This window comes from Mytilus galloprovincialis, chromosome 11, assembly GCF_965363235.1.
Source record: "Mytilus galloprovincialis chromosome 11, xbMytGall1.hap1.1, whole genome shotgun sequence".
Lineage (NCBI taxonomy): Eukaryota > Metazoa > Mollusca > Bivalvia > Mytilida > Mytilidae > Mytilus > Mytilus galloprovincialis.
The window spans coordinates 19,238,157-19,382,335 of NC_134848.1; the positions used below are offsets into that span (position 1 = coordinate 19,238,157).

General features: G+C 32.5%; 6 protein-coding genes and 2 long non-coding RNA genes across 12 annotated transcripts in view; 5 read left to right on the plus strand and 3 right to left on the minus strand.

Annotated features, from left to right (window-relative positions):
- The first annotated feature begins 344 nt into the window (after positions 1–344).
- On the plus strand, positions 345–36,456 carry LOC143051807 (uncharacterized). Of its 2 annotated transcripts, none has more exons than XM_076224762.1 (17): positions 345–462; positions 3,078–3,258; positions 5,537–5,672; positions 6,162–6,313; positions 6,785–6,938; positions 16,714–16,826; positions 17,727–17,858; positions 18,992–19,109; positions 19,654–19,820; positions 22,361–22,444; positions 22,819–22,929; positions 23,244–23,373; positions 23,611–23,717; positions 24,657–24,726; positions 25,505–25,608; positions 29,054–29,129; positions 32,547–36,456. In XM_076224762.1, exons 2-17 carry the CDS (start codon positions 3,097–3,099, stop codon positions 32,660–32,662), a joined length of 1,932 nt encoding a protein of 643 aa, XP_076080877.1. In that variant the 5' UTR covers positions 345–462; positions 3,078–3,096; the 3' UTR covers positions 32,663–36,456. The 2 variants fall into 2 exon arrangements, with proteins under 2 accessions (XP_076080877.1, XP_076080876.1); XM_076224761.1 differs by having other exon boundaries at positions 424–562.
- On the minus strand, positions 36,286–50,841 carry LOC143051809 (uncharacterized). Its single transcript, XM_076224763.1, has 5 exons — positions 50,737–50,841; positions 47,939–48,013; positions 39,810–40,418; positions 38,922–39,078; positions 36,286–37,387 (listed from the first exon to the last, which is right to left on the minus strand). The coding sequence occupies exons 1-5, from the start codon at positions 50,792–50,794 to the stop codon at positions 37,306–37,308; spliced, it is 981 nt and encodes a 326-aa protein (XP_076080878.1). The 5' UTR covers positions 50,795–50,841; the 3' UTR covers positions 36,286–37,305.
- Positions 46,436–48,201, plus strand: LOC143051810 (uncharacterized). The gene is made up of 3 exons (XR_012970910.1): positions 46,436–46,934; positions 47,329–47,429; positions 47,927–48,201. It is a non-coding gene; the product is annotated as an uncharacterized LOC143051810 (long non-coding RNA).
- Positions 50,842–56,187: 5,346 nt separating the features above from the next.
- Positions 56,188–58,103, plus strand: LOC143051811 (uncharacterized). Its single transcript, XR_012970911.1, has 2 exons — positions 56,188–56,452; positions 56,796–58,103. It is a non-coding gene; the product is annotated as an uncharacterized LOC143051811 (long non-coding RNA).
- Positions 58,104–64,059: 5,956 nt separating this feature from the next.
- On the plus strand, positions 64,060–84,464 carry LOC143051812 (signal recognition particle 19 kDa protein-like). Its single transcript, XM_076224765.1, has 5 exons — positions 64,060–64,201; positions 68,978–69,053; positions 82,229–82,300; positions 82,875–82,986; positions 84,120–84,464. The coding sequence occupies exons 1-5, from the start codon at positions 64,128–64,130 to the stop codon at positions 84,260–84,262; spliced, it is 477 nt and encodes a 158-aa protein (XP_076080880.1). The 5' UTR covers positions 64,060–64,127; the 3' UTR covers positions 84,263–84,464.
- A 14,845-nt stretch (positions 84,465–99,309) lies between these two features.
- LOC143051814 (glucose transporter type 1-like) lies at positions 99,310–121,938 on the plus strand. 3 transcript variants are annotated; one of them, XM_076224773.1, is made up of 13 exons: positions 99,310–99,469; positions 106,480–106,602; positions 107,440–107,535; positions 108,331–108,491; positions 109,323–109,447; positions 110,661–110,831; positions 111,426–111,533; positions 113,168–113,256; positions 115,162–115,260; positions 115,675–115,887; positions 116,289–116,364; positions 117,175–117,302; positions 119,168–121,938. In XM_076224773.1, the coding sequence occupies exons 2-13, from the start codon at positions 106,528–106,530 to the stop codon at positions 119,360–119,362; spliced, it is 1,536 nt and encodes a 511-aa protein (XP_076080888.1). In that variant the 5' UTR covers positions 99,310–99,469; positions 106,480–106,527; the 3' UTR covers positions 119,363–121,938. The 3 variants fall into 3 exon arrangements, with proteins under 3 accessions (XP_076080888.1, XP_076080890.1, XP_076080887.1); XM_076224775.1 differs by lacking the exon at positions 99,310–99,469 and adding an exon at positions 103,685–103,811; XM_076224772.1 differs by lacking the exon at positions 99,310–99,469 and adding an exon at positions 103,740–103,889.
- Positions 121,939–126,209: 4,271 nt separating this feature from the next.
- Positions 126,210–131,675, minus strand: LOC143051041 (uncharacterized). Its single transcript, XM_076224102.1, has 5 exons — positions 131,536–131,675; positions 130,113–130,277; positions 128,664–128,837; positions 127,394–127,605; positions 126,210–126,324 (listed from the first exon to the last, which is right to left on the minus strand). Exons 1-4 carry the CDS (start codon positions 131,570–131,572, stop codon positions 127,394–127,396), a joined length of 588 nt encoding a protein of 195 aa, XP_076080217.1. The 5' UTR covers positions 131,573–131,675; the 3' UTR covers positions 126,210–126,324.
- A 6,122-nt stretch (positions 131,676–137,797) lies between these two features.
- The window catches only part of LOC143051816 (uncharacterized), an 8,759-nt gene continuing 2,377 nt past the window's right edge, over positions 137,798–144,179 (minus strand). Inside the window, exons 3-7 of one of the 2 annotated variants that reach the window (XM_076224781.1) lie at positions 142,307–142,531; positions 141,368–141,538; positions 140,583–140,726; positions 139,561–139,719; positions 137,798–138,000 (exon numbers count right to left, since the gene is read on the minus strand). In XM_076224781.1, the coding sequence (XP_076080896.1) occupies positions 137,861–138,000; positions 139,561–139,719; positions 140,583–140,726; positions 141,368–141,538; positions 142,307–142,531 (839 nt within the window). In that variant the 3' untranslated portion in view covers positions 137,798–137,860. Of the gene's footprint in view, positions 138,022–139,560; positions 139,720–140,582; positions 140,727–141,367; positions 141,539–142,306; positions 142,532–144,179 lie in introns of both variants that reach the window. The other variant, XM_076224782.1, reaches the window with a different exon arrangement.

Genomic DNA, 144,179 nt, shown 5'->3' on the forward strand with positions numbered 1-144,179 from the left:
TTCCTAAACATATTTCTTCTGACTTAATTATTTTATTTCAAACTATATGTAGGACATAGTCTTGGTAAGCTGACATTTATAAAAGTATGGGAAACCTCCCTCATATCAGGGACTTTCTATACTATAATAGAAGTATAGATATTCCCTGCTCATATTAGAAAACTGACCTTAATATAAAATCAAAGATGTCTATTAAATATGAATTCAAATTATATCAGCACCACTCAGTTCAAGATATAATCAAATTCTTTCTAAACAAAAAATATCCTTCCAAAAAAACAACAAAAACCCAAATATTATCAGATCCGAAATTGTAGGTCCTTGTCCAGCTTTGTATGTGCACATTACTTTTTACCTCATCGAAATCAATTTGATGTTTAAAACCTCCCAGTTTTAGCTACCATTTTGAAGCAATAAATGACTTTGTTGTGACATTTGGTGCCAGGTTCGAAAATCAGAAAAGTAAACATTCATACACGATCTTCTTTAAAAAAAACAATCAGAGAAAAGATATTTTGAGTAGCTAGATTTAAAATCATCGGTATCTGCAAGAATATAGAGTGTATGTAAAAGTTTAGGCTCTATATAGTGTATAAAATATATTATATATAAGGGTTTAACCAACTATTATATATAAGGGTTTAACCAACTATTATATATAAGGGTTTAACCAACTAATTATAAGGGTTTAACCAACCTTAATTTAGTAAGGTTGGTGTACTCCAACTATTGGAGGATGTTATAGAGGAAAGAAGAAGTATAATCTTAATAATCTTTCCTTGCATAATTTGTGACTTAAGGTTCATCATAACAAATGGACAAATATGGCCGTATTTTCACCCCAAAAACTACTCTGTGTACAGACTTACCTGTGCTGTTTGGAAAGTTTTAATGCCTAGCATCCACTAGATATATAAAAGTTAAATGCATTTTGTGTTTAAGAAAGATTTCTTTCTTAGTTTTTGATGGGCAGTTTTTTTCCTTTCTGCAGAAGGTGTAAAAATAATCAAACACCTGAATTACTTTAATACTGTCCACTCACTGACTCAGATAAACTCACCTATAGTTGTGAAGATAACTCTTGTCCATGTCAATTAAGGACAATCAAAACAATACAAACCGGTTTTTTACCTGAGCATGCTGAGGGAGCATCTCATAGTTGTACCACAACTTAGTTAATTTTCACACCTTTTGCATGAAGGAAAAAAAATGCCCATCAAAATCCAAAAGAGATTTTATCTTTCTGAAACACAAAATACATGTAACTTTATTATATCTAGTGGATGCCAGGCATTAAAACTTTTCCAACTTCACAGGTACATGTAAGTCTGTACTCAGAGTAATTTTTGGCATGTAAATACAGCCATATTTGTCCGTTTGTTATGATGAACCTTAAGTTCTACAAGGATTTGTGTCTTACTATACACAAATCCTTGAGTTCTGGTCCTGGGAAGGCTGAGTTATTTCGTAACCTTCAATATCAAATGAAGCTTTAACTCTATACCAGAAGAAGAAGATGCTTGATAAAATTTATTTAATAGCTTACAATTAGTCCAACACTAGTCTAAATAATTATGACGTCTGGCAAGGCTATTTTAATTTTTTTCTGGGACGCCTTCCTCCCAGAAAAAAATAAAAATAGCCTTGCCAAACGTCATAATTATTTCGTCCCAGAAAAAAATTAAAATAGCCTTGTCAGACGTCATAATTATTTGAACTAGTCCCAACACTAGCTTACAATATCATATCATCATCATAATCATGTATGTATATATTTTATGACAACATATTGCATGATTTAAAAAGAAATGTGGGGAATGGTCCACCAAAATTTTGGTTTAACAAGTTCTGTGCCACAGGGCAGATTATCAGCCCAAAGTCAAACTCTTTTCAGTGCCAAAGGGTCGATTCATCATCCGATTCAAATGGTGTTATGTACCATCCATGTTGTCGCTTATTTTGCTAAATTTAATTCCTCTATCTTGAAACTTTCGCAAGATTTTTACCAAGATTAAAAAATATGAAAGTGGAGCTTTTTTATGAAAATTATTGAAGAACATGATGAAGGATGCCTTTATAAATATTATAGTCTAATAGATATAATATAATTATTTAGAACTATAGAGTCTCAAATTCACTTTCTTTTTTTGGCGCTATCACAGTTTTAATATGCGTTTTAAGCTTTAAAATTTTCTAAACCTGGCTAAAGTTACCAATGGGTTTACTTTGTTATAGTTGTATGAATATAATACAAGTAAAATTGTACATACAATGTACATAAAATATAAAAGATAGAAATAATTCAAAGAAGAACAAAATAGCTTTACAAATTAAAGAACAGTTGAGAAAAAAACATAAAAAGTACATGTATGCAAAAAGTGCATAACACATCAATGACGTACATCTTTGTAATTGAATTAATGACATCATTTGAGGTAAATTAAGCCTTTCTCATCATTTCACATTTGTTTACACATCCATCAGATTATGGCTTATCCTAATAATTGGTTAATTCTTGAGTTAACTCTCCTGAGTGAGGGATCACACATATAAAGGAATACTGCCAAGAAATTCCAAAACCATTGCCTATTTCTAGTCAGAGATTACGATGTCAAAGGGCTGTTTTGCCAGACAAGCTGGGTTGTGGGAAATGAAGAAATTGATGCCTGGTTTATTTGAATCCAAGGCTGTCAGTCTGCTCCTAAAGCAATTAAGCAGCAAATCCATTTTGGACAGGCAAATATACACTTCTGGATATGGGACGAGCTTTGACAGCCCGGCTTGTTTTTAATGCACAGAATAAATTTCGATAAAAGAAACTTTACTGCTTTCAATCTTTTTAGAGTAAGACTATACACCTTTACACGGCATACGTTTATAAATAGGAAAGTCCAAACAGTTAAGCAGAAATTATAAATCAATTGGTTGTATACAAGAGAAAAAAATCAAAAATCTAACAAGAGCAAAAATCATGGACTGTCTTGTGGAGAGTTGTCTCATTGGCAAGCATACCACATCTTCTTACATCTATCATGTCTATATAGAAAATTTACTTACCTCAATTTGTCTATTTTTAGGAATGAAGATGTTGCAAAAATGATATTGCTATTTATGATTGGTTGGTTAACAACACTGGTTACCAGTCTAGATCCTGATAACAGTCTATGTAAACAGAAACCTACATCAGCTGTGGTAGGGATACCTCTGCCTGCACTACCTAACCAGTTCCATGCTCTGTTTGAAGCTAATATTTTACAGGTACATGTATTTTTGACGAGCCTGCAACTTTTGTTGCAGAAAGCTCGACAGGGATAGTGATCCGGCGGCGGCGGTGTTAGCTAACTTTTTAAAAACTTTATATTTTAGAAGGTGGAAGAACTGGATGCTTCATACTTTGTATGTCACATGTCAAATGTCCTTGACCTCATTTTCATGGTTCAGTGACCACTTGAAAAAAAAGTTAAGATTTTTTGTAATGTTGAATTCTCTCTTATTTTAAGTAATAGGATAATTATATTTGGTATGTGCGTACCTTGTAAGGTCCTCATGCCCGTCAGACAGTTTTCACTTAACCTCGACCTCATTTCATGGATCAGTGAACAAGGTTAAGTTTTGGTGGTCAAGTCCATATCTCAGATACTATAAGCAATAGGGCAAGTATATTAGGTGTATGGAAGGACTGTAAGGTGTCCATGTCCAACTGGCAGGTGTCATCTGACCTTGACCTTATTTTCATGGTTCAGTGGTTATAGTTAAGTTTTTGTGTTTTGGTCTCTTTCTCTCATACTTTACACAATAGATCTACTATATTTGTTGTATGGAATGATTGTAAGGTGTACATGTCTAGCGTGCAGATGTCATCTGATCTTGACCTCATTTTCATGGTTGAGTGGTCAAAGTTAAGTTTTTGAGTTTTGGTCTTTTTATCTAATACTATATGTGGTGTATGAAAATATTATATGATCTATATGTCAGTCGCGCAGATTTTATTTGACCTCGACCTCATTTTCACGGTTCATTGTTCAGTGTTAAGTTTTTGTGTTTTGGTCTATTTTTCTTAAACTATAAGTAAGAGGTCAACTATATTTGTTGTATGAAAGCATTGTTAGCTGTACATGTCTGTCTGGCATGTTTCATCTGACCTTGACCTCATTTTCATGGTTCATTGGTCTTTGTTATCTTGGTTAATGTTAAGTTATGTGACAGTTGTTATAAAGCTTTATACTTAAGACTATCAATATAATATCAATGATTAGTAAAGAAGGGGAGACATTTCAGCGTGTGCACTCTTGTTATATTTATAACAACAAAAAATAAAGTACCAAAATACTGAACTCCGAGGAAAATTCAAAAGGAAAGTCTGTAATCAAATGGTAATTAATATAAAATCGAAAGCTGAAAGACATCAAACGAATAGATAACAACTGTCATATTATTTGTCAATCAAGACGTCCTAAGGAGCAGAATAATTACATTTTGAATTAAAGAGTACATTTAATTGTGATGATGTTTTTTATTTAAAACTATAATTAATTAAAACTTACCGGTATCACTAGGTATGAAAAGAAAGACAACAAACACGAGTACTGTGGATTCAGTTATTTTTCGTGTATGTTTGCTTTCGTGGTTTTACCAATCTCTGCCTACAAGCTTAAGACTCATAAATTTGTCATAGAAAGTTTTTACATTCAGTGAACATGTTGAATATTTGAAATCATGGTTCACCTGTACCTATGAAAACTGGTATCCAATGAACAATGATGAATTCACCGTGAGTATTTCAAAAGATGATGAATTAGTGAAAACAGTCAGTATTATTGAAGTAAAGGCTGGTGGATTACTCACATTGACTCATTTTTTATAATTTAATTTTGGTCTTCTAGTTTTAATTAAACTATCTATCAATTTTATCATTATATTATTATAATTATTATATTGGATCTTCATTTGACATCAACCATATAAATTTTGATTAAAATTGAGAATGGAAATGGGGAATGTGTCAAAGAGACAACAACCCGACTAAAGATTAAAAAACAACAGAAGGCCACCTCTGGGTCTTCAACACAATGAGAAAATCCCACACCTGAAGGCGTACTCAAAGCTGTACACGAATTCAGCTTCAGTGATTGTTTATTCATGTTATTTGAAAATATAAAATAAGAATATTTGGATGATAATCATGGTAATGAAATTAGGCCTTTGAGCTCGAAGTGATGGACAAAACATGTACCAACATATTGTGCAGTCTTCAGGACAGTCTGCCAGCTCAGATTTGTGAATTATCTATGAATTTGTTCTAGCATGTCTATCATGTCTATAGGCCGATAGAATAATAAAAAAAAGGTCCAGCCAGTGACCACAAAAGTTTATCTTGACCGAAATAGCAAATTATTTACAAAGTCAGTTGTGTCTGGTGGAATATAAAATAAGAAGATGTTATATAATTGCCAATGAGACCACTCTCCACCAGAGACCATTTGAAAAAATACATCTGCTTTCAATAACGATGATAATGATCTAGATTGTTTTCTAGAAATCCTACACAGTTTATCAAGAAGAATACTATGATTACCATGGAAATAGAGGAGTGATTATAACAACTAGGAACGGACGATCCAGAAAGAGTATAACAGATTTCACAACATACAGTGTTCATCAGATTGATATAGGTATGTGAGACTACAAAGAGTAAATATTAAGCATTGATATGGGTATGTGAGACTACAAAGAGTAAACATTAAGCATTGATATGGGTATGTGAGACTACAAAGAGTAAACATTAAGCATTGATATGGGTATGTGGTACTACAAAAGCTCATCAAATATACGAGAATTATAATTTTGTAAGACAGATGCATGTTTCTCATTCACAAGACTCGTGTGAAATTAAAAAAATATGCATATTATATGATGAAGTACTATAAAAGTTTTAGTCTAATTTCACAATGTCTCACACCTATGGTAAGTGAAAAGGGTGCATTTCGACACTTGATGATAAAAGCCATTTATAACTTTATAAAACAAAAGAAAAGTATAATTGTGAGTTAGAAAAGACCTGTTCCATTAGAAATTAGTTAGTGGGAAAAGTGTAAGAAATGCTGAAATACATACAACCGGTATTAAAATATTAATATGTCAAAAAATTTCTATTTTTTTAGACACAGGGAAATGTGTAGTCCAGGATCTTCGGCAGATGAAATCAACTTTATTTAACTTCACATCTACAGCTACTGGAGGCCATGTGAAGGGACTAGCTGATATATTTAAATTCAGTTCAAAGTTCAATGAAACATACATAGGAACAACTCAGGTACTTTATAAAAAAGAGGAAAAAAATACAACAAAACAGTACTGTGTATTTCTGCAATACCATGGCTTCAAAACACAGCTTGTAATATTTATACCACACAAGGAAATGACAGAAAATGCAATGAATAAACACAATGAAAACTATTCTCAGTTCTTATATATATTGGGTAAACATTCACCAGTGAGCAACCAGGTAACACATGACACAAATATAGAAGTCAAAATAAAATCTTGGTTTTTATGAATATATTCAACAAGCATGTAAAAAGTAAAATCACAAAAATACTGAACTCACAGGAAAATCAATTTGGAAAGTCCATAATCACATGGCAAAATCAAATAACAAAACGCAAAAGTTTTGAAGCCACATTAAACATATCATGAAAGTTTCCAAGCCACATTTCACATACTCTTAAAAATTTCAAAGCAACATTTCATATACTGGTAAAATGTGAAGATTATTTTACTTCAGATCAGAGGGATCCCTGCCCATCATTGGACAACATGTTTACACGTAGAGAGTCTGAGGGCCACATTTAACATGGACTACTATTTCTCAGTAAAGACTTATGATTTAGAAGGATCACAAAAAGAAATACCCCTGAGAGCTTCTATAAATGGTATAGGTAGGTTACATGTATGTGAGTATCAAACCTGATTAAGAGACCACCTGTTTGAAATCAGGTTTTGTTTTATTTAGTTTAATCATAGGATTATATAAATGCCTTTTTTAAAGAAATTTACTAGTGTATTAACTCAACAAATTCACTCACTCAAACAAATAAAAGTCCAAAGGGTGACCTGGTCCAGTTTATACAAAAAAAAATCCCTTTAAAAAGGCGTTTAATCTTTATAACTCTTTAGAATTGGAATTTTGAATTTCCCCACTCGTAACCTCTATTACACATAAATTGTATATTTATGTCATTGAATTGGCCTGTCACATGAATACATTTTTTTGGTTAATGCAAAAAATTATACTCCATGAAACTGCTATCTAATAAGAAATAAACTGCAAAAATATCTTTTTATCATTCATATTAATGTTTAGTGTTTATTATTTGATTTAACAATAAATGCGAAGTGAAAATGAATATTTTTAATGTCACCGCCATCTTGCTTATTTTGGTTACCAAAAGCAGTTCTGTCAACGTAGACTATAGAAAAATAGTTAACATCAAGAGCCACTACCAGAAGCCCTCTCGACCAATCATATAAATCGTGTTCCCTAATTTATGCAAATCATAAAAGAATTATTGTACAGTAGATTCCGGTTATTTGCATAGCCTATTTGTCAGACAAAATTATGAATGGGAAATGGTTTTGTGCAGGAGAAAACTATGCAATTAACCGAATTATGCTATTAAGCGGTATGCAATTAAGTGGAATCGACTGTAGTAGGTAATTCATGTGTAAGAACTTCCACATCGATATAGAAAATGACGTTTTATCATATTAATGGTTGTATTTTATACAAAAACAGAAAACTTTTGTTTGATCAATTATTTTCCAACTTTGCCACATAAGGGGAGGCAACTCAAATGCAATGGGAAGATAATTCAGATTAAGGTACTTTTACAATAGAATGTGTTAGGAATTTACCTATTATATAATATAGAAAGAAAAAGGGTCCACAGTGACCCCATTGTTTCTTTTTCTTAACTAAAAGCATACTATTAAAGCCATCTTCTCATATGTTATCTCAATATTCGATGGTGTAGATTACGCTTAATTGCAGCTGATTGGGTTTTCAAAACATAATCTATACAAAATTTGTCAATTTTGAACACTGTGTAGTGATTTTTTTTTTTTTTTTTAAAAAGCATGATATAAACTACATTTTGGCAATTTATTGAAAAATTCTATGGATTATAATTAAGACACCCCATCTACCTTAAAATGTAAAAAAAGGTTATTATTAAGATTTTTTTTAGACAAGTTATAATTTCATCCGGACAAGTAAGTTTTGGTATGTACTTTTCCAACTGGACAAGTTGAAAAAAAGTTGTTGTAGAGGCTTGATGATACATGTACTATAAAAATTTTGCACATTCTATTAAAGATCTAGACCTTGTTTTCTGGTATTTCCAAATTCAAGATGGAGGAAGACACCCTATCTACCTTAAGATGATTCAAGGAACAAAATGAATTAAAGCAATAGAACAGATTATGATCTATATCTTTTGAAATACTTTTCAAAAATATGAGTGAGAAAAACTGAATGTACTCATGTCACAGGACTTAGGTTATAGTTTTCATCAATTCCAAAGTCTCATCAGACTCTGCACATGAGGCACTGTCTGAAAGGCCTGTCAATGAACACTCATTGGATTTGTATCCTGTTTTTTTAAGTGGAAAAAAAGTTTATTCAAATGCAATCAATGAAAAAAGCAGAAGATGAGACTAAATGACACAGAAATTAAACTATACGGCCTAGCCAAGATCAGATGTGCATTTTGTGTTTCACATGAAGTCAAAAATGAGTATCACCTCAGGGAAAAACTCTTTTGATATTTTGGTTCAAAAATGGTTTAAATTATGAAAAATTGCCATCGTTAGGCTAACACTGGAAGCATTTATATAATTACATGCAGTTTTGGGAAGAAATATTTAATATTTTTATTAAATAAATGGTGTTTAAAAACTGTATAATTTTCTTTAATGGTTGGCTTCAAGACATGGTCACCAGTGTCAGATTTTTGGTCAATGACAAAGACAACAAAATATGTTTAGAATTATTGAATATTAAACATTTTAATTGAAAAAAAATTGACAAGAACATGTTTAACTCACAGTTATTTCAAACAACAGTAGCTTTCTTTGATCATTAATCTTATCTGATAAAACTGTATCTAAAATTATCTATAAATAACAAAACTTCCAAAAAAACCTTTCTTTTGGTGTATAGAACATTAAAATAACTTGATGCATATTCTTACAATAAACAATCAAACTTAGCAATACAATTTATATGTTTTGTCTACGGACAAGACATTGTATCATATTTAATGAAATGCATTATTAAAACCTAATTTTGATATAGCTGAAAGTGTTCTCTTGAGAAAAAAAACATACATTTTATCAGGTTTATCTATCAAATGATGCTTTACTTCGAGGGAAATGGAAACAAATACATTTTGATAATGTCTACGGACAAGACATTATAGTGATATTCAATTAAATGCTTTCAAAGATGATTGTTAAAGTTAAGATTAAAAGTTACTAATTAAATTTTAAGCTGTGTTTTTTTAAATTTTGGAAAATATAAAAATGTACCCATAATTCTTAACATATCTCAATAATTTATTGAGTAAACCAAAATGAAGACACATTCTTTTAACTGAAATCCATATATCGGACTGTTTAAAACAATCAAACTATTATTAAAACTCAATTTTGACATAGTTGAATGTGTTCTCTTAAAAAAATAACATACATTTTACCCATCAAATTAGGCTGAACTCAAGGAAATTCGATACAAATATATTGTGGTAATGTCTACAGACAAGACAATTTCTGTTAAAAAAAAATCTGTTAGAATTAATTGTGACTATATTCATGTTGAAAATACTGAGTTTTAATTTGAATAGATAACTTTCATCACCTATAAATAAGATTTAAGTTCCATAGCAGACAAATAATTGAATTTAATACTTGTTATGTACAAGTGTCTTGTCCGTAGACACTTCCTCATCTGCTGTTAATACTGAAATGCAAAAGATAAAGTTAGAGAGAGAGAAATACTTTTTCTTCATTTGATTTAGTTAATCTTTTAAGGTATGCATCAACTGGAATAAACAATATTGAAGTAAAATAAGGTATGCTTTTTATGACTGATAATCTGACACTTTTTAAAATCCACTCCTGTAAAGTAATTTTACAAAAATTGAGAACACTTAAATTACCATTTATTTATTAAGAATAAGATATTTCTAAGTTTAAACAACACATAGGACTAATTAAGACCCATAAAGCCAGGCAATATTGATAAAAAGACATGTCTACGGACAAGACGTGTGTCTACGGACAAGACATTCTGACATATTTTTGGATTTTTTTCCTCTATTAATAGATGGTAGAAAAAAATGTTAGTAGTGTTTTCATATCTACAAAAGAACAGGAACTTATCAATGCAACATTAATGTAATTATGCTTCCAGTTTACTAGGGAATGCATGTCTACAGACAAGACATTTTTTCACTTTATTTGTATATCCAACTTTGATGGCATATATCTCCAGCTAGGGTACTGCAGTTTTGATAAATGAGGTAGTTTTTGATAATGTATATACTAGAAGAGAAAACAAAACACATAATAGCATAAATTTGATTTATTTTTCTCTTTTATCACTACACTGAGCAAGCTAAAAACAAAAGTACAAAATTTCATAACAAGTGCATAGTATTCAACTTTTTATCATAACTTTGTAACCACTGAAGATTTTTTTGTTGCAACAACCAGTAAAAGAAAGAAGAATAAATTGTCTATAACAGTGAACCAATAATGTAGTTCAAATTAAGTTCACTTATTAACTATCAATTGATAAAAACAGGTAAATTTTAAATGAAACAACATAACGTGAAATTTTGCCCATTTTCAGCGTGTATTTTAGTGTATTTTTTCAAAACGGTAACACCTATACATGATATTTGATATTCATTGTGAAACCCTACATTCTCTTCTTCAGTTCAAAGATGTATTACTTATGTAAAGTTTATCTTCTTGTCTTTACATGCCTATAACATAGACCCAATATGAAATGCACATCTGATCTTGGCTAGGCCGTATAGGCCACCATATTGCAAGTATTGTTTTTTTCTACATATGATCAAATATCATGAATATGATTCTGTAAATTTATGGTAAAGAATTTCTTCATTTTCATTTAAAAAATATTTTTGTTAAAAAAATTACCGGTATGGTATTTATTATAAAGCAACAAAGGTAGGAAAACGAGGTACTGATTTGTCTTGGTCCTGAAATGTCTCCAGGGTTGCCAAACTGTCTATTAATCCTGTCTATTAAATATGTACTAGTATATGGTGGCCAACTGTCTTTTAATCATGTCTATTAAATATGTCTCCTACAGTGACCAACTGTCTATTAATCATGTCTATCAAATATGTCTCCTACAGTGGCAAACTGTCTATTAAATATATGTATGTCTCCTACGGTGACCAACTGTCTATATAATATATATGTATGTCTCCTACGGTGGCCAACTGTCTATTAATCATGTCTATTAAATATGTCTCCTACAGTGGACAACTGTCTATTAGTCATGTCTATTGAATATGTCTCCTACAGTGGCCAACTGTCTATTAATCATGTCTTTTAAATATCTCTCCTACGGTGACAAACTGTCTATTAATCATGTCTATTAAATATGTCTCCTACGGTGGCTAACTGTCTATTAATCATGTCTATTAAATATGTCTCCTACAGTGGCAAACTGTCTATTAAATGTGTCTCCTACGGTGACCAACTGTCTATTAAATATATGTATGTCTCCTACGGTGGCCAACTGTCTATTAATCATGTCTATTAAATATGACTCCTACAGTGGCAAACTGTCTATTAAATGTGTCTCCTACTGTGACCAACTGTCTATTAAATATATGTATGTCTCCTAAGGTGGCCAACTGTCTATTAATCATGTCTATCAAATATGTCTCCTACAGTGGCAAACTGTCTATCAAATATTTGTATGTCTCCTACGGTGGCCAACTGTCTATTAAATATATGTATGTCTCCTACGGTGGCCATCTGTCTATTAATCATGTCTATTAAATATGTCTCCTACAGTGGACAACTGTCTATTAATCATGTCTATTGAATATGTCTCCTACAGTGGCCAGCTGTCTATTAATCATGTCTTTTAAGTATGTCTCCTACGGTGACAAACTGTCTATTAATCATGTCTATTAAATATGTCTCCTACGGTGGCTAACTGTCTATTAATCATGTCTATTAAATATGTCTCCTACAGTGGCAAACTGTTTATTAAATGTGTCTCCTACGGTGACCAACTGTCTATTAAATATATGTATGTCTCCTACGGTGGCCAACTGTCTATTAATCATGTCTATCAAATATGTCTCCTACAGTGGCAAACTGTCTATTAAATATATTTATGTCTCCTACGGTGGCCAACTGTCTATTAAATATATGTATGTCTCCTACGGTGGCCAACTGTCTATTAAATATATGTATGTCTCCTACGGTGGCCAACTGTCTATTAATCATGTCTATTAAATATGTCTCCTACAGTGGACAACTGTCTATTAATCATGTCTATTGAATATGTCTCCTACAGTGGCCAGCTGTCTATTAATCATGTCTTTTAAGTATGTCTCCTACGGTGGCAAACTGTCTATTAATCATGTCTATTAAATATGTCTCCTACAGTGGCCAACTATCTATTAATCATGTCTATTAAATATGTCTCCTACAGTGGACAACTGTCTATTAATCCTGTCTATTGAATATGTCTCCTACAGTGGCCAGCTGTCTATTAATCATGTCTTTTAAGTATGTCTCCTACGGTGGCAAACTGTCTATTAATCATGTCTATTAAATATGTCTCCTACTGTGGCAAACTGTCTATTAATCATGTCTATTCAATATGTCTCCTACGGTGGCCAACTGTCTATTAATCATGTCTATTAAATATGTCTCCTACTGTGGCAAACTGTCTATTAATCATGTTTATTAAATGTCTCCTTCTGTCGCAAACTGTCTATTAATCATGTCTATTCAATATGTCTCCCAAGGTGGCATACTGTCTATTAATCATGTCTATAAAATATGTCTCCTACGGTGGCAAACTGTCTATTAATCATGTCTATTAAATATGTCCCCTACGGTGGCAAACTGTCTATTAATCATGTCTATTAAATATGTCTCCTACAGTGGACAACTGTCTATTAGTCATGTCTATTGAATATGTCTCCTACAGTGGCCAACTGTCTATTAATCATGTCTTTTAAATATCTCTCCTACGGTGACAAACTGTCTATTAATCATGTCTATTAAATATGTCTCCTACGGTGGCTAACTGTCTATAATCATGTCTATTAAATATGTCTCCTACAGTGGCAAACTGTCTATTAAATGTGTCTCCTACGGTGACCAACTGTCTATTAAATATATGTATGTCTCCTACGGTGGCCAACTGTCTATTAATCATGTCTATTAAATATGACTCCTACAGTGGCAAACTGTCTATTAAATGTGTCTCCTACTGTGACCAACTGTCTATTAAATATATGTATGTCTCCTAAGGTGGCCAACTGTCTATTAATCATGTCTATCAAATATGTCTCCTACAGTGGCAAACTGTCTATTAAATATATGTATGTCTCCTACGGTGACCAACTGTCTATATAATATATATGTATGTCTCCTACGGTGGCCAACTGTCTATTAATCATGTCTATTAAATATGTCTCCTACAGTGGACAACTGTCTATTAGTCATGTCTATTGAATATGTCTCCTACAGTGGCCAACTGTCTATTAATCATGTCTTTTAAATATCTCTCCTACGGTGACAAACTGTCTATTAATCATGTCTATTAAATATGTCTCCTACGGTGGCTAACTGTCTATTAATCATGTCTATTAAATATGTCTCCTACAGTGGCAAACTGTCTATTAAATGTGTCTCCTACGGTGACCAACTGTCTATTAAATATATGTATGTCTCCTACGGTGGCCAACTGTCTATTAATCATGTCTATTAAATATGACTCCTACAGTGGCAAACTGTCTATTAAATGTGTCTCCTACTGTGACCAACTGTCTATTAAATATATGTATGTCTCCTAAGGTGGCCAACTGTCTATTAATCATGTCTATCAAATATGTCTCCTACAGTGGCAAACTGTCTATCAAATATTTGTATGTCTCCTACGGTGGCCAACTGTCTATTAAATATATGTATGTCTCCTACGGTGGCCATCTGTCTATTAATCATGTCTATTAAATATGTCTCCTACAGTGGACAACTGTCTATTAATCATGTCTATTGAATATGTCTCCTACAGTGGCCAGCTGTCTATTAATCATGTCTTTTAAGTATGTCTCCTACGGTGACAAACTGTCTATTAATCATGTCTATTAAATATGTCTCCTACGGTGGCTAACTGTCTATTAATCATGTCTATTAAATATGTCTCCTACAGTGGCAAACTGTTTATTAAATGTGTCTCCTACGGTGACCAACTGTCTATTAAATATATGTATGTCTCCTACGGTGGCCAACTGTCTATTAATCATGTCTATCAAATATGTCTCCTACAGTGGCAAACTGTCTATTAAATATATTTGTGTCTCCTACGGTGGCCAACTGTCTATTAAATATATGTATGTCTCCTACGGTGGCCAACTGTCTATTAAATATATGTATGTCTCCTACGGTGGCCAACTGTCTATTAATCATGTCTATTAAATATGTCTCCTACAGTGGACAACTGTCTATTAATCATGTCTATTGAATATGTCTCCTACAGTGGCCAGCTGTCTATTAATCATGTCTTTTAAGTATGTCTCCTACGGTGGCAAACTGTCTATTAATCATGTCTATTAAATATGTCTCCTACAGTGGCCAACTATCTATTAATCATGTCTATTAAATATGTCTCCTACAGTGGACAACTGTCTATTAATCCTGTCTATTGAATATGTCTCCTACAGTGGCCAGCTGTCTATTAATCATGTCTTTTAAGTATGTCTCCTACGGTGGCAAACTGTCTATTAATCATGTCTATTAAATATGTCTCCTACTGTGGCAAACTGTCTATTAATCATGTCTATTCAATATGTCTCCTACGGTGGCCAACTGTCTATTAATCATGTCTATTAAATATGTCTCCTACTATGGCAAACTGTCTATTAATCATGTTTATTAAATATGTCTCCTTCTGTCGCAAACTGTCTATTAATCATGTCTATTCAATATGTCTCCCAAGGTGGCATACTGTCTATTAATCATGTCTATAAAATATGTCTCCTACGGTGGCAAACTGTCTATTAATCATGTCTATTAAATATGTCCCCTACGGTGGCAAACTGTCTATTAATCATGTCTTAAATATGTCTCCTACGGTGGCAAACTGTCTATTTAACTTGGAGGCGAATTGTTTCTGTGCTGGTGAGGAACTGTCTTGTAAAGTAACCTTATCTACAAAGGGCAACGCTTATTCGGATCAGTAAGACTGGTTTCCGAATGTAGTATGCCTTTTAGTTGTTTAAAAGTACCTTACAAAGAACCAGTTTTAAATTATCTATTGCAAGTAAACATGTCAAATTTTAAATACTTGTAAAATCTTCTTTTCTTGTTTTTTGTTTATAATTACTTAGTTCATAGTTGGATTAAATTTATTTTCTGCTGAATAATTTTACTTGTCCCATCGGACAAGCTTGATATAGGTTTTACTTGTCTGACCTTTTTTTCCTCTGGTACTGTACAATCGGACAAGCGTTTTTGTCGAGCCCTGTCTGTATAAAAAAATTATATACTTTAAATATTTGGTAGCTTAATTTCTATTTGCTGAAACAAATTTTCACATTCAAAGATAACGTAGGGCTGAGTATTTATATATAATAAGGACTGGGTAGGAAAGGTTTGCTGCCACACACTTTCAAAGCAAAAAGGTGTATATTTTTCATAACCTATCAAATAATAATATGAATGCCATGTGAATAAAGGAGTAGGTTCAGTAAGACCCCTTTTTGGCCCAAAAATATAGCTGTTTTAGAAAATTGTGAAAATGTAATCTTTAAGCTATATTTTGGAAAGTAAAATGCTTCTGCTTCATAAATATGAGCTGTTTTTGACAATACAATTCAAAAATATCGTGTTCTAGCATCATTAAGTCATGCTAAATTACTGAAATCTTCAAAATTTTAGCATTTTGGTTAATTTTTAGACGGTTTCCGTGTAAAATGAAAGTGGCCGCATTCGTGTTCATTCATAATATTGAAATGTAAGTTGTATTTGATGATAATACAAAACATATATAAAGGATGAGGATGAACACTTTCATTTTTGACAAAAACCATCTGAAAAGTGACGTTTTTGGGCATATTTGAAAGATTTTTCATATTTAAGCTTGAATCAGAGCGTTTTAATGACTAAATCAATTAAAATCTTTTACATAAACTAATCGAATCAATTGAAATAGACACTTCAGTGTTTAAAAGTGTCCAAAAACTTTCGTTAGATGAACCTGAAATTTGAGGCCAAAATCGGCCCTTACCGGACCTACTCCTTTCAGCGGATATGTTTATATTTTTGTAGCAACCATTGTAGACAGGAAAATATTTTTATTGAATGTTTTTTTCTGTACAGCTTTATTTGTATAGTTAATTGATTGCTAATATTTGTATATTTTTGTAGCATCCAATGTAGACCAGAATAATGTGATATTAAATGGTACACACAATTTCAACCATGTTTATGAGTTTGTAAAGTTTGAACCTGGACCAATAAAGGACCTATCAGTTTTTCAGGTTAGATCCATGTATTTTACTTTTCTCCCTGACATGTGATAATTGGATATGATGTGGATGCTTGTCCATAATTTTAGAAAACTGTAATCAATGGATATCTGTTTGATGATATTTTTATATAACTTTGCACTATTTGACGGCTACTACTGTACATTTAAAAGGTTACTTTCATATTTTGTCATCACAATAGAAAATGTCTGACACATTAAACAAAAAGTGATTGTTGTATGAAGTCAATAGTTCTAGTGTCGCAAATTCCCAAATAGCTATAAGGTCTAATTGATGTTTACCCCACATATGTTGAATATTTTCAGCATGTTAATTTTTATGCCCCATTTCTCTGCATTATGTTTTCTTGTCTGTGGGTCCGTTTGTTAGTTCATCCGTCAGTCTGTCCCACTTCAGGTTAAAGATTTTAGTCAAGGTAGTTTTTGATTTAGTTGAAGTCCAATCAACTTGAAACTTAGTACACATGTTCCCTATGATATGATCTTTCTAATTTTCATGCCACGAGTTTTTACACCAATTTCACGGTCCACTGAACATAGAAAATGATAGTGTGGTTGTGGCATCTGTGTACTGTGGACAAATTCTTGTTTACATGTACATGAACATGTGCACCTTGGCTTACATATTTTGTATGACCTACAATTTGACTTGTTTTTGTTTTGTTTTGTTTCTTTAATTCAATATTGCAGGAGTGTGTCAACCTTTTTTCTAGCCATTCTTGTTACACAATTGTATGTGTTTTATTTTAAATTATGAAGAAACGCACTACAGCTCAACACAGTACATTTTTGTGCAGTATTTCATTCCAGTTTTCTCCTCTGTCCTCTTATTGAAATAATTTGTATTCAAATTCTATTATGAAACAATATTTTAATGTGTTTGTTTTTACAGATCCCACCAAGCATTATTTGTACTGGTTCTCAGGAAATGAAAGCAGTTCCTAAAATGGCTGATCAAGTTAGTTTTGGTATGGAGAAAATGAGTAGAACAAATACTAAACTGGAGGATCCTGTGTATATTCAGGTTTGTAATAGTGTTTACATTGTTGAATAGTATTTCAAATCTAAATTTCAAAACTTACAAAGCAATTTAGATAAATTGAGAAAGAAATTCTTGTCTTAACTCTCTTAATTAAAAATTAAGATTTTATGGTTATCATCAAGACAACAATCTTAACGTAACGGTTCCCAAATTGCACCGAGGACCCAAATTGCAACTATTTAGCAAAAATAGCAGCGGAAATCTTACGAGATTTCCTAGAGACAAAACGATTTGTATATTTATTATTTGATACTATGCATGTCTATTTACATAGGTAAAAGTATTTAAATATACACAAAACTTCATAGTACTATCAACAGATGGAGTGTTTACCGGTACTGAAAAAGCAAAATGTTTGGAAACTTCGCCATGCGACGTCATCAAAACGTCATCTTTTTAAACTATTAAATACAATGTGTTTTACAAGTATCCATTTCTTAAAAAATGAAGAGTAAGCATGGACTAATATCCAATTGTTAAAAATATTTGAAGGAATTAAACAAAAGCTCTATTATTCGACTTTTGACGATGCAAATTTAAGCATGGATGCAATTTGGGTACTCCTCATTACAGAATCATTGATGGTTTGGAGGTCATTTCAGACCAATTTTTCTATGATTCTATATGGATTCAAAATTAATTTGGTGAAATCATATAGTAAATAATGATACATCTACAAAATAAACACATAATGAGAACTTTTGTCTGAAGCATAAATAAACGTAGGTTAAAAAACTATCAAAATAGGTGCAATTTGGGTACCCTCATGTTACACCTCAAAAATCACAAAATATATATACAGTTTTCAAAAACACCCCTATTCCTTTACAATTTATAAATTCCTGAGAGTCTTGAAGGTTGGAAGTCAATTTACACAGATTATCCAAGAACTGCAAGCAACATCAAGTTACTTGGAGGACAAACAAAAGATATATTCTATGTATATAGAATGGAAGTCAAGGCAAATACAAATGTTTTTAAGTTTGTCCCTTTCCCCCACAGGCCATTAAAAGGAGGAAAGCTCTTAACTTTTGATAGTTGTGTTTGTTTTTATGTTGAATATAAATCACAAATAAGGACAACTACTTACTTTTAACATGCTTGTATTGTTTTAGGTAGATTACGATTTTACATCCCAGATTGCCAGACTTGATTTATCAAAGGTTCCCTCCAATGGTCTTAGAAAAGTATATGGTAATGACAGCATTAGTTTGATACAAGATTTTAATTTAGGTGAGACTGAATTTAAACCTTATATGCCCCTGCCATAGGTAATGGGGAAATTAAGTGTTACCCTTAACTATCTGTTCACCCAAAAAGTTATAATAAGAAGCATTTAATTCTTATTTAAATGCAACCCCTGCCCTATATAATTTTGTGTGTGAAAAATAAATCTTTGCAGGAGGTCAACTTTACTGAAGTGTTACAGAGTTGTCCCCCCTTTTAAATTTTAAAGCCAATTCTTGATTCTCTGAGTTCAGTACGGTTACAGAAGTAATTGATTGCTAGTTTAAAATACTTCACACCACAAATGTATTCTCTGATTTGTAGAAGTTCGGAATTGGTTGGAGCCAGTTTTAGGATAGCCTTAAGGAGCTACAAATATTGTTCATGCAGAGACTTTTTACATATTCCACCTAACATAACCTAAATATGGTCCCAGACCCCTTTTTTAAAAGAAATAGATCTGCATCTGTGGTTGCCAAAGTTGTACTAATTTGACTGCCAGTTTAAACTTATTCACACCCTATTATACATGGGTTTTTTATATTTACAGGAGTACAGTATGTAATAGACAGTTTATATGGTAATTGTAGTGTAACAGAGTTAACAGCAAGCTTTAATGATCTCATCCCAAGACCAAGCTATCTGTTACCACCTGAAATGAGACATCCCATAGCTCTATTAGATGTGAATTATTCCACCATGCTTTATCAGGGAAAGGTAACTTTTGCAGTGTATTTTTCCCTATATGGATAAAGGCAAAAGTTTTACATGCTAATGAATTTTGAACTCTTTCACATTTTTCAAAGAAAAATATACTGATTGCTGCTTAAAACCAATATTAAAATTATTATACTTCATGTCAAAATGCCAGATTTTGATTGGTTAGTATTTGGGAGATAATTTACTCATCTATCCTATGACAAATACTACATTATAAACCTTCATGGTGGCACTTGATCAAGTATGTGTTTTCTTTTTAACATGATTGGTTGGTATGTAAAAGATGTCATAGTTTATTACTTTAAATCTAAAATTTTGGATCAAAATGAATGTGCCGTTATGACTGCCTATCAGAGAAGGTGATAGAGAAAAATGTTACCCCTCGCCTCATTTGACAATGTTTTCTCAGGGTAATGACTTTGGGATTTCCTCATTGCAAAAAGATGATTGTTAAGATTGTATCTTTATGTATGACCAAAGTTAGATATTAATACAGATTGCTGATTTTTTATACGACCGCAAATTTTGAAAAAATTTTCGTCGTATATTGCTATCACGTTGGCGTCGGCGTCGTCGTCGTCGTCGTCGTCGTCGTCGTCGTCCGGCGTCCGAATACTTTTAGTTTTCGCACTCTAACTTTAGTAAAAGTGAATGGAAATCTATGAAATTTTAACACAAGGTTTATGACCACAAAAGGAAGGTTGGTATTGATTTTGGGAGTTTTGGTCCCAACATTTTAGGAATTAGGGGCCAAAAAGGGCCCAAATAAGCCTTTTCTTGGTTTTCGCACTATAACTTTAGTTTAAGTTAATAGAAATCTATGAAATTTTGACACAAGGTTTATGACCACAAAAGAACGGTTGGGATTGATTTTGGGAGTTTTGGTCTCAACAGTTTAGGAATTAGGGGCCAAAAAAGGGCCCAAATAAGCATTATTCTTGGTTTTCACACAATAACATTAGTTTAAGTAAATAGAAATCAATGAAATTTAAACACAATGTTAATGACTACAAAAGGAAGGTTGGTATTGATTTTGGGAGTTTAGGTCCCAACAGTTTAGGAATTAGGGGCCAAAAAGGGACCCAAATAAGCATTTTTCTTGGTTTTCGCACCATAACGTTAGTATAAGTAAATAGAAATCTATGAAATTTAAACACAAGGTTTATGACCATAAAAGAAAGGTTGGGTTTGATTTTGGGAGTTTTGGTCCCAACATAATAAGGGGCCCAAAGGGTCCGAAATTAAACTTCTGTTTGATTTCATCAAAATTGAATAATTGGGGTTCTTTGATATGCTGAATCTAACTGTCATGACTGTGTATGTAGATTCTTAACTTTTGGTCCCGTTTTCAAATTGGTCTACATTAAGGTCCAAAGGGTCCAAAATTAAACTTAGTTTGATTTTGACAAAAAATGAATCAGTTAGGTTCTTTGATATGCTGAATCTAAAAATGTACTTAGATTCTTGATTATTGGCCCAGTTTTCAAGTTGGTCCAAATCGGGGTCCAAAATTAAACTTTGTTTGATTTCATCAAAAATTGAATAAATGGGGTTCTTTGATATACCAAATCTAACTGTGTATGTAGATTCTTCATTTTTGGTCCTGTTTTCAAATTGGTCTACACTAAAGTCCAAAGGGTCCAAAATTAAACTTAGTCTGATTTTAACAAAAATTGAAATCTTGAAGTTCTTTGATATGCTGAATCCAAAAATGTACTTAGATTTTTTATTATGGGCCCAGTTTTCAAGTTGGTCCAAATCAGGATCTAAAATTATTATATTAAGTATTGTGCAATAGCAAGTCTTTTCAATTGCACAGTATTGCGCAATGGCAAGAAATATCTAATTGCACAATATTGTGAAATATCAAATTTTTTTTTAATTAGAGTTATCTTTCTTTGTCCAGAATAGTAAGCAAGAAATATTTAATTGCAAAATATTGTGCAATAGCAAGATTTTTTTTTAATTGGAGTTATCTTTCTTTGTCCAGAATCAACTTAAATCTTTGTTATATACAATATACAATGTATATTCACTTTTTACTACCAACTGATAAATTAAAATAATCTTTACCATTCAGTGATAACAAGCAGTTTTTTTACATCTTAATATTTTATGATGTATTTAAATGAGTAGTTATTGTTGCAAACTCCATTAGAAATTTTAATAGAGATTAGTTTTGGAATAAGGGAAAGGGGGATGTGATTAAAAAAATTGGGTTCAATTTTTCTCATTTGAAATTTCATAAATAAAAAAGAAAATTTCTTCAAACATTTTTTTGAGAGGATTAATATTCAACAGCATAGTGAATTGCTCTAAGAGAAACAAAAATTTTAAGTTCATTAGAACACATTCATTCTGTGTCAGAAACCTATGCTGTGTCAACTATTTAATCACAATCCAAATTTAGAGCTGAATCCAGCTTGAATGTTGTGTCCATACTTGCCCTAACCGTTCAGGGTTCAACCTCTGCGGTCGTATAAAGCTACGCCCTGCGGAGCATCTGGTTTCTACTTGAGATAATTTATATTTTTCAGAAATTATACCGAGATTTAAATGTGGAGTCTTGGGGCAAAGTAGACAATGTGACAAACTTCAAACATGAGATTTATTTCCTTCTGGTTTGTATTGTTATTTAATGTATTGTTTTATTTTATTTTTAAATACTGTAAATTTAGAAATCATTGCAGAAATTGATATTATTATTCTGAAGAAAGAATATAAAAAATAGACTCTCTTGCTACAGGTCTTTTTTCTGTCGTTAATTGCCAATAAAGAGTTGCTTTTTCATTCAATAAGAAGAAATACTGGTATTAAGACATTACACAAAAAATGCAAGCTCTCTACAAAACCAAAAGCAAAGGAATAGTGTTTGTATTGCTGTTGTTTATCTGAGTCACAGTATAGTCTTCAAGTTTTAATCAGATTGAGCAAGATTTTGATCACTTTAAACCTGTGTACACAGTATAGCTGAATGTGCTTGATTTTATTTAAGGATAAGAAGAAAGGACCAATATCAAGAACTTCTAACCCTGTATTGCAACCAGTTCCTGTAGGAGTATATGTCTCTGTAAATGATGTTCACAGAGGACAGGATGGCTTAAAGGTTAAAATTAGATATTATTTTATTTCCAGAAGAGTTTTGCTTTTAATCCAGATAAAAAAAAATGTTTATGTCAGAGCATTTCTTTCATATGTCGTTTCAAGAACAGTTTTTCAAACAAGAGGACACAGCTGCAATCTAATGGAAGTACGACAGCCTCAAGATGAGATTCGGCCTAGAAACTTCCTCCAAGTTTGAAAGACCATTGATATTCTGCTTCTTGATATTTTGCCTATGACGTCAGTAATGTTTACATTTTCATGTATTGAGAAAATGGTATTTCAGTGGTTGTTTAATTTTGTTCTCTTCTTTTTCAGTTAAAAGTAGAAAGTTTTACCAACATCTATAACTTCCGTCCAAACAGAATAGATCCATCCAGATTTGACATCAGGAAGTGTTACAATAGTGATTCATCTTTTAAACAGTTACATGTAGCAATTAAAGCAGGTATGGTTGAACACATGATAGAAAGAAAATGTAGGACAACCTTTTAATTTGTGTGAGAGAAAAATTTATGATTTCCAAGTGCACAAGAAAAGTATAATGAGCACTCTGGGTAACCAGTAAAATTGCATTGGTACCGTCAAATTCCCAAAGAAGTTACAACTATAGGACACCATGGAATCTTTTATGCAACACATTAAAACATTTCATGCAATCATGACAACGTCAAACTTTTTGTAGATGATCCAGCAGCCATTTTGTCTCAGAAATCGCTGTACCTTAATCATCTCCACCAGTTCCTGAGTAAAACAGCTAAAGTATCACCAACAAGGATCTCAGATCTGTATGTAGGTATAAATATCAATAAAAGTAGATGCTCTGGAATTGTTTAATTTCTTGGGTACTAATTTTCTTAAGAATGGAAACGAGGAATGTTTCAAAAACACAAAAATCAACCAGAGAACAGAAAACAGCCCTGGGCCACCCATGGGTCTTCAACACACAAACCTGCCTACTTTTCAAAATACCCATGGGGGCTTTATGTGCAAGATACGTCCTATAGTCCTACAAAACCAGCAAGGGGGTCTTCAAATTAATTTTAATGTTGTTTTTGGCTTCTTCAAACTCTTACAAGCCTATAGCCATTATAAAATTTATTGTTTTGTTTAAATTGTGGACAAAATTGCTCTTTCAAAATTTCTATTTGGGAGCCTCCATGGGGGAAATCACCCACAAATAGTGACAGTTGGCAGGTATGAACACAGCGAGAAAATCCAGCACCATCTGGCCTCTTAACAATAATGTATACAAGTATGGATGCCACACAAAACTTAGAAACATACAAATGAACTAAAAGTAAAAAAAAAAGCTTGTGATACTTTGAAAAAAAAGTCACAGTACAACTAATATGACAAAAATCCTACAAAAATGTCATCAACAAAGAGAAAGAAATGTTCCAGACAAGAATGGATGGCTTCCATCATGGCTCGATTTGTTAATTAGTATTTTAGTCAGAAAAAATAATTGTATAGAGTATTGTTTAGAGTTGTCTCCCTTTCTATTAAAAAATGTAAAGTAGTTGTTAAATTTTCTATCAGGAAGGACATATTAATATTGACTTTAGAACCAAGCAAATTCATTTGTAATTTTTACCTGGTCTACAGATTTCTAATGTATAAAAATGCCATCTTACACACTGCAGACAATACTCAAATAAATTGTGTAGTCGTTCAGTGTTTGAAATTTTTAGAGTGCTGATTTATAATTGTAAGTAATTTTAATTGTAGCTTACCAAGGGCTTAATAGACCAAACTATCAGTGCATATTTTATTCTTCTGAATAAATCACCCATGCCAGGTAAATATTGTTTAAATATGAATAAGAAATATTCAATGTTTGGAGATTCCATTACAATAACTATTGTTATTTGAGACCTTTGATGAATATGATAAGAATATTTTGATGAATCACAGTAAAATTTTAACCAATTTGATGCTAATTTGTCTCTAAAATTGTTCTATGAATTCAATATTATTTGTTTAATTTTGTATATTTAATGTTTAAAAGTTTACCATAAACATAGCAATTGTTTGTATTTATAGAGCCATGATCTTTTTAATGTTCCTTTCTGTTGAAAAAATTGAAATCCTGCAAAGGTGCCTCCTACTTTAAACATTTATTTAAGAAATACTTAATTCTCTAAAATCAATTGAAAAAAATTACATAGAAGAAAACATAATAATTTAGCATACAATGGTTAAGATGATACTTGGAGTAAATTTTTGTAGCCTAAAAAAGGTTCATTGAACCATGTTCTTTATTATATTATTCAAAAAAAAAAACCATGATAAAAACCACATTAGGACAAATTATTAAAAAAAAATATGGATTTTGATAAAGACACACCAGCCACCTTAAATCTTTTTTACTGAAATTAAAACAAGAAACAAAAAACAAAAAGAAACCCAGAAATATGATATTCATAACAAAAAAATTATTAAATACATCATACATAAGTTCAAGATGGGATTTATAGAATATAATTATAATGTGCAAACAGTGCAGAATAAAGGGACAAAAATAAAGAATAGAGAAAATTTGTCTAAAAATTAAAAACTTGATAAATGTTTTACAGCAGGAAGATGGAGTAACGTAGACAGAACACCTAGCTTAGAGGAGGCCTTTAACAACCTTCAGACAGCAGTCACAACTGGAACATTGTTTACTGTAGATAATAAGGTTTGTTGATATTATACTACATTTAAAAATACCATTGAAAATTCGCCATCATGTAATAGATCTGTTTGAGCTTATGTTCATTTTACCAGTAAGATTTAATAATGTTGAAAAGGTAGTAGTAATTAATATTACTTATAAACATGATCTCTGGTTATCCAGATGAAGTACCACATGTTTCACTTGATGTTTCAGATTGCCATTTTGGCTTGACCTTAAAAAAAAATTAATTTTTGTATGGTTAAATAAACATGTAAGGGATTTAGATAAAGTTTTTAAAAAAGATAGTGATCTAATGAAACAAAAGATACAATAGAAAATCTGTTGTGTTACCAATTAGAATGAGACCTTTTTTTGTTATAAAAAAAATGATAGAGTTATCTCTCCTGGAACAATACATTTTTAAAGTTGGACCATGGTCAGTGATTTTGCTAGCGCTCGTCACTTTCGTATTTTACGAAAGGGTTTTCTCATTGACGAAAGTATTTCAAATCAATTTCGTCACTTTAATTTTGAAAGTGTAAAAAAAATTTCGCAATAAAAACTATAAATCTACCTGTCTTCATGTTTTTGACAAGTTTATGACCTCCAGGTAATTAACATTTTCAACAGGTGTTACAAGTTGTGATTACAACTAATCCGCTTATCGCCATCGGATGGGTCACCAATCCGTTAATTATCAATAAACCCCAATAATTGAATGACCATCATTATTATTTCCCCAGGAAGATCAGTCAGTCAGCATTTCAACAACCAGGAGTATAGTTTCGTCATTTAATAAAAAATGTAACAACCCGGACAGTTCGCATTGAATTTCAATATTTCTCAAACGATCACAATCTGAAGTTCGTTTGTCGTAGATTCGTCATTCGAAGGCATTTTCGTCATATTTGATTTAAATTTTCATCAAAAACTTTCGGCAATTTCCATTTTAAAATAAAGAACTTTAATGTGTTTATTCAAAACTTTCACGAGTTAAACAGGTGCTTCCTGTATTGTGTTCTACGCATGCGTGAAAGTATTCCTTTGACTATTTATAGACATTAAAAACGTAAAATACGAAATCATTTAGAATCAATTTAACGAGAGAGACAAATATATATTTAAATCGAAAAATGATAATTTTCTGATGAATCCGGACTCGTTTTGAATTTATTATACACGTGTCACTTCCCGTTTTCGTTTCATTTTAAAACCGAAAGTAGTAAACGTGATCTATTGTTGATTTGTTTACAGCCTCCTTTCAGTCATTATAATAGTTCCAAAAGGATTTTACACATTTTAACTTGATAGAAATGATTTCCAAATATCGATTTAGACCTTATATAAGGATAATGATTAGGGAGTGAAAATTGTGAAATAATCATTGCAAGTTAGTTTCTGCTGTGATTTCTTGTTTTAAAAAAAATAGAATCCAACTTTTGTTGATGAGGAATGACCCCTGGAACAAACTGAAGAGAAATTGTGAACTAGATTTCTGGATTCCATGTCAGAATCTTTCATAATAATGGCCAATACAGTCAAATCATACAATAACTGCCAATCATGCTGGTGCCTCAATCCCTTAAAATCTGACAAAGTCAAAATCTGAAGCTAGTAATATACATCATTGGTTCCTTGCTTTTACACAAAATAAGGTTGATTTTAAAAGTGCGCAAAAGTGACTAAAGCCCTCAAAATCCTAGCTTAAACCCTGACCATGGTAACCAGTTTTATTGTCTAAAATGCTCAATTATCAGTATGATAGAAAAAAAAATATCTCTTCCAAACAATATTGCTAATGACTGTTGTCAGCTGTTTTGTGTGTTTGAGACACCTCTGTTTAAAGAGAGTGCCATGTTAAGAACCCTTTCAACAATCCCTTGAGGGGTCCATAGGTGGCCTGTTGCAAGGCAAAATTTCTGTCCCTATCCAATATAACCTCATTTCAGTGGCAGTCAAAATTTCCTCTACCTTCAACCTGGATGGCCTCTATCACAAGACCTACCTATTGTATTTATTGTTAACTTGTTCTTGTCCTGATAATGCATGAAATATTTGCCACTTAAGGTTAAGCAACCAACAATCAATCAATTTAAACACCTCTGACTAGGTCACACAAAATATATTTGAATATTGGTACGTGTTGCATCTCTACAAAACATGCAGAAGTTTAGATAAATAGCAAAGAATTTTCATCTCAGAGTTAGCAATAAAGTTTCTGCAGTCTGTTACCATAGGAGCAGGCACAGTAAAAACTAAAAATCTCAACTTGTGCTTATTTTCTTCTGGACATTAATCATTAATTGATCTGTCAATTTATTTATTTTTCATATGATTATAAACTGTGGATTCACAATTATTCATGGGTACCAATTTTTGTAGGTACAGGGGAACAGCAAATTAAATTCTTCCATGACTTACTTTTTTTATAGGATTGTATGCAGACTATGACAAAATTACAAAATGAAATATCCAAAATTTCCTTAATCAATGAAATTTGGTATCCATGACTTTAAAGAAATCCATATTCTTAGATGAATTAAAAAAATCTTGTTAAATTGTATTGACCTTTATTAAATAAGTTTACCTGTTTATTTAAAATTTTATATCTGTTTTTCTTGTGCATATTTTTTTCCATCCATTGATGTACACTTGTTGTTTGTATACCACTGTAAGTGTTCACCTGGCTCTGTTATTATGTATACCACTGTAAGTGTTCACCTGGCTCTGTTATTATGTATACCACTGTAAGTGTTCACCTGGCTCTGTTATTATATATACCACTGTAAGTGTTCACCTGGCTCTGTTATTATTTATACCACTGTAAGTGTTCACCTGGCTCTGTTATTATTTATACCACTGTAAGTGTTCACCTGGCTCTGTTATTATATATACCACTGTAAGTGTTCACCTGGCTCTGTTATTATGTATACCACTGTAAGTGTTCACCTGGCTCTGTTATTATTTATACCACTGTAAGTGTTCACCTGGCTCTGTTATTATTTATACCACTGTAAGTGTTCACCTGGCTCTGTTATTATTTATACCACTGTAAGTGTTCACCTGGCTCTGTTATTATATATACCACTGTAAGTGTTCACCTGGCTCTGTTATTATGTATACCACTGTAAGTGTTCACCTGGCTCTGTTATTATGTATACCACTGTAAGCGTCACCTGGCTCTGTTATTATATATACCACTGTAAGTGTTCACCTGGCTCTGTTATTATTTATACCACTGTAAGTGTTCACCTGGCTCTGTTGGATTCTTGAGAAATAATAAAAAGTTTCAAAGTTGCCAAAATGAATTTTCTGTAGTTTAATGAATTTTTCCCCAAAGACCAACAAGACAACTTTTATATATGATTTAGACTGACAAACTTTGATATACATTTTGATATATATCCTTTAGTCCACCAATTAAGGTATCAACCTGTTAATAACATTAACATACTTTGTTTGACAGGATTTTCCAGTGTCAACCCTTTATACACAGAAATCAGTACAGTCTGACCCGAAATCAGAACAAGGATACAGTGCAGGTATTGTATTATTATCAAAGTATTGAAAGTTATTTTTCAGGAATATGTTGACTCGACTGATGATGTTTTTTTCTCGGTCAAATTATCATAAACCAAGGTCATTGATACCGTCTTGGAAGATAGCAATAAACAGATTACTGTATATTCAGATATATATTGCGATGTTTTTATTTTTGCGAGAAATGCAACAGGGTTATCATAGCAATAATTAAAACTCACATTTTAATTCTTTTGATATGAATCAAACAGGATTTTTCTGAATATTGCAAAAAATACAATCGCATTTTAGTGTACATTGACAAAATCGCAATAATAAATACATACAATAATTTCTGAATTTACAGTATTTTGGCTACATCTTATCTCTCGGATTATTGCCTTTCAACTTCCTCTCCTTTCCAAAATCATAGACAATCTATTCACATGGTGAGCTTCATGACCCATCTTAAAAACCCTGGTTCTACACATCATAGTATCATTGTAAAATAAAATATCAGGAAAATGACATCAAACTCAAAACAAGGTGTAATAACAAAATGTGATATCAGGTCTTAAACAAAATTTGATTGTCAATCCGTGAATATTGTCAGAGGCATATTGAGAAGGCAGAGGGCTTAAGCCCCGTTATTGTGGTACATATATGGTAAATGCATAAACATCATGGTTCAATCAATAATGTGTTGGATTCTTATTATTTAAGTCGCTAATTTACCTGACATTGTTTTTCACTCTTAATTCAGATTCAAAATTGGTCTTTATTCAAACATTTTTTACTGCTATTTTTTTCTCTTTGAAGAATATGTCTTGATTAATTAACATTCCAACATTTTACCAAAATGAAGATTTTGGTCAACCTGAGGCTTGATTATTTCTATCTTGGTTGGTTGAACATTATGGAATAACTGTTTCACAGATATCGGATATGTTCCTTATGTCGTAACTACAATCCCATTCTTTTTTTTTAGCTCACCTGGCATGAAGGGCCAAGTGTACTTTTCTCACCACTTGGTGGCTGTCGTCTGTTATCCGTCGTGGTCGTTAACTTTTTACATTTTGAACTTCTTTTAGAGAACCACTGAATGGAATGAAACAAAACATAGCATGAATGTTCCTCATGAGGTGCTGACCAAGTGTTGTTACTTTGTAGCCGATCTATAATCCAAGATGGCTGCCAGCAGGGGACTTAGTTTAACATAGGACCCTATGGGAAATGCACACAAATGACTTCTTTTAGAGAACCGCTGAATGGAATGAAACAAATCGTAGCATGAATCTTCTTAACGAGGTACTGACCAAGTGTTGTTACTTTGTAGCCGATCCATGCATCATCCAAAATGGCCGCCAGCAGGGGACTTAGTTTAACATAGGACCCTATGGGAAATGCATACAAATGACTTCTTTTAGAGAACCACTCAATGGAATGAAACAAAACATAGCATGAATGTTCCTTACGAGGTGCTAACCAAATGTTACTTTGTATCCGATCCATTATCCAAAATGACTGCCAGTGAGGGACTTAGTTTAACTTAGGACCCTATTGGAAATGCATACAAATAACTTCTTTTAGAGAACCACTGAATGGAATGAAACAAAACATAGCATAAATGTTTCTTACAAGGTGCTGACCAAGTGTTGTTACTTTGTAGCCCATCCATCATCCAAAATGGCCGCCAGCGAGGGACTTAGTTTAACATAGGACCCTATGGGAAATACATACAAATTTCTTCTTTTAGAGAACCACTGATTGAAATGAAACCAAATATAGCATGAATGTTCCTTATGAGATGCTTACCAAGTGTTGTTACTTTGTAGCCGATCTTTTATCCAAGATGGCCGCCAGTGGGGGACTTAGTTTAACATAGGACCCTATGGGAAATGCATACAAAAGTCTTCTTCTAAAGAACCATTTAATAGAATGAAACCAAACATAGCATGAATGTTCCTTATGAGGTGCTGACCATGTGTTGGAACTTAGTAGCTGATCCATCATCCAAGATAGCTGCCAGCGAGGGACTTAGTTTAACATAGGACCCCATGAGAAATACATACAAATATCTTCTTTTAGGAAACCACAGAATGGAATGCAATATTAAACCAAATTTTATCTTTTTTTATATATTTCAAAAATCCAAGGAGAGTCAGGTGAGCGATACAGGCTCTTGAGAGCCTCTAGTTTACAAATGTGACCTTACCTTATTAGACTTTTTACCGGTTATGTAAAAACATAAGCAACACAACAGGTGCTACATGTGGAACAGGATCTGCCTACCCTTCAGGAGAACCTGAGATCATCTGTTTATGGTGGGTTTTGTATTGCTAAGTCTTTAGTTTTCTTTGTTGTGTCTTGTGTTCTATTGTCCGTCTGTTTATCTTTTTCTTTTTAAGCCATGTTTGTTTTCAATCTATGAGTTTGACTGTCCCTCTCGTATCTTTCATCCCTCTTTTTAAGTTCTTTGTAATGTACAGTATAAATTGGACATAAGTGTACATAAATCAAATGTATTTCCAAGGTAGATAATCCAAAATCTGTATTTCTATGATTAGCAGATTTATAATTATTCAGGTACAGAGATAACTCTGTAACAATCAGCTTAATGTTTTAACCACATTGTTTTGTTGAGGAAATATTAAGCTTCTCAATGATCAAAATAAGTGTTTGTCAAACTGCTACATAACCATAAAATTTTTTATAATAGTGGTTGGTTCAAATTTTTTGAAATTTTTATAATTTTTCAAAGGGTCGGAGTCAAAATTTTATGAAAATTAAAAGAGACAAATTGATATTAGTCAAGGTGTTGGGTACTACCTTAAATATACATCTTTGTATAAGCATAGTCCTAACAAAAATAATGATCAATGCTTTTTATATGATCTCATACTTGTTGTAGACTTGTTAAGGTGTAAATTTGTCACTTTGTCCAGAACAATATATTTTTCAGGGTATTTTTTCCCTCCCAGTTTAGCATGAGTGTCATGAGTTTGTATGAAATTTTAAGCATTGTCTTATATTCTTTGGTATTAAAGGATCAATAAAAACGCTGTTCCTTTGCTTTTTTTGTTTTTTGCTGTGCAAGTAATAACCTGCAGCAATTGTTTGCACCTGTCCTAAGTCAGGAATCTGATGTTCAGTAGTTGTTGATTTTTGGTGTGGTTCATATGTGTTTCTCGTTTCGAGTTTTATATATAGATTAGACCATTGGTTTTGCTGTTTGAATAGTTTTACACTAGTAATTTTGAAGCCCTATATGGCTTGCTGTTTGGTGTGACCCAAGGCTCCGTGTTGAAGACCATACTTTGACCTATAATGGTCTTTTGACTTGGATGGAGATGTCTCATTGGCACTCATACCACATCTTCCTATATCCATATAATGATTTTGTGTCTATTCTTCTTATTTTTATATGTATTTATTGACAGGTTCCATGGCTGGCCTAGGTATTGGTATGTTTGTAACAGGTAGTTTATGTGGATTGGCAGGCCTGTATTTAGTCCAGAAGAGAAGAGACACCTCTGTTCCATATGAATTACAATAACTTTGTAAAGTTTGGAAGAATTTGCAGTCAAGAAAACTGAAGAGTTTTTTTAAATTTTATATGTGAATTTTAACTTTGTTTTTACAATTATGAAAAACAGCATTTATTGATCCTTATTGGATAGAAATTAAACTTATGGAAATTTATAATACATCTGTTAACCTATTTCGAGTAGAAATTGACCTTATGGAAATGTATAATAATACATCTGTTAACCTATTTCCAGTAGAAATAATTTCTATGAAAAGTCTGTAATTTAAACAAAGAATGAGTTGTTATAAGAAACTTACAAAATGATTTTATATTGTATTTGAATGTTCCAAAAGCACTAAAGATCTAATACATGTACATGTATATATGCACTTGCATAAAGTCGATTTCAATTATTAATGATATTTGCATACATAGATATTTTTTACTTCTCAATTTGGCATTTTTTAAACAAAAGTTATTTTTTGCGAGAATTTTTTTCTCACGTTAGGGGTTATTTTTACATTAGATTTACACAAACTTAATTAAGTTTAAATAATACACCTATTGAGGTTATTTGCTACTGTATCGTCATGAATAATTTGTTATCACTTCATTAAACCACTTTCATATTAATCATTTAACATGACACTCATACATTCCTGTTTTAAATGTGTGGCTTTATGCAACATTTTAATATGCAAATGTAATCTTTATTAAGAATTGAATGTTGTGCTGATTTTTTTAAAACTTTTATTGATGTGTTACTTACATATTGATCAATGTACAAAAATGTGTATCTAATTAATTTAATCAAATATTTTGTAAAAAAAGATTGAAAATAAATTTGTGCTCGAAATACAAATAAGTTTTTTTAAGTGGTTGATTTCTGAGTCTGAGTGCAATAATTGCGCTGGAAATGTTCATGACCACACAAGGGCTGGTGAATGTTCACATGCCCAATAATAGTTCATTTCAGCCACCAATCAGAATTTTAGAACTGTATGCAATTTACATATTTGTCATTATTCATAATTGATGTGATATTTCACAAAGAAACATAACTTGCATTGTGGTTTAGTTTTTTCTTGCTTGAATCTTATTTGTTGATGTATTAATCTTATTTTCTGTAATGCATTCCAATAAATAGTTATTAAGGGTCTGTTTGGGGATCCCTCAATTTGTTAGTCTTTAATTTGTTAGATCTTTTCCTCTTGCTTGATCTTTTTGGCCCATTATTTTTTATTCTTTGTCTCTATTTTTTTTTTTTGTGTGCCCATTTTTTTTTTCTGCTTTTTTTGTCTATTATATTGTAATCTGTACACCCCATCCAGACCCTCTAATTTGTTTGTATTTTTTTTACACTTTGTACAGTTGATGTAATTTTAAACTAATTACTGTGGTTTCATTATTATATGTTGAATACCAATTTTTTGTTTCTTTTGTGGGAAATTCTTAATAGGAAACAGAGAATTGAAATATACAACAAATTACAAATTTGCTTTATGAATATATGTAGTCCTTGGAAAAAACCCAAAATGAAATTTCCAATCGACGAAAATTGGTACCAACAAAAATAAATAAATCCACAGTATTTGCTTAACTCTGTAGAAATATTTTTCTAGTGATCTCCATATTATTTACTGTTTACTTATGTAGTTTAAGGGTAATTCAAAAAGACATCTCTCATAAATCTGTACAGATGGGCTTGTGTATACAAAATGTATCTTCTATAATATTATTGTGTAATTGTATGCATAAGATAAGGTGAGATGTGATTAAAATATTGAATATTCATTGAATCATAAAAAACTTTTATTTTCTAAAATTATCTTAAAGCCAAATTTCTATTAACAGGCCTCGACAATAATGCTTGTCTGATTGTCCGGTACCAGAGGGAAAAAAGGTCGTACAAGTAAAAGCTGTATCAAGCTTGTCCGTTGGGACAAGTACATTATTATTCTGCAGAAAATAAATTTAATTCAACTTTGATGAACAAAGTAATTATAAACAAAAAGCAAGAAAACAAATATTAATTTGACATGTTTCTGTAATCTGTTTATTCAAATACAAAGTCTTTTTCTTCAACATGTTTACTTGCAATCGATAATTTTTAACTGGTTCTTTGTCAGGTACTTTTTAACAGGTAAAAGGTATACTATTCTCGGAAATCAGTCTTACTGATCCGAATCAATGATGCGCTTTGTAAATAAGGTAACTTTACAGGACAGTTCGTCACCTCGAAAGATTCAGCTTCAAGTTTAATAGACAGTTTGGCCCGTAGGAGACATATGATATTTATTAGACATGATTGATAGACAGTTTGACAAGGCAGGAGACATTTCGGGACCAAGACAAAACAGTACTTCATTTTGCTACCTTATCCTGATCCTTATAATAAATACAATACTGGTAATTTTTTTTATTTACCATAAAATTCATAAAATCATAATTGATCATAAGTAGAAAAAAACAATACTTGCAATATGGTGACCTGTAGTTGTTAATTTCTGTGTCATTTGGTCTCTTGCAGAGAGTTGTTTCATTGGCAATCAGACCTTATGATGGCTTATCTTCTTTTTATTGATTGCATTTGAATAAGCTTTTTTCAACTTAAAAAAAAACAGGATACAAACCCTATGAGTATACATTTGCCTATCAGATGGTGCCTCATGTTTAGTCTGATGAGACTGGCATTGATGAAAACTAGAACCTAATTCCTGTGACATGACTAGTTTCGCAGTTGTACTGGACTCATAATATTTTTGAAAAAATATTTCAAAAGAAATTAAAATTCTGTTATATATCATTTAAATTCGTTTTGCTCCTTTAATCAACTAAGAATGTAAAAAGGTTATTTTTAATAGAAATTTTTTGGACAAGTAGCAATTTCATTCGGACTAGTAAATTTTGGTATGCACTTGTCCTACAGGACAAGTTGAAAAAAAAGTTATTGTAGAGGCCTGATTAATTTAATAATATTAATTGGTAACTTATGGAGATAATTATGTAAATATTCATTTCTTATTTACATTAAATTTTCATTGTTATTGACATATGTATTTTTACACAAATTTGTATACACTTTTTGAAATTATACTATATAGCTCTTTTGATGTATATTTTGTTAACATTTGTTGTCAGGTTGTGATTGTTATAATAATTTGAATATTTTTGAATATCTTGTTATATTGTCTGCACAGTGTATTTTTGTGTGTGCTACTTAATTAAGACTCGCACTACTTAGTATAACACGTTTGTCAGTCCATCTAACCATCATAATATTGCCAGCTTCATCATTATTCGTGGGGTTCTCAAGAAATTTGAATGAATGTGCAAGTTAATCAGAAAAATCTGAACAGGAGAGCACTATGTTGATAGAAAGTTCTCACTCATGAATCCTCAAATAATATAGATTATAAAAAAAATGTGAAATAGTGAAATATTTATTTTAAAAATGGAACTTTTAAATATATAACCCATATAGATTCTTGTCTCCATGATAGCATCTGCAATTGTTTATTAAAATTTCTCTTTTTTTTTACATAAATTGTATTGGTTTTCATTCATCAGCTTTATGTATACTTCCTTATGTTTTATCTCATTGTGAGTCCATCTGCTTTATGTTTGTGAATAACAAGATCAACTCAAAGTAATTATTGCCTCGTTTTTATTTGATAATATATCTAATAAACAGCAAAAATCTGGCAGTTGTAGTTTAACTTATAAATCAGTCTTAAAATTTGACCACAGTTGATTTATTTCAGTTTGTAGCCAATATCACAGCAAAAGTGCTCACAGATACATTAAAGTTTAATTTTTAGTTTTTAGTTTATAACCTGAATTACATTCTTTCCAAAACTAAAAATGAAGACTTTTGTACTTTCATCCATTGTAATTTTTCAAATATATAAAAACAAAATTGATGTTCCTTTATATATTACATAGTTATAACAATTGGTGAAAAATACTTCTCACAGTAATGTCACAAAAAGCAATTCTTGAATTGTGATCTCAGTTTTGTATAAAGTTAGGTAAAATGTTTTTAGTTATAACCTTGTATGGTTTATATTTTTGAAAAGGAAATGAATTTCACACATATTTTTAATTTACAAAAGGGGAGATAATTAAATGGACATATTTTTATCTGCCCTTTGTCTTTTATGCAAAATCAGAATCTCTAGTCTTTCTTCAGCATAATTATAGTTGGTGCTTATTATACAATTTATACATGGATTTTTAGTGTATATGTTATTTTAGCCAAATAAAGGAGAACTTATAAAAAATATCTGTGTTTATTATACATTGATTATGACAATATGAAATAACAAATATGATATTTTTTCATGTCATTTCAAAATTGAAGTCCACTTACAATCTAGAGAAAATATGCTATATGTTTGAGCAGTTGTTTCATTGATGTATATCAAGTACATCTCCTTATTTTACACTAGCCCACTGACATGAAAACTTGGACATATTGATCAAATCGGGCAATATCTGTATATCCCTAGAATTCATTTTTTTGGTACAAATTATCTGGAGTTGTCTCCCATTTGCTCATATTTTTTTTTATTTTCAAAAACTTAGGAAAATAGTTTTTAAATATAATATTCAACAAGAAAATATTGAGTCATTATAAAATTATGAAATATTATCTTTAAAAAACACATTTATAAGCGAACTTCACAGCCTCTGGTGACATCTACGGTAGCCATTGTAAACTTTGCACTGCAATCTCCACAATGATTGACCCTGAAGTGAAAATAAAAACCTTTACTATTGAATATAATTATAACTATTCTATTTCTGATACCAATAATGATCTGCATTCTATGTTTAAAAAATAAAAAAAAGTGCAGCAAGATTAGTATCACAAAAAAGAAAAGTCGCATTTGTAATTTTGATAGCATTTAATTGTATGGAAAATTTCCTGAAATTGCAAGAATAAATCTCTCATCTGTGCCCATCATTTCATTATCTCAATAAAAAATAAACACAACAATTACTGAATATACTGTATTTTGTATCCTTGAAACAATTCTAAAATATCCCACAATAAAATTGAAAATAGCTCCATACAAGAATTGAATTTTCCCTTTTTGAAACAGTAAAATTAAAACATTTAAATATTTTCTTTTATGATAGTTGAGGTCTGATGTATAGATACATTAAGGTATGGCTTCTAATATACAGTCACCTCTGAGGTTATGATTCAAGGCTTTTTTTTCTAGCTGTCTGCAAAATGTCAAGATAAAATCTTCAACCAATGCATGGCATTTTTTTATTTCGGGATATAAACTGAAAAATTAACAACAATCCTTAAAGCCTCAGTCACACCTTACCGGATAAGACGAATGGACACCTAAGGATGCAAATAAAAGTTGTCGATTGACAAAATTGTTATCAGTTGGAAGTCCATTGATGTACTAACCAAATAAAAAGGACATGCAACATACAAGAAACGGAAACATACCAGACAGAACGGATGTCAAACGTACATCCAACGGATAAGTACCGCATAAAACGGACACCGAACAGAAGCGTACCGGATAAAATGGATGAACAGGATATACAAAAAAATTAAAGGCGATATAAATATATAAAATGCATAAATATTCAAAATAACTGGTTTTGGTTTGTTCTTCAAAATGCTGCCAAAGGACCGTGTCTGGCCTGAATAGGAGCTGCTTGATTGTGAAGACGTGCCCTTACTCTAAGATCGATTATGAATAATATGAATTCATGAACGTTACGAAATCTAATTGGCATTTCTGAAGATCCGTTCATCATCCGTTTCATCCGTTAAACGTCTGGTAGAAGTCTGTTTCACATTCATTCAACATCTGTTTTATCCGTTAGAAGTCTGTTGGTGAATTTATCTATCAGACCTCCAACGGATGTATAACGGACACGTAACGGATACAAAACAGAAACGAAATGGAAGAGTACCATACAAAACGGATGCCTATGGGATGTTCAGCGGACATTTCATTCGTTGGACGTCCGTTTAAAGTTTTGAACATGCTCATAATTTTCCACTGGACAGAACGGACGTCGACGGATAAAACGTTTGCTTATCGGACATGTAACGTATATGAACGGACGTCTCAGGGATAGAACGGACGTCTAACAGACATGAATGGATTGAAAAAAAGTAACCCGTTCGAGCTATCTGTTAAGGTGTGAATGAGGCTTTAGATTCTCAAAATATCACATCAGCAAAGATATTGTATAGGTGTAAAAATACGTCAAACTTCCTTAAACATAATCGTGTATGACCACTTACTCACAAACTGCTACAGGAAAGTTTGTGCACGTTCTACCGTTGCATGGATCATGCCAGCATTGAACTCTTGGTTGATCTGGTGGACATGTTTCCTCTACTCTAGTGTTACCATGGTTACTTGGAGGAGGGGTTTGGAAATTGTTGTATTGTGGAATACCTGAAAGAGGAAGAAAAAATACATCTGGTTTTAAAATACCATTGAAGTTGTTAAATCCTTCAGGTGTTTCCTCTTGAAGATTGAATGGATGCCTCTTGTTTGTAAATGATGGACACGTGTTCTATCTTGATTTCTCATGGTTTTATAAAACACTTATAAAACGTTTCATTTTTTCTATTCAGTCATAATTTAGTCATAATAGATGGGCTGTCTTTAGTCATACTGATTGAAAGATTATTTCCAATGACTTTATTTTATATATCTTAAATGGTATTTCTAAATGTTCTGTAGTGTATGTTAAGCTCTAAATGTTCTGTAGTGTATGTTAAGCTCTAAATGTTCTGCAGTGTATGTTAAGCTCTAAATGTTCTGTAGTGTATGTTAAGCTCTAAATATTCTGTAGTGTATGTTCTGCAGTGTATGTTACGCTCTAAATGTTCTGCAGTGTATGTTAAGCTCTAAATGTTCTGCAGTGTATGTTAATCTATAAATGTTCTGTAGTGTATGTTAAGCTCTAAATATTCTGTAGTGTATGTTAAGCTCTAAATGTTCTGCAGTGTATGTTAAGCTCTAAATGTTCCGCAGTGTATGTTAAGCTCTAAATGGTCTGTAGTGCATAATAAGCTCTAAATGTTCTAAAGTGTATGTTAAGCTCTAAATTTCCCAAAGCTACAAAAAGAGTGACTATCATTTCACAATAAACCCTTGGTAGGACACTGAAAATACGGTACCTTGTTGTGGTTCTAGGAATAATGGAGGCTGTGTGTGGCTGTCCAGGAAATGCTGTTCATGGGCGTGATCTGGAAACGCGTCTGATTTTATATTTACTACTTGATCTTGATATATATTAGTTTGGTGGCTGAAATCTGCTTGGACGTTTGGTTGGTTTGGTTCTATAAATAATGGCACTTGCTGTTGAAAACCGGGTTGAAGTTCTGGAAACAATTCTTGATATAAGGATAGTTGTTGTTGAGCTTCTTGACGTGTTGGTATAGGTGGGATATGAGGAATTGTATTGTGAGCTAGAGGTTGTTGCTGATGTAGTGTCGTCTGCGTTGGTATATTGGGTGTGTGAGCTGGTGGCTGATGGTGTTGAAGTCTCGTCTGCGTTTGTATATCTGGTACATGAACTGGATGCTGGTGGTGGTGGGTTGCAGTCGGCTTTGGTATAGCTGGTGTGTGAGCTTGTGGTTGATGGTGGTGAACTGGCGGCTGATAATGGTGGACTGGTGTCGGCTTTGGTATAGCTGGTGGTTCATGGTGATGTAATATCGGCTGCCTTGGTATATCTGGTATTTTACACACCGTCCCACCACAGGGGGTAGTACAGCACCATAACCCTGCAAAATATGAGTGAGTTTAGTTTAAATATATTTATTTATAGTGGATTGGGAAACAAGTTATTGCAACGTATATTAATCCCTTTTCACTTTGCAGGCGCGAGTGCTGCCTTGTAGCGGTATTAGCCTGCTCTTTTTCAAAATCTACAAGATTGTCTTTAACTTGCAAAAGTGATGTGGCTTTCTCTTAACATGGATCAGCCTTTTATCGTCCCCTTCCGACGGACTATCATCGTTTCCTCAAGACCATAATTAGTGAGTTAATAATATATCCTACAAAAACATGAACAACAAGATACAAGTATTAACATCGGTGCACATTGTGAAAAAAAAGGGATAGCAACATAAGTAAAAAGAATGTCAAAATCAAATGAAAAATAAGAAACAATGCCTTCGACAATATAAGTTATACGACTTGAGTATTGCTAAGACTACTAAAGTATATAAAAGTATTTGCTTTGTGAATCAATTTGAGTTATCAACAGCTTTAATGTTTGGTTGTATAAAATCGCGCTTAATGCATTATGTATAAAAGGTATGTAAGAAAACAGGAAAGAATTTGTGCATGCATATAAGGCACACAGAACTGCGTAGAATTATTAGAAGGTATAACAAATTTTCGCTGAAGTTTATATTGCCATGAGTGAAAAATAATACAGGACGGTGCTTTGAAATTCCCACCAGCAACATTCAAATTCATTCTTCGTGTCCACTTATTAACTGGAATCACCCAGAAGACACTAGTATTGTGCGCGCAACAATTATGGAGAGCTTTAAATCTGCTCTCACGAAACGTCAGTAAATCAACGGCGCCTTCACCCCCGTTGTAAAAAGGCCAGAATTGGTAACTACGACGTACCAGAACAGATACAGATACAGATTAAAAACCAATTCTTCAGAGAACAATTGAAGGTCTTTCCACCTCGATAATAAGAATGAAATTTAAAAAACGATGTTAGAAAATGTCACTCCTTGTTGATGTTATTTGGTTCTTCGAATTGATATAAAAAAAAAAAATGGATTAATAGGTATATGCAGAAGACTTAATTGTTTTAGTATGAACAGAAAATAATTTTTAGCAAAGGTCAAAATCTAGAACGTCAAATTGACCTTTGACCTTGACCTCAATTTCAAGGACATAGGTCAATGTTCACAAATCAAAAGACCACAGGTCAATCATTTGTATGATTGTGGAGAAATACTGATTTCAAATACATAAGGGGAGAAAACTCCTATAAGGGTTATCCAAAACACTTCGACTGAAATAGGTTGAAGTTGCGCCTTTTTGTAAACAGTAATTTGGCAAACAAATCATATCATTAACTGTAATAGTTTCTTTTAATAACGATAACCAGCAAAATTCAAAATTTATAACATGACCTTCGACCTTCGACCTTGATCCCAATTTCAAGGTCATAAGGTCAGTGAACTCAAAACGGAAGACCGGAGGTCAATCACTTGTATGGTTGTGGAGAAATACTGATTTGAAATACATAAGGGGAGAAAACTCCTTTAAGGGTTCACCAAAACACTTTGACTGAAATAGGTTGAAGTTGCGCCTTATTGTAAACAGTTATTTGGCAAACACATCATATCATTTACTGTCACAGTTTCTGTGGAATAACGATAACAAGCAAAATTCAAAATTTAGAACATGACCTTGACCTTTGACCTTGACCTCAATTTCCTTCAAATGGACCAAGGATTTCATATCAAAAGACTGTAGGCCTCTACGACTTATAACGTATGAATTTATCCAACAAATCGCATATCTTAAATTTTCAAAGGGAAATAACTCCCATAAGATTCTTCCGATCACTCAATTCAAAATAAACTAAATCATTCTCAAGAGTAGACGAACAATTTGGTGAAAACAGTTTGCTAAAATCTTTTACGGTTTTAGAGATATAGCGATAACAAGAAAAAAGGGACACTGGGAGATAACTCCTATAAGAATAAGTGTTCGGTCACACAGGGTGAGTTTTGAAACCCCCATTACTGTACAACATCATTTACCAAAAAATCCATTCGATATGTTGTAAGACAAAAAAGCATCTCAGACGGCAGAAGAAGAAAAAAAAATAATCAGAAGAAAAACAAAAGGTCTTTCCACGAAAAGTGGAAATAGTTATCAAAGGTACCAGGATTATAATTTAGTACGTCAGACGCGCGTTTCGTCTACATAAGACTCATCAGTGACGCTCTTAAATTAGCAACACGATGGGTGGTGTTAGCCTCTGCGAGCAGGATTTGCCTTCCCTTTCGGCCGGAGCACCTGCTTTCACCTCAGGTATCCTGGATGGATTCCTGTTGCTTGGTACTGTTAAGTGTTTTCTGTTTTATTGTTAGTCTTCTTGTCGTTTTCTTTTCTTTTATAGTCACTATTAATCTAACTACAGTCTAATTAACGACCCTCTCATCCATCTTTACTATTTTCATTGTTTTTAATTCATAACGACATTTTAAAATTAGCTATTTTCCTAAAATGGAGATATCTATCTAGCTATTATATTCCATATGGAGAGAAATCTAACTATATTCCTTTTTTGAAAAACATATATATTTTTCTTCGTTGGGAGAGATCAGGCTATTTTTTTTTATCCATGAAGAAATCTAACTACATGTATATTCCTGTGGTAGAGACGATTTTCATTGATTTTATTATTTTAATCACTTCTTTGTATAGTTTATCATTATTACTTATTGATCAGTTTATCTATGTATTATTTAATCATTAGAGTATTTAGTATTAATCAGCTATGCTTGACCGCACAGTTGTAACTGTTTCTACCTGTACAATTTATATATCATTAGTTAGAGAGCGCAGGTGAATTTCTCTGTGGTCAGAATTATCTGTGTTCTCATTGGTTAATTGGGACATACCCCCAGATTTAAGTATTAGATAAAATACAAAGGCAACAAAGAAACAGGCCGGTAACAACCGTTGCCGGATAGTTTTTCTGCACGAGTAGTCAGGTCAAGGTCCGAGGCGATAGCCTTTCAAGAAAAAAAATCAGGAATCTAATAATTTGATAAAAAAAGAAAAGAACCATTTCAAGTAAAAGATAAATGTTGTACGCATTTAAAACTTTTTAAAATGCAACTTCGTAAAAAAGTAATATATTAAAGAAATAGTTTAGTGGTAAGTAAGATAACGTTTGATTTTTAACCGGATTTTTGTGACAAAAATGTCGGTTCTTGATTTGGGGATGTACGGCGGGCGGGCGGGAATCAAATGTTGTCCGTGCATTAACTCATGAACCGTTCAACCAAAGCTTTTAAAATTTTAATATGTTGTTACTGACAACTAAATGAAGGTCAAGTTCAATAATGGCGATTTTGACTTTTACCGTTCAGGAGTTATGGTTCTTGAAAGATTGAAAAATGGAGTTTCCAGTCGTGTGCGTGCATTTACCCATGAACTGTTCTACCTAAGCTTCCCAAATTTTAATATGTTGTTACTGATGACAAAATGGAGGTCAAGTTCAATAATGGCGATTTTGACTTTTACCGTTCAGGAGTTATGGTTCTTGAAAGATTGAAAAATGGAGTTTCCAGTCGTGTCCGTGCAGTTACGCATGAACTGTTCTACCTAAGCTTCCCAAATTTTAATATGTTGTTACTGATGACAAAATGGAGGTCAAGTTCAATAATGACGATTTTGACTTTTACCGTTCAGGAGTTATGGTTCTTGAAAGATTGAAAAATGGTGTTTCCAGTCGTGTCCGTGCATTTACGCATGAACTGTTTTACCAAAGCTTCCCAAATTTTAATATGTTGTTACTGATGACAAAATAGAGGTCAAGTTAAATAATGACGATTTTGACTTTTACCGTTCAGGAGTTATGGTTCTTGAAAGATTGAAAAATGGTGTTTCCAGTCGTGTCTGTGCATTTTCTCATGAACCATTCAACCAAAGCTTTTGAAATTTTTATATGTTGTTACTGATGGCAAATTAGAGGTCAAGTTCAATAATGACGATTTTGACTTTTACCGTTCAGGAGTTATGGTTCCTGAAAGATTGTGAAATGGCGTTTCCATTCACGTTGTTGCATTTACTCATGAACCATTCAATTTAAGCTTTTCAAATTTTAAGATGTTGATACTGATGACAAAATGGAGGTCGAATTTGATATTGACGATTTTCACTTTCACCATTCATCAGTAATGGTTCTTGTGATATTGCCAGGACACAAATAAATATTAATAAATCCGGTTTGCTGTCGTTGTGACAGCCTCTTGTTATGAATGAAACGGAAAGCGGAGAGGGGGAGGTCTAATTCATTTAAAAATAAACAGGCTGTGATCTTTACTTTTTGATGAAAAAATGTAGGATGTGCCATTCCATCCCTCATAAAAAAATCGTAAAAATCGCGCGTTTGTTGCCAAATACATGAATTTAGTATTCAGTGGTGATCGTCCAAAAAAGGGTTGGAACAACACTTTTTTGGACGATCAATGCATTTAAATGGGGACATAAAGTTGACCCCCCCCCCCCCCCCCGACCCCCCTGTTTTGTCCTGTATTTGGACCTGAATCCGCCATTGATGTAAATTCGATAACAATATAAATGTATCAAAAGAATGAATTTCCTACTTCATTAGTGAATGAAATGTTTATGAAAAAATGGATTTTGTCTTAATATTATATATATTCAGGCATATACTTTGATTTTTTTTTTTAAATTCATGCTCGTCATCTCTAGATCTGCAAGTGTTGATCGGGATTAAACACGTGTTAATATATGATCCAATCGCAGCTTACCGCCCAAAATTGATGACACAAGTTGAATGATTTTCTTCTAGATTTGCTGCTTATTTGGACGTGTATTACATGAACACTTTTTGTTTATAGGATCAATCGTGCATTGGTGAGTTGATAGGGACGGGCGTATGACATTTGCGCCGATTTTGAAAATTTTCATTCTTTCATTTGCGTCGATTTTGAAAATTTTCATTCTTTCATTTGCGCCGATTTCATTTTTTCATTTGCGCCGATTTTATATTTTTTCCTAATTGGATTTACAGGTAAGTTACAGGTAAGTTTATACTTTTATATTGGCTGAGCACAGAGTATAAAGACAAATCAAGTGACATTGCAATTGGTAAATGGCTATCCCAATGTTTCAGGTTACCATTCCTTTCCCTAAATGAAATCGATGACTGCTTCACGTTTGACATTGTCTGACGCTCCGCTCCTTCTGATGACAAATGTCATACATTCTTAGACAACGTGCAAGTACACATTCCATAACGGTCAACTAATTCGCCAAATATAGAAGATGCGAAATCATAAGAAAGGAATATATTAGATGTGTTGCCTAAACATACTCGGCAAGAACAGATTTATGATTTGAATGTATTCCGATTCAATGGATTTGAATGCTGCACATATATTTTTAGTTCGTCATTTAAGTATAAACAAAGTGCTTTTATCTTAGGTTTTTCTTGATTTTAAGCAGGAGACAACAGTTTTATACATGTTATGATTGACAATTCATAACATATGTACAGCTGGCTAACGGAAGAGGTCTTTAATGATAAATGAAAATAACATTACTGGGATGGAAAGTTGTCTCATTGGCACTCTTACCACACCTTCTTATATCATTTCACCTGTAATTTACCTGTTATTTACCTGTCAAAAAAATCGGCGCAAATGAAAAAAAAATCGGCGCAAATGAAAGAAAAAATCGGCGCAAATGAAATGCAGATCGGCGCAAATGCAAATATCTTCTGATATTAGATTTTATTTTTATTTACTTATTTCCTGTCTAATTTTTATTGAAATATACACGTCAGTATCATCATTTCTTTACTTTCAGCATTGTCCAAAATACTATTCATGTCCATATATTGCAGAAAACATTTATTGACCGAATATTTTGCTTCATAAAGGGGGTGGTATGTTCTTTTTTCAGTAAATTAACTATTTACTTTTTAACGCCATCACCCAAATGTTTTTGTTTAAATTAGCACGGTATTAGGAAAATCAGGAATCATGCAAAACATTAATTTGTCATCTGCTTGACCATAATAATTTTTGTCCCCCTCTTTTGAAGTTAAGTGTCTAATCCCTTAGTGTACTGATATGAATAGTATTTAACTGGAAATGTTTGAAAAAAGATATTGATGATAACGTAAATATTTTGTTCAATAAAAAGACAGGAAATAAGTCGGTGAACCAAAAAGTTCAAATCTAATTGAAAGTTAAAGTGCCCATGAACTCACTGATCATGCACGAGTGATTCTATTCATAAAAAGTGTCCGTGTAACAACTAAAAAGAGTCCGTGTATCGTCTAAAAAGAGTCCGTGTAACACCCGTTAATGTACTGTTTTTCTATAGCTCTGCGGGGGGCAAAGTCGTACAAAAATGGGTATTGTTTGAGAAAAATGGAGAATTTATATTTACTCTAGTTTGTGCTATATCTATATTGTTTGGAACGGAATGATATTTCATTGATAGTCATTTGCAGTATTTTGGACATATGGAATTTAGTATATTCATTTTATAAGGTAAGAATGCACTTTATTTACTTTGAGTTGTATGAGAGATGAATGAATTGTATGGAACGCTTTAAGCCCTATTTGGTAGGTATAACCCTATATCCCTATATTATGTAAGTGTGTGTAAAAGAGTTGATTCAGAGTATGATCTATATGAAAGCGTAGTTTGCAAGTAGGGAGATAGATTTTTGAATGATTCTGAGAATGACCTTTGACCTTTATGTCATGAGTCTTATACGTCACATTACTTTATATTGATACTACGTCATAGCCAGTAATTTTAATATATGATAACGAAGTTTATATTACTATTGTAATTGATTATTAAAAATATTGTAATGCTTTGATTATATGGAACTATAATGTGTATTTGAATACTCATTGTGTTGTACATTGTTTGTAGGACCCATTGATCATACAGACATATATTTGATGATAGAAGTAGAGCATTGGTTATAATGCTAATGTAATGCTGTTGATGTTATAGCCTGATTCCATAAATCGGTAAGGCTTATCTTGGTCTCTATTGATATACGTATTATTGATATACTATGGTACCTTGATATATGTTAATAGAATGATTGATAGTTATATTCAAATGTAGATCATATACTTATTACTACGTTTACGTTCGTTATGGCTATGATATTTTAACTTTGTATTTATTAAATGACGTCAGCTATTATTAATGCAAATATGTGATTACTTCATATGTAACTGTGATAATTAATAACTTTATTATATATTTGTTATTATTATTTCAGGGCTGTATTTATTATATTTCCTGAATATTGATAAAGTATGAAGAACCCTAAACAGAGTGTTGTTATACGACCCTTAAAAAAACGACCCTGTTATATTCCTTCTTTGAGTTTTTTTTTTCTAGTTTTCTTCATGGAGAGCAATCTGGCTATTTCCTTAATGGAAAAATATTCTAGTAGCTGTTTTTTTGCATGAAGATAAACCAAGCTAATAATTTTAAGTGTTTATCTTATTTCAAGGTGTCCACAAACCCGAACTGCAATGACTACTCAATCCACACGTTTGTCCACAAGGTCCGTGTTCTCCTGGGTATGGCGCAGGACATTCTGAAAAAGAGGTACACGTGTCATTGAACCACTCGGATGGAAAAACTTATAACAAGAATTTTAAGAAAGAAATTCTTCATATGTATATAAATTAGAATTTTGTATAAATTTCAAGATTGTGATAGTTTTATAATTATAATAGATTGACATGATTGATTTTACATCGTGATTATACTGATATATCTGTTATCCGAAATATCTAACATTTGTTCATTTTATTGTTATTTTTGGTGATGTTGTACCCTTTTAGACTGGTTATGTATATCATATTTTGTAGTGTACTGTATCATTATATTATCCATCGCCCCGTAAGATTTATCGTTGGCTATAATTCAGTCATTTTATACAATAAATGTATTCTAATCTGAGGAACATTTTAACAAAAAAATTTACAAATGATGCTGATGATCCACCACAAAATAATATAAATAGAACTATACAAATAGTAAGCAAATACATATAAAACTAGAGGCTCTAAAGAGCCTGTGTTGCTCACCTTGGTCTATGTAAATATTAAACACAGGAAGCAATTGACCATTTCGGTCATGTTGACTTATTTGTAAATCTTACTTTGCTGAACATAATGCTGTTTACAGTTTATCTCTATCTATAATAATATTCAAGATAATAACCCAAAACAGCAAAATTTCCTTAAAATTACCAATTCAGGGGCAGCAACCCAACAATGGGTTGTCCGATTCATCTAAAAATTTCAGGGCAGATGATAGATTTTGACCTTTTAAACAATTTTACCCCATGTCAGATTTTCTCTGAATGCTTTGGTTTTTGAGTTATAAGCCAAAAACTGCATTTTACCCCTATGTTCTATTTTTAGCCGTGGCGGCCATCTTGATTTTATGGCCGGGTCACCGGACACATTTTTAAACTAGATACCCCAAAAATGATTGTGGCTAAGTTTGGATTAATTTGGCCCAGTAGTTTCAGAGGAGATTCTTTGTAAAAGATAACTAAGATTTGCGAAAATGGTTAAAAATTGACAATAAAGGGCAATAACTCCTAAAGGGGTCAACTGACCATTTCGGTCACGTTGACTTATTTGTAAATCTTACTTTGCTGAACATTATTGCTGTTTACAGTTTATCTCTATCTATAATAATATTCAAGATAATAACCATAAACAGCAAAATTTCCTTAAAATTACCAATTCAGGGGCAGCAACCCAACAACGGGTTGTCCGATTCATCTGAAAATTTCAGGGCAGATAGATCTTAACCTGTTAAATAATTTTATCCCTGTCAGATTTGCTCTAAATGCTTTGGTTTTTGAGTTATAAGCCAAAAACTGCATTTTACCAGGCTATGTTCTATTTTTAGCCATGGCGGCCATCTTGGTTGGTTGGCCGGGTCACCGGACACATTTTTTAAACTAGCTACCCCAATGATGATTATGGCCAAGTTTGATTTAATTTGGCCCAGTAGTTTCAGAGGAGAAGATTTTTGTAAAAGTTAACGACGACGGACGCAAAGTGATGGGAAAAGCTTACTTGGCCCTGTGGGCCAGGTAAGCTAAAAAGATGTGGTTTGATTGCCAATGAGACAATTCTTTACAAGAGACCAAAATGACACAGAAATTAACAACTACAGGTCACCATATGGCCATCAACAATGAGCAAAGCCAATACCCCATTGTCAGCTATAAAAGACCCCGAAATGACAATGTAAAACAATTCAAACGAGAAAACTAACGGCCTTATTTATGTACAAAAAATAAGCGAAAAGTGAATATGAAACACACAAACAAACGACAACCATTGAATTACAAGCTTCTTATATCATGATATCAAATCTATATATTATCTCCCATTTAGAAAAAAAAAAAACACATGAAAAAATGAACCTATAATGTGTTGCTCCAAAATCAAAGATGTGGAACATATTCTATCATAATCATTTGGCAACTAATGTAATTACTGTCTCGTCTTGAACATGAAAAATAAATATTAAATAAACAATACTCCTAATGCTCAGGTTGGTTGTCATCGTGCAACACAGTTAATAACACCATATAGGAAAACATAGAACTCCCTTATGTCATAAGACACTGTCAAACATCCAAACATACTATCCACACTAATCTGTGTCCACACTTGTTTTATATAATAATATATATGTTAGATCTGTAACGAAAGCAAATTTACAGATCTAACATTGTTGGGCTCATGTTAAGACGAATTATTCCACACATGTTTAGCAATTTATACCGAACGAGTAAAATATGTTATAGTATATAGATAGAATTATGAAACTGTAGCGTGCAATTCTTAAAATTAAATCATAATTCAATTCAATTCAATATGTTATTGCCATTAAACTTTACAGTTTGTGACATATAACAAAAACAAAAACAAATTCAGAAAATAACTAAGTAACTCAATATATACAGAATGTTTCGAGATAAATCAAATTTTTCATTTCCGTTTGTTTAAAAGTCTGCGAATTATTGCAACATTGTCGTTGAGAGCGCAGTCATGCATGCAGATATCGATGTTGCGTTTTATTGGAAAATAAAACATCGCTGTAAAGCATCACGTGATAGTCTTCTGCAAATCAAAATGACGAAAACTTTTTTATATATTTGATAATATTAAATTGAAATGAAATTATTGTAAAATAAAAAATCGGAAACTCTGGACATATTGTTAATATCTTCATCTGGAATACAAATATTGAAATCAAATTAAAATTAAAACTTCTGAGACTTACTTGTGTATGCAAAATGTACAGTGCACACCAGTAGCAGGTAAACAAGTGTATTTTTCATAATTTCCCGTGTGATTTTGTCATTCTTGTTTAATTTATATGCAGAAGACAATGTTAAACAATATGCAAAATTTACATGTCGTTTTCGGCATTAATTAATTCTAATAAGTGTAATTACTTCACTTTACTAGGAGGCTCCAATGGGTACGTTTGGATAAGTTTTCAATCTAACATGTTGCGTAAGGTTTGTTCCTGATATATAAAGAAAGGAAAATAAAGAGTAGCAGACAATGAAACTGCACACGAAAGATATATAGCTGTCTTTTTAACTTTTTAGGCATATTATACCGATAAATTGTATTGTTTAAAGTAAATAAAGAATTGAAACAACTGAAAGATGTCTTACAATATTTTGGGCTTTATATCGCCCGGAGTCTATTAAAAGATTTTTGAATTAATTAAACAAAAACAAGCAACGATCTGACTTAGACATCAAATTATCCAAATAATAAAATCATTATGAAATGACACACAACTCAACCACAGAGGGTTCCGGTATTAAGACAGGCACCGAACGACATCTTAGTTCATGTACTTGATAAATATGATTTTACATAGAAACATTACATTGAAAATATATATATTTCAACTGCCTTGATTAAGGCTTTTAAGAGCTTTTGATAGACCATTATGACAACTAGCATATGATAAATAAAGTGAATGGAAATTCCGAAAAGTATAATTCTTTAACTTTTGGGATGGGGTGCATTAAAACAAAAAGTTTATCGAAAATCATAATACACTCTAGTTCGAAGAAACATGAAAACAAATGATTACCAAATAAATTGCACGCGTTCGAAACGCTATCCTGGGTTTACTTTCTCTAAGAACTATCAAAGCCGAATATGTTAGAGCCAAGAAATATCCGAATGAAAAGAGTTATATGACCAGGAAAGACCTAAAGAAAAAATAGCCTATTCCATCTTAGGTCAACTTTGTCGATGGAGAGAATAACATGATCTTGAGCAAACGGACTAGTTTTGAAACAGAGAGAAAAACCATCTTGATGCAAATATGAGGTAAAACTATATAATAGAATTTTTGAATTAGAAATGAAATGTTGCCTGATATAAAATTCTTTCAGAATATCAAAAGAAAAAGGAGATACTGTTCGTTTTTTTGTCGAGCCTGCAACTTTTGTTGCAGAAAGATTGACATAGGAGTAGTAATCCGGCGTCGGCGGCGTTAGCTAACTTCTTAAAAGCTTTATATTTTAGAAAGTGGAAGACCTGGATACTTCATTATATTATATAGATGCCTCATGTTACGAACTTTCTGTCAGTCACATGTCCATTGTCCTTTGCCTCATTTTTATGGTTCAGTGACTACTAGAAAAAAAGTTGAGATTCTCTCTTATTATAAGTAATAGGATAACTATATTTGGTATGTGCGTACCTTGCAAGGTCCTTATGTCCATCAGAAAGTTTTCACTTGACCTCGACTTCGTTTCATGAATCAGTGAACAAGGTTAAGTTTTGGTGGTCAAGTCCATATCTCAGATATTATAAGCAATAGGTCTAGTATATTCGATGAACGGAAGGACTGTAAGGTTTACATGTCAAACTGGTAGGTGTAATCTGACCTTGACCTCATATTCATGGTCCAGGGGTTATAGTTATTTTTTTGTGTTTTGGTCTGTTTTTTTTTTTATACTATATGCCATAGGTCTACTATATTTGGTGTATGGAATGATTGTAAGGTGTACATGTCTAGCCGACAGGTGTCATATGACCTTGACTTCATTTTTATTGGTTGAGTGGTCAAAGTTAGGTTTTTAAGTTTTTGTCTTTTTTTAATACTATATGCAATAGGTCAACTATATTTGGTGTATGGAAATATTTTATGATCTATATGTCAGTTGTTCAGGTTTCATTTGACCTTGACCTCATTTTTACGGTTCATTGCTAAGAGTTCAGTATTTGTGTTTTGGTCTGTTTTTCTTAGTTTATAAGCAATAGGTCAACTACATTTGTTTTATGGAAGAATTGTTAGCTGTACATGTCTCCCTGGAATGGTTCATCTGAACGTTGCCTCATTTTCATGGTTCATTGATCAATGTTTAGATTTCTTGACACATTCCCTGTTTCCATTCTCAATTTTATTAAAGGTAACGTGTTGAAGAGGTTTGTTATGTATTTGAAGGAATATTAGAATGAAATACCCAATCACATGTTGAGTTTATATGACAGTCGTAATAAAGCTTTATATTTAGGACTATCAACATAATATCAATGATTAGTAAAGAAGGCGAGTCATTTCAGTGTGTGCACTCTTGTCATGTTATAACATGAAGCAGAAAGTTTATTGAAACATTGAAACATTTTATTTCACTAAAGGCCTCACATGAGGCATGACAACAATATAACAAATAAGATATAATGCATGAACAAACATATTTACAAATGCATGAATAAAGGGGAAGGTAAATATCATTTGTAAATTGACATTACAATTTTATAGAACTTGGCTAAGCCAACAAGAACAAATTTATCTTTGCTGTTCATTAAATTAGAGAAACTCATAGTATATTAACCTTTACAAATAACTGCAGGCAAAAATTTCAGCCTTTCAGCATTAAAGAAAGTACAATCATATATATAATGAAATTCATCTCCTAGCACATTTCTGTTACATAAATCACATATTCTTTCTGATCTATCAATGCTATAAAATCTACCACATTCAATGGGTAACCTATGACTACTATATTTACACAAATTAATTCTTAGATCAAAAGGCAATGTAGTTAAATAATCTTCAAAACCAAACTCAGACTTGTACATTCTATAATTTAAACATTTTGACGTATTAAATGTCCGAGCCTTCCATTCATTTACAAACAAATTGTGGTAATACTGTTTCACATTTTTAGACAAATGACAATTTGTATCTATATATTGATTATTCCAGGTATTAATAAAACCACTTTCAGATATAATATCTTTTACACAATTCAACCACTTAGAGTGGTAAACATTACCAGAATCAAATTTATATATAGCATTTCATACAATGTACGAGAAATTTTCTTTTTTTTTGCCAGTAACAATACGTTTCCAAAAACCAACCTTGCTGTAATATTAACAGACATTGGTACTCTACCTAGTTCACCATTTACAATCAATTAGGTGTACATTTTTTAACTTTCATTATATATTTACAAAATTCTAAGTGCAATGATTCAATTACATCATTTTTCTCATACCCCTAAACTTCTGCACATTAATATAGGGCCAACCATAGCATCAAAAAGTTGTAACAATACATCTATAGGTAAATACAATTTTCTTGCCTCACGTAATACATTGATTTTCTGGCTTGTTGAACCAGTCTAGATTTATTTACATGAAAAGTACCTTTTTCTAGAAAATACAATACCTAAATATTGAAATTCATCAATTACAGATAAACAGTCATTATTATATATAAAATGAACATTATCAGCCTGTCGACTTTTAGAAAATATAACAACATTGTTTTTTTCAGTATTCACTTTGAGATTCCATTTTTCACAATATAAATACATTGCATTCAATGTTGATTGTAAGTCAACTGCAGATTCTGCAAAAATCACTGTGTCATCCGCATATAACAACAGATATAATTCAAAATACACTTCAATATCACCATTGTCAAACAGTAAAAGAGACATATTATAAACATCATGTTTCCTTTTTAAATCATACATTTTCCGAGTTACCTCCCCTGAAAACACAAAGATAAAATAAATCAAGCACACATATTCTTCTTTGAAGAAAAGGTTATATGTGATTATACCATAAGCTCAATTAAATTTGTTCATTTGAATGGAAATTCTTATTACTAGTATACTTTTATGACCATCATTTTCACTGAGTTGGTGATTCGTTGTCGTTAAACGCATCAAGCATCACCTTTTTATGGTGGTGGTGGTGGTGGTGGTGGTGGTGGCGTTTATGGTTTTCCGTTCAATTGCTGTTTTTTTTTTTATCAGGGTAGGGTTGTGGGTGGTGTATTGGTACGTCCTACATATAATTTGTTTACAAATATCGAACTTGAACTTGTATATATAAAGTGGTGTATTGGTCCGTCTTACATATAATTTGTTTACAAATATCGAACTTGAATATAAAGTACATCACGTAGTATAAGTATATGTAGATAAACAAGTATATGATTTATATCAGGTCCAGTAATAACAAATGACGGTTCCGACAGCGATTGACAGTTTTTCATTGTCCCTCTCTACATTTTAATGTTTGCAACACCGGAAACTTAATAATGGCATATTTATGTGAAAACAATTTACAATAAACAATATACTTTTTTATTGTGTTTATCAAGTTTATAGTAAATATATCTTAATAATAAACAAAAATTGCAAAGTTAAGATATTAGGATTCAATTTGGTAATAACTCTAAAATTATCAAATTTCAAAAAAAGATGTGGTATGATTGCCAAGGAGACAACTTTTCACAAGAGACCAAATGACACAAAATTAACAACAATAGATCAACGTACAGCCTTCAACAATAAGAAAACCCCAGCTATAACAGACAACGACACGACAAATGTAAAACAGTGTAAACGAGACACCAATAACAGTCTTGATAAGGAAAATTAACAATAGGGAACGAAAAAGTGTCCCTTTTGTCGTAAACTCTAGCAAGTGTAGATTTTCCTGTGTAAAGGTGAAATATCTAGGAACGGGCATTTTATATTACCATTTATATTTGATTTGTTTAAAGTAAGTTCTTTCGTTAGAGCACAATATTAAGTCTGTTACCCTATGATTAAAGAAACGCAATTAGTGCCTATATGAAAACCTACAAACTGTCGAAAAACTTTGTTGCCGAAACGTTCATAAATATTATCAAGGAGAACATTTTAAACAGCTTAAATCATCTCATCATGCACTGTTTACACGTCCACTAACGTGTTGAAGGTGGTTACTACACAGTTGAAATCGGTAAGTATAAATTTTAGGGAGTTGCTCTCTTAAATTCGAATAGAACATAAACAGATCAATGTAGACCTAAGCACATATTATTGGATCAAAAGCATTTGAACGGCACTACTGAAATTTAACCTTTATTTGCGGTTTAAGGATCCAGAAGGATATATACGCAACAGTATTTGCTGCATTAAATTAACTTTCAACTCTTTTAAGGACATACAATCTTTGCGTCCAATCTAATTAAGCTATATTACATTTCCATCTTTTATTTATATACAATGATAATTAATCAGCTTTTGCCTCACAAAGACCGGTGATAAACGTTGCACCTATAATTGTCACCTAATGGTCACCAGGTGTATACCGAGATACAAAATGTGTATTAGGTTAATAGTAAAATATATCATTTATCATAATCAATAAAACAATCAATGTCATCTTTTAATCCGACCTGTCCGGTGTTTTTATCGTACCTTCGTTCATAGATTTATGATTGATCGTTTCATGTGTTGGTGTTTGGTCGTATCTTCATTGTAGCGAGAAAGATAACAGGGTAGACACAACACCCTTGTTTGACCCCAACACAAATATGGAATTGTCTGTTAAAACTTTTAAATGAAAAAAAGATGGAGATTAAAACTTTGAAATGTGCTTCGTTCTATGTGATAATTATTTCTGTAATTGGGGGAATATATTGCAGACATTTTGACCGGATGAGAACGGTAAGACTACTGGTATTTATCTCTTTAAAGAAAAATGAATAAAATTTAATTATGTGTGTTTAAATCTGGTTTATGGTTTCATAACAAATCGACATGATATATATACGAAAATAAGGTAATAGATGAGTTGCTAAATCCAAATTGGTCAAAAGCATACTCGAGGGGCATTAAAATAACAATAGTAGCTAAAACATTAAAATTTAAAAGAAAATGGCATCAAACTCATAAATCGAAAATAAACTGACAATGCTGGACGGTTGACATATACTCAAAATCTCCTTTTGTTCATTTTTATATCATCTTTGAGATCGACGTATTAGTAAGATCAAATTTGTAATTTCAGAGGCAAAATAACGCAAGAAGGCAAAATTTGGCGGATACAGTATTAAGGAACAGTTTAACATACGAAGCCATCATCTTAGAACTTCTGAAAAGGAGGCTTGGGATAACAAGACAGCAGTCGATGGTTACAAATCCAGTCACTGTCAGTTTACCAGACAATTTTATTCAAGAAAATGTAGAGACAAATAGAAATAAACATTCACATCTTCAGACATCTTGGAATACTCGACCACCTGCACACAGAACCAGGACCGCTCGACCACCCACGCAGACATTCTGGAATACCCGATCACCCACGCAAACATTTAGGAATACCCAACCACCCACGCAAACATTCAAGAGCACCCGACCACCAACGCAAAGTAGAAACACAATCCAGTCAACAAAGCCACCACCTCGAACAGCTTTAACAAATTCAAACAATAACCAATTTACTGGTACGCCCATTCACCTTATGTCGAAATTAAGTCATTTGTCTGGTCAAAGTTCTTCAGTAAGAACAAACACCGCAGTGCAAACAAAAAATACACAATCAAAGCAAATATACAATGGCATCATTTCATTAAGAAAAAACGGTGGATTCGAATTTCAGTCACCGAATGGAGTAAGACTTTCCATTCCAAATAATTCTGGAAAATTAATACTTAGACCAGTTGCCGATGGTGTAGAACTAAATTATGTGACACCTATACCGACCCAACCAACAATGCCATTTGAAGAAGAAGAATTCGAATTTTAATATTTTCCCTCTTTATGTTCAATTCATCACAAAATTGAAAACCACCCATACACAAGTGGCGCAATTAGATCTCAGAAATGTCAGGATTGATACCGGTGCCGTTGTGTGTTCATAAGGAAAACTTGATTTATCATATATCATTGGTTTCAATTTTGGCATATTTTTTTTCATTATAACTATAAATATAATCAACAAATCACTTTTTGGTCTATATGAACATTTACTATATACTAAGTGGTAAATACAAATAAACTTTTTATATAACAGAAGGGGATTGTAAGGGGTCTCTTCATACAAGTAAAATAAGTCCATAATTACGGAGTCCCTATTAGTAGAAATACAAATTTCCGCAAACAATAAAGGGTCAATTCAGACATCTCTAAAAAAGCAATTCCACACCCCCTCATAATACAACAAATGGCAATAGTTCGGTATCATTCCAAACGAAAAAATACCGGTTTAAGTAACTTTTTATAATCAAGTGTATATGTTTGTGTTTGTAGTTTGTATTTTATCATGCTATAACCTTTAAATATAAATGTATCTGTGCTAATAAATTTTTATATTGTCTATAGTCTAAGTGGTATTATTTTGTACTATCATATAACGTATAAACAGTTAAACAAAGACAAAAAGAGTTGTCTCGAGCTGACAGAGGCTGACACACGATAGAATATTGGTTGCTCTTTCCTTTGCGGCTCCTGTGAAAAAACAGGCAGTTCAAGATAAATTCAATATTATTTTTATTTTGTTTTAAGTATATGTTTTTGAATCTTTTTTCTGTCGGTGCTTGGATTCTAAATAATTCTATTATGTTGAAACGGTTCTTGGTGTATTGCAATCATTTGGCGGATATTGAATAAACTATATGAGAGTAATAGTCTATTTATAAAAAAGAAGATGTGGTATGATTGCCAATGATACAGCTCTCCACAAGCGAACAATTGACACAGAAATTAACAACTTTATATACGTCACCGTACGGCATTCATTAATGAGCAAAGCCTATACCACAAAGTCAGCTATAAAAGGCCCGGAAATGACAAATGTAAAACAATTTAAACGAGAAAACCAACGCTCTAAACTTTATTAAAAAAAAAAACAAGAGACGAGAAACGCTTATGGACCACATCAACAAACAACAACTACTAAACATCAGATTCCTGACTTAGGACAGGTGCAAATAGTTGCAGCGGGTTTAAACGTTTTAATGGTAACACACATGCACCCTTATCTGAAACAATAGTGTGACATCATAACATAGAAAGACACGCTATAAAATATCAATCGAAATGGCTTAACTCAATCAAAAGACATATTTAAAAGTCTATATGTCTTTCTGTGTTAATATCGACCTTTTTCTTCTTTTGCAGATCATATTTATGAATTTAACATATTCAAGACCTATTTTGGAGGAAACACACTGAAAGGACTATTAAACGAGATATTTAAAAAGTGAAATTTCATGACGTCAAAACAGTAACAATAAAAACTGGTCAGTTTTTGGTCTTTGCTTCTCACATCTGTTTGTATCACGCACAGTTTATGAGACAACGTTGTATGTTCGTATATAAAAAACCGATCGCTATGGAGAACATATACAAGTGTGTGTATAGTGTATGTACCAGATCTGAAAGTATGTCTGATTGTCATCTGTTATAGCCCTCTCCCTTTTTTGTGGATTTTTGTTTGTTTAATTACTAACTGTCCACAAGAGACCAAAATGACACAGATATTAACATCTATAGGTCACCGCACGGCCTTCAACAATAAGCAAAGCCCATAATTTGCGCAAATTGATAATGAAAAATGCTGTCTAATTCTTATAAACATGATTGATAACGGAACGAAAATTACTTTTTTGTACTTTTCCATACATCTTACTTACAGGCGAACCAGGAAAATGAATTCTTAAAAATCCCATCTGACCTGACTATTTCAGAGTCCATTTCGGATCATGACATGACTTTTTGTTTTGAAAGGTCACGGGTTTTGAATGGAGCAGGACATTCGCGTTTTAATTTTAACCGTATGCGCACACTGACAATAAATTTCTAATGATTTTGCCCAAAAGCAAAGCATGACCATAAATGTTTTACGTAACAAATATAGTCTGCTTTGAACTAATTTCTTGGACTACGATAAAATCATCAACATGGCGTATGAATATTAAATAAGACGTTAATCGATTTTCCGATTATTAAAACGATATTATAAGGAAGAAACAAGGACATATGATATTCGCTTCCTTTTATAGTTTTTTTTTCACATTAATATAATAGTAGGTTAATAATAAAGACAATAGTTAAGTTTACAATGATGGACGTTCATTTGCTTGACATATATACAGCCATTGTAAAGTTTCTGCGACCTCGAGGTCGTTTGTCACACACAGTTTATGACAAATAATTAATGATTTTTTTGTAATTCTCAGTCAAGTCATCACAGATTATCATTCTTAGAGGCCCCTCATGGGGGATGTCCAAATAATCACATACTCACAATTTGTTTACCAATATAATTACATAATCGTTAATAATTGTTTAACACAAGATAATCCAATAATATATAATACAGTCCTTGATTATCAAATAATCAAATAATCATCAAATATTTAGTCTGGTAATCAAATAATCAATATAAAATCGACCAAGTAATCACATAATCAAGAACCGCATGAGGAGGAACTCAATATGTAATATTTATAAAAAAAAAAAAAAAAGATTTCAGTCACGCAATGGTCTATAGACAAATATTTTATACTAGTACTATAGTTTAACTGTGATATGAATATTATTTGTAGTATTAAAAACCATGATTCACAGGATGTATTTACGCTAAATCCGTTGGATTGGTACTGATTGATAATTTAGTTTGGTAAAACATGATTTATTCATAAGATGTGACTGTTAATTACCTTTACAATTATTAGTTGCGAGTACTCTTAGATCAGTTTTTTATGTCTTTTCGTTAGTTTTTTTTAAATGCTCGCAGATGTGAGCATACTAAAAAAAACCATACATTTCACACATCGCTGAGCTACTGTTGCATGCTAGCTGAAAGTTATTTTACAAGTATAACGCAGGCAGTGGTCAGTAGGGACAATTTCATCAACGTTTTCACATAATAGCCATTTTCGCCAAAATTAGTGACCTTATACGAAAAAATATAATAATTTGACAGCTACATGCACACAAAATTGTCTTCACTTGGAACTCTGTAGCTGAAACATGCAGTCTTCAGTTTAGCAGGGTTGTTACTCTTTATGTCTTTTTTTGTCCTTTTTGCAACTGGATCTGAACGGACACCCTTTCTTATTTAGAAAAAAAATAAAATTGAGAATTGAAATGGGGAATGTGTCAAAGAGACAACAACCCGACCATAGAGCAGACAACAGGCGAAGGTCACCAACAGGTCTCCAATGCAGCGAGAAATTTCCGCACCTGATGCGTCCTTTAGCTGGCCCCATAACAAATATATATACTAAACTCCAAATTGTACACAAGAAACTTAAAGTTAAAATAATACAAGACTAACAAAGACCAGAGGCTCCTGACTTTGGACAGGCGCAAAAATTCGGCGGGGTTAAACGTGTTTGTGAGATATCAACCCTCCCCTATACCTCTAGCCAATGTATATATAAAAGTGTCGACCTTAAGTTAGACAACGATATCGATCTTACTATACTTTTAAAAAGTTAAAGATGAAGGGTGATCACACTATAATTGTAATGAACTGAAAGACCTTCTAAAAAGCATATGTCTCTGCTAGCATGCTTTACTCTTCCAATCCGGCATTTAATCCTTGTTATACTTCTTTGTCATGTACTTCTTTTTGAAAAAATGTATAGCTAATATTTTAGTTAGTATATTTCTCAATAAATATATCTATTCCACAAGACATATATGAAGAATTGTCTTCTGATGTAGCTGCTTCATGTGCAGCGACAAATATATCAATCATAATACGAAAAATTGTAACATTTATGTGTTGCAAAACATTGCTTTTGTCAATCTAAAATTCCAGTTAATAGATTCTACAAGGTATGCTATAAGAACTTTTAATTGGTGGAGCTGCTTCATGTCCAGCGACAAATATATCAGTCATAATGTACATGTATGTGTTGCAAAACATTGCTTTATTCAAATCGAAATTCCAGTTCATAGATTATTGTTTATCATGTATTTGCGCGAAGTGGCCATTTTATATGTCAAATATGTCATGTTCGACATGTTTACGACATCAAAGTGACATCACAAGTGAACTTATTGCCCTCAAGTGTCTAGATATATCAACCTGTTTATATTTATCAGTAAAATAAAAATAATTTTGGAAACGCTTGAATAATTTTACTATTACTTTAATTTAAGGGGTCATATAACGGTAAGTGTCATAACTCCCCCATTTATGAGTTTGAGTAAAAAAAAAAAGGAAGACTGAGCAACTTGGAAAAAAAGGCAATTTATGTAAACTAAGGCAGCAACCATTTGATTGTATGGGGGAGGGGGGAGGGCTATGGTTTTTTTTGGAAAAAAAAGTTTGTTTCCAGTTTTTGGAGAAAAAAATAATTTGTTTTTGATTCTGAGAAAAAAAATTGTTTGTTTCACCCTCAGTTGCCACTATATGTAATGCTAAAAATGCGAAAAAAAAGTTTGTACAGAAAAAAAAACCATAGCCCCCCCCCCCCCCCCCCCGAAAATCAAATGGTTGCTGCCTAAGTGAGAATAAACTAATTAAAAAACCGGACCGAATAGAGTGAAACAAAAAGGCAGGACAGAGATTACAACAAAATCAAATTAAAAAAAATTGCGGAACAACAAAAATCAAGTACTTATTCCTGGAAATATAAACAGATAAAGATGTAAATAAAAAATTCTAAAGATTAAATGTACTGATTTTACATGTCGTAGCATGCACGACAGTAAATGAATGTGCTGGATAAACTGTGATTAACCCTCTTAAAATAAAGAATAGCTGCTGTTGTTGACACTCATTACATGCTCTGATAATTTTTTCTAACAAAATGAATGAATTAACATATAATTGCGATTAAGCATGATCGATATATGTCTGAGCAAAAGCTTTGAAGTTATGTTGAGAAAGCCAGTGGCGTAGCTGGGTCATTTTTACGTGTACGCCCGAATCTGGCGAGGGATATGAGGGGTGCCAACCGCTCAATGTTAAAGCATCTGCTGGAAGTGGGTTCGAATGGGACGAAGCCCCCGAAAGCTATCGAGAATAAGATACCGTAATGATTCTTGTCAGTAAAAAATCATTGATAGCAACATACATGTATTTTTGAATCTAAATGGTTTATTTGTTTTGGTTAAATTTTGTAATATGTTAACTTATTCATCGTGTTAAACTGTAAGCTAGCCTAATGGTCATTTGTTTAAGAGAAAACGTCCAAACCAATATAACGTTTAAATAAGTTTAAAGGGTGCCGTGAGTGAGCATACAATCGACAAAAGCACCTTTTAATGAACACGGGAAAAAAAATATTTCTAATAGGTTCAATATAAAAAATTCTGGAACATCTAGGATTTCTTCCCACAAAAAGTGAATCAATTTATCATTTCTTTAAAGGGATTTAAAAAAATCTTAAATTTTCCTTTGATATTTTTTTCTTGATCTGGAATATTTCACGACAATCTATGAAGGTTTATAAATTGAGCAAGTAAAACAATTAATTGCGTAAAGAAGAGTAGGGCTATCTGTCTATCAGAAAAGAACAGAAAAATGAACATGCTTTCAAAATTTGAGCTTTAGACATTAGTCATAGAAAAAGCTTCTTCGGCATTTTCATAAAATTCGATGAAGGTTCGACAAGTAGTTATGGTAATTGAGAAATAACAAAATGTAAGCCCAAACTGCGACCACTTATTAATTGCAGAACGAAATACATTTTGTCCTTAAAATGCGAGAAAATTAAAGATATCAGTAATTGCATTATTATATTGCTCTGAATACTCTTTTGATCATAGACAGTTTCTGTCCAACTTTCGTTAAATTTCACGGAGAGTCATTTAAAAGACTTTATCCACATTCGGAACCTAAATATTGACGCCGCTTTGTCTCGCTTTTGGGACATAAATCACAGGCTCGACAAAAATACAAACAGCATATCGAATCTGACCAGATAGTGAATTGCTTTAAATATAAGAAAAATACGTAGAATTCATAGTAGATTCAGACTTTTACAAAAGATTCGAACAAATTGATTAAATGATCTATTTGAGTAAATTTAGTCCCTTTTTATTCAAAATTACAATCCAAAAAAAAAAGAAGCACAAGGCTGGTGTGCTTTTGACCAGTTTTTCTTATTCTATATCGATCATTTGTTTTATTTTCAAAATTCAAGTGTACGCCCGGGCGTTTTGACGTAAACGTAGCTACGCGCATGTCTAAGTTATACGCTTGACCACTGTATATTGAATTAATAAACTTTTGTGATATCAAATTACACTTTTGTATAGACGGAACCTTCTCCGTCATGTCTTTTTTATTACACATAGTCATATAAACGCTTAAAAGATCGGTAAATGTATTTCAATCCCAAGCACAAAGTTGACATTGAATATAAATTTTGTCAACATGGCACAGACTCAACCCGCTCAAGCCAGACCTTGGAATCCAAGTGCAGGTTTTAAGCACACAGACAGAGAAAGGTATATAAATATAGCATAATTATCAGTCACTGTTCCATTCGATTTTACTCTTTTTGAATCATATAATCAGTCAGAAAATAAGCAAAACGTACCGACAAATATTTCTACAGTACAAACTACGTGTTCATGTACCATATGCCATATGATATGGTGATTTAAGTGAATGTTGGGCATATGAAACTATAATATATGTTCTGTCCAAGTTGTATGGAACAAGAAGGCCTATGTATAGGAACAAGGGTTCATCAGTCAGAGATATAACTCTATAGGGTTATTACAGAAAATAACTTGCATGTGTTATTACAGATTTTCTTCCTAAAATTTTCTAAATCTGTAATAACATATGTTTGTTATTTGTAAAATTATTTCAATTATAGTGGGCTCTAGGGAACTCTTTAGACTTTGCGCAGAAATTAAAGGGAAACTTCGCGAAAAAATCAAAAATTGATATTATGTCCATTCTGTATAAAAATGCTCAAATTTATAGATATTAAAGTTTTATTCCGCTAAATAAGAGATCACCATCGATTTTAAATTTTGAGTATCAGTTCTCTACTCTCCGCCATCTTGTCATCTTCTCCGATGAAAAATCCCGATATGTCAATAAACCACAAAGGAACAAAACTACAGTAAACGATGTAGTCGTAATTGCGTGTCGATATCTTGTCAATCGTACGGTTGGTTTATCTGACTGACTAACTTGATACGGAAAATGGTCTTATATTTTTAAATAACCATATAGTCTGTTATTTTTAAACTGATAATATTGTAATTAGTTAAAAAGTCAAAGTTCAAATCATAAAATGATAAATAAGTGTTCCGTGGAAATTGTTTTCGAAAATCTAATTCGTTCATAATTCTATCAAGTAATAAACTTTATTTAAATAAATTCGGATCTTCCCTTATCTGATTACCAGCATGGCTAAAGGTATTACTTCCAAAGGTATTGGAAGGGGTGTAAGGTGACACGTCCAGGTATTCAATCGATTTCCTGTCCGGCGGGCTTGCAAGTTCATGCATCGTTTCACTTCTGTAGGTATTGATCAGTGTACACGACCGTTACTTATAACTTTCCATTTTGAACTATCAGGTGCATGTATTTATACATTTTTGTCTTGCGTGTCCGAAAGTGATATAATATACTAGTCATTACTGAACGCATACGCTTGTTTATAAATAACATTTCTGGTGTAAAGAATATTATTTATAAAAAAAAAAATAATACAAAAAAAAATAATTGAAGAAATACAAATCTATTTACATATTTTTCCAAGGGTTAATTTGGGAAAATGTAATATATACTCGTTGTCAATAGTTTAGGAAGGATTGGAACATACCAGAATTATTGATCTAAAAAAATGTGCGCACTTGTCGACGATTCGTGTATAATTACGCCTGGTAGAAAGTTACGGAACTATAGTCAGTAGCGCAATTTAAAATATGTATACATGTATACATTGAACATAAGAAAGAAACATACATTTTGTGTAAATTGGGGTAAAAGTTTTGTAAATAGACTAGTCCATGTATGCCAACAGTATGTAATCAACGAATTCGATAGACTATTGTATACCAAAAGAAGAAGAAGAAAAAAAAGAAACAATTTGATTTAAATACAGGTCAATTTATAACTTGCTTTGGTTCATCGAAGTTAAGAACATAGTAAACTCACAGATTTATATATCAATTAAATTGTTCTCGAATAAAGGACGAAATTCGTCATCATCACAATTGTTCCAACATTCATGTAAAATATATGCAACTGGACGTACACTAATAATCCCCAAGGAATGTGAATATTTTCTAGGAAAACTATTGAGTATCAATTTCGGGATTTATTTTCTTTCTTGATATTCAATGACAGCAATTTAAAGAATAAACTGCTTGTCGGATATTTGTCCGCTTTAGGGGTATTCTTGCAAGTTGAACAGACTTATAATAACATTCAAAAATAGGGAAAGATAACATTAAATTCGTTGTCTTTTAATTTTAAACATCGTTGATCAAATAGTTATTTAAGTATATATATACATTGGGAGACGACGATTATTATAGTTGTCTCAGATTTTAATAAGGACGTTCCCCATTATGAATAAATTTGGTTGACGTTTATCACACTTGAAAAGAATATCTATTCGTAATTTTTCGATTCCATTACAAAAATATTTTTTTCTTTATTCGTACATATTATATTCCGCTTCGGTAGAGTTATCTTCAGATAGTTTCATATATTAATTAATACATGGCTTTCAAAAGTCTAAATGTAAGTGTTCTCGTACATTTTTTCGCCTAATAAAGACAAATAAAAATGATTTAGTAAAGCTATTTCTAATTTCTAAGTCCCCCTTTTTTATGAGACATAAATCAAGGACAAGACTTGTATATCATATCATTCTGACATATGAATTAAGTTTCCCGTCTTTAACCGAAAATTGTGTATTTCTTAGTAAATTAACTTATTTGAATTCAAATAAATAATAGCACCAAATATAATTAAATAATTCCACGGCGACCAATTTTTATTTGTCACCAACTTGAATATGTATTTTTAATGTGTGTATTAAATGCTACCACTGATCCGAATAGACAGTCACACCTGGCAAGGTGTGCCCTAGAGGCGTGGTTAAATACCGAAGTGCAAATAACAATTTACCTTTCAACAAGCCATCTACGAGTATTGCCACAGAACCGTGAATACACACATCGTATAAACCTAGCCATAGCAGAGATAGTAAAAGGTCAATAATAGTACACCAACATATTGTCTTTACAGATTATTGTACTTTAATTTGTTCACCTTATCAGTCCGAAAATGCATTTATTAAAAATAAATTTATAACTTTTTGTGTTGTCTACAAAAATAATTCGAATATATACGTTTAACATAGATAATTTATCTCATGAATGAGTACAATTGAACGTCTGTGCGTTTTATCTTCTTATTATCGGATGGTTATTAGATAAAGCATAAGTCATCGGCGCGCTTACGATTACGTTAAAATATGATTAAAAACCAAGACTTTTAATGATTGTATTTTAAATCCCGGCATGCAAAAATCAGGAGAAAACGTCACGACCTACAGGAAGTAGTTGATATTTTTTCATTAATTATTGAATTTCTCCTTTATTACTGCACATATAGCGATAAAACTTTGTGAATATATATATTATGTCATAATGAACATATTTAAACCATAAGTAAAAAATCGTGAATTTTCCCTTTAAATGCATAGCCTTGATTACTAATTTCTTAATTAAATTATACATTTTTGATTAACCATGGTAAATCAATGAGACGAGGCTATTAAGGGATAAACTTAGCTGTAATAACGAGGCTTAGTTATTAAAGGAATGTAACTTATTATATAAGAAACTTGGGAATTACTGCAAAACTTGTCAGAACCTCATTACATGCTCTGGTCATTATTTCTTACAATAAATTAAAATACATTGTAATTAAGCATGATCTATGTCTGAGCAAATCCTTTGAAGTTATATAGAGAAGTTGTGATAACACCCTTTAGTTATTACAGGCATATTTTTTCTGTTGTGATAACATATAGGTGTATTATGCAAAATGGCAAACTATGAACTGTTATATCTTTCAATAGTTAAGTATACATATAGACAAAAGTAATATTAATAGAACTTTTACAAATTTTAACGAAACTAATGATGTATATTGTCCCTTTGAAACATGTAACATACGTATGTTATCACAGTTCTTTGATTTTTTAGTCTACAATAACAACTGTATGTTATTTTCCTGTAATAACCCTATAGAGTTATTAACAATGATTGATTTTATTAAACAATACCATTATCTTCTGTTTCGTTATAATTTATTTGTGGAACAATTCACCGTTTCAGAATCTAATGCATTCTGGGTATTAGTTCCAAAAGCGTACACCAAAACGTTATGATTGGTTTAGAACTTTTTATACAATGGAAATTCAACAAGTGATGTGATGGTTTTTTTAAATTTGGTGTACATGTACAAACAATACACCTTATCACTATTTAGTCCAATCCAGGAAAATCAGTCATTTATACAACTTTCTGTTTGGGTCAGGCTTCCGAAAAATAGATGTCATTAGAAGTGAGCTTAGGGAGGAAAAACTTTAGAAAGCAGTCATTAGTAAACTTTGATAGATAACATGGATAATGATCCATTTTTTCGAAATTAAAATTGAAGTTTGTTTGAACTATTTACGATAGTTTAAACAGGTCTCATTAAAAAGTATTATGCATGGTGCACTGTTTAAACAGGGTCCCAGATAGCTTCAACTGGACGAAAAAGTTGTGTAATTTTAGAACTTATCTGGAATGGAATAAATAGCGATTACATGTAGGTGTATGAGATTTCCCATAGTTTTCTAGATTCTGAAATGGCAAATTGGAGGTAGCAGGTAATTTTTTTCAAAGCATAACATAGACAACTTTTTGTATGATGGTTCTCTGGTTTTTTTTTTACCTTACATGTATACCTGTGTAGAATAAGCACAAAATTTGGTGTTAGCTTCTCTTAGTATATCATCTATTTGGTTAGAGTGCTGCCTTGTTAAACAGTGGTCTCAGGTTTGAGTCTCAGCGGAGACATAGTGAATTTGGCATTAAAATCATTTTCTCTAGTTACTGTACAAAAGTCATGCATAAAAGTCATGTTCATGCATCACATGTAATTTTACGAAATTTTGATGGTAATGTGTAAACATTCAACGTACATGTACATTTTATTTTTATGTTTTCCTTGAATGTTATAACCTGTGTTTTCAGATGGATCTGCGTTTATCCTGCTTACATTAACAGTAAAAAATCACTTAAAGAAGGAAGACGCTTACAAAAACAAATAGTGAGTACTATACTATGGATAGCCTAGATATTTGTCATGCTAGATAATAACCTTATTTTATACCACTTATCAAAACATATATACTTTCCAAGAAAAAATCACTTTTCAAACTGGATCATTTCATAGAAGAATAAAAACATTACCACACTTCTAAATGTCGGGGAGAAGTGTATGTGCAGCCAGAAAAGGAGAAGTCACATCTTATCAGTCCATCAAATATGCATAAACATTTTTATTTTTCTTGGATTGGCCAATATTAATTAATTTGCTACATTGTATGCATGTGGACAGTTATTGAGGAGATTTGGGGAAAGGGGACTGTTGTTCAGTGGTTGTTGTTTGTTGATGTGGTTAATAGTTGTTTCTTGCTTCTTGTTTTTATCTCATCTTGACAGACTGAGAGTAAAATAGCAGGCCATAGGTATGCTGTTGGTGTTGGTGACATCAACATTTTAATCAGTTTGTTATTAGGTCTAGTCTATGGTGAACAGTTTGCGGTAAGTCTGATATTTGGTATGTAACTGAATTAGCATTGGCACATACTAAACTTCACATGGGGATTTTCAAAAGTTGGCAGGTATGAGATTATTTGCCCCTGCCCTTCTTGGTCATGGTCTTTTTTATTATTTTTTTTTATCCAATATATATAATATACAACAGTACAGTTATGAAACAGTAAGTTCATATATAAATGTGATATAATACAACTCATCAGAAAATGTATAGAACTTGAAAATAACACATCTAATCAGTCCATCAAATGTGCATCAACATTTTTATTTTTCTTGGATTGGCCAATATTAATTAATTTGCTACATTGTACATGTTGTATGTGGACAGTTGTTAAGGAGATTTGGGGAAAGGGGACTGTTGTTCAGTGGTTGTTGTTTGTTGATGTGGTTCATAGTTGTTTCTTGCTTCTTGTTTTTATCTCATCTCAGACTGAGAGTAAAATAGCAGGACATAGGTACAAATGTATGCTATCAGTGTTGGTGACATCAACATTTTAATCTGTTTGTGATTAGGTCTTGTGTATGGTGAACAGCTTGCGGTAAGTCTATGATATTTTGTAGGTTACTGAATAAGCATTGGCACATCTTATTTCTATGAAGATTGTAGTCACATATGTAACAAAGGGGCTGCTGGCTCAGTCGATACGCCTTGTTACGGGGTCATAATTTTATGCGAAAAATCATTAGAAAAACGTTTACACCAATGACAGGAACTAGTTGTTGCAGTTATCAAAGATCAAACAGATTCACTTTTGATTATCATTTAATTCCAAGTCCAAGAAATAAACATAGGACAATGTCAATATCAAACGTACGACTCCTAACTGTAACTATCTCGACTCTCTGTTCTTACTCTTTATCCACACTATTTCTATTCTCTACTGTTTTACATTTATTTTCACACAATATTTATACTATTAATCAGACAATACTTCATTTGTAACAATACTCAAATTAATATGACATTTCATAACACCTAGCAATAAGTAACAGTTTTCACATAATTAATATAAAAGATAATTATAAGTCCTCATATATTATAATCCAATTAACACATATTCTCTTATATGCTTAATTCTCTCACATTAATTCTCAATCTGTCACAAATCCTTAAATATCAAATGTCACTAATTAACTCACATTTTGTTTTGACATGTAAATTATTAAATTTGTAAAAACAGTATTTTTGTAAAAGTCCAATTTTTGAATAAAATAATAAATTAAAATATAAGTCCAAATTAGCCTTATGACATATGGCTCCTCCTCCACTAAACACGTCCTCGTGTTTATAAAAGTTAGTAAAATCTTCCTCCATGTTCTTTTCTATCATGTCTATTGTTTCGCCGATGGTTAAAATGTCCTTGATGATACTCATCTTGTTGTTGAGTCCATTGTTGCGGTTGTGGATTCCAATGTTGTGGTTGTTGATTCCATTGTTGCTGTTGTTGAATCAACTTTAGCTGGTTTTGGAGCTGTTGTTGTTGCTGGTACCGTTTTATCACTAAATCTTGTTGTTCATTTTTCTTTTTCAATTGCTCTATTTCTTCTTTCCAATTTTTTAGTGATTCTGTATACTGCTGGCCTACTGTTCTTTGCAATTGCTCATAATCAAATGCTAAATTCACATACTTTGGATGGTTTGCAACAATTTCCTCATAATCTTCATCAAATTTACACTTAACTAAGTGATGCTGTCTTCTTTCCTTATTGCACGCTTCCATGATACTCAAATTTTCACTTTTTAAAAATTCATTCCTCCAATGCAGATTAAACATATCTAGATCTTCTGGTGTGGCTTTAAACTTTTCTAATTCCTCTTGTAATTCCTTAATTTGTATAACATGTGAATCTAAACTTGTCTTGATTGATTTTAGCTCTTCTTTCAGATCACTTATTTCTTCATCTTTCTTGCTATGTTGAAATTTAAAGTTTCCACTGTTAATATTTTTCTCTTTTAATTTTTCTTTAATTCTTTTCAATTCGACTTTAACTGAATACGTTGTGTCCAAAGCACTTACAAAAGCTGTATTTCTGGTGTTTGTAAATGGTAATTCCAGCATTTGTCGTTTTCTGTCAAAATGTTCATTGAATCTGGATCGGTCCCTGTCTGCTCTTTTCTTACTTTTCACTTTGATGTCATTACACTTCTGATGTCCTTTTACTTCCACTGATGGTTTATGAATGTTACACATTCTTGCATAATGTCCCTTTTCTCCACATTTATAACAATTTTTGAAAGTAGCAAAACATAATCTGCTATGCCCAATTCCACATTTACCACATACTGGTCTTTGACTTCGAAAGTTCGATAATCTCCATTGTGGTCTTAATTAAATTCCATATTGTCAGTTGTTGCTTTTAAAGGGGAAACACTCACTTGTTGCAGTAAAAGGTATCTGGTATCTTTGTTGAGATGATAAGTCAACTTGCGCCGGGTCGTCCACCATATGTAACAAAGGGGCTGCTGGCTCAGTCGATACGCCTTGTTACGGGGTCATAATTTTATGCGAAAAATCATTAGAAAAACGTTTACACCAATGACAGGAACTAGTTGTTGCAGTTATCAAAGATCAAACAGATTCACTTTTGATTATCATTTAATTCCAAGTCCAAGAAATAAACATAGGACAATGTCAATATCAAACGTACGACTCCTAACTGTAACTATCTCGACTCTCTGTTCTTACTCTTTATCCACACTATTTCTATTCTCTACTGTTTTACATTTATTTTCACACAATATTTATACTATTAATCAGACAATACTTCATTTGTAACAATACTCAAATTAATATGACATTTCATAACACCTAGCAATAAGTAACAGTTTTCACATAATTAATATAAAAGATAATTATAAGTCCTCATATATTATAATCCAATTAACACATATTCTCTTATATGCTTAATTCTCTCACATTAATTCTCAATCTGTCACAAATCCTTAAATATCAAATGTCACTAATTAACTCACATTTTGTTTTGACATGTAAATTATTAAATTTGTAAAAACAGTATTTTTGTAAAAGTCCAATTTTTGAATAAAATAATAAATTAAAATATAAGTCCAAATTAGCCTTATGACATATGGCTCCTCCTCCACTAAACACGTCCTCGTGTTTATAAAAGTTAGTAAAATCTTCCTCCATGTTCTTTTCTATCATGTCTATTGTTTCGCCGATGGTTAAAATGTCCTTGATGATACTCATCTTGTTGTTGAGTCCATTGTTGCGGTTGTGGATTCCAATGTTGTGGTTGTTGATTCCATTGTTGCTGTTGTTGAATCAACTTTAGCTGGTTTTGGAGCTGTTGTTGTTGCTGGTACCGTTTTATCACTAAATCTTGTTGTTCATTTTTCTTTTTCAATTGCTCTATTTCTTCTTTCCAATTTTTTAGTGATTCTGTATACTGCTGGCCTACTGTTCTTTGCAATTGCTCATAATCAAATGCTAAATTCACATACTTTGGATGGTTTGCAACAATTTCCTCATAATCTTCATCAAATTTACACTTAACTAAGTGATGCTGTCTTCTTTCCTTATTGCACGCTTCCATGATACTCAAATTTTCACTTTTTAAAAATTCATTCCTTTAATGCAGATTAAACATATCTAGATCTTCTGGTGTGGCTTTAAACTTTTCTAATTCCTCTTGTAATTCCTTAATTTGTATAACATGTGAATCTAAACTTGTCTTGATTGATTTTAGCTCTTCTTTCAGATCACTTATTTCTTCATCTTTCTTGCTATGTTGAAATTTAAAGTTTCCACTGTTAATATTTTTCTCTTTTAATTTTTCTTTAATTCTTTTCAATTCGACTTTAACTGAATACGTTGTGTCCAAAGCACTTACAAAAGCTGTATTTCTGGTGTTTGTAAATGGTAATTCCAGCATTTGTCGTTTTCTGTCAAAATGTTCATTGAATCTGGATCGGTCCCTGTCTGCTCTTTTCTTACTTTTCACTTTGATGTCATTACACTTCTGATGTCCTTTTACTTCCACTGATGGTTTATGAATGTTACACATTCTTGCATAATGTCCCTTTTCTCCACATTTATAACAATTTTTGAAAGTAGCAAAACATAATCTGCTATGCCCAATTCCACATTTACCACATACTGGTCTTTGACTTCGAAAGTTCGATAATCTCCATTGTGGTCTTAATTAAATTCCATATTGTCAGTTGTTGCTTTTAAAGGGGAAACACTCACTTGTTGCAGTAAAAGGTATCTGGTATCTTTGTTGAGATGATAAGTCAACTTGCGCCGGGTCGTCCACCATATGTAACAAAGGGGCTGCTGGCTCAGTCGATACGCCTTGTTACGGGGTCATAATTTTATGCGAAAAATCATTAGAAAAACGTTTACACCAATGACAGGAACTAGTTGTTGCAGTTATCAAAGATCAAACAGATTCACTTTTGATTATCATTTAATTCCAAGTCCAAGAAATAAACATAGGACAATGTCAATATCAAATGTACGACTCCTAACTGTAACTATCTCGACTCTCTGTTCTTACTCTTTATCCACACTATTTCTATTCTCTACTGTTTTACATTTATTTTCACACAATATTTATACTATTAATCAGACAATACTTCATTTGTAACAATACTCAAATTAATATGACATTTCATAACACCTAGCAATAAGTAACAGTTTTCACATAATTAATATAAAAGATAATTATAAGTCCTCATATATTATAATCCAATTAACACATATTCTCTTATATGCTTAATTCTCTCACATTAATTCTCAATCTGTCACAAATCCTTAAATATCAAATGTCACTAATTAACTCACATTTTGTTTTGACATTTAAATTATTAAATTTGTAAAAACAGTATTTTTGTAAAAGTCCAATTTTTGAATAAAATAATAAATTAAAATATAAGTCCAAATTAGCCTTATGACATATACTAAACCCCACATGGAGATTTTCAAAAGTTGGCAGGTATGAGATTATTTGGCCCTGCCCTTCTCAGTCATGGTCTTGACTTTGAAACTTTTTCTTACGTTTACATGTATTAGTTTGTGATTAGGTCACTGGTCTATTCAAGGGGCAGTGAAAGGCCAATGATAATTTGTATTCAGTTGTATAAGGATTAGCACCTCTCATTTCCATGGAGAATTTTTTTTCCCCAGTCAGCAGACTTTTTGAAATAAGACATTGTCTATTGACTTTGATACATTGTCTTACTAGTAGTTTAAATGTATAGTTTGTGATTAGATAAGTTTAAGATGAATCGCTATAGTGTGTGATAACATTGTGTGAGGGAATTCGACGTTTGATGTACCACTGTTCACTCCAGTGCAATTTATGACAATACCACTGCATCAATCAGAATTATTTTTTTTTGCAGTGTTTTAAGAAATGATTTTGCTTTGTTGTCGCGTATTATTTGTGAAACATTCAATGTTTTAAAAAGGCGAATTTTCTTTATAAAGTCAATGATTATGTTGACTTTTGAAGGCCAAACTTTCTACAGCCTTAAATACGCTAATGAAAGATCCAAAAACTATACCAATACATAACGACATGATTATGAAATTATAACAAATCTATTGGTTAACAAATTTTTACTCGTTATTGCAAAATAATGAACTTAATATATCTGACATTTTCTCCCTACCCAGTTTACCCCTATACATTTTTATGATGTGGACTGGTCATTGTTATTGAATCGTAGGCAATTTGATTGGATTAAGTTGTTATTAGTTTACCTTCAAACTTGTTTATGCTTTTCATACATGACTATTGATTAATTAGAACGTGCATGAATGTGACCGGTAACTAAAATGACCTTCAAACTGGACACTGGACGAGTCAATATTATGTTTTATCAATGAAAGTTAAGGTATGAAAGGTAAGAATTGCCACTTATTCGATTTTCACAAAATTTTCGGAATATACAGTTGGAAAGGTTATTTTTTAAAAGCCTATTGTGAAGAGTAAAGAGAAAGTTTACAAATAATACGTTTTGTTCCATTAAACAAGTCATTTTCGTAAGAGAAATACCGAAATATATTTTACGCACGACTACGGCAGGTAAAATTATTATTTATCATAATAAAAAAAAGCATTTTTCAGTCTCATTGGAATATGTTGATTACAATTAATCCCAAACTTAAGAAGTAAGTAACTAAAGTCAAAATATGTCCGATCTGCCTATTTCTGCACATCAAAAGTCTTAAAGTCAATACGATCGTTTTAAAGTCAATTTCGTCTACCTCACAAAATCTTGTTAGGCACTATAATGTTAAGTCAATGATATTTTGTATGCAAATTTATTGGCATTTGGAAGTATAAAAGCTATTGTTTCCATGGAGATTGTTTAGCCATGAACTTTCAGCCATGGTTCATTGACTTTGAATATTCTGTAATTCATGATATTTGCATAACTTACATGTTAAAGGTTCATTGTCTTTAAATATTTTCATAGTTTACATGTTAAAGTATTACCTTTTTAATTTCAACATTTGAATTATCAAAATTACAAAAAGGCAAGACATATCTCACCGTTAACATTTTTGCATACATAGATTTATCATTAGACTTTTGGTTTTACAGTTTGAATGGTTTAATTTTGGCACTAGTCATTTTGGGCCCCTTAATAGCTTTATAGTTCTGGTGACATGGGTTAAAAAATTTTGTTATAGCTAACTAGCCCAGGACTTATTGGCAGCCGGATTTTACTAGCCCTGTTAGGAGAACTGCTAGTCCATCAAAACTGACCTGCTAGCCCGAGTATGCCTTTAGAGTTGGCTGCATAATACAAAGTGGGTGTAGATCCCTTGTTTTGAAGGCATTAAACACTGTATTTAATATTTTTTGTTGATCTGCTATTTATTCTGTTTGTGCTTAACCATGTTAACCTAACTTAGAACTTTGTTCCCACATACAAAGCAGACTTTTTATTGGTGTGCTTGGGGAAATAAGGGCAATATTCACATAGCATCGTTCCATCAGCAACAGCCGACTTTGCCCAGGGGAATCATTCTGTCCTGGACAAATAGTTTTTTCCCCTGCTTTTCCCGGTCGTATTTGTCATTTTTTGGGGAATGAATTTTCAGCCTCGTTACCCTCTTCATCTACCGTTTTTTTGTTTTGAAACTGACGAAGTTTCAGTGGTGCCCGAATTAAAATATTTAGAAATATTTTGTTGCATGGGTTCGTGCTCAACAGCTGTCCGCGACAAGACAGGTCAATACCGATCAATTCTTCATACCCCCAGTACCGTTAATTGAAAGTCTCGACATAAGCAAATTATGTACAATACCCCAGGCCAAGGTATGAGAAATCAATATTTAGAATTGCGATCAATATATGATACCGGGCCACTTAGAGCTATTTGTATTCGGCAATCCTCGGTAGAATCCGTTACTTTCCTTCTATTCCGTTAGATGAGGGTACGGAATCGGCCTAGTTGAGACGATTGAGTTATTTGTTCTATTTTAAAAAAATGTACAAGACCTGTACAAACCATTTCAAATTTTTGGAATCCCGGATGACGTAATTGAATCTGATTGGCTAAGATAAAAAAGTGATAAAGGGATTTTCCACTTTCTATTTTGGAAACGTCCAGAATTTTTTGTTACTAGTCCGTCGGGCATATTGGGTTACAAATTTTGATTGCCCCTTGCGTACATCCTCTAGTCCCGGGCGTCGGGCTAGTGCATTTTTTAACCCCTGCAGACTGGTGTGATCTAAGGCTCTGTGTTGAAGGCTGTATCGTCTAACTCTTGGTACCTGTTTTGACGCGGACCAGAAATGACGCACCAATTTAGTTTTGGGTTTTATATTTCTAAACAAAAGCTGTGACGTCATCGATAATTACTATTCATAACATGATGGTGAAGGTCATATGACTACAACATAGATGCCTCAAACTCTGTCCAGAAATGTTATTATTGCTTGAATTAGTAAAGATAATGCAATTTCCGCCATTTTATTGAGGTAAAAAACAGTCGACCCTTCCCAGAATGATTATCAGTCCTAAATCCACTTTGGCCGGCAAAAGTATGTAAGCACATGCTGCCCCAGTTTGTGTTTTTGATCGTTTTTCAAATCATATGACTGTCATGTGACATAGTTTTACATTTAAGCGGGAATCACTGTAGAACAAATGATCGTCGCTTATATAATTTTCTATTGTTTATCGATTTTTTTCATTCATTGTACGAAGTATACATTGATAAATGTTTTAATGTCAATGTTGTTTTATGAATGCAACTACTTCTTATTTTCAAGTATATGGAATATATATGTCACTTTGATAAATTTTGAACAATTTTATATAAAATTTGAAATAAAATATAGGTTACAATTAAATTAATGAAAAAAATTGTGTTGCTATCAACATGATCATAAAAGTGACTGTAAATGTCAACATTTGTTATTAAAATTAAATTTGTTGAATAGTGTTAACTTTAAATTATCCGGATTGAAGCAATTTTTCGAACACCAGGTAAAACTTGAAACTTTGAAACTTTTTATTTCTCAAGACCCCATCAGGGGTATGTGAATATAAACAATAATAACAAACAATAACATATATACAAAATAATGAGATCATAGAATGACATGGTTACATATTCAATGGTATACATAAAGTACATGATTTAAGGAATTTGCAGTGGAAGGCAAATCTAATTTATAACAGACAGAACAATTTTACAAAATTTGGCAAGTTTGACAATTAAATTGTAGTCATCAGAACAAAAAAGTTCACAATATTTTATAGCATTTGGCTTTTTATACACATTACAGGGCAAAAGCCTTTTTCTTTCATTTGAAAAAAAAGTACATTTAAATAGATAATGAAATTCATCACCAATTTCACATAAATTGCATAAATCACAAATGCGATCATTACGTTCAACACCCCAAAAACGACCTTGTTCTATTGGCAATTTATGGTTCATACATCTAAAATTACAATATGCCTTTCGAAGATCATATGGTAGATCAACAATATATCTTTCAAAATTATGAATGGTTTTGAAAATTCTATAATTTAAACATTTAGCTGAATCATAAACAGTAGTAACCCATGTTTGTTTGAACTGATCACAGAGACATTGTTTGACTAGATTTGATATGACTACATTTTTTGGTACACTCTGTGACAGCCAGTACTCTGAGAGACCACAATTATTAAGGGTTTTTTCAATACAAACAATCCATTTAGAATGGAAAAAATTCTTGATATGCATGTTATATAATAACTTGTACAAAGTAGCAGCAATTTTATCTTGCTTATTACAAATAATTCTTTTCCAGAATGCAACCATTCTACTTTTGATAAAAATATCAATAGGAAATCTTCCTAGTTCACCATACATGATACAATTTGGTGTTCATTTCTTCAGACTTAGTATATATTTATAAAATTGCAGACAAAATGATTCTAGTATACTGTTATTAGTAGAACCCCAAATCTCACAACCATACATTAATATAGGTAAAACCATTACATCAAACATCTCAAGCTGTATATCAATAGGTAAATTTAGTTTTCTACTTTTTTTCATTATACTAAACATAGCCTTTCTAGCTTGACAAACTAATCTTTCTTTATTTTTACAAAATGAACCATTTGAAGCAAAAATTATTCCAAGATATGTAAAATCATCAACAATATCTATATTTTGACCATCATAAGTGAAAGCAAGGTTATTATTCAGTTCAAAAGTACGTTTTCTAAAAATTACTATCTTAGTCTTAGCAACATTTACTTCTAATTTCCAACATTTGCAATACAAATACATGGCATTCAAGGCAGCTTGCAATTCAGATTCAGACTCTGCTAGAATTACAGCATAAAGTAATAGATACAATCTAAAATATACAGCAATTTCATCATTATCAAGAAAAATATGAGCAGCATTGTAAACATTTGACAAACCTTCATAAGAATGTGACAAAAATTCAACTAGATCATTTAAAAACAATGAAAATAGTACAGGAGACAAATTTTCTCCTTGGCTTACGCCAACATTGCTAAAAAAGAAACTTGAGGTGTTACAACCTAATCGTACACAAGATTTGGCATTTTTATACATACTGTGAATAACTTTAAACATTTTACCATCAATACATTGTTGTAGTAACTTGTGCCATAATGCACATCTATCCACCGAGTCAAAGGCTTTCCGGTAGTCAACAAAAGCACAAAATAAAGGTTTGTTACATCGCAAGTAAAGATCAATCAGACAGTTCATATTAAAAATGTGATCAGTAGTACCATAATGCTTTCTAAAGCCTGCTTGCTCTTCGCAGAGAACATTAAAATTATCTAAATAACAATTAAGCCTATTATTCAGCACACATGTGAATAATTTACCAAAACAGCTAAGAACCGTAATGCCCCTGTAGTTATCAGGATTTGCAGGGTCTCCTTTACATTTATATATTGGTACAATAATACCTTCAGACCATGAGTCTGGTATACAACCAGATTCAAAAACAATATTAAACAAAGCAATAAAAACTGGTAACATTTTATCAGCAGAATGCTTCAAAAATTCATTAATAATCAAATCATTTCCACAGGCTTTATTATTTTTCAACCCTTTAATAGCCTGTCTCACCTCATTTTCTGAAATAGCTCTATTCACTTCAGTATTTAAACTAGTAATATTATCAACATCAATATTTTCAAATGTATCATCATTTTCATCTTGAGCAGAGTTCAATTTCTTAAAATGATTATAAAAACAATCAAGAGACACTTTATTGACAATATTCTGTTTAGTCTGAGAGCTACATGCTCTGTTCAGTAAGTTCCAGTATGATTTACAATCATTTTGTCTAAGATTTTTTAACTTCTTAATGAAATTCTTATTATACAATCTATATTGATTACATAAAACCTTTTTGTACTCTTTACTACACACTGTTAAATTTGTCTTGCTTTCAGCAGTTTTAACTCTCCAGTTATAATTTTTTGCTCTATGATACAATTTGCGTTTTTCAGCACATTCTCTATTGAACCATGGTTTCTTAACCTTTCTTTTTTTTAAAGAATTATCAACCTTTCTAATGACCTTTTTTTCCAATAACAAATCACATTTTGAGGCAGCTTGTAAAATTAAAGAATTACATTCATCAACTATTGAATTAACAACAATATTATCTATCAGATCAGTATCTATTTCTTCAAGTTTAACAACAATTGAGTGAATAACAGCTTCATCAATACAATCATTAAATTCATGATATTTGTCATTTTCCCACTTACATTTAGTAACAACAGAGGAATCATCAATATCAACATTTATATTTTCAACAACAGGCATACATGTATCTTTACTTGACATTTCAATATAAATTGCATTATGCACATCACTTAGCATTGGATCATAAGGAAGAATTTCAAAATCTAAAATATTTGTAAACAATTCAGGAGACATAATACAATAGTCAACAACAGTCGATTCTTTACAAGTAAGTGCCCCAATATTTTTATCTTTGAACAATCTGCCATTTGCAATCAATAAATTTAAGTCTTTGCATAACAATAATAATCTATTTCCATAATTATCTACAGATTTATCCAGACTAGAACGTTTTTTACAAATACCTAATGCATCTAAGTCTACAAAGTCAAAATTCTGCTTAATCTCCTTGTCAAGTTGAGCTGATTCACTAACATAGTGATTCATTTCAACAAAGTCATCTTTCTTTCCGGTATGCGCGTTAAAGTCGCCAAGAAGGCAGACTTTACAGTTTTTGTCGACTGCATACTTTAAAAGTTTAGTTTCTATAACATCGAAAATGTCAATAGAGCTATAATCACTTCTCTCAGGTGGTATATAACATGCACCAAATAAAACAGGTTCATATAAAATATTATTAACAATAAACCACAATGCATTTTCACTAGAACATTCAAGAACTTCAATATTTGAATATAAAAACTCTTTAACAAAGACCACTATGCCACCAGATTTATGCTTTGCACCTTTTCTATTTAAAGGTGGTAATTTAACAAAATTTGAGAACTCAACCTCGTCTAGGTTGTCAAGCTTTGACTCACAAAAACACAATATATCATAATCTGCACATTTTTCTTCCAAATCTGGGAATTTTAATTTCGAAATGATACCACACACATTTAGAGAATATATTTTGATTGATCTTGGATTAGCATCCTGATTTAAAACACTTTCATTGCTGGATTCATCACTTATTAATGTGACATAACTATCTACAAGTGGTTTTTACTGGTTTGTTTATAGTGCGTCATTACTGGTACCCATCATAAGTTGACAGTCCGTTTGTAATGTTAGCAAACATGATTTTTATTGCTTTTACTGTTTCAAAAATCAACTGTTTAATGATTGAAATACATTAACAAGTGATCAACCTTTCATTCTATTCCGTATTTCTATTTCTTTTAAATGGTAGATTAAATGCAGAGACAAACACAACGTTAGGTGCGTCATTACTGGTTCCTCGGGGATATTTCACTTTGACCTATAATTGTTTAGTCTTTATCATGTTTATACATTTTAGATGTTTTTTTCATTGGCACTCATACCACATCTTCTGTTTTGTTTCTGTTCAGTTTTGTTGTTATTGAGAAGAGAAAACTTCTTCATGTTCTTACACAAAACTGTACAAAATATGTATTTGTTTATTTACATTTAACAGTGTGTGGAGAACCCAACATGTCAAGAAATTAAAGATGTGTTGATACAGTCTGGATTACATATAGGTATTGAAGTAAGTATAATTAATTTCTATTAGAAAATTATTTATTGGACAATTAAATTGAGAATTGAAATGGGGAATATGCCAAAGAGCAGAAAAGAGCTGGAGGCCTCTAATTGGTCATCAACACAGTGAGAAAATCCTGCACTCAGAGGAGTGCTTCAGCTGGCCCCTAAACATAAATGTGTTCTAGTTCAGTGATAATGGAAGTCATATTAACCTCTTAAATATATAAATGAACAAAATATTTTTTTTACTAATGATACTATGTTAAAGCAGTGGCTAATTATACATTGTGTATTGTATGATTGAAAGATGTACATGTCTACCTGGCAGGTTCAATTGACCTTGACCTCATTTACATGGATCATTGATAATGAATGTTAAGTTTATGTGATACTTGTAGTATAACCTTCATATAATTTCAGACTTTCAACTTTATTTCAATCATGATAAGTTAAGCAGACGAGACATATCTACGTTTGCACTTTGACATGTATATCAATATATCATTATATTTTTTGTTACATTGGTTGTTCAGAATGAATGTAAAGTTAATTGTAGTAAAACCTTCATATAATTTCAGAATAATGTCTATCCAAGGGAACTGGACCATAGAGATCCTAAATGTCGAGGAAGGGTGAGGGTAATGCTAAAAACAGAAGATGGAGAGCCATTCAGTGAAAAGTTTCCTGATCGTAAGTTATAAGTAGCCTAAACCATCGATGCTAGTTGATGAATCTAAATTTATATAAAAAAGATGTGGTATGATTTCAAATAAAACAACTATCAACTACAGTTCAAATAAAGTTGATTTAAGCTATCATTGGCCACCATCAAACCTACTGTATAGTTGGCTATAAAAGGTCCCAACATAAATATGTAAAATTAGACAACTCATAAGAGAAAATTTGCGATATAATTTATAACAAAACAATTCATGAAAAAAACAAATATGACAAACATATGCATGAACAAATGACAAACACCAAACCACATACTCCTGACTTAGGGCAGGCACATAAAGAATGTAAAAATGTCAAACATGTCCTTAGTGTTCCCAATCTCAACTAGGGACAGCAGTACAACTATCACAAAACAAATTAATACAAATCACCAAAATAAATATCTCTGTTTGTGAAGGTTAATTAAGTCTGTCTATTTAAAAGAATATCAAATTGTTATAATATTTGCCCTAAATACATGTAGGTGAAACTTCAAGATTCCTGAATATGTTTTGTGTAAGGTCACTCATAGATTAATATATCATGTATACTATTGTATATAAAATAGTTGAGTTTAATGCACATTTTTGTGAAATGCATTAATTAAATATGCTTGACTTCTCCAACATTTGTAAATAAATTGTCTCAAAAAATTTCTGCAATCTATGCTTTATTCCATAAAATTTAAAAACAAACAGTATTTAGATCAAACAAAATGCACACTCAAAAGGTATATAAAAAAAATCACCCAGACTATAAAAATCTGCAATCTATGCATTATTTCATAAAAATGAAGAAAAAACAACAACATTTGAATATAGAAAAGACAGACTTAATCTCATACTAGAGCACAAAGATTGTAACCTGATATCTATGGTGAGTTTATTTAAAGAATTTACAGAAGAGAATAATGGTAAAAAAAATAAAGATTGGAGAATAAGGGACAAAGTAAAGACAGGAAAAGGACATAGAAATTAAAGAAATCAAATCACTACCTAATTATAATCAAACAAAGAAATATGAATGCAAACTTCAGTTTTACATGAATTTGCATAAAACATTTTGAATAATGTTGAAATATGGATTTTTAAAAATGTTTTTTCCAGGTGATTCTGTACTGACATTCATTGCTGAAACAATACCCAAACTTAAAACCAGAATAGCAGGGAACCAGTCATCACAACAACCAGCTCAAACACAACAGGCATCAAAGGGAGGACAGAAAAAGAAAGGCAGGAAAGGAAAATAAAACATTAGAATGGAGATAATTCTTGTGTGAAAGTTAAATAAGGATGGGAGACAACTCTATAATGCTTGTGATATCAAAGTTTCATATGTAATTTCATTAAATGTTAGATTATTTTTACTAATAAGGGATCACCACAGGAACTTTAATGATGGAACTCCTCAACTGTTGAATTCTGAGAACTAAATAAAGAATGATATACTCATTTGGATAATGTCATTTCCATTAACATTTCAATTAACAGTAATTTAATTTTGGAAGTAACACGTCTTCTGATTGGCTGACGTTATTTTGTTATCAGCCCATAGACATAATTTAGTCATGTGCCCGTGATGTCGTCAACGTTTTTTCATGGTTTTTTACGGTTTAAAATGGAATTTAGAATTAAATAATAAGAAATGACTGTAATATTTTTTCTGTCTATTCGAAATAACATAAAAAATGTGGTGCACACTGTTAAATAACCCACTACACGTGTTATTCAGTGTGCACCAAATTTTTTTCGTTTTTTCTTCATAGACAGAAAAAATATTACAGTTATTCCTTAATTATTTTTCGTAAAAATAAATTTCCAAGCTATTGTCTCATGAAAGACAGCTTATCTTAGAAAAGAACAGAAATGTCAACTCCAAAGGGTTGGCAGAAAGGACCATTTAGAAGTTTAGTCCAATCTCTACTTGGATAGTTGAAAATGACAACATCTACATGAGCTTTTAAAGTGTATATTTATGTTATTGAAACTATAGGTAAAATTTTCTTAGATTTTGATAAAAAAAAAGAAATTTTTTTTTTTGATGGATGACTATTACTAGGTGAAAGAAACTTAATATAAAGGAGATGTATTGAATTAAGAAAATAATAAATATTGTGAAATAGAAACATACAAAACATGTATTTATTACAACACATAAAGAATATGTATTGTTTTCACAATAAATTTGAAAGTTAATTCATTATTAATTGGTAACATGTATTGCAGTGGATCAGTTTTTGTCTCACCTGTGACAGAATTCTGGAAAAGTGAGACAAAGGGATTGCTTTTTCAGTGCTGGCCATGATCAATTTTTAAGTTTTCTGCTTAAGGATGTACTTGGGTGATCTTAGGAGAAATTAAATAAATCAAGAATTTAAAATTTATACAATATCCATGATAACATGGGAGAGTATAAGTTATTTTGGTCCTCAATGCTCTTCAACTTCATACTTTATTTGGCCTTTTTTAACTTTTTTTGATTTGAGCGTCACTGATGAGTCTTTTGTAGACGAAACGCCAACTGGTGTATATGTTACAGTAAATAGGTGAAATTAGGAATTACATGTAATTACTAAAATTTAGGAATTACAGGTAATTCCCAGTGCACTTAGTAAATACAAGTAATTCCTGAAACAGCCCAGTTATTACCAGTAATTACTAATTTTAAAATGAGTTTTTACACCTATTTACTGACTGCTAAAACAATGTTGTATTATGGTCAGATGATCAAAAGTTATGATAATACTAACTAGAAGATCAGTTAGTACTCTTAAAATATTGAATGGTTGATTTGTAATCAAAATATCTTGAATAAATATGGACTTTCAAATATTTGGTTAAATCAGAGTAACTTTAGTTTTAATCCAAAATGATTAAAGTTAAGCATCTATAATACTAAAATTACGAAGTCCAATTTTTCAGCCCTCATCACGTAAAAACGACGAATCAAAGAATTCAACTTTATATATCACTAATATAGTACAAAGGTGTAGATTGAAAATTACACCACTCCAGGCCCTTTTGTTTTCCACGTAATTAATATTGCCAATAATTAAGAAGTTCCGGGTCGAGTCCGATACCGATACCAATAGTCTATTCATCTGTTACCTATTACCTAATCTGTACGCTCCGCATCTGACAGGCGCACCACCAAACGGTGTATTCAGGGTTAATATGCTATATACACGGGTCATAATCACAGGGTTGACACTACTAAATTGTCAAATAGCTACCTATTGTAGTATTTTAATCAGTAAGACTTTCTAAGATAACAAGACTAAAAATGGGGAACAGTTTTCAATTTGTTAGTGGGCATACATGACGTAAAACAGCGAATCAAAGAATTCATCTTTATTTATAACTTATATAGGACAATGTTGTTGATTAAAAAATAGTCCATTCTAGGACCTTTTGTTTTCCAAATAATTAATATTACCAATAATTGATAAGTTCCAGTTCGATGGGTTCAAACATAAAGATTTGAAAGCAGAGAAAAACTGTGTATCTTATAATCGGCATGACTTTATCAGATGACAATACTAATACTAAAATAAGGCTTGCGCATAGTTATATACCTTAATTCAGTCACGGACCCACGATATCACGGGTGTGTTCTAGTTATACAGATAATTTTTGACCAATTTCAGCAGACATGGAAATCAGAAATGGAAAATTCTCCCAAAGCATTATGTTTGAACTTTTTTCAAAAGAACTTCAAGTTTGAAGAATATTTAGACTTATTACCTTATAAAGATCAGATAACGTTGTGAAGGTTAAGAACTGGAATGAACTGTTATGTGCATTAGCTTCGAGATATAAAAAAAAATATATATATAATTTTTGTTTGTTAAATCATTAATAAAAATGATATAGTGAAATTATAATTCACTGTTAGTAGCCAATCTAGTTCTATTTTGTTAAATTAGCTGAGAAACAAGGTTGATGAGTCATGCACTTGCGAGTGAATATTTGGACCTCATTGAATATGTATTCATGTGACCTTCAATTCTACCCCTAACGGAAGATGGGTTATTGATGTAGTTTTAAAGCTATTAAAATTGTAAGGGTTTTGCAGAACAAATAGTCTCGCCTACTTTTGCTGTTCATCGCAGGCTCAACAAAAATGAGGAAAAAACATTAAAATTTTCCTCTAGATACTATCTTTTGACTAGTACTATAAGAAGCTTCTGTCAAAATTGGGTAAAAATCCAGGATGGTTTATAAAATCTAATGTTTTAAAAACTTTAACTGCAGAGTGTATGTAATGTTAACTGGGAAAAAACTAGTCCATTTATCATGTTTATAAGTAATATAGGAAAAAAAGGATTTTTTTTACAATCTTTACTTGCGGATATTATCTTTATATGATCATAAACATTTAGCTTCTGTCCAAGTTTGATAGAAATCCAAGATATTTGGAGAAAGTTATTTTAAAGTTTTAAACCACAGTGCATGATTGAGATTTTAGTTTAACAAAATTATGAAAATCAATTTTGGATTGATATCATTGTCTTGCATGCATATATTTACGGAGTTTCAAGACCTATAAAACAACCATTTTCCAGTTTCAATTCACAAACACTAAAAAGCATGCACTTTTGATGTGCCTTATATTCCTACACCCTCAAGTAAGCACCCTTAAAATCTCTACCCCTTTTCTTTCTTATTTGGTATCTTGAGTTATGTTTTTAATTTTAAAACAAAAACATCAAGTTAGTAAATAGCTGTAAAAATGACAAAAAAAATCAGTAATTACCAGTAATCACTGAAACAACTAGTAAATACATGTAATTACTAAATTGGCTAGTAATTACAGGTATTTACTGAAATGTTTAGTAATTACGTGTAATTCCTAATTTCACCTATTTACTGTAACATATATAAGATAAGATAAGAATTTTATTAATCTAATCAAGAACCCATAAAGGGCATCATTTTACAACACAATATGATTGAAAAAGCAAAACAGAAAACTAATACCATACTATAACGTTATGGACAGGATCAGAGCCTAACACAACATGTATTTTATATAACTATTATATTAAATGTTATAACAATAAAATATTATATTATTTCATATATTTTGTTTACATCTGGATTTTATTTCTAAACCTTTTAATAATGTAATTTCCTAGTCACATGAGAGTTGGTAAATGCTCATTTGTGAACAGACCAAAATATTTCTTATCATTGAGTATTCTTTAAAATTAGTACAAAAAGTGATAACTTTATCAAAAAATAATTTCCGCTGTTCATTATATAATGGACAATTTACTGTAAAATGGGTCTCATCTTCAATAGAATTTGATCCATGTGATAAGCAGTGATGACATAGACGTTGAGTTCTCTCTATATATTTTTTACTATATTTATCTTTCTCAATTCTAGGATCATGAGCACTTATTCTCATTTTACATATAGCTCTTCTTTTACTAAAATCTTTAATTGATAAATAAGCCTCCTTTACAAAGTCAGTCTTGAGGTTGAAATAATTTTCTAATTTACTATTACCTTGTGATAAGGTTTCAGATCTTTTGACCAACCAAAATGTTTTAAAACTATTACAAAGTTTACATTTTACAAATTTAATTAATTTATTGAGCTTTGTATCTAAATTTTGTATATCAAGTGATTGAAGTACATATTTCATAGATGAATACCAACAAATAATGTTTTCTGCATCTGAAATTTTATTACAAACATAAGCATCATAAAGTAACCCTTTGTCCAATTTGTTAAGCCTGTGTACATATTTTACCATTGATATAAAGACAGAAAAATAAAGAGGAAATCTTGCAACCTCTGATAACACTGCTAAATTTGAGGCTTTCTTATTTACACCAAGAATATACTTTAAATATCTGAAATGTGATTTTTCCAAATAATCATTTATGTATATTAATTCAAATAGATAATCACTTTTAAGCTCACCTGGCCCAAAGGGCCAAGTGAGCTTTTCCCATCACTTTGCGTCCGGCGTACGGCGTCCTGCGTCCGTCGTCCTGCGTTGTTAACTTATACAAAAATCTTCTCCTCTGAAACTACCGGGCCAAATTAAACCAAACTTGGCCACAATTATCATTGGGGTATCTAGTTTAAAAAATGTGTCTGGTGACCCAGCCAACCAACCAAGATGGCCGCCATGGCTAAAAATAGAACATAGGGGTAAAATGCAGTTTTTGGCTTATAACTCAAAAATCAAAGCATTTAGAGCAAATCTGACAGGATAAAATTGTTCATCAGGTCAAGATCTATCTGCCCTGAAATTTTCAGAGGAATCGGACAACCCGTTGTTGGGTTGCTGCCCCTAAAATGGTAATTTTAAGGAAATTTTACTGTTTTTGGTTATTATCTTGAATATTATTATAGATAGAGATAAACTGTAAACAGCAATTATGTTCAGCAAAGTAAGATTTACAAATAAGTCAAACATGACCGAAATGGTCAGTTGACTCCTTTAGGAGTTAAAAAAATGTGTCCGGTGACCCGGCCATCCAACCAAGATGGCCGCCAGGGCTAAAAATAGAACTTAGGGGTAAAATGCAGTTTTTGGCTTATAACTCAAAAACCAAAGCATTTAGAGCAAATCTGACTTTGGTAAGATTGTTTATCAGGTCAAGATCTATCTGCCCTGAAATTTTCAGATGAATCGGACAACCTGTTGTTGGGTTGCTGCCCCTGAATTGGTAATTTTAAGGAAATTCTGCTGTTTTAGGTTATTATCTTGAATATTATAGATAGAGATAAACTCTGAAAAATAGAACATAGGGGTAAAATGCAGTTTTTGGCTTATAACACAAAAACCAAACCATTTAGAGCAAATCTGACATGGGGTAAAATTATTTATCAGGTCAAAATCTATCTGCCCCTGTATCAGTAATTTTAAGGAAATTTTGCTGTTTTTGGTTATTATCTTGAATATCATTATAGATAGAGATAAACTGTAAACAGCAATAATGTTCAGCAAAGTTAGATTTACAAATAAGTCAACATGACTAAAATGGTCAATTGACCCCCTAAGGAGTTATTGTCCTTTATAGTAAATTTTCATAAAATTTGTAAATTTTTATTAACAATTTCCACTGAAACCACTAGGCCAAGTTCATTATAGATAGAGATAATTGTAAGCAGCAAGACTGTTTAGTAAAGTAAGATGTACAAACACATCACCATCACCAAAACACAATTTTGTCATGAATCCATCTGCTTCCTTTATTTAATATTCACATAGACCAAGGTGAGCGACACAGGCTCTTTAGAGCCTCTAGTTTGAATAGCTCTTCTTTCCCCTGTTGAAAAAGACCACTAGAAGTAAAGACTATCCCTAAATATTTACATTTATTACATTGGTTGCAATAAATTACATTGATTTCCCAGTTAAATAAAAACCGATAATTTCACATGTGAAATAAACGTGGTTATTTCACTCTCTGACGTCATACAACAGGCGTTGTCAAGACGTCGATAACGTCGGATCAAAACAATTTTTGAAAATGCGTAGGAAAAACATATAGTCCCTGACATTTGCTACATTAATTTCATAAAAAAAAAGCCATTTGACAATGTAATAAAAAGTATAACTAATCGCCATATTTGAATATCAAAAATAAGACAACTTGTGACCGAACGCCGCTATGGATTAAACTCGTGCTGCGCACTTGTTTAATCCATGCGTCGTTCGGTCACGCGTTGTCTTATTTTTTGATATTCAAATACGTCGATTAGTTATACTATAATTATTAACACATTCTATAGCCTCTTTATCTAAATAAAGTGATTCCTTCAAAAATTTTCCAGGCTTATTAAAAATTAAAACTTTTGTTTTGGACAAGTTTACATCTAGACACCAGTCAATACAATAAGTATGCAATATATCAAGTCGGTTTTGAAGACCTTTTTTAGTTTTTGGTAATACAATAATGTCATCAGCATACATAAGACAATCAATTCTACGCCCATTGATATCAACGGCATCTGGACTTTTGGAGGCAGATTGTTAATGAAAAGCTTAAATAAGTTTGGACTTAGAACATCCCCTTGTCTTACCCCAACTAGCGAGCTGAAAGATGGTGTTAATACATTGCCCACTTTCACTGCCATTTCATTCTTGCTGTACATATCTTTTAAAATAGTATAAAATTTTCCAGATATGTTATTTTCCAATAACTTATATTTAATACCACAGTGTTTGACCCTGTCGAAAGCCTTTTTAAAGTCCACAAAGCAAGCATAAATTTTTCCCCCTTTTTAGCTCACCTGGCCCAAAGGGCCAAGTGAGCTTTTCTCATCACTTGTCGTCTGTCGTCGTCGTTAACTTTTTACATTTTGAACTTCTTCTAGAGAACCACTGAATGGAATGAAACCAAACATGGCATGAATGTTCCTTATGAGGTGCTGACCAAGTGTTGTTACTTTGTTGCCGATCCATCATCCAAGATGGCAGCCAGCAGGGGACTTAGTTTAACATAGGACCCTATGGGAAATGCATACAAATGACTTCTTTTAGAGAACCACTGAACGGAATGAAACCAAACATGGCATGAATGTTCCTTATAAGGTGTTGACCAAGAGTTGTTACTTTGTATTCGATCCATCATCCAAGATGGCCGCCAGCGGGGGACTTGGTTTAACATAGGACCCTAAGGGAAATAAATCCAAATGTCTTCTTTTAGAGAACCACTAAATGGAATTAAACAGCATGAATATTCCTTATGAGTTGCTGACCAAGTGTTGTTACTTTGTAGCCGATCCATTATCCAAGATGGCCGCCAGCGAGGGAATTAGTTTAACATAGGACCCTATGGGAAATGCATACAAATGACTTCTTTTAGAAAACCACTGAATGGAATGAAACCAAACATGGCATTAATGTTCCTTATGAGGTGCTGACCAAGTGTTGTTACTTTGTAGCCGATCCATCATCAAAGATGGCCGCAAGCGGGGGACTAAGTTTAACATAGGACCCTATGGGAAATATATTCAAATGTCTTCTTTTAGAGAACCACTGAATGGAATGAAACCAAACATGGCATTAATGTTCCTTATGAGGTGCTGACCAAGTGTTGTTACTTTGTAGCCGGTCCATCATGCAAGATGGCCGCTAGCGGGGGACTTAGTTTAACATAGGACCCTAAGGGAAATATATACAAGTTTCTTCTTATAGAGAAGCACTGAATGGAATGAAACCAAACATAGTATAAGTGTTCCTTATGAGATGCTGACCAAGTGTTGTTACTTTGTAGCCGATCCATTATCCAAGATGGCTGCCAGTGGGGGAGTTAGTTTAACATAGGACCCTATGGGAAATACATACAAATGTCTTCTTTTAGTGAACCACTGAATGGAATAGAATCAAACATAGCATGATGTTCCTAATGAGATACTGACCAAGTGTTGTTACTTTGTTGTCATTGCAACATCCAAGATGGCCGCCAGTGGGGGGGGACTTAGTTTAACATAGGACCCTATGGGAAATGCGTACAAAAGTCTTTGTCTAAAGAACCACTGAATTGAATGAAATCAAACATAGCATGAATGATCCTTTCCTTATGAGGTGCTGGCCAAGTGTTGTTACTTTTAGCCAAATTTTATTTTTTTTTAATATGATTTCAAAAACCCAAGTAGAATCAGGTGAGCGATACAGGCTCTTGAGAGCTTCTAGTTTGTTAGTATATTTATAAAATTTAGTCCTGGTATCTATGATGAGTTTATTCAAGGATCAAAATAAGCTAAAAATATTGATAGGCCATGGAGCTTCTTTTCAAGATATTTGATTTATAAAATATGGCGGGAAAAGGCTGACTCGGACTTTAACCTTATATTTGCATTGGTATTATTTGGGTCTAAAATCAAAAGAAAGGAAATCAAGAATCTGCTTAAATTTTGTTAAATGACTTTTAATGAGCTATTAAGTCTTATATGAAAAGATAAAGTGTTATGGGGCAAAATATTTTACCTTAGATTGTATGGAAAAACACAGAGAAGTCAGAATATCTGACACTAATTCCAAAACCTCACCGAAGAACATCCTCAAGTTAGTTTGATAGAAACTACTTGTGATAGATTATTTGTAATTGATATCAAGTTGTATTACCATCAATACATATCAGATTGATGAATAATTTGAGGCCCTGTCCCCTAAGTCATGTTTTCATCAGGAAAAGCCTTTAATGTTTATTTCTTATAAGTCTTATTGGCGATGATACCCCCGTCTTCTAACAATACCAAGAATACCATACCACTCATCTGGTATTTAAGAACCATATAAAGCAACCCAGAACATTGGAAGTTTTCAATCGGTTAACTAATACACTGAGTGCTCTATGCGAAAATACAATCCAGTAAACAGAAAATGTAAAGAATAGTCCTCAGTATTGCAGTCTCTCAGCATTCACCTTATTTAGTCTCGGAAACTGTCATTTCGGAATTCCGAAAAAACGTATCGTTCTACCGTGCAATGGGAATATTTTTTTCAAACATGATGATTTCTGTTCATCTTCACTGTACACGAAATATATATTTTATATTTCAAAACCGAAAGGTGTTGAGTTGTTAATTGATAAATATAATCGAAAATTAACTTTGATTCTTTTAAAATACTCTACTATGGAGCACAGTTACGGATCTGTATACATGTAATTTGACAAATTTTTACAAAGTATATTATATCCGTCGTCAAAATGTCTGACAATAACTTAAAAACTCTTAAACAAAGGAGCAGGTCCAGTAAAACCCCTTTTTGGCCCCAAAATATAGTAGTTTTACAAAATTATTCAAATATAAACTTTTAGTTATTTATTGGAAAGTAGAATGCTTCTGCTACATAAATATGGGCTCTTTTGACAATGCAATGCACATATCGGGTACTAGCATCATTAAGTCATGCTAAATTACTGAAATCTTCACAATTTCAGCATTTTAGTTAAATTTTGACAGTTTCCGTCTTAATTAAAAGTAGCCGCATTTGTGTTCATTTTTAATATTGAAATGTAAGTTGCGATTGTATTTGATTATACATGTAATACAAAACATATATAAAGGTTGAGGGTGAACACGGATGCGGCCGCTTTCATTTTTGACAAAAAACATCTGAAAAGTGACATTTTTGACATATTTGAAAGATTGTTCATATTTAAGCACGAATCGGAGCGTTTTTAATGACAAATCAGTTAAAATCTTTCACATAAACTTAAGTGTTTAAAAAGTGTTCAAAATATTTCGTCAGATGAACCTGAAATTTGAGGCCAAAATCGGCCCTTATCGGACCTACTCCTTTTCTTGAAACTGTGTTGATTTTTTTATCTTTACGTAAGCTCCCGTTGGACTTTTATAAATTTTAGATTTTACGTTGTCGAGTTCTTTGATTTTATTCATACAAAAAGGGAGATTTTCTAGTGTTCAGACAAAAACAACAAAACGCTTTCAGCAGTTTGTGAAACTTTAGTGACGGGTTCAAATAATGATAAAAATAAGCTTATTTTAGTTGAAAAAGAGATGGACGTATCATGCGCGCACTGCCTCTCTTTATTTAGTCACAAAAGACATGCAAATATGGATACTGTTTCATTTAAAATTTCTGGAAATCGTTCAAATTTAAGGAATAAAAATGGTACGGTTATTGTTTTCGCATTGACAAAATATCAAACTGTTAAGGTAAATATCATATTTAATACGCAACCAGCACCACCTCTTCCGAAAATACATACCACGACAAAAATGGGCTTCGATCAGGCACTTGCACTTCATCATAAGTGGGGGCCCACTGAATGTCTAAGAGGGGACCTGCTCCGGCCAAGTTTCAGTGATTCCCTATATAATCAACCAAATATTTCCAAGAAAAGGGGGCCCGGGTCCCATGCCCTCCTAAAATCCGCCTCTGACGGGGGGGGGGGGGGGTCTGTTCACGTCTCTCTATTTGCAGTTCAAAAAAAATGTAAACATTTTTATCTTAATGGGATTATGACAACTACACGTTTCTTCAATTTTACATAACATTATTTAAGAGACCATGATTCAGACAAATGCTGTTCTAAATTCCTGCCATAATCGGGTAACCATGATTGATATTTGTTTGCGGGTCAAACCAGTTGATTTTGACATGATAACACATAGGTAATTAAATTTTTCAATAGTGCGAAGTTGTGGGAGAGCTGTGATATACTTCAGACACTCGTCTAAACTAGTTCTATTTTGTTCCTCAATGACGGAAAGTAGCGGGTTCACCCGAGGACTGCTGATTGATACTTTGGAAAGATGAAACCAAAAAGAATTGCAGATGTCAGTTTAAACAAATTAAGTAATAGGCAAGTGTCCATATAATATATAAATGAAACTTATCAAATCATCATGAGTTAGGATAATATGTGAATAAAACTATCAGAATTTACTCAAGGAAACTGATGAAACGTCTATGAGACAGCAACGGAACGACAAAAATATTAAAAAATATATGGTCTTTAACAATAGAAAGGTGTCTTTACAATATGTCAAGCTCTAAATTGTCTGTAATCTGTCAAGCTCTAAATTGTCTGGAATCTAGTATTAAATCGTCTACTGTTTTGCAGGTATGCATCATTCTCCATGCAAATCTACACTCAATTCAAATGTCACATACTGGAACAAAGCTTTCAGTAAGAGGTTTGGACGAAACCACCCTCTGAAAATACTATCATTTATGGTCAACAGTAAATGCCATTATGGGCTACTAGTATGTTACAGATTTTGCAAATTTTGCATACCTTTGCTTGAACTTTTAACTAAAAAACGAAAAAAATAATGAATTTATATCTTTCATTATCGGAAAAAATACTGATTGAATAATTTCAAAATAGATGAACATGTGTATGTTCCAGACCATATGAGTATTTGGACCGTACGCGTACGGTCCGGACCGTATACGTATACTCGTACGGTCCGACCATACGCGTATGGTCGGACCGTATGAGTATACGCGTATGGTCCAGTACGAGCTGACTATACATGTTATTGGATCATATGGTTTAAATTTAAAAAAACATTTACCACAATCTTTATTTTTAGTTTTACAAATTGCTATTATTACAATTACTAGTAGATGGATAAAATGAACAAACGAACAATTGAAATTAAATATTTGTTTAATTGTATATCTGAATCCTGTTTTGGTACTCTCGCCCAAGGTGGCACTTGCTACCACAAGTAACGTAATATTGTTTTCGTTTACATATTTGCAGTTCATGCATGTTCCTTTGCATTTGCATTTTTTTGTAAAGTTGCTAAATATTCTAAAACAATTGTCCTTCCACATTATGTTTACTTACGATATCTTCGATTTCAGTGATCAGAATTCAATTAATGTATTACTGATCGACATGCTAAATACAAGAGATTTTAAACAGATTTAATTAGCGTGAATTTTTGAAATAGGTAAAATATAAAGTTTTTATTTCAACTACCATTGAACTTTTTTATATTAATTTGAGCGTTAAGTTTGTTGATCTGCTATATGCATTTGTATCTAATAAACTTGACCAACTTCCTAATATTAGTCAGACCGTACGCGTACGGTCCGACCGTATGAGTATTTTGAAAAAGTACGCATACGGTCCAGACCGTACGCGTACGGTCCAAATACTTATACGGTCTGGAACATGTATAAAGAAAGCACATAGAATCGCCGACATTCTTCTTAAATTTGTCTGAAAATCACCAAATCTCTTATTTCTAATACATATTTTTTTCTTAAAAAAAAACTATATGTTGTTGCTATATAAATATTCCTTTTAATAAGATAAAATGTATGTATCAACAACATATGATAGTTTTTTTTTTAAGTCTGTGACATAGCCCATGTACTGTTCCTTGACCTTAAATCGATATTCGTACATAAGTTTGACTAAATAAACCAGAACGTCATGGCAATCATCCAATATAACCCCCTCAGCGAAATTCTGGCTACGGGGTTGTTAGAGATATGTTATATTTAGCTATCAAAAATCTCGGCGCTATGATGAACCACATACTTGTAAAAAGTGTATACCTAATTAAAGTAGCTAAAGTAGTTAATCTTCTGATATACACGTCACGTGATAATACTTTTCCCAGTCTCAAGTGTTCGAGAATGACAAAAATCAGTACATATATTACCCTTTCAGTTAATTAGTATTAGACACATTTAACCGATATTTAAACTTATCTTAAAGTTGATCAACTTGTACGTCATTTGACCGAATTATTTTCCCCTGGCCACGATATTGCAAATAATTCTTAATACAGTCTTTCTATGTTGTGATGATGCACTATTGTTTCAGGTAAGGGTAAAGGTTGGTACCTTTAAAAACGTTTAAACCCAACGCATTTGTCTGCACCTAAGTCAGAAACCTGATTTTCAGTGGTTGTCGTTTGTTGATGTGTTTCATAAGTGTTTTTCGTTTCTCGTTTTCCTGTTCTAATGGTTTTACACAAGTCATTTTGGGGCCCTTTACTAGCTAACTGTTCGGTGTGAGCCAAGGCTCCGTGTTGAATACCATACTTTAAGCTATAATGAGGGGGAGGACAGGGGGGTACCCTTCTCCCTTCTCCCACCCCTCTTCTCCTTTCTCCTACCCCTGTTCTCCTTTCTCCCATTAGAATAAAACATCTCCTTTTGAGATATTTTTTCTTGAAATATTAGATCATTTTTTAAAAGGAGAGATATTTTATTTTTTCTCCTTTCTCCAACTTTTTCTCCTTTCTCCCAGCCTTCCTCTCCTTTCTCCTACCCCCTTTCTCCTTTCTCCCACCCCCTTTCTCCTTTCTCCTACCCCCTTTCTCCCTGTCTCCCTTACCCATGTCCTCCCCCTCTATAATGGTTTACTTTTTCATATTGTAACTTGGAAGGAGAGTTGTCTCATAGGCACTCATACCACATCTTCCGTTATATCTAATTACCTTCATTTTGTGTTTCAGTTTTGTTTCAAGTTTTGATAAATCGAAACATAAATCAAGAAACGGCGTATGGAACAGTCCAAAAATACAAGTAATAAACAGATACCTTAGAAATCTTCTAAATCCTAGAAATACTAGGGCGAGGATGCGTTAATAAAAGTATCATTCAAAATACATGTAATAAACAAAACCAAATTGATTGATTGATTGTTTGATGCTTATTGTATTGTGGCAAATATTTCATTTTATGACGAAAAAATCTAATTGAAAAACTGCTCCGATTAGATGTCAAGTACCATTTCAAAGTTGGAAAAAACCCTGCTCCAATGGGATGTCAAGTACCATTTCAAAATTGAAAAAAAACCTGCTCCAATGAAGTTTAAATTACAAATCGTACACTTCAAACATTTACTTTTGAAGTTGGCATGTACATTAATAGTGCCTGTGCTAGGTTGCGAAGCAAATACAATTGTGTGTAAAGCATTTACTTTTTACGATTTCGTAATTTTTATTTGCCAATGTACAATTTATTTCCACAGAACATCCTTTTTTAGTATGAAACGCCTAATATTTAAAAAAGGACCGTCTAATTCGAAGATTTATTTATATCGTACGTGTCCTAAATGAAATGATAAATAATGAGCACGCATAAACAGGTTAAGTTACCGCAAAATGGACCATAAACAGTTGTTCCATTTAATGACAAATATTTCGATCGATTGTTGAGTCAAACATGAGGGTCTATATGTTGTTGAGATTGAGGTTGAGATTTAGTGATTGTTTTATTTGATGGCCTTATGTTGTTTTTATTTTGGCAATTTGGAGAGAAGTTCTGTTTTAAAGGTTTCTGTGATTTAATTAAAAAAGATGCCTTTATGAAATGTCAAAATTTATATTATTTCATTAGCAAAACAATGAAACAATGATAGCTCCGAGGTGGTTATGTAGTTTTATGAAACAACCAATCCACTTGCCACGATACAATAATGGACCAGGGTTATTGTAAGTCCTTGTGAACTGGTCAGTATTTTAGTGAATAAAAAGCGGAAAGGTTAAAATTTTATAAATTGTACTATCTTTAACAGTTTAAGACACCGCTTATCAATGAAAGAATGAGGGTGTGGATGGGGCCCTTCATTATCTTGTTTTAAAACTTTTTAAATACTATTTGTTTACTGATTTTGACCACAATCTCTACTCTTTATATTTAAGCACCCCACTATTCTCTGTTTTCTGGCCCATTTTGTTTTATATTCTTTATTTTTCTAGCCTTTATTTTGTCTATAACTGTCTATTACGTAAACTTCAGATAGACCCTCAATAGACTACCAATAGACCCTCATGTTTGGCAAACTCTTCAGATCGTTTTATTTAAAGTGCTTCTCAAAATCTAACGTAAAGTTCGGAATTTTTAACTCACGAATGTTTCTCTTGATGGATGTTTCCCACGTGTCAGGTAAATTTGGACACGTTCATGTTGCACAAGGCCGAAAATGTTATGAAACGGAAGTCGGATAATTTTTAAATGAGGATATTGAGTCTCTAGCTAGGTGAGTTTTTAACCTTCGATATTAGTTTATATCAGTGGCGGATTCATAATAGGACGTAGGGTGTATATGCGCCCCCTCCCCTATGATAAGAAAAAATAAAAATAACACTTAATACATTTTATGCGTTCGAAGTGATTTTCTGTATTACCTTCACTGGGAACGCTCAAAGCTAAAAATTGAAAGTCGGATGGATAGATACACAACTACGCTTATTTAGAAGAAGCAAAATGTGACTTTAACCAGTGTCCACGATAACCACAAGACACAGCCCTAGCCAGTGAAATATACGGAGGGTCTATATTAACACGTTTTTATAAGAAGAGCAGGCAGCAAGTGTCATAAAGAAATGGAATGAAAAACTTGTATTTCGGGTTGACTGCAACTCAGTGAACGAAACCTTTAATTTTCAGCTATTAAGTTATCAAATATATAATACAAGTATGCTTATTAAAAAACCTTATATATAATCTTTAAAGGTCTATTGGCATATGGATCGTATAAGAATAGTCTATAGAAGTTGCTTAATGACGAGTAGGCCATTTAAGAATACTAGTAGTCTAGAAATGTTGCTCATCAAGGAACAAATCGTGTTCGAAAACGAGTAGGCTATTTAGGAATAGTCTATAGAAGTTGCTTAATGACAAGCATGCTATCAAAGAAAAGTCTAGAAATGTTGCTTAACAACAAACAAACAAAAACAAGGTGTAATAGTATAAGAATGAGGACATTTTGTATGATTGCCATTAAGACAACAATATCCACCAGAGACCAAATGGGGTAAAGTAAGAATAACTATATTAAGTCAAATTACGGTCTTGTAAGAGGTGCTGCATGATTGCCAATGAGCCAACTATACAGCAGAGACCAAATTGAAGACTAAATTTGCAACTATAGATCAAAGTAACCATTGCTACATACTCGGGGAATAGCTCTGGTAGCATGGATGGAGGCGATTACATACGGACACATAAAAACATGTCAGATTTAATCAGACAAAGATGACGTCACAAACATAAATAGAAAATACTGACAAAAGGGGAACAACTCTATTACAAACAGAATCATAATCTGACCATAACAATCAGACAAAGATGACGTCACAAACATAAATACAAAATACTGACAAAAGGGGAACAACTCACTTATACAAACAGAAACATAATCTGACCATACATACTGATATATAACAATAAATTGCCATTATACAGGCACGAATAGTAGTGTGCAAACGAGTTTGGAAATATATATCATAGGAATGGTCCGAAGGAACGTCATCGTCCCAAAAAGGAAAAATAAAATAGAGAACAAAAATCGTCTTTTATCTTAAAATATTGTATACATTTTTCAACCGGAAGAAAGCTGAAATATCCGCAGCAAGTAAAGGACAATAATCTCCGTGAATAACAAGTGTTAGAATCAATTATCAAACCAGAGCCTGTTTCAAAAGTCTATTTCAATCTTTACTTAGGCAGCAACCATTTGATTTTGTGGGGGGGGGGGGCTATGTTTTTTTTTGGAAAAAAAGTTTGTTTCCAGTTTTTGAAGAAAAAAATAATTTGTTTTTGATTCTGAGAAAGAAAAAAATTGTTTTCCCCTCAGCTGCCACTATATGTAATGCTAAAAGTGAAAGAAAAAAATTGTTTTCGACTTGTCGCGAAAAAAATACTTTTTTAATAGATTGTTTTTCGCCACAGGCGAAAAAAAAAGTTTGTCCAGAAAAAAAATCCATAGCCCCCAGAAAATCAGATGGTTGCTGCCTTAAAAATAACTATATGACTTGTGAACGTTGAATTCATACAATCATATATACTGGATAAAATTGAGAATGTAAATTGGGAATGTGTCAAAGAGACGAACAAAGAACAGAAAACAGACGGAGGCCACCAATGGGTCTACCACACAGCGAGAAAATCCGACACCCGGAGGCGGGCTTCAATTAACTGGCCCCTTAACAAAAATGTGTACTAGTTCAGTGAAAATGGACACCACTTCAAAACATATAAATGAACTAAAAATAAGAAACATGGAGTATTTCTGGACATGATACCAAAACTAATAAATGCTTGAATAATGCTAAACATGAAATTTTGAAAGTTTTTAGCATATCTTAGTACACAATCATGTAGTTGTCATCAAACTAAAAACGAGAAAGCTTTTTTAATCAAAAACAATATCGGAACTTGATTGCCTTTCATAATCAGTTCAGGCTTGTTCGTTTTCGATGTCCTTGAGCAAAGTTGACCTCAGCTGAATTATTAAGCTTTTCATTTTTTGGGGGAATATCTTTAAGTCATATAGATCATCTTAACTTAATGTTCTACGCAGTTATGCATACTTAGCGATGATTGCAAATGCCTGATGAAGGTCAATCCAAAAAGACTTGAAATGCACTGACTGACTAAGTACGTCTTTTCGTTTTTATTTTTCGATAGATGCTTTTCAACATGTCTGTATAGACGTTACGCACGGTATTGCGTCGCAAGACGTAACATGTATAATTGACAAATTTGACGCCATATACTAACTTTGGAATTTTGTTATCAAGAGAGGAGTACCTACTCGATCGACTTTTATCAAACAAATACCATAAGCTGAAAAAATGTTTCAAAATTTATCATGTATAAGGCAATAAGGATAGTTTTTATTTTCTGATCTGTGATTAGATGAAAACAAATGCAAATTTTTCCGAATTTATTTTGAATAGAAAACATAGCAACCTTTAAAAAAAATCTTGTTTCCGGAGGGACACGTGAGTAGATAAATTTAGCCTGAACATTTTTTGGACAAATTGAACATAAAAATTTATGGTATTTATTTCATAAAAATAGGTCATATAATAATTCAGCAATGTTTCTTTTTATAATGATTTTAGTTGAAATGATTTTTTTTTAGATTGAACTCAATTTTGTCCAATATCTGTGCGAGTTTTCAGACTATTTCTCGATCTTTTTAGCACTGATGGTTTAATTTTACAAATACGTAGACTATTTATATAGTTGTTTAAAATTTATAAGACCTTTGTAACTCGGATTCTAATCGGTTTCTAATCTACAAAGGTGTTTTAGATTTGCGTGAAAACGTTTGTCCATAAAAAAATTATCCCTCGGCCCATCCCCCCTTTTCCCCTGTGTCTATAAAGGGTTTATTCCTTATGTGTGTATGTTTTTCTAATCTGAGTGTTACTTTGATTAAGCAGACTATTTTGAAATGAACATTTCCCGGCATCATTTAAACTGCCTAAACAGTTCGTAAATAGTGTGTATTTGTATAAAAGACGCCACTGTGCAGAAACGTCAAAATGACACCCTTGGACATAATGGCTAGACATAGGGAATACTTTCCGAAAAAAATTGTAAGGTCGTAATGTTAGTGAAAACACCCGACTCATTTAACCATTTGTATGAACTTATAGTTTGTATCTTATAAATATGTTAGTTTTGTATTATGTATTAGGAATGGACAAAAATAACGTTTGGACATAGTGGCTAGACATTTGATTTTTAAAAAAGCTGCTTCAAGAAAAAGTTATTTTTACATTTGAAACTTTGAAAATGTTCATCTGTTTCTGAACTTTCTATTGAGTATAGTTTTAATATGATTTGATTATTTTATAGGGATAATAATAAAACTGAAATTTTGATAAACTTTCCTCAAAACTCATTAAGACAGGTTCCTCTGCTGAATATTTCGTTGGAGGCTGTGTTCGAAGTTTAGCCAATACCAAAAAACGGGTATGATGTTATAATATCAATCTAGTAGGAAGCTGATATACTTAATTTCGCAGATTTTATGTGCAAAATTACAACGGAACATAGAGAAATGCTTTTAATTTAATCTGAAATGTTACGCCGGACATGCAATTTTTAACGCCAAAGTAAGATTTGTGAGTTCAATAAAATAAATGCATGGTGCAGAAATTTATAGAATTAACTTAAAATAAGAAAAAAATGATTTTTTTTCTAAATCATTAGCAATAGAGATTGTTGATCCAAAGAAATGAATGGTAGTCATGATAGTGTCGCATTTCTGTTGCTGAGTATACATATAAAATACTTATAGGATATATTTTAAAAGTGCATTTCATCTTATTCATACCGGGATCAATAGATAACCTTGATAAAGAAGTCCCTTGTCACATACCTATAGAGACCTAGTGTAGATACATGTACTATAATATTTCAGTTAAAACACCATCTTTACCTACTAGTACAATGTAGTATATATTTTATCTCACACGACACACGTGAATGTGTTTTATACACACAGTTTTATATACATGTAAATATACACTAGTCATGCATCATCATAATATATACAAGTGACAACTTTTAATCAATACAGTGTAGGTGACATTTTATTTCTAATCTAATTATTCATTTGTTATTGTGGTAGAGATGTAGATTTAAAAGGACATTTTAAGGTATGTTCATACATGTATTATCTTAGCATCGTGAGTAATTTCTTTGACCCGGGACCAGTTGACACGTGGACACATCATGAACAATAAATATTATAAAACATTGAAACATTTTACCATATGGGACGTCGGGTTTTTAGTTTATTATTGTTATTTTATTATATGTTATTTGTTATTTGTTTTTGTTTTCCTGCTACATACAACGGGACCACTCGGGGGGGGGGGGGGGGGGGGGGGGGGGCACTGTCAGATTCTGTCGTCCGCTGTAAAGCATATTTTTTTCCAAATTACCTCTCCCCTATTTCTTATTTCTTTTTTTAAACAACTGAGTTAAAATAAAATTCTTCACACCCTCACAGAGTATATTTGCATATATTTCATCGTTGCATATTTGTACCATGCATTTGCCAATTATCTGTGCAATTATTCAACTGTTTAGGACAAAGTCTACTGTACTTGATGAACGATGATGACCACTGCTAGTTTACATACTGATAAATGCTATGAGAATAAATGCTTAGACATGAAAACGTATATATACGTATAGATATATCATCAACGGATTACTTCACTGCTACTTTTGCATAGGTACTATGTCTGTACTGAAAAATTTCTGTTAATGTTTAGTGCTATTTCATTACTTTAGATATATTGTAATTTTCAAGGACCTGTAATTTACAGTACTTGATTTGTAAAACATATTTTTGGTACAAAAAAAAATACCAATAATGATCACAATATTCCATGTTTGAACATCATAACTGATTTAGAGATTTGAAATTGACAAACTTTCAAAATGCTGAAAATGTAACGGTGTAACCAAACATTTGTAGTACTTAAATTTTAAGTACAAATCAAGTACTGTAAAATACAGGTACCTAAATATTACAATAATTTTAAAGTAACAAAATAGTACTGAATATTAAGAGAAGATTTCCAGTAATACAGATTTTGGGTACAGAAATAGTACCTATATGCAAAAGTAGCTGTGTAACCAACTTTAACTTTTATAAACACTCTAGACAGTTTATACTGTATAAACAAGAGGCAGACAAATGTAACAAGAAATACATATAAGTTCATCCTATCTAAATACACGATCTGTTCACTAGTATACACATTAATAACACGTTGAAATCATTCAGAGCTATGATAATGGGACTTAAGATCGCCAGTCGAATAAATGTAACATGTGCAAGTGATGATAATATATGAAACATAATCATAGATATTTCACAAGTTTTATTTTGTGAAAAGTTATAAATTATATATATAGGACTTTTATATTACATAACGACAACAAAGCTTTCATTTTACATTCTGAAGGGTTTACAATATAATAGTAATTTGGGATATATGCACGTATTAGATTTGTAACCTCATCATTGCAACATACAAATAAGTAATGAAACTTATTATATTTTCACTAAGTACATAATCTTTCCTCTTTTTTGGAATGTTATGCCATCGACCAGTTTCTACGAGAATTTCGATATTTGAACATCTTAGTTTGGTCAAATATATTATATTTTCTCTTTTCAATCTTAATTAGTATTTTTATTCTAAGCAATTAAACATCTTGCTTAAACAGTAAATATTAACCGCGTCTTGGGGAGTTTTCAGCAGCACTAAACCATTTTTAAATAGACTGGTCGTGTAAAATGCTTTATATATGTTTTGATGTCAACATTTCTTAAAACACATAATATGTCCGGTAGGGTAACATGTCTTACTCACTGTTGCCTTGGGAACATGCTTATTGTAATACTCTGTTAAGTTTTCAGCTCATTGTGTACTTTGGTACAATGAAAGGTAATTTTTCATTTAACAGCTATCCATCCTGATCATTGTGCTGTTTCTTTTTATTTTGCAAGAAAGAAGCGTTTAGTAATATGAATATATGAATGTATATGATATTACCTGTTTCACGTGTTATTAAGTAAATGTTACGTTGGTCCATTAGTTTTCAATAACACATTAAAATATTATAACGGATCATATATCATGTTATTAATCTTATGATCTTATGTGTTTGACAGTATTTCAATATGCATATATTTGCCAAACAACGTCTCAAGGTGATCAAACACAAATATATGCAAATGAAGGTTCATTTTACGTTTTTTTGAGTATAAACATCAATGTATTTCAAGTGCAGTTATAAAGAGCTTAAGGCAATATTATGTACAACATAATTTAAAAGCATTACACTAGGGTACTGTTAATATGTTCACACGACAACTTATGTTTCTCATCTTTTGACTATATAGTTTTAGATGAAAATTTGCATTAATTCAAGGTAAAACGAATTTTGACCTCTGGTAACGGCTATAAATTATAATCAAAAGAATGCCAAAAACCAACACCAAAACCCATACCAATCAAACTTAATTCAACATTCATCGTTTTGATCTTGTAATTTATGAAGTTCAAATGATAAGTTGTACGTCCTTAAATATGACTTTTATTTACACAGATGAACTCAGTTAAAGAACTTAGCTAAATATCAAACAAAGTAGACAGTAAATACGTTAACATCACTCAAAAAAACTAAATAAACATGACCCTGAATGTTATTCTTGTCGTTTTACAGATGAAGAGATTTAGATTAAAATAGACTTAAAATACCAAACCCATCAACATGTCTACTGCTGATGATATCAGCATTAGCGTCTCGTCACAAAAAGAACTAACCATTAATGACAAAACAGACGGGGTATGTATTATACCAAAGAAAGCACAATTTAGGTATACGTCTTTCAGACAGTAATTGATGAGCACACAGCAAAAACAAACAAAAAGACATAAAACAAAAGATGTTTTGAGGTCTCTTTACGGAACACGCATGGACTTTACAACAACAGAACACCACAAAAATCAACGACAACAAAAGATAGGAAACAAAAGTCGTCAATACGTCTATCTACGTTACATACGTGGAGTACTAAATGCCTTTCACACAGTAAATAAAAACAAGCATCAAAAGCAAACAAAAGACATAAAACAAATGACGGTTCAGATGTGTAGTATACGTCTTTCAGACAGTAACTGAATGGCAAAATCGGGCATATACAAATAGAAACAAACAAAAAAAAAAAAACCCACAAAAACAAAAGAACAAAAGAACGTCTGTCTGCGGTATTCACGTGGAGTATAAATCTTTCAGGCAGTTACTTAACAGCACAAATAAACAGACATAAAACAAAAGGCGTTTAGACATTTATTTACGGTACGAAAATAGAGTATACGTCTACAAGACAGCAAGTCAACAACCCCTTTCATTTAACTCTGTCATTTGATTTTTTAATTGAGTACCGAAGTCTTTAATAATTTCGAAAGTCAGATGTCATACCACAACATTCACCAACAACCTTGTAGACACCATACAGCACAAAGTCTTGAATCCAATCCTCATAAAAACAAACGTAATATGTTAAAGTATATGTCAATGAAAAATCAACACAACGATCAATCCACATTCGACATATATCATATTTGTAAATACCGAACACCAAAGTCTTATAAATATGGCAAGCTGTTCTTCAAATTTCAGAAAATAACAGGGCGGTTAATGCTAGCTGTCTTTGGAGCTGTTCTAGGATCTCTACAATTCGGATTCAACACCGGAGTTATCAATGCACCGGAAGGAGTAAGTTGTAACATTTGTCCTGTTTTTGTACGCTGTGACATACACTGCGTGTGTATAAAGGGTTACTTCATATGCAAAGTCCCTTCAGTCCCCAACACAATTGTCCTATCGATGAATTCCCCAGGCAATCATTTCGACTATTCTTTAGTTCAGAAATTAAGCGATATTAAGTCTGAAGAGGTCAAAATCAAAACTCATAAATGCTCATCCTAATGTGTTTAAACTGGACCAAACAATTATTGTTTTATAATATTGTTTATTTTAACTACGGTTAATCACCTTGTAGTAGGGGGTTTATAATGGTGGATATTTATTACCAAAAGTGTATTTTTTCCTCTTTATTTTTATAAATAGTTATCAAAAGTACCAGGATTATAATTTAGTACGCCAGACGCGCGTTTCGTCTACATAAGACTCATCAGTGACGCTCAAATATAAACATGCAGCATTTTGAAACGTTAAATTCTGAAAATGAAAAGTTTCAAATTGTGTTTCCTATCCGCATTTCTTTATTAGAGCATGATATAAGTTTAATCGTATTTAGTCTTAAGTCTACAGTTCTGCCTTAATTGAGCGCAGACGATTTATTGATTGATTGCTATTTGCTTAACGTCCCCATTCTGACGAGAGCAGATAATAACGATAATAAAAACCAACAAAAAAAACCCAAAAAAATCTAGCAGCAATTAAAAGAGGAACGAAAGATACCAAAGGGACAAATTACAACCCCAAAATCAAGAACTTGTGTCTTGCTGTATTTCCTACATTACTTTTATCAATGTCTTATATTTGTAGAAAATTAAAGACTTTATGAATGGAACTCACATTAAACGAACAGGAGAAGAATTCTCAGAGGATGCACTGATCAACCTTTACTCATTGTTGGTGGCCATCTTTGCTGTTGGGGGAATGATTGGAGGTTTAATGGCGGGATGGTGGGCCGATTTCTTTGGAAGGTACACCACGTTTAGAAATACAATTGAAAATACATTGTTCCTACCAATTTATTGAAAATGTTACTTGTTCAACTTGACAAGAATGACTGATACACAAATTTACGCGGCTGTATTATTGTGTAAACAAGATAATTATTGATGGTAAAAGCTCATTGAATCCTTACTGTCGTGAGTGACAAAGTTGTATCTTTGGTATATTGATCTTTAAACAAATACAGACATTTTAAATGCAATGTCATTGTCGAGTGACGTCATGTCACATGTTCAATTTAATTTACATGAAGTAAATCCATGTGTCAAATTTAAGATCGAAATGTTCTATATAATCGAGTATATATAGTCTTAACAACATTCTTATTTTGTCTAGACCTAATATACAGAATTTTATCTTGAAAGATTATGTATATTCGCCAATAAAGACGATTTAAAAGAATGTGTAGTCTTGCCATTAAAACAATCAAGCTCAGTGAACCCTTGTTATAACCTTGAACTGCACGCTAGAAATAGTTACACAGGCATGGTGCATACGACATAGACTGCATGAGGACGATTATTCATCTTTTGTAGGGGTGGACAGATGGATTCTTGATTTCCACTGCCCCCTTACGCCAGAAGAAAATAGATTGAAGAAACTTTTTCAGCATATGAATCACGATTATAATAAGACTTTGATTATGACTGATCTTTGCCAAGCTTTTCAACTGTTATAGACGGTAAGAAGGTTGACATTTGTAAAGGCAATATGTTGACCTACAAATGGTTTTAGATTTTGTTGGTCTAGCATGTCTAGGGTTGAAGTCTCTTTGACGAATAACTCTCTTATTATTTTAGAAAATTTGGTTTGATATTAAATACTCTACCTGGTATTGCTGCTGCTTGTCTGATGTTCTTCAGTCGCCATGCCACGTCATATGAAATGGTTATTGCTGGAAGATTTCTGGTGGGATTCAATTGTGGTGAGTGCAATTAGTTGAACCTATAGTTGAATATACCATTTAGAAATGGTGTAGTATATTTGAACGTTTCCGTGTTCAACATTCTGATTGGTCAATACTTCAGTTGCTGGACCGTCGAGATTATGCAATCTAATTTACGTAGACGGATGTAGAAATTCTAAATTGTTTCAATACTCTTTGATTATCTTTATAAGATGTGTACATAATCGATTAATTTATTGATTGCTTGATTCCAGTTGCAAAAATAAAACTGCTTACGTTTCAACTTGAAATTCAAATGAAGCAGATTATAATCATTACAACTCAATAGTGCACCTAACACTAAGGTTTTAAAAGATAACAATACACATTACTAAAGTGCATCAACTTGTAGAATCAATATGTACGTGTTTATTGTAATCATATTGTAAACACATATCATTCGGAATCAATATTAAATGTAACTTAAAGTACTATTATATCATGCAGTATATGTACAATGTTTGCAATAACATCTCAGAAAATAAAATAAATTTAAATAATATGTAAAGGTATTGAGCGACATGCTGCACTCATAAAATGCACTTGCATACAATCCTCTAAGTCATTTACTTGCATTTTGTCTATATATTCTTTTAACAACCTGCTTAGTTACATTGCGCTTCCATATGCAACGGACACAATTAAAGACATCAACTTTTATTTCAAAATTTAAAAACTTATAACACTGGACGGAGTTAGAACACACTGGCTGGGTAGAAGATATAGTAGCAAACCCATATATCCGCTACTCTAGCTGTGTGGTTTTTCTGCCAACTTTTGTTTTGATATCTAGCACACGTAAACGTCTAATTAGTGTGTAAATCTAGCCCAAAGCAAGGTTAATGTTATTTATGGATATGGATGTAGTATTACCTGCGTGATTTCAAAGACAAACTAGAACACCAAGATATAAAGGGCCCCACAAATGACCAGACTAGTGTAAAACTGTTCAAACAGGAGTAAAATGTATATTCATTATAATAAGTTATTATAATTGGCTAAAAGTAACTTCCCGTCATTTTGAAATCAGCATGTATTTCCAAATGAAATGTAACATTCATGATGACACGAGCTTCCGCGCTTCATACAAAATGTACTTCGGTCAATGCTTCTACTACAGCCTAATAAATTAACAAAAAGAAGCATCCAATTCTTAAATGAATTAACCAATCTATTTTATTTGTCTTTGTAGGATTATACACTGGACTAACGCCGTTATATTTGTCAGAAATCTCCACGCCTAACATCAGAGGTGCACTTGGTACCTTGCATCAGTTTGGTGTAGTCATCGGTATACTACTGTCACAAGTTCTGGGATTTCCAGAGGTTCTCGGTAATGGCCAATACTGGCACGTGTTATTAGGTAAATGAAAATAAAACGTTTCTGTGTGTTTCTATTGGATTGTCGAGTATTATGGACTTGTGAATAAATTAATATTATATCAACATTGCCTTTTAATAAGAATGCATTTAACATACATTTATTAAACAAGGAATACATTTCCGCTTTTTAGTTCTTATGGTGTTGAATGTTCACAAAACTTCGTAAGGACAAATCACTTTACTGCATTGAAAGATTTAAAGCAAATGCATGTTATGTGTTCAAAATAACTCTGATAATAAATTACAAAATTTCAACTTATCGATCGAAGAAGCATTAAGAAAAAGATAGTTTCTTGTCAATTCGCATAGTTTCTACACAAAATTGTATTGACTTTCCAATTCTGATTCAAACTTTGTTTTTTTTTCAATGTCCTCATTGAGAAAGCAGAGATCTATTTGACTCTGTACGCTTGTTTTAAAGATAGTATTATTCACATTTTCAATGTCAAGCGTTTATTTTTATAGAAATCACATTAGCATTATTATTCTTTAGACATTTGTAAAAGTCATGTTTTTAACGAATTCATTTGAAAAAACATTAATTTTGAACTTATTTTAATATTACGACATTTAGGTATGTGCATAGTACCATGTGGTCTTCAGTTATTAGTTATGCCGTTTTGTCCCGAAAGTCCAAGATATCTTCTCATAACAAAGGAACAGGAAGACAAAGCTCTTAGCTGTAAGTAAACATATGTTAACTTTTGTTGCACCACTATCTTAGGTTAGGGAGGGTTTGTCGCCAGCAACCATGTATAACCCCGAAACATTATATATGTGAATGTCCCATGTCAAAAGATTGTTATTTAGTGGCTGTCGTTTGTAATTTATTGCCTGGTGGAGAATTGTCAAAATGATGGCTACTCCACATCTTTTACAACATTTGGTTTTAAAACCAATTAAAATCGTTTTTCATAGTAAAAAAGGAAGCAATATACACCATGACCAATAGAAAAACCCATTTGTTGTCCATATTTTACTTCATTGTGAACTGCAGATTAAGCAACAGAAACCCCATCGAAAACCGTTTTTTGTTTTATTTGCGATTTAAAAGGTATAGGATACCTCCTTGTGACATCTTATGGTTTCCAAATGGTGTTGTAGATTATTATAGAATCACATTGTATACCACATGAAGCAGGTTTCCTAAGTCCATATTCAAACCGTGGAGTCGGCGCAGCTTCTGGTTGACTGTCAATTCTCCGAATGTTCGTTGCTACTGTTCACGATCCATAAGATAGAATTTTATAACTTTCACGTTGACTGCGATTTCCAACTGCCCCATGAAAATTGGACTTTGACTATATAGTTTTTTCAGGGATTTGATATTTCAAACCGCTGATATGAACAGCTTTTGAAAAACTGAATAATAAATGTGTAGACATTGTCAGTCTTTTACAAGTAGTTAATGCTCTTCAACTTTATTTAACCTTTTTTATGCCCCACCTACGATAGTAGAGGGGCATTATGTTGTCTGGTCTGTGCGCTCGTCCGTCCTTCCGTCTGTCTGTCGTTTCGTCCGTCTGTCCTTCCCCATGTCACGGTCCACTGAACATAGAAAATGATAGTGCAAGTTTCAGGTTAAAGTTTTTGGTCAAGGTAGGTTTTGATTTAGTTGAAGTCCAATAAACTTGAAACTTTGTACACATGTTTCTTAGGTTATGATCTTTCTAATTTAAATGCCAAATTATATTTTTTATCCCAATTTCACGGTCGACTGAACATAGAAAATGATAATGGGAGTGGGGCATCTGTGTACTATGGACACATTCTTGTTAATTTTATGATTCAAGCGTCACTGATGAGTCTTTTGTAGACGAAATGAGCGTCTGGCGTACACAATTGTAATCCTGGTACTTATGATGAGTTTGTTTCAACTTATACACTGTAAATTCAGTACTGTATTGAAAATGCGCTTGCATTCAATAAAGATTTGTTAAGTCTATGTTCAGGCTGATCAGGAGTTGTTATTTACCTGTACACGTTAACATCATATTGAATTGTCTGAAAAGTAAAAGTACTTAATTGTTTGACTTCAACCACACTTACCGCAATAAATAAGTCTGAACATGCCATAAGACATTATTGTTCCTTTTCAGAGAATTATTTTAAAATGAAAATGAACGTTAAGACTTAGAATTATTTACTAGTGTAATTTTTGGGATATTTAACATTCCTGTTTAGTTAGCATAAGTCTGTATGGGATTGAACAGTAGACAAATCAGTAAAGAATAGAGAAAAAGGACATAACTATTAAATTATTAAAAAATGAAGTCCGCACCCTAAACCAAAATCATATTTCCCTTTATATTACAGCATTACGTACATTGAGAGGAACATCCATGGTGGATGCAGATATATCCGAAATGAAACGTGAACAATCGAACAGTCGAGCAGAGGCCAAGGTAATTACTCATTCAAGTATTAGTCTTATGTAAAATAAGGCAACTCTCTCAATTACACATAAGCCTACATCATTAAAATGAAGTTAAAGCTATGACCGTTGACTCCATTTTTAATGTATCTCTTGTCTTTTTTAGAGATATTCCACTGTCAATTTCTTTTAAATTTTACAACAATACTTATAAAGCTCGAACTTTATTTTAGAAAACAATAGTCGGCCCCTAGTATTGTCATTATTTAACTAAACATTTGTATAAAATTTTCCTGTTCATAAACTGTTCAATAGTATTAAGGTGCATCAGACAAAGATGACCGTAGATTATAAGTGGAAGTTTTTTATTTGTCTTTATTAATTTATGCCCTGTCCCAAACGTTTATACGGTCGGCATTTCCGATGAAGGGTATTTCAGAAATAAGTGATTGGTGGCAGCAAATAAGTGTTACCTTTTGTGCAAAAGATAACCTTCGTACAATCAAAACCCATATGCAACTGTCCTTCGAGGTGAACATTCTATACAACCTATCCATGTGACTTTCAAACAGTTTATCAATTGAACATAGACACCGAAACTTAAAGCTATCATGACTAATAAAAAAACAATGACGTAAGATTATGATTGTGCATGCATGCATCTATCTGTTATCAGATTATAGTGAAATGTTGTACTAGTATATACGAATGCAGTTAACCAGTTACTATTATGGATAAAGGAGCATATTGAAAATTCAATATATTGCTTTCCATTGAATACTATGGAATGTTTAATCATTAGTAACCACTGTAAAATGAATTCAATATTTCCCCTATAGCGCGTATAAGCACTCTGCTTGCTAGTATTCTTAAAGATTAGATTTTGAGATACATTACCATATATTAGTGTGATTGTTTTAATTTGTATTATGTTTGAGTGTTGCTCTTAGTCTTGGCCCATATTGGTCCAATAACAGTAAAGATAATGAAATCTAATGAATTACTTCAATACAGTTTTAAATCGTGCAGTAAATCATAATAATTTTAACAAATACTAGTTCTGTCATACAGTTATCAGCCAAGGTTGATTATCTCACTTATTACAGATAAGTTTTTATGACCCTAGATGTATTCGATTTCATAAATATTATTTTATCACATTATGCTTACAAGGAATACATAAAAACAAACACTTTGGTAAAAAACAGAAGAACAATGGGCCGTTTCGCAATTTCTTATAAAATTGAATGCAAAGTTGTGAGTATATCTGGTATTGTTTTGTTTGCTTGCCTTGGTGACAAACCCATTACCATTATTTTGACACGGCTTCCTGGAAGTTTGTACTTATTACTATTTGAATGTTTTGATCAGAATTCTACCTCTTTACCTGGGAATATGCTTAATTTGACAGCTCTATATATATTAACAGTTGCTTATATACTTATTAATTTCTTAACATTTCAATGGTATTTTAGAATCATGGTTTTAAATATTTTGTGTATTGAAGTCTGTGTTCATACTTTTCAAATGATACTATGATACAATGATGTAACAATCGTAACTGAACTGACATATTTTACATTGTAATATGGTGCTTTCAGATGACATATATTGATAATTCAATCTTTTAAAATAACAAAAAAAAACACAACATCTAGGAATATACACACGTTAACGATCTTCAACTACAGGCACGTTTCTGTATCTAAAAAAACGTCTAGACATGTTGTAAATAAATGATAAATAAGTTTTCAAAGATGTGCCATTGACATTATATTTCTTATGGCAAAAAAAAAAAAAACCCACCCAGATTTTAACTAATGAGGTGTTTTCTCACATAGGACTGCCACAATAAAGCCAATTAAACTAATTATGTATTTCTCTTGCTTACAAACCTTGCCATTTCATTGTTTCATAATTGAAATATCTTTTGTAGATTGGCATGTTGCATTTGTTTAAGAAGAAATCTCTGTGGATGCCTCTTGTCATCAGTATCATTATGCATTTATCACAACAGTTGTCGGGTATCAATGCAGTAAGTTTTACGGTATCAGTGTTCATACCAAGTGTGCTTTGATGAAACAATACGAAAGCTATAGACACATAAAGCAAATAACGGGAAAATATAGACCAAAAACAATCATTTGGGTCAGACATCGATTTCAAATGGAACAATTTTTATTCACGTTGAAAAAAAAATCTTATGTTTGATCAAAATGTTTAGACGATATTTCATCAGGAACTTGAACTCAAACTATTTAAATTGGTTGTCTTTGGTTAATGATTGTGATAGATGTAAATTATTTTGTCTTACATTTAGTCCTTACTTCTTTCTCTTTGCATTCTATAATTTGTTGGATATAGTATCCTATTGTCTTATATTCTCTTCCGAATTATTATAAATTTGTTGAATATTTATTTTTTTTACTCTTTTCTAATTCATTTTCAGATATTTTATTATTCAGCAACGCTTTTCAAAAGTGCAGGTGTTTCAGAAACTACAGCTGCGCATGCGACCAGTGGCATTGGAGCTATCATGGTCGTTATGACGCTTATAACAATACCACTAATGGACATAATCGGAAGAAGAACTTTGCACTTGACTGGACTGGCAGGAATGTTCGTTTTCAGCATTCTTATAACACTATCACTGGTGTTTCAGGTAATTAATATATATATACAAGCAACTTACATTGTGAAAGTAGAGTATACATTAACAACTTAAAACAATTAAACGATTAACGTATATTTAAAACGAGAAACATCTATTGAATATTTCATGGATTCCAAGAAACATTTTTATCCAATATGAATATAGCTGTATTTGAATTATCAATTCGTATAAAACTACTTTTGGAGTACATATAATAGATATATTTGGATTTGTTTTTGTTGTTGGGCTTATTGATTAACAAGTCTTGAACATCTGTTTACTACTACCGCCTCTTATTTATATAGGTAATACATATAATCACCGAGCTTTAAATTGTTTAGAAGATATACAGTATAAATACAAACTACTAGTATAATGGCCTTTGAATTCTTGTATTAAAATAATTTCAGGACCAAGCCAAGTGGGTTAAAATAGCGACTATTGTTGTTTCCCTGTGTTTTGTGGTCTTCTTTGCTATTGGGCCAGGTAAGGGAAAATAATGTAACAAAAAATGTCGAGCTTCAAGGTAAATTAAAAAAGGGTAACATCTATGAAAACAGACAAAATCAAACGTGAGACGTTATCACCTTACGGAACTTATTGAAATGCAACCACATACCTTCTTACATTGATTTATACATAGATTTGGTATCTAAACGAAAATTTGAATATTTAAAAATAAAAGAAATTATTGGTATCCGATATTGACCTCATTAATACAGTAATCCAACAACACAAACACCACGGCGCATCTATAGATTTAGGGTAAAGTACGGTCTCTTCAAAATAGTCAAGTGTGTCGCAAAAAGGTTAGAAATGAATTCAAATTTGAGAAAAAAAACCAGTTTGTAAATTTAATGCGTCCAGAGCGTTTTTCTGGATTTATATTCATCAGGAAACCTCAAAGCTGCATTTTTGAACGCCAAATATGCACAACTGTTACATAAGAAACCGAAACAGGTGAATGGAAAAAATAGACATAGGACATATTGATCAATTAGAAACATATTTGCCAGATAGTAAGATTTTAGTCAATTAACAAAATATTTATCAATAAGTGGAGTATTAGTCAACTAGTAAAATATTAATCAAGTACTAGTAGTAGAACATTTATTTGTTAGTAAAATATACATCAGTAAGTGAAATACTTGTCAACTAATTAAATATTATATTTATCAATGAGTAAAATATTTGTGGTAAATTTTTTGTCAATAAGTGAAAAAATATTTCTCAATAAGTAAAACAATTATCAATTTATAAATCCAAACATTAATCAACTACATGCACATTTGACAGGTTCAATACCCTGGATGATTGTTGCAGAGTTATTCTCACAAGGTCCTAGACCAGCAGCCATGAGTATTAGTGTGTTGATCAACTGGATATTTAACTTTGTTGTTGGATACCTTTATCCTTTTCTTCAGGTAAATAATAACACACGTGATGCAGGATCTGCCCACCACACCGAACCACCTTTGGTTTTTGTGGGGTTTGTTTTGTTCAGCTTTTATTTTATATGTTATGTTTTGTAGACTATTGTTTGTCTTTTGGTCTTTTCCTTCTTCATTTTGTTCTTTTACAATGACTTTCTGAGAACGTTTACGACTTGATTGATTGATTGGTGACTACTAAACGCCGCATCAGCACAAAAGGTAGCGAGTTTACGACTTATTAGTTAAACAGTCCCTTTTGTATCTTTCGCCTCTCTTTAAAGTTCTATTATGTACACGTTAAATTAACAAACTATTTAAAATTGTGTGTCTCCGATTAGCTATTTTGGTTTACTCTTTACCAGGAACGCTCACACTCAATCATTTGAAAGCAAAGGATGTATATATATGTAGAAACGTAATCGAAATGGGACCTTAAAAGAAAAGCCAAAGTCATCTGAGGTCAATTGTCTTGGTCCTGTCTGATTATGCCAACTAGTATTCCCTCATGTTGTAAAACCAAATATTCATAAAGCAGCTATTGTAACCAAACACAAATACATTTATCAAACTTATACAGCTGTTATAGGTGTAATACCACCATTGATTTCCCCTATTAGTCTTTGTTAAATTTGCACTTTTCAAAAAAATCTGTAGAATTTATCTTTGTTTCAAATAAGAAACACTTGGCATGAGTAAAGTTTTATCCTGTCCAGTACTATAAAAAAAATTCACATAACATTTCATTGCATATAAGCAAATAACCATCACTGGAAGTTAACAAATCAAATTTCTCCCCTTATTTTATCTGTGTACAAGGTTTAGTCACCATGTAACCTCAAGATTATAAAATATTCTATAGAAATCCCAAATAAAAAAATAATGGTGCTTTGAAATACCCAAGACATATGTTTATGACACAGAAATCTTTTCCTGCAATAAAATGTAGGATTAATTACCTACAACTGTCAAATTCAAGGGAATATTTCTTTTCGACCTATTTTCGTATACAACCGGATGTGACGTACCATGATTTGGTGGTATTACACCTAAAGAAGACATTATTGTTTAATAACTGATCGTGACTTTTTTCCTTTGTAATATTGGTTATTTCAAGCATTTCTGTCAAGTTTTGTCATAATCAGTTCAATAGTTTGAGAAAAATCGAGTAAAATGAAAGACGACATCTACAGCGATTCGAGTAAAATTTCTTTGACAAATCCAAACCAAGCCGCATCAAGATAGAATATAGTGTGGACCAATAAATGATCAAATATTTATCTTATCTGCCTTCAAACAGTTGAATATGATACTCCAGATGATTTAAAGAAGATAAATACAACTTATGGACCTCTTTGTCTTCTTTATAAGGTCTCTTTTGGTCAATTTATACCTCTCATTTTCTCAAATTTCAATAAGTAAAAATAATGGCGTAACTTTCACTAATTTATGATAGAAATGTTATCAGAAATGAGTAATTAAAGTATTTTAGCAGAATGAAAAATCTTTTATTGCAATAAGATGTAGGATTAATTACCTACAACTGTCAAATTCAAGGGAATATTTCTTTTCGACCTATTTTCGTATACAACCGGATGTGACGTACCATAATTTGGTGGTATTACACCAATACTGTTAACAAGATGATATGAAATCTTAATGAATATGTCAAATTTGCATTTGGGTGTTTTCACGTTTTATAATGCACCAAGTAGCGAAAGTAGTGTTGACTAGCAGTTGACTAGAAATGATTAAGCGTGAAAGTAATTTGGTTTTCATTATGCTGTTCGCTTTTTGAAAAATTCTGATCGAACATATTTTACAACATGTGTATGTATATTTCTATTGTCTTATTTTAGAAAGCTATTGGACATTATTCCTTTATACCATTCACTGGATGTCTTGCACTTTCCTGGATATTTTTATTTAAATATTTACCAGAAACAAAAAACAAAACAATAGAGGAGATCTCATCTCAATGGGAGAGAAAACCCAAAGAGGGCTTCGTAGCAAAAGAGGACACAGGACTAGTTCACTTTAAGACGTCATTATAACTGTATTGCCAGCATTATATAATTTTGAATGATCAAATAAACTGATGTGTGTTTTAAAGATGTTCGTTACTCTGTTCAAAAATAACAAGCTTTTTAAAGACTGTTTTAAATTGTATAAATAAAGGAACTAAAAATGCAGAAAAAATGAAGGGACCGTGTTCTTGGTTTCATGATATCAAAGCCATTGGAATTAGGCGGGAAATAATTCTCTCTAGACTTTTCATACGTTTTGATTTGCACCCTTTTTCTTTCAATAGTTATGAAATAATAGCAAGGATTTTAAAGCATTTTGAAATGTAGCTTTTTAAAACTATATGTTACACAATTATGAAAAGAAAGGTAAGGGTTAGTGGGGAAAATGGTTTAATAACCCTACATTGATAAAACCAGAGGATTCTGAATAACCCAAAATTGATAATACCAGAGGATTCTGAATAACCCTACTTTGATAAAACCAGAGGATTCTGAATATCAAGAGGAGCGAACATCCTTAACTTAGGACACAGGATTTGTCCACTTTAAGTCTAATTCTACACATTATAATTGCACGCATTATTAATTTGAACGATACATCAATTTTATAGTGTTCTGTTACTCAATCAACTTTACATGATTGGGCCTTGTATTAAACAGCAACGTGATTTAGTGTGTTCCTTTTTTAGGAAAATTTAAATTGCAATATTGAGTTTTTATCATTTATTCAATATTCGCAATATGCATGTTATACAACATTTTTAATAACGTATACATTTTGAAGTAATTTTCGGTTGTCATGTAGCAAACATCTAGTTATTACATAGTGTAGCTGTATAAATTGAAATGTAATACAATTGATACATGTTTTTGTAACGTCTTGATTTCAGAATATGAAAAAAAATATTATTGTAATGTCATTGAAGTGTTCTTTCTTCGATTATTTATTACTTTGAACAGTAATAAGTTAGTCAGAATTGAACATTGTTAACAAAACAAAAACAAAAGATAGATATTTAACAGGACATTAATTTCTTTTTTTTAAAAAAAAGGAAAACTAAATATTGAGTCAATGAGTGTTATAACATATCCTCATTTGTATCTAATACACGTCATGTTAATATTGACACAGATATTTTGTTTTGAATATAGAACTTTTCATTTACTTTAGGACCAATCAGTTCAGCTATTAAAATAATTTTTGTAGTATAATTGATACATTTCTTTTAGTTTGATCTATTTTTATGCCCCATTTATGGGCATTATGTTTTCTGGTCTGTGCGTCCGTCTGTTCGTTCGTTCGTCCGTTCGTCCGTCTGTCCCATGTCAGGTTAAAGTTTTTGGTCGAGGTAGTTTTTGATGAAGTTGAAGTCCAATCAACTTGAAACTTAGTATATATGTTCTGTATGATATGATCTTTCTAATTTTAATTCCAAATTAGAGATTTAACCCCATTTTCACGGTCCACTGAACATAGAAAATGATAGTGCGGATGGGGCATCCGTGTACTGGGGACACATTCTTGTTAAGTTGTCTGTCTTTCTGAATATGAACAAAGATTTTAATCGTTGACATAACACTTAAGTCTTCTTTCCTTAAAAAAGTATACAAGTCAAAATTGTATATAAAGGCACTCCGGACTCAAGAAAAAAATAACTTTTAAGAGCGGTGACGTTTTGATTGCGGTTCAAAATGTATAGCTTTAACAGCATATAAAGAAGGACAGGACAGTTTGTTTACTTAATAGAGGTGACCTATATAAAATATTTGACTTTTTGATTTTGCCATTTGATTATGGAATTTCCGTTTTGAATTTTCCACGGAGTTTTGTATTTTTTGTATTTTACTTTTGATATACCATAAGGGAACGCAAATGTCAATGTCCTAATTAAATAAATCGGGCTGATTTAAATTATTTGGTTGAAGACACGGTACATAAAGTAACGATGGAATTTCCCAAACACATTAAACCTTAGACGATTTAGACTCTTTTATTTGATCACCATCTTTACATTTCGTGGTCTTCTATCTAGAATCTCGTGTCATTCAAACAAATTGGAACCATATGTAAACAGAATTACGCGTTTCGAGGACGAATGTCTGACTAAGACTACATATTATGTGTAAAGTCACCATTATGCATTGTTTGACCGATTTGATGGTTCTGTCTGCAACTCACTTTTGACAGGGACTTGGATCATAAGATACCAGAGAAGTGCCTATTGAGACATGTTGACTGAATTGGGATTCCCATGGCAATTGGTACATGAAATACATAATATGACGTTTATCGAGTCTCCGTTCTTGATCTTTTCAAACCATGCAGTTCTTTTACTATTGTTTATCAACTATATATATATTTATTTATGTTTAACATGTTTAACAACTTGAATGTATTGCTTTTATTACATGTCATATTTAGTGAAAGCATTGTATTTCTGATTATTGAATTGAAGTTATTTACTAATAATAATGTTGATTACAATTATAAACCTTTTATAACATTTTGACAAGTTGTAAAATTTTTTTTTTTAAATGACCTTTTTCTGGTTTCCCATATTCAACTGTGAAAAAATCTTAGCTGAATAAAGTTGAATATATTTTCTTTTTTGTTATATTTACACAAAAGGTAAAACACTTGTCTTTTAAATATTATTTTAAATATTATTTGCCTGTTTTTATTATTTCGAGAAATTGACAAAATTTGTATTACTTTTTTATACTTTTTATCAAGTCTAACCTCTCGCTTTCTTGACTTGGTACAAATTAGAGTTTGACATGCTGCATAAACACTTGTTGGCATAGTGGTAGGGTGTATATATTCATGACACAAGATCTCTTTTTTCACTTCATAACACGAACATTAACTAGAGTAAAAGACAATGCTTTATTAAAATTGTTCTTCGTCTCAAAGTACCTGTCTATTTTTTTTATTTGCGAGTTTGCTTTCCCATTTGCCAATTTTTAGTTTTAAAGAGTATGTCGTTTTCTTCAGGGAAGCGTTGTGGTATATGTTATTGTATTTAAAGTTAAATATAAAAATTGAACAATTTCCTTGAACTGCCAAAATATTTTCAATTTTCTTCCATTGATATTACCTCCCTCCAATAATATTAGCTGTTTACAAAAACAGTTGTTCGAAATACTAAGAATTTTCTATCTCTTAGCACTTACTGATCCTCAACCGTTTACTTAATTTGTCCTATTCATTTTCTTGATTCAAGCGTCATTGATGAGGCTTTTGAAACGCACGTCAGTCGAGCACAAGTATAACCCTGGTATCTTTGTTGAGTTTTTAGCTCACCTGGCCCGAAGGGACAAGTGAGCTTTTCTCATCACTTTGCGTCCGTCGTCCGTCGTCGTCCTACGTCCGTCGTCGTTAACTTTTACAAAAATCTTCTCCTCTGAAACTACTGGGCCAAATTAAACCAAACTTGGCCACAATCATCATTGGGGTATTTAGTTTAAAAAATGTGTCCGGTGACCCGGCCAACCAACCAAGATGGCCGCCATGACTAAAAATAGAACATAGGGGTAAAATGCAGCTTTTGGCTTATAACTCAAAAACCAAAGCATTGAGAGCAAATCTGACATAGGATATAATTTTTTATCAGGTCAAGATCTATCTGCCCTGAAATTTTAGATGAATCGGACAACCCACTGTTGGGTTGCTGCCACTGAATTGGTAATTTTAAGGAAATTTTGCTGTTTTTGGTTATTATCTTGAATATTATTATAGATAGAGATAAACTGTAAACAGCAATAATGTTCAGCAAAGTAAGATTTACAAATAAGTCAACATGACTGAAATGGTCAGTTGACCCCTTTAGGAGTTATTGCTCTTTATAGTCAATTTTTGACCATTTTTCGTAAATCTTAGTAATCTTTTAAAAAAATCTTTTATGAAACTACTGGGCCAAATTAATCCAAACTTGGCCACAATCATTATTAGGGTATTTAGTTTAAAATATGTGTGGCGTGACCCTGCCAACCAACCAAGATGGCAGCCACGGTTAAAAATAGAACATAGGGGTAAAATACAGATTTTGGCTAATAACTAAAAAACCAAAGCATTTAGAGAAAATCTGACGGGGTATAATTGTTTATCAGGTCAAGATCTATCTGCCTTGAAATTTTCAGATGGATCGGACAACCGGTTGTTGGGTTGCTGTCTCTGAATTGGTAATTTTAAGGAAATTTGGCCTTTTTTTGTTATTATCTGGAATATTATTAAAGATAGAGAAAAAAGATAAAAAGTAAGACTTAAAAATAAGTCAACATGACCAAAATGGTTAATTGACCCCCTTAAGGAGTTATTGTCCTTTATAGTCAATTTTTAACAATTTTCATAAAATTTGTAAATTTTTACTAACATTTTCCACTGAAACTTAATTGGGCCAAGTTCATTATAGATACAGATAATTGTAAGCAGCAAGAATGTTTAATAAAGTAAGATGTACAAACACATCACCATCACCAAAACACAATTTTGTCATGAATCCATCTGCATCCTTTGTTTGATATTCACATAGACCAGGGTGAGCGACACAGGCTCTAGTTTAGATGACGCTATGACAGAATAGAGAACAGGAATGTGTCCATAGTACACGGATGCCCCAATCGCACTAGCACTATCAATTTCTATGTTCAGTGGACCGTGAAATAGGGGCCAAAACTCTAGTTTGGCAATAAAATTAGAAAGATCATATCAATAATGTGGTCATTTTTATAAATTTCCTGTTTACCAAAACTTTGAATTTTTCCGTAGACTAAGGATTTTCTTATCCCAGGCATAGACTACCTTAGCCGTATTTGGCACAACTTTTTGGAATTTTGGATCCTCAATGCTCTTCAACTTTGTACTTGTTAGGCTTTATAAATATTTTGATATGAGCGTCACTGATGAGACTTATGTAGACGAAACGCGCGTCTGGCGTACTAAATTATAATCCTGGTACCTTTGATAACTGTATACGAAGTTCCAAGTTGATTGGACTGCAACTTCATCAAAAACTACCTAGACCATAAACTTTAACCTGAAGCGGGACAAACGGACCAGAAAACATAATGCCCATAAATGGAGCATTAAATAATTATACTGTAAATAAAATGAGGACATTGGAATTTCGGCTTCTTGTCTCCTGTAGTTCATGATCTTAATCTGTAAGAATAATTAAGTGCCGAAAAAAGCTCCGCGACTCGATGGATCACGATCATACTTTGGTATGCGACAATCGACGTAGTTGACATTTTGCAAAGGTTAAAGGATTTGAAGTTTTGAAATGTTTTCCTTCTTATCCTAGCTAGTTTTGCAATGTTAATTTCTTTAAAGCAGAATAAGGTTCGAAGAAGACACTCAAAATAGGTTGATTGGTTGACTTATTGTTAATTGTCTAGCATTCAGTGGGAAATATTTCATGGATGTTTAGAACCAGAACAAACAAACAATTGAAAAAAAATAGATTCTGTAATTAGGACCGAATGAAGCACGTGCAATTTGGAGTGCAACTTGGTAATTAGCGTATATTAGATAGGGACGGCATTTTCTGGCTGGACGTGTTTGCTTATTTATACATCACGCACAGTGAAACATCATACCCTACTTTGATAAGGGTTATACTGCCAATCGGAAGAAGACCAGGAGTGGCCATATTCTTTTCACCAGTCACTATTGGGTGGAAAAAAACAAGTTGAAGCAACAAACATACAACACCATGACAGACAAAGATTAGTCCACTAAAGAAGAGAAAGGAACCCAACAAAAAAGTGACCAAGTATTATGATTTTCTTCAACCTGATAATGATATGAAACATGTTAGAAACCCAGGTTTAACATGAAGGCTTAATGAATAAACAATTACGTTATATTTATTAAAGAATCAATCGAATTAAATTAAATCAAATTTAAGGATAAACTCATTTGAGCAAAATAATATGTACATTCAACATGTTTGTCTCTGAAAGCTGTGTTTTTTCATTCTATGGAGTTCCTTATGTTCAAAGTTGTATGTAAAGACAAGTAATCCACATTCTTCCTGGAAAAATAATAGTTCACCATGTCACAACTTTAAGGAATCTTTTTTTTATATTTGTTATTACCAATGTTGAAATCATAATCTTTCAGTCAGTTTAATTGAAGTCTGGAGCTGGCATGTCAGTTAACTGCTAGTAGTCTGTTGTTATTTATGTATTATTGTCATTTTGTTTATTTTCTTTGGTTACATCTTCTGACATCAGACTCGGACTTCTCTTGGACTGAATTTTAATGTGCGTATTGTTATGCGTTTACTTTTCTACATTGGCTAGAGGTATAGGGGAGGGTTGAGATCTCACAAACATGTTTAACCCCGCCGCATTTTTGCGCCTGTCCCAAGTCAGGAGCCTCTGGCCTTTGTTAGTCCTGTATTATTTTAATTTTAGTTTCTTGTGTACAATTTGGAAATTAGTATGGCGTTCATTATCACTGAACTAGTATATATTTGTTTAGGGGCCAGCTCAAGGACGCCTCCGGGTGCGGGAATTTCTCGCTACATTGAAGACCTGTTGGTGACCTTCTGCTGTTGTTTTTTTTTCTATGGTCGGGTTGTTGTCCCTTAGGCACATTCCCCATTTCCATTCTCAATTTTATTTCAACTGATCGGGCGGAGCTTATGTTTTAATTGACAGTCTATTTTAAGATATGTGTGATAAGGATGATTGCCGTTATAATTATTACTGAACAGTGTCATCAAATGAATTTACAAAACAATGACTGGACACTTCATTGATGAGTTTATTCTAAAACACCATCTACAGATGGAATGTTTTATTATGAGCGAACCAGTTTAACTGCGCCCAGTGAAGTGAAATAAATCGAGTAATAAATGACACACAGTAGTAAAATAAGTTTGTAATTATAATGAATACAAAATATGTATGAGTTTATGACAAAAGTTTTTTTTTTATTTCAAATTCTGCTTCTTTAACCAAAGTCTGTAACAACTGTTATTCTATAAAGTAATAAAAAATTATTATTGGTTTAAAAGTCAAAACGTCTGTTTCAGGATAAGTTTCATTTCATTTTTCGTACTCCAAAATGAAGTCACATGGTAACATTTTAACATTTCTTTTGTGTCGACGTCTTTACCAAATACAAACGTTTTAATGTATGCTTTGGAAAATATTTCTCAAGAATGCATTATATTCTAAAACGTTTAATTGTTTAACTCTGTTATAAATGTTGTTGTGTGTGTTTGTGTTGTACATTGTGTATTTCTGTCACGTAGTGTTTTATGGATATTTTTTTAACATTGTCATTAAGCGGGATATTTGGCATGCCATTAAACCAGGTTCACTCCACCATTTTCTTCTCTAAAATGTCCTTTACCAATTCCGGAATTTGACAGTTGTTATCTAATATTGTTTCAATGTGTGTTGGTGTTTGTTTTTGTTGAACTTCGGTAGTCCTGTTGTTCCTTTGTTTTCTCTTTTAGTTGATGTGTATCCCTCGGTTTGAGTTTGTAACCTGGAATTGGTTTTTGTCAATCGACTTATGCCTTTTGAACACCGGTATTCTACTGTTGCCTTTATTTAACATGCTAAACCGTTTGAAAATGTCTGTTGAACAATAAAAGGAGTCATACACACAAGTGCAAACATGCCATACAAATGAATGGCAAATCGCACAATAACACACTTGATCATTTGTTCACTAATTTACCTGGGGGCCTATGTGCCCAGGTGGTCTCAATAATTCTTGTATAGGTATAATTATTCTATCAACACTGATAATGCGCTTGTAAATTCGAATTCAACTCATGAAAAGGTTCGTTCGACTCCGATCTTCACTGATTAGGATTATGCGCATCTGGCATAAATATTAAATTTCAATCCTGGTATCTATGATGGGTTTAGTGTTGACCTGCCCATGTTCGTTAAACTCCGGTTCCACCTCAACAAAAACTAAACAAAATATCGGTAGTCCTTAGTGTTGAGAGAAGCGTTAAACACCAACACGCAATCAATAAACAAATAATTTACTATACGTGTCAATTTTACACTAGTTTTAAATAATCTTACCTATCTCCCCAGCCTGTTGTGAATCTCACTCTTGCATATGCAGAAGGTACAATCCGAGGGATCTACCAGATATTTCCCGTTACATTTAGCGCTACATATCTGTCTGGCTATGATACAGTCTTGACTGACTGTAGTACCCATGGTTGTAGGGGATGGAGTTTGGGTCGTCGTCTGAATTGTGGTCGTCTGTGCTTGTATTGTTGTTGTAGGTGCTTAAATAATAAAGCGCGAAACGTGGTGTCATTTTGCATCGGGCCTTTTAAAGCGTATTACGCGGTATGGGTTTTACGCAATGTACAGTAATCTATAGCTATTAACGTCTATGGTATGTGGTCTCTAGTGGAGAGTTTTCTCATTGGCAATAATACCACATCTTCATTTTTTTATTATACTAGTAAGTAAAAATGAAATATAAATTAGTGTTTGCCTTTGATACGTTAGAACTTTGATATTACCCATCAATATTAGTACCGTCGAGGTGAATGGTGTTCCGTCCCGAGATTACCCGACTGGTATTCGTCATGATAATCAACAATTACTGATTCCGCGACGAGAAACAGTTAATATAAAATAAAAGTTGTTGAGTTTTTCTTTTGGCTTAGTCATTTTGGGTTAAGTCAGCTCCACTGTTTGTTTTATGTTTCTGGTCTCATCATATTTTGCTTCTAGCACGACGGAAAGGACATTGCTTGTCTTCATGCGTGTAGGTGTATTTGATTAAATACAACAGAGTAGAAACGTCTGTGTCAGTGGTATATATCCATTTTAATATCAGTATTATAAAAATGCAGTTACCTTTTGAACATCTCAAATCTACTGGCCAACGTTTTGTCTAATAATGACTAATGTTACATTGAGTTTATTTCACTTCTTCATTATTCGCTCTTTTACTGAGTACATTGATAGATACATGTTATACAGCGCAAATGTCAAAATGTGTTAATATTTTAGAGAAAAGAACTATATTTTACGTGTCCAAACTTATATCTGGTAGTTCTTTCTGCATGTTAACATTTTGTAGTACCCTTTTCATTTGCCCGACAGTCATACAAGTGACATATCTAGATAATCCACCATTTTATACATACAAAAAAATTGCTTTTCGAACAAGGTATACTACTGTTGCCTTTATTTATCTATACCAAGTCAGGAATATGACCGTTATTATCCATTCGTTTGATGGGTTTGAGTTTTGATAAAGGACTTTCTGTTTTGAATTTTTCTCGGAGTTAAGTAGTTTAGTTATTTTTCTTTTTGCACACTGTCTTACCTTGTGTAGTACTTGATTCATGGTGTACCTTAGCACACATGCAGAACTCACATCCGCTGCCACCTCTGACAAATTCCTCACATTTTAGAGGACAATTGGACTGTGTAGGTATACATGGGTTGTGTATGGTGTGGTAAGCAGTTCCGTGGTCTGGTCCTGTTAACACTGCAGTGGCTAATAATAGTAGAAGATAAAAATTCTAGTGCATTTTTTTGTTTGTTGAAGTACGCCTCCTGGTGCTGGATTTTCTCGCTGTATTGAAGACCAATTGGTGGCCTTCGACTGTTTTCTGCTCTTTGGTCGCGTTGTTGTCTCTTTGACACATTCCCCATTCCCATTCTCAGTATTAATTTTAGTGCAAAATGACACGTCCTTTGGTGTCTGGTAGATATTAATATTAACCTAATAACTTTATTTCACTTTTGTGTAAACGTTACAATGTAGCAACACTTTAGGTTCATGTGAGGAAAGTTAAGCTTGGAAATCCTCATTTTTTTTAAAACTTTGTTGTGATTCTTTTAATAAAATTGTGGTTAATCAATTTCATATAGAAACGAGTATTACTTTAAAATGGATCGTCATAAACAATGTGTATTGTTAAACTTTATATAGAATAGTGAACGGAAACGGGGAATATATATGCCAAATTATAACATTAACGATACCATTATTTTGGCAACAGATGCACATTTCCACAATAACTATCTCCTCAGTGATTATTGAGTCCAAAATATTTGAAAATCAAAAGCTTATTAAAAAGATGAAATACTATATTCCAAAAAGGACAGAAAGTGCAAAAAACAACCAAAAGTCATCAATGGGTCGTTAACACAGAGGGAAAACCCCGCACCAGCAATTGGGCTACATTTGGCCCCTTAACTTATGTATACTTGCTAAGCAAAATGGATTTAACACTTAACTATGACACATAAAAAAGCATGTATATTTATCAGCACAAACTACATAGTCTTAATTGTTTGTTTATATGTGTCTTTCCGTTTTTTGATTGAGTTAAGTCATTCCGATTGATATTTTATATTGTGTCTTTCTATGTTGTGATGTTATACTACTGTTTCAGAAAAGGGAGAAGGTTTGGTACCATTAAAATGTTAAATCCCACTGCAATTGTTTGCACCTGTTCTAAGTCAGGAATCTGATGTTTATGTGGTTCATAAGTGTTTCTCGTTTCTCGTTTTTTATATAGATTTGACCATTGGTTTTCCCGTTTTAATGGGTTAACACTAGTAATTTTTGGGGCCCTTTATAATTTTTTGTTCGGTGTGAGCTTAGGCTCCGTGTTGAAGATCGTATTTTGACCTATAATGGTTTACTTTTATAAATTGTTACTTGGATTGAGAGTTGTCTCATTGGCACTCATACCACATCTTCCTATATCTATTAATAGCGCTTTGATAAAACAGGGTTTCCCCAATTTTACGATATACATACCTCCATCGCCTTTACAATGACAAACATTACACCCACTGCCGTCCTTTTCGTATGTTTTACATTGGAGGCTGCAGTATCTACTGATAGGTATACACATGTGACCTCCAGGCCCGAAGATAGGACCTCCTCCGCCATCTCCGAATATCCAGCATTGGACAGAACATACTATGAAAACAAGACCGAAATATTAAAACAGTAAGAAAAAAAGATATACATAAAGTGAACAAGATGTACTGGTTTAACAAGACAATAAAATATTACTTAATAGAAAAAAGAACAGAAAAGAAACACTCGGAACTAATACAGCAAAAAAACTTATAGACGATCAAAGATTCATTGTTTGATTGATTGCCTAACATCAAGTAGCAAATATTTCATGCATGTTCCGTACGAGAATTGACAATTAACACATTACAGGTTGATTGTCGGGAAAATTTGGATTGTCATTCAAATACATGATATATAGAATAGCGACAAGACAACAACTTTTGCCTTGCAACAATATTTCCCAGTGACGCTTGGGTGTAACACATAAAAGACACGAGCCTTATATTTTGTTACATATGACGCACGTATGGGCTACTTAAAACTACTTATCAGTGGCACTCGAACCAAATCAGTTGAAAAGCTGCATCAAATCCAAAGTTGTAGAGAACTGAAAACCAAAAGTTCCGAAAAGCTGTGCTAAATACGCACAAGACAACTTTTGCCTGGAAAAAAACTTAGTATTTCGAATAATTTGATAGTTTATAAACCGTCTGCAGTTTCGATGTTTTCCTCTCATAGTTGATGGGTTTCCCTCGGTTTTGGTTTGTGACTCGGATTTTTTCTCTCTCAATCGATTTATGACTATTATACAGCGGTTTTCTACTGTTACCATTATCTAGCAGCATTTTGTGTCGAGTGTTAATTAAAGATGTAAAACAGACCCTCTTTGTTACGTTAATATTGGACGTTTTGGACAGTTTCATAATACCAATATAAGACAAGCTTTCAATAAAGAATATATCACATGTGAATGTGTCTATTTAAAAAAAATAGATAATTTAATATAATTTAGGATTCGAAAGTATGGTCAAAATGAGCTCACTGCTACAGGAAGGTACAATAATTTAAATAGCCACATATGTTAGTTGAATAACTCTGCTCGCGAAATAAAATTACATAAATTTATCATAGATACCAGGATCGATTTTTTTTATTTGCGCTAGACACGCGTTTTGTCTACAAAAGACTCATGAGTGACGCTCGAATAAAAAAAAGTTAAAAGGACCAAATATTATGAAGTTTAAGTTCATTCACGTCAAAGGCAATCGATGCATTGTTGAATGACGTAAAACATAGACCAGAAGTACAAAGGGTTATCTATGTTATAACATGCCACATGGACATACAGAAAGTGTGCAATAATTGGAACGCCTACCTGAAACAAGTACGGTGAGAACTTGAAGCAGTTCCATGTTCGATGTATTGGTTTCTACACGGAATCACGATCTACTCTATGTATAGCCATAGGTTATCTGCCCTTTGACACCTGTCCTTGGCTATCGTTATTATTATATCTTATTACATTAAGATTACTATGATGCGAGGCAGGACTATATCTTTTTGTCTATATTTAAACAAATTGTGTCACTTTCCACTTTTGGAATTTGTTTTTCAGTCTTTCAAGTATTTCCGGACTTTGGCCTGGTGATTTTTGGTTCCGAAAAAGGACATGTTTCTACGTTAAATGAACACATATTAGAGGGAACGTTTAAAATTAGTCATGCCCTCATTAAAAAGACAACAAAAACCTTAAACCTTTGAATCTATATAAATTACATTTTGGGAAAACGGAGTAGTGAACGTTATTCTGGCCCGCCGATTGGCGTACGCCTATAGTGACCAGTCTGTCCGTCCGTCCGTAGCAAATTTTGTCCTCTCTATATCTAGAGAAACCGTTATGATTTCATCGTTAATACTTGACATGTATAAAAACCAACACCAGAAGGTGTGTCATAATTTATGTACAACTATCTAGGTCAAAGTCAAACTTTGAGATCTCTACATGTACTCTGGTGTCCCAGATACAACGAAATCTATCGGTAATCGTCGCATTGCTACTGCAAAGTACAAATCTGATGAAAGTCGGATTCGGTAATGTTGTAGACGAGGGAAAAGGGTTGAATTGAGGGTACAAATTGGACATATACTTTCATATATTCGACACAGATATTTCATTAAATTATGATTGATCCATAAATCAGGAAGAGCTGCTTTTAATTTAACCTTTGTCATTTATTTTTTATGTCAGTTATAATATGATACAGATTTAACTCAATTTTAATTATTGTAGCATAAATGGTAATTTTTCCTTTGATCTTCTGGTGAGAGTAGAGTGCGTTAACTGAATGATTTTTTTTAGTTATTTCACTCTTCAATCCCGCCGTAGAGAACTTCTCGTTTGAAAAGCAAAGAATGGGAGGAAACAATATTAAAATAGCATGTATTTGATTTATATACATACGTCGACTTTATCATCAGGTATTCGCAATGCAATGTTGTCAATGCATCGCACACCAATTGCCTTAATTTAGGACAATTTTATATTGGTTACATATCGTTTGTACAGAATACATATAAGACTATCAAGGACACCCGGAAGTCACAGTTCTACAACGAGGTCAGAAAACCCGGTGAGATATTGGTATTTATCAAGAATTCAGACTCCAATACCGTTAGGGACACCGCATTCTCCGATATTTTGGCAGCAACTCTTTACATAGAAATGTGACTTAATGAAAATTGACATTGTTTATGAAATATACACATTGCTGTTCCTTTTACAGTTCTGTTTTAGAAGATAATATACTTAAGACGGTTAGATTTTATCTTATCGCACACCAGCTGTGAACCAATTTAAAAGAGTTTATTGTTTACACCAAGTGTGCTGGTGGTTTTACCACAGGGATTGTGTATGCGTCTAGTGCAGTGGTTGAGTTAATACTAAATCACTGCCGCTGGCTAACTCACTTGTGGGTGAAAAGAAAGTCGAGTGTGTAAATCTTTCCTGCCAGTACAAAGCCTCTACACTATCCAAGACTTCTACAGTGCCTCCCCGCGACAGCACACGGTAACTAGGATTCATTATCTTAGGCGTCATCTGTAGAGGATCTCGGAGCAGCAAGGGCCCCAGAGATGCAGTGTGTAGGCCCACCGGCGTGTGGATACGCCCTAGCACTCATCAGCCTTGCCCCAGTTATGGGTCAAATAGTATCACTGCCTTGTGATTGGATTTTTGAATCAAAGGCTATGGAAGTAAATCCAGACAGAAAATCCGGGTAGATGGAACTCGTTAGCAACGGCAATCGTCTAAGGGATGGAAACCCCTACAGAAAAGCTGCCGGTCCTCCGGGCACAGGGGGTTAAGCGTAGGGTTAATCACCCTGCCTTGGAAAAAAAATATTGATTACAGAAACGACTACAATAACCACTACTCTTTCTCGTCACAGACTGGAGGAAGAACATGTTTTTAATCGAAAACAGCAGATGACGCGAAGGCCGATGGAGCTGTTTTCAAACAAACTCACCACCAGAATAGGCACATGGAACGTAAGAACACTGTACCAAAGTGGTAAATGTGCACAAGTAGCAAGATGGATAGATACAAGATTGAAATTCTAGGACTAAGCGAAGTTAGATGGAACACATCAGGTATGACAAATTTAAATACAGGTCACACAATCATATATTCCGGAAACATCAATCAAAATGACCCACATGAAAAGGGAGTTGGATTTCTAATATCAAAAAGATCTAAATCAGCTTTGCTGGAATGGAATCCCATCTCACCAAGAATTATCACAGCACGCTTTAACTCACGTTTTCAAAAAACCACCCTGATACAAGTATACGCCCCAACCAATGGCGCAGATGACTGTGAAAAGGAAGACTTCTACCACTCATTACAAACAACTATAGAAAAAGTGCCAAAAAGAGACCTATTGGTACTCATGGGTGACCTAAATGCTAAGGTAGGATCAGAAAGAAAGGGAAGGGAGAGAGAAATTGGTCCTCATGGGATAGGAAATATAAATGAAAATGGCGAACTGTTTGCAGACTTCTGTGCCACCAACAACCTTGTCATAGGAGGAACACTCTTTAAACACAAGAATTGCCATAAGGTAACCTGGGTGTCACCAGCAGGAAATGCAGAAAACCAAATAGACCACATATCTATTTCTCAAAGATGGAGGTCTTCACTGCAAGATGTAAGAGTAAAAAGAGGAGCAGATGCAGCATCAGACCATCACCTAGTTATAGGGTCAATAAAGATGAAACTTTTAGCCCAAAAAAAATCAGTTGTCAAAAGAAGAAAGTTCAACGTTGGGAAGCTGAAACTACCAAACATAAGAGAAGAATTTCAAATATCTCTTCAAAATAGTTTCTCAGCTATTAGCGACCTGGATATAGAGGAGAATGATATTAACAACACATGGGAACAGACAAAAAATGTAATACTAGAAACATGCGAGGAAACATTAGGATACATGCAATATAAACGCAAAAACTGGATGTCAGATAATACATGGGTTAAGGTTGAAGAACGTAGAAAAGCAAAAGAAAAAGTCTTGAATGCCATCACAAGACAACAAAAAAGACAAACACAAGACCTTTATAGAGAGATAGACAAAGAAGTGAAGAAGAACTGTAAACAAGATAAAAGAGACTATGTTGAACAACTAGCACAAGAAGCAGAAATTGCATGTAGCAAAGGAGACATAAAATCTCTCTACAACACCACAAAACAACTAAGTGGAAGAAGATCAAACTCAAGTGCTACAGTCAAAGATAAAAATGGCAATGTGTTAACAAAGATTGAAGATCAATTAAAACGATGGAAAGATCATTTTGAAGAAGTGCTGAACAGACCCTCTCCAACAGACCCACCTATCATTGAAGGGAGACAGGTCCTGAATATCAAGACAGGAGATATAACTAGAACAGAGGTCAACGCTGCAATAAAGCAACTAAAGAATGGAAAAGCAGGAGGGATCGACAACATACCCCCTGAAGCTATTAAGGCAATGGATAACATCTGTATTGATAAACTTCACCAACTACTTAACAAAATATGGAATGACGAACATATACCTGATGACTGGCGTAAAGGAATCCTCATTAAAGTACCAAAGAAAGGCGACAAATCAATCTGTAGCAATTGGAGAGGAATTATTTTGCTTTCCATTCCTAGTAAAGTCCTATGTCACATCATCCTACAGAGGTTAAAGAAAGAAGTTGATAAGTTACTAAGAGACGAACAGGCCGGTTTCAGACAGGAGAGATCATGTATTGACCAAATTGCCACATTAAGAATCATAATCGAACAAACCATTGAATGGCAGACATCCCTTTACTTAACATTTGTAGATTTCGAGAGGGCCTTTGATAGTATAGACCATCAAGTACTATGGAACATTCTTAGACATTATGGAATACCCGAGAAAATCATATCCGTCATCCAACAGCTCTATGACGGTTTTACATGTCAAGTGAGCCATGCAGAGACTCTGACAGATCCATTTCCTGTATCAACCGGTGTCAGACAAGGATGTTTACTTTCCCCTCTCCTTTTTCTGATAGTGATAGATTGGGTGAGTCGGAAATCATACAATACTCCTTTGGGTATTAAATGGACATTACAGTCATGCCTTGAAGACCTGGACTTTGCAGACGATATCTGTCAGCTTTCCCATCGCCATGAAGATTCACAAAAGCAAGCAGCCAACCTTGAAACAACTGCAAAACAAGTAGGACTATACATAAATGCAAAAAAGACAAAATCCATGAGGGTAAACACAAACCAACTTAACAAAACCAAAGTGAGAGATGCTGAAATTGAAGATGTCCGTGAATTCACATATCTTGGAAGTGTAATCAGTACATCAGGTGGGACAGATGAAGATATCCAATCCAGAAAAAGAAAAGCTCAACAAGCCTTTGCTATCCTAAAACCAGTCTGGAGGAGCAAAGCTCTTAGATCGAACACCAAAATCAGGATCTTCAACTCAAACGTAAAATCTATACTTCTCTATGGTTCAGAAACTTGGAGACTGACAGCTGCATCAACAAAAACATTACAAGTTTTCATGAACAGATGCCTTAGAAACATCATTGGAATAAAGTGGCCAAACACAATCAGCAACAAAGAGTTATGGAAAAGAACAAGACAAGAACCAATAGAAAGAACGATAACAACAAGAAGATGGAAATGGATTGGACACACTTTACGTAAAAGCAACACAAATGTAACAAGACAGGCACTAGATTGGAATCCCCAAGGGCATCGTAAAAGGGGGCGACCAAAATCCACCTGGCGCAGAGATTTAACATCTGATCTTCAGAAAATTGGAAAAACATGGGGTGAAGCAAAGAAACTAGCCAAGGACAGGAAAAGATGGAAAGCTACTGTAGTCGCCCTATGTCCCCCTTGGGACGAAGTGGATTAAGTCAAGTAAGTAAGTCACCATGTTCAAAAATGACATTTGAAGTTCATCATCTAATTAAATACCAAGATAATTAATATAACTTTAAAAATTGATTATGAACACATGGAAATCTTCACTTGATCTCATTATGGGAACTGACATCTATTTTATAAAAAATAAATAAAAATGTATTGACTCACGTTATAGCGGGGGTTTGTACGAACTACCTTCATATATCAAACATAATATGTAGTCTCATTACTTGTTGAGGTCAACAATCAATTAATCATTATACTGCAATATATCCAAAATGTACAAAACCATACAAGAAAATCGACTAAAAAACAATAGCTAGTACTAATCAAATGTAGACCTCACTTTCGAATTGTTTATAAAAGCTTTGAAGTCACCTGGAGCCCGAAAACTTTATATTAAGGGTTAATAATTTCGTGGATTTGACTATCATAAGACATTCAATATGCAATATTTAATTGTATGTTTGAAATCTGTAAAAGAGGGACGAAAGATACCAGAGGGACAGTCAAACTCATAAATCGAAAATAAACTGATATGCATGGATAAAAATGAAAACGACAAACAGACAAACAATAGTACACATGACACAACATGGAAAACTAAAGAATAAGCAACACGAACCCAACCAAAAACAAGGGGTGATCTCAGGTGCTCCGGAAAGGTAAGCAGATCCTGCTCCACATGTTGCACCCGTCGTGTTGCTCATATTCTAATGAATCCGGTAAATAGTCTAATTCGGTAGGCCACATTCATGAAAGGGAAGAGGATTGTAGTTACGACGTAAGGAACATATCCGAAATCATTTGAAAAACGGTTATCCAATAACGGTCAACCAACTCGTGATGGCGTCCGTAAAATCAATTTTGCATAATTTATTTATTAAAATAACAAAAAAGAAAACATTGTATTCATCTCTAACTTCAACACATATACTACATACTAGTAATTTGTATTCTCTTTGAATTTCTTTATACTGTTTTGATGATATGTGTAATCAATTAGTAATGTCACGAAATTTTGTGACTGATTGTTTACAAGTTCTATTTCTGTGTGACTCTTATTAACCATAATATATATAAGACAAGTTAACTTTCGGCAGACGTGATGATGCCCGAATGCATAAACTGTACCTCAAACAAAAATCAATTCGACTGAGCGTTCTAAATGAATGACCATAAAACGGAACCAGATCATTTATTATTTAAAAGTCAATGTATTTGTTCTTCGCCACCAGCCTCTCTCTCAGTGAGAGCATGCGCAGAATTGACAGCTGTCTGGACCACGTAGATATCCATGCGCACAAAAGATGTTACACGTGTCGAATTCCTGAACACATGGTTTCATCAGTTTGATGATTGGTTCTACTGACTTGGTTAGGTGCACTGTAATAAAATCAACATATCCTGAAATTATAGTAAGACTTAATTAAACTACGTGATTAAAACTCATTGGAATATATACTGTATGGTAACAGCCAAGAAATTAACTACATGTTTTATCAATTATATTAGTTAGAAAAAAACCCCACCCATATTCTAATGCATGGGCAAAATAAGTGGAGCCACCGATGTTAAAAACTTCAATTGTATTCAATTCAATTGTAATATAGCAAACAAAAGGAAGAAGAACATTAGAGAAAAAAAAAAGAATTCTGAACAGAGCAATACTAAGTGCGTCGATAGCGTACGTATGACCTATCTGCACGCAGTTATCGGTGGTTTCATGTCCGGTGCTAGTAGGTTCTGTGAATCAGCTAGGTGCAAACAAGTATAACCACCAAAATTCAAAATGGAAAGTCGATAATCAAATGGCATAAAATCAAAAGCTAGTATACATCAAACAAATGAATAACAACTGTCATATTCCTGACTTGGTACAGGCATTTTCTTATGTATAGAAAATGGTAAATTAAACGTTTTATAGCTTGCTAAATAACTCACTTGTATGACAGTTGCAGCAAATTCCATTATATTGAAAACGACGTGTGAACAAAACAAAACAAACAGACATAATAGGTAAAAATGTGAAAAAATAGGGGTATAGCAATCAACATTGTGTTATAATCTTTATCACTATACAATCAAACAAATATGTAACAAAGAAGCACACAAAGCCTTTAAGGCTTATAGACCAAGTACAGTTGCATAAATGAAAGACAAGAATACACAAATTATCATTGAATAATAACAATGACGAGATGTAAGTGTACAGAGTTGCGTAATATGTATATCACCAAAAACAGACTAAACAGAAAAAGAAATATTCATGAAGACAAATACAAAATTACTTTAAACACAAGTCATGTTTAAGATGATTAACAATGTCAGTACCAAGGATCTATACTTCAAGACCATCGTGTATTATTTGCGAAGTTTGATACGGAATATATAATCAACAAGGTCTTGGAACCTTCCAATAAACTTTTTTCTTTGTAGAAAAAATGACGAGACGTTCTTTGTCATAGCCCTGGTTTATCAACTTTCTGCTCAGACACTGGAGACGTTTTACAAGGTCTGAGTTAGAGCTGCATGCTCTTGAATACCAAATAAGATGGGAATGTATATCCCATATTCAGGTGAAGTTTGTATATTGCTACTTAGGTAGGGGGCATTGTTATTTTAAGCATCTTTTGTAATTGAACTACCGGAAATATTTGCCACTGGACTTATATAACACTTAGTTTAAAAAAAAAAAAAAACAATATACCTGCCAACTTTTCAAAATGCCCATGGGGGTTTTACGTGTCCTACAAAACCTTCAAGGAGGCCTTCAAATATATTTTAATGTTGGGTTTTTTTTTGGCTTCTTTGTAAATTAAATTTTTTGTTGAAAGTTGTGGACAAAATTGCTCTTTCAAAATTTACATTTGGAAGCTTCCATGGGGGAATCCCCCGCAAATAGTGACAGTTGGCAGGTATGAACATGATTGAACGAAAACTTACATGCCGCTTCAATATCTTCCTTGCACGTGCAGAACGTGCAATCATTTTTGTCAGTCATAAAACCTTTCTTACACTTCACCTGGCAGATGGCTATCGCTATTACACATTTCTCGCTCATTGTGCTCACTAATTTTCTTGGAACCTGTGTGGTGGGTACAGCTAAAATACATGAAAAGCCAATGTATGTATAACATAAGCGGTGCTAATTTATTGCACTTAAATGGTACCCAACACCTTGACTAAAATTAATTTGGCTCGTTTCATTTTCATAAAATTTTGCCAAAGTATTTACTTTAATCCTTTGAGAAAATATAAAAAATAAAAAAAAAAAACTTGAACCAATCACTTTCTCGGAAAAAAATTGTTGGATATATAGCAGTTTGACAAACACTAATTGTGATCATTGGGAAGTTTAATTTTTCCTTAACAATACAACATGATTAAAACGTTTAGCTGATTTTACAGAGTTATCATCCTATAGTGTTAGGTACCATCGTAATGTAAATAATCGATAATTTGTAGTCCAGGCCAAAATATGTGAAAATCCGAAACTTTAAACAAACGCTGAAGAGTTGATAAAACCAAAATACTAAACTTTTGAAACATGTTCAAAAGTTTTGAAAACATTTCAAGCGATCCCAGGTCTCAATTAATTCATCCTTAACTTGAATCTAGTTTTGGGTATTTTGATTATTGGGCTGAATGTTGATACTAAGATGGTATTTTTGTTTTATTTTGTTGTTGGATTGCTTTTTATTAACGTATATACAAAATGTTGTGTAATTCATATAAATTGTTATTTGGATGGAGAGTTGTCTCATTGGCACTCACACCACATCTTCCTATATCTATGTAACATAAACATAAGACTTTTAGTGAGAGCACTACTACATTGTTTGTATAATAGGGAAATAACTCATAATTTCTGTTGGGAGAAACAAATGCAGTTTGAGAGTTGTCTATTATAAAACTTAACATAAGGTATACTAGTATGCGATAATATTAGAAAAAAAAAAACATACATTGTGTTGAATTTGGTGCACATAGACAAAACTGGCAGCCACTGGATCCATGGACATATCCATGTACACACTTAAGAATACATTTCTGACTAGGTATACATGCGTTGTTTAAAGTAGTAGACGGAGTTGTTGTTGTTGGTGTTTCTATTAATAAGAAAGAGAATATCAGCAGAGGACGAGGAACGAATTTCAATGCAACAAGAAATATATGTGAATAGTTTGGTAGGATCCGAAATTGAGCTTAAGCAACTGTCTTCAATGAGACCGCTATTACCGGATGATTCTAGGGGAAGTTATTTGATGCTAGGATCGTACTCAAACAACCAATGTGTATTCTAGTTCCTGATTATTTTAAAATATGTTATTTTTGTTTTTTTAATTGTTATCTGTCTTTCTGCCTGTTCCAAATTCGTCGGTCCTTATAGCTGGAGTCACATGATTGCATTTCGCCCATGACAAAAGAACTGACTTTTTTTTGTCACATACTCCCAGAAACTGCTACAAATTACTGTTAAACTCGTATCGTCGACAAGACATGCATCTTATGCGCACCTTTTCCTGCAATTTCTGTGAATTTGAGAAACCCTTTCATGGTTAGTAGGGTCAGAAAAAAATGAAGCCTAGTAAGAGACATACCATATACCTTATTGAGGAATCCTGTAGGGAATCTTGTGTAAGTCATTTAATTTTGCTCGTATGTTTCATTGGCTCTTGGTTTGTTTACAACCAGTAACAATGGATACAGATTTATAAGCAAAGTGAAAGCACTTATATAAAGTACTTACCGGTTGTTATTCTTTGAGCATATGGTGAGCATAAACAATATTGGCAATTGTTTGGACCAATCAGAAAGCCGTATTTACAGGATTTATCACACGTGGTCTCAGACGAAATACACGGTTTTATTAGAGGAACAGAGGTATGATGGACCACAGTTGTCGGAATTGTTGTTGCATCTGTAAATAGAAACAAAGAATTGAATGGTTGTTGTTTGTTGATCATATGCGTTGTTTGTTTATTGTTTTGTACAGTTCTTGTATTTTTCTGCTGCACCATTGTCTCAGGATTACAGGTTGGGCGCCCACTAACATGTTTAACCACGCAACATTCTTTATGTATGTGCCTGTCCCATGTCAGGAGCCTGTAATTCAGTGGTTTTTTGTTTGTTGCTATGTTACGAATTTGACTATGCGGTATGGACTTTTCTCATTTGTCTCTGTGACAATCATATCATATCATATCTTCTGTTAATAAGATTACAACAAATGGGGCAAAATAAATAAATTTAATTTAGAATCGAAACGGTCAATGTCAAAGAGACAACAACCCGACCAAAGAGCAGAAAACAGCCAAAGTCCACCAATTGGTCTTTAACACAGCGAAAAATCAAACACATTGAGGCGGGCTTACGTTGACCCCTAAACAATAATGGGTATACTACTTCAGCGAAACTCCGAAACATATAACCAAAATTGAAAAAAAGCCTGCAAGACGCAAGGAATAGATAATAATGGCTTAAAAAGATAAAGAATACAGAAATGAAGGTAACCCTCCTTTTATATACCCTATTGTATCTACCTGGTATACTGTCGTCACAAAGACAATACTGACAACCACTAGCTCTCCCGTTATAAACCCTCTTGTAACATACCTGGTATACTGTCGTCACACAGACAATACTGACAACCACTAGCCCTCCCGTTATAAACCCTCTTGTAACATACCTGGTATACTGTCGTCACACAGACAATACTGACAACCACTAGCACCAGTCATATACTTCTCACATCTCAGTATACAATACGCCTGTGTAGGGTTACACGGATTGTGATAGGAGGTGCCTGGAATATTGGCCTGAGGACCGAACATTCCACTCATCTGTTGACCGCTGCCACCTGTCTGGGGACCAATAATCGGTGATGTCATAGAAGTTGCAGTATTACTTTTACCTAAAAATTAAATATAAAAGTATATTTCTAAGACTCTAAAAATAATTTGAGCAGCCATGCTTATGGAAATATGTTTATGGTAGATTTAACATAGATGCATCTTGTATTGATCCGTGATTTTAGTAGCATTTTTAACACCATCTTATTGTTCTGTATGGCAAGCCGTTTTACTATTTATTCGAATTTCAAGATATCTCCTATAATATATAAGATATCTCCTTTAATATATAATATATCTTATATAATTTCATTTTTATAAGATATCTCATAATATTATTTATTCGTATATTTTAACAAATTTGATTCGTTTAGAGATAGTCACATGTTAAACTATATTTTCGAAGGTAGAGAGAAAACGGCGGATAGCAAAAAGCATATTGACCGGCAAAAAGCATATTGCACGGTTATTTTCAGAATATCTAAAAACCGATATACTTTGTGACGTCATGTAATGAATTTCATGATATCGTTTATAACGTTTTGAAACAAATGATATCTGTGATCGATTATTTGACGAAAAAAAATCTTCAAATACATAAGATGTGAAAAAAAAGTAAATGAAATAACAACTATTATTCCATATTGGTATTATTTTAGTAGGTTTCTCTATATGAATTGGATTTTGAATAAAAAAAAGCATATTCACCTGAGAAAGTGTTATTCACCGCGCTAAACGTCACGCGCTTTTACATGCAACGTTATGGTAAAATGTTTCATGTAAAAAAAAATGGTAAATGTTTTTCATTAGATACATTTTCTTCTCTCGGACTATGGAATAAAACAATTGCTGTCTTTTGTTTCGGTAAATATGGGGTTTTATTGACTTTTGAAAAACTGATATTCACTTCGGCCGTCGGCCTCAGTGAATATCATTTTTTCAAAAGTCAATAAAACCGCATATTTACCTCATCAAAAGACAGTAATTGTATAATATGTTGTTATTGTCAAGGAGACAATGTAATATCTATAAAGTTCCAACAAACCTAAATGACGGTTTTTATACAAACATGGTCGGAAATTAATAATAATTATAACAAATATAGCCTTTGTATGTGGTCAATACAGGATATATCGACCCCAAAAAGTATATCGACCTCAGACTTCGTCCTCAGTCAATATACTTCTTTCAGGTCAATATTATACAAATATAGCCTTTGTATGATACAAGGATATATTGACCTGAAAGAAGTATATTGACTGAGGACAAATTCCGAGGTCGATATACTTCTTTGGGTCGATATATCCTGTATTGACCTCATACAAAGGCTATATTTGTTATATTATTAATTTCCGACCATGTTTGTATCAAAATCGTCATTTAGGTTTGTTGGAACTTTATAGATATTACATTGTCTCATTCATTCATCACATGACGTCACAAACTATATCGGTTTTTCGATATTCTAAAAATAACCGTGCAATATGCTTTTTGCCGGTCAATATGCTTTTTGCTATCCGCCGTTTCCTCTCTACCTTCGAAAATATAGTTTAACATGTGACTATCCCTAAACGAATCAAATTTGTTAAAATTTACGAATTAATAATATTATATGAGATATCTTATATATTATATAAGATATCTTATATATTATATAAGATATCTTATATATTATATACGATATCTTATATATTATATAAGATATCTTAT

What these genes read in the sequence shown, in the direction of transcription:
- LOC143051807 (XM_076224762.1), top strand. Translation starts at nt 3,097, where the DNA reads ATGATATTGCTATTTATGATTGGTTGGTTAACAACACTGGTTACCAGT. An exon ending in AGGACCTATCAGTTTTTCAG is followed by an intron (nt 16,827 to 17,726) that starts GTTAGATCCATG and finishes TTGTTTTTACAG; the next exon opens with ATCCCACCAAGCATTATTTG. An exon ending in GAATAAATCACCCATGCCAG is followed by an intron (nt 24,727 to 25,504) that starts GTAAATATTGTT and finishes AATGTTTTACAG; the next exon opens with CAGGAAGATGGAGTAACGTA.
- LOC143051809 (XM_076224763.1), bottom strand. Translation starts at nt 50,794, where the DNA reads ATGAAAAATACACTTGTTTACCTGCTACTGGTGTGCACTGTACATTTT. An exon ending in GAGTAGTCATTGCAGTTCGG is followed by an intron (nt 40,419 to 47,938) that starts GTTTGTGGACAC and finishes CATATTTTGCAG; the next exon opens with GGTTATGGTGCTGTACTACC. An exon ending in ATTCCTAGAACCACAACAAG is followed by an intron (nt 39,079 to 39,809) that starts GTACCGTATTTT and finishes TTCCTCTTTCAG; the next exon opens with GTATTCCACAATACAACAAT.
- LOC143051812 (XM_076224765.1), top strand. Translation starts at nt 64,128, where the DNA reads ATGGCACAGACTCAACCCGCTCAAGCCAGACCTTGGAATCCAAGTGCA. An exon ending in AAGCACACAGACAGAGAAAG is followed by an intron (nt 64,202 to 68,977) that starts GTATATAAATAT and finishes CTGTGTTTTCAG; the next exon opens with ATGGATCTGCGTTTATCCTG. An exon ending in GATTACATATAGGTATTGAA is followed by an intron (nt 82,301 to 82,874) that starts GTAAGTATAATT and finishes ATATAATTTCAG; the next exon opens with AATAATGTCTATCCAAGGGA.
- LOC143051814 (XM_076224773.1), top strand. Translation starts at nt 106,528, where the DNA reads ATGTCTACTGCTGATGATATCAGCATTAGCGTCTCGTCACAAAAAGAA. An exon ending in CTTCTTTGCTATTGGGCCAG is followed by an intron (nt 116,365 to 117,174) that starts GTAAGGGAAAAT and finishes CACATTTGACAG; the next exon opens with GTTCAATACCCTGGATGATT. An exon ending in ACCTTTATCCTTTTCTTCAG is followed by an intron (nt 117,303 to 119,167) that starts GTAAATAATAAC and finishes GTCTTATTTTAG; the next exon opens with AAAGCTATTGGACATTATTC.
- LOC143051041 (XM_076224102.1), bottom strand. Translation starts at nt 131,572, where the DNA reads ATGGAACTGCTTCAAGTTCTCACCGTACTTGTTTCAG. An exon ending in TCATTGTAAAGGCGATGGAG is followed by an intron (nt 128,838 to 130,112) that starts GTATGTATATCG and finishes TACTATTATTAG; the next exon opens with CCACTGCAGTGTTAACAGGA. An exon ending in TGAATCAAGTACTACACAAG is followed by an intron (nt 127,606 to 128,663) that starts GTAAGACAGTGT and finishes TTATTATTTAAG; the next exon opens with CACCTACAACAACAATACAA.